At 45.2% G+C, this 110,389-nt stretch overlaps 1 protein-coding gene across 7 annotated transcripts; it reads right to left on the bottom strand.

The window, feature by feature from the left end:
* Window positions 1–8,735: 8,735 nt before the first annotated feature.
* Window positions 8,736–74,419, bottom strand: MAP7D3 (MAP7 domain containing 3). Of its 7 annotated transcripts, none has more exons than XM_066581822.1 (21): window positions 74,295–74,419; window positions 54,405–54,503; window positions 54,243–54,323; window positions 53,875–54,038; window positions 52,157–52,262; window positions 49,272–49,367; window positions 45,681–45,776; window positions 42,775–42,873; window positions 37,485–37,583; window positions 34,054–34,179; window positions 32,408–32,556; window positions 27,176–27,306; window positions 25,678–25,937; window positions 23,636–23,771; window positions 21,337–21,517; window positions 18,830–18,934; window positions 17,702–17,755; window positions 16,003–16,060; window positions 15,606–15,804; window positions 13,450–13,736; window positions 8,736–11,530 (listed from the first exon to the last, which is right to left on the bottom strand). In XM_066581822.1, the coding sequence occupies exons 1-21, from the start codon at window positions 74,338–74,340 to the stop codon at window positions 11,523–11,525; spliced, it is 2,580 nt and encodes an 859-aa protein (XP_066437919.1). In that variant the 5' UTR covers window positions 74,341–74,419; the 3' UTR covers window positions 8,736–11,522. The 7 variants fall into 7 exon arrangements, with proteins under 7 accessions (XP_066437919.1, XP_066437920.1, XP_066437922.1 ...); XM_066581823.1 differs by having other exon boundaries at window positions 32,408–32,532; XM_066581825.1 differs by lacking the exon at window positions 34,054–34,179.
* Window positions 74,420–110,389: the final 35,970 nt, after the last annotated feature.

The raw sequence follows: 110,389 nt of genomic DNA, 5'->3' as shown, positions 1-110,389 counted from the left end.
GGATGCAGAAGACAAGTGGCCCCGCTTGTCTCCTGCATCCCCCGCTCGGAGCGCAAGGTGATCGCTCAACGTTTGAGCGATCACCTTGCGCTGTAAAGGCACATAACGATTATCGCTCAAAAGACGTCTTTTGAGCGATAATCGTTGTGTCTAAACCAGGCTTTACAGTATAACACGAGCAACAGAACAGAAGTCTGCATTTGATGTCACCTAAATGCTTTAAAGCAGAGGTCTGCAGTCTGCGGCGGTTGCAGAGCCACAGCCTTGAGATCTTTGCTGTGAGTTCTCCTAACATGTCCATCTTTTATTAGAGTTCTGTATTGTGAAGTTCCTATGTTATACATGTATTAATAAATACCAGTTGGCGTGTGGCCCAACCTTTTCAACCCTGGAGCACCGCTACTGAAAAGGGGGTGTAGTTAGAGGACATGGCTTATGACTAGAGATGAGCGAGCGTACTCTTTTTGGGTGTTTTTGCACTCGAGCACCGCTTTTTCTGAGTAATTGACTACTCGGACGAAAAGATCCGGGGGGCGCTGGGAGTGAGCGGGGAAGACCTCTCCCCTGTTCCCCACTCCTACCCCCCAACCCCCCCCGAATCTTTTCGTCCGAGTAGTCAGTTACTCGGGAAAAGCGGTGCTCGAGTGCAAAAACACCCAAAACGAGTACGTTCGCTCATCTCTACTTATGAGCTGTGATTTTCCCTCTGATACTGCGGGCACCTTATGGTCTCTAGTGAGCGCAGTGCCGCTGGTCACCTCCGCATCACCTGACCTGCGGCTCTGCGTTCAATAGACGCCGCCAGGTGAGGTCTTGAGAGCACAAAGACGTCAGAAGTCAGAGGGAGCGCGGTATCTTTTGAAATCAGCTGCGGAAGTGCAGCTTAATTTTAGTCAAAATCCACGCTGTTGGTACGGATCTGGACTCCGCCTCTTCTGCAAAAATGTTGCAGATTTTGCTGTGAGAATCCGCAGCATTTCCGCTACGTGTAAACATACCCTAAGACTGGGTCTAAAGGGGACCAATTTGCTGTGGAATGTCCGCAGCGAAAAAGTCTGCCTCAAAACCGGCATCACTTGCTGTGGATTTTGACGCAGGTTTCTTCTCATATTCCTGTGCGGAGTTCACCCCCTCATTGAGGAAAGACGAATTCCGCAGCAGAAACTGTGATAAAATTGACATGCTGCAGAATTAAATTCCAAACCACAATTCAATTTCCGCACTGGTTCTGTGCAGATGTCTTCCAGTTTGTGAACGAGATTTTGAAAATCTCATCCACTTTGCTGCTACTGTAAATACTGCCCAATTTCCATGCGGAGGTCAGCACAAATTCTGCACCGTGTGGGCCTAGCCCAAAGGGGTTCTCTAGGCAGTGCCAGGACACACCGCGGTCAGAGCAGAAGTGCTGCTCCAATACCTGTATCGTAGACGGCGCTTGTAATTGCAGGCGCAGCTCATTGAAATCAATGGGAACTGCGCCTGTAATTGCAGGAGCAGCTGCCATTGATTTCAGTGACAGCTGCACCTGCAATCACCAGCCACTGCACAAGGGTTGGAGCAGATCTTCCTTCCAAACCTGGTATATCCTGGTGGGCGCTGCCTAGATAACCCATTCAATGTCAGCTGAGCATTTCGCAGTCTGGAAGTGATAGCACCCATAGCGGGTTTTCGTGGTGCCCTGGTTGAGAATCACTGCCCTACACAATTTGACAATGCCCAATCAGTGCTGACAGGGACACATTACATGGCCAAGGAGAATGGTAACCTCTAGATTTCAATGTATTCATTTCATGGAGAATTGAAGTATTTACTAAAACGGACATGCCAGGAGCCGTAAAGACTTTTGCACTTTTATTGCTCTGATGCATCTAATATGAGAGATAAAGCAACTCTTCTATGTGCTACCTGATGTGAACCCGTCTCTTCATGGTTATACAGGGCGATTCAAAAGTCAGGGCCATCCAGAATATATTTTGAACGAAAAGAGATACAAGTAGGAGATTTTAGTGGTGTCTGCAGCCATTTTGGATTTACCCCCAGAAGCTTCAATGGAAGAATGATCATAAGATACATGATTTAACAGTAGAATTTTATAGGAAATCAATATTCTCAATTTAATACTTGCACCCGTCTTCTAGTTATGGATGTTATGTTGAGTTACTAAAGTTGTTACATTGAATTCTGTGGGATGGAAAACTCTAATTGTAGGTCTTTTCAGGGACCAGAAGATACTGTTAACAATCCAGGACAGAAGTGACATCATCCTGATGGTTGATAACAGAAGTTCACATGAGATGGCCGAGGCTTTCAATCAAGAACACCCAGCAAACACTTCTCAGACAACCATTCCTCAGTTGGTCCCGGACACTACAAGTTTCCCTGAACTTTTGACTCAGTTTCCCGACAGTTCGTGCTCTCACTGGGTGTTCGTGATTGACAGCCTCGGCCACCTCACGTGAACTTCTGTTACCGACCATCAGGATGATGTCACTTCTGTCCTGGATTGTTGCCGCCATCTTCTGGTGCCTGAAAAGACATAAGATTAGTGTTTTCCATACCATAAAATTCAACATGACATCTATGACTCAGATGGTCGCAGTATTGAAAAATGGCTGCACCTGCCAATTTCTAATTTAAATTCTACCCTCAAATTATGTATCCCAGGACCGCCTTTCCATTGAAGTTACTTTGGCTGAATCCAAGATGGCAAACAGACACCACAGTGCCACCCCCCCCCCCTCCACAACCTGTGCATTCTGCAAACCTCTTTCCGTTGAGAGGATATTTCCAAGTGGCCCTGACTTTGGATCACCCTGTAGAATACAAACAATCCCTGTGTGTACAGAAAGTGGAAGAGGGAAAAGAACAGATCAGCCTACACACATTGCATGTGTACGGTAACCATGCAGACTTGACTTTCAACCAAAACTGTCTGCAATGTTGCAATATTTACAATTTAGAAGCACTGGAGCAATACAATGGTTGCAAACGTTTATAGACCCCTATTTAGAGGTTTACAAATTCACAAAAATTATGTTGTTAAGCACTCACCACTCCGGAGACCAACGTTACTTTGCTATCATCATAGACCTAAAAAAAGAAGGTTCTGATATTCTTCAAAACATCACAACCAATTGGGCACATTCTGTTTTTCTGAATCATTTTGTGCGGTTCCCGAGAGATACATATTTTGAGCAGTGAGTTCCGGAATCCCCAGCGTTGCTCCGCTTTTCAATACAAGGAATGATAGAAAGCTGTAGTACTGGAGGAGTCAACAATTTGGGGTTTGTACAGTACTACGTGTAAACATTAAATGCAATGTACTGAGTCTCTCCAGCACAAATGAAGTCACGTTACGTTCTGAAAGACACCTTGGCCACAAATACGACTGACTGTAACCAACATCTTAGAGAATTATAACAGCCCGTGTGATATTTTCTTGGCTACCGGACAGACAATGGTGCACAGATAGAAAAAGTGTTACATACAAACTTAAGTCCGTCCAGCAGCCCTGTCCTCCATGACGTGCCAGGTAGATGTCCTCAGAGTTCTGTCAAACTGATATGCAATTCACAGACTAAGGGCTTATTCAGACATGTGTATATCGGCCGAGCGTGAAAATCCGGACGATATACGCTGTCCCTCCCACTCTCTGCTTCTCTCCTCCCCTCCGAGCAGTTTGCAATGGGAGTGGACAGGATGGGGGCGGAGCTAACCCCCCCCCGCTCCTTGTCCATAGCCAGCAATGGGAGTTGGCGGGGGAGAGCTTTGCTCCACCCCATCCCCGCCTATTGCAAACACAAGAATGGAGGAGAGAGGCAGAAAGCCGTTGAGGGAGAGGAAAGGGAGAACTGCTTAGATGGAAGTGTATATCGGCCAGCCGTGTAAACCCCAGCTGATATACGCTCCTGGGAATAAGCCCTAAGAATGTGGCAACACAATTGTTCAGATTGGGTGAGCTCAATGTCTAGTTTCTTCAGACAACTATTTACATTTTAGGGAACCCCCTACTAGAACTCTCCATCAAAGCGTGGAGTTTCCTGAGATCTGCAGTGAGAAACGCTGTTCTTTACTGTTCATTATTCATTCACTGATTTAAGACTGTATCTGAAAACATAATTGCAGACTGCATAATCACAATGCCACCTAGTGGTCTGTACAGGTACTGTTACAGTTTAGATGTTTTAACAAAGGGGTTGGGTGTATTCAGATACTGTATGAGGAATAAAAAAGGTATCTTAATGAATGCAATGTGCTACAAATGCTTACCAAATGTAATAATAATAGTGATTGACAAATCATGTGTGTGGCGTATAGCACTAGTGGTCATATGACATATCCATGGGAGCCCTTTTATATAACTCTTGTACCTATGTATGGACAAGGCTTATACTTCAGCACAGACAATTGGGGGTGGGGGGGGGGGGGGCGGCAGAGTATATTCCGCTTCTACCTGCCATGTTAACATTAAAGCATCCTGCGACCATGCATGTGTGCGGTTGCTTTTCATCCAAGGGAACACTGCCATAAATAAAGAATGGGAACTAAGCATCCCCCAAGAGCAACGTCTGCCATCCAGGAGCCACTTGGTGATGAGCGGTGTACTTTACAACACAATGGCGCCTTGTGTTACACAGCAAAAGAGTTAAGTGGCTCGGTGAACTAAACCTTGTAAACTTTGGGTCCATGGCCGGGAAACATCTCAATCCCCTTGAGAACCTGTGGTCAATCCGCAAAAAGAAAAAGTGGGTGGACAAACAAAAAACAGAAATTGTGATTCACTCTAAACGCCGATTAGGAAAAAATAGGTTGTCATCACTCAGGATTTGGCTGAGAAGCGGATATCCAGCATGCCAGAGCAAAAAGCAAATATTGAGTATTTGCCTAAACTCCATATATTTGTCAAAAGTTTAAAAAAAACCAAAAAAAAAAAAAAACTTATGAAATGCTTATAAATGAACTTCAGTAACCACAGAACACATCTAAAATAGCCTAAAAGATGTTACTTGCCTTATGTCGTTTCAAAACGTCAGCATAACTCCTGTGTGATGGACCGTACCAAAAAAGCTTTTTAGAGGGAGATACAAACTCTTTATCACAGTTATTGCTGCTGATTAGAGGCTCCTGTCACACAGTTATAATGAAAGGGATGATAGTTCAGCCTCCTCCCTGTACATATACATTTTATATATCTTCTTAAGATGAATACAAATGGTAATGACACTGTCCTTCCTGCAGGCAGAGATGGTATTGGCTCTAGCTGCTCATGTGAGGCTGCACTAATGTATCATGGGATTGGTAGCACAGAATAGTGAAACAGAAAGCAAGGAGAAATCTCAGCATCACGATTGTGCCCGCTAAGTATCAGACAGGAGGCTGCACTGCATGGAAGGGACTGCAATATACATGGGAGACGTTCAAAGTGTGACAGTCAATCAGGTGAGAGGACAGGGATGGAAAATTATGTTTGCGCCAGAGTGGCCCTTTAACCAAAATAGTAATAACAAACCTACCAAGTGCTGACCGAACTAATGAGAAAAACTAAACCACATGATGTTAAAATGTAACAGTTTTCAGTTCCCAAAGGGTGATCTTTAACATGCTCATGTTAGGGTATTACTGCAACCATTAACCCCTTGAGTGGCACGCCCGGAAATTTTCCGGGACGAGCTCCACTGCTCATAGCGACATAGCCCGGAAGATTTCCGGGCTATGTATCACTATGGGAGCTGCAGAGCACAATGCCACAAGCTGTGACAGTGTGCTCTGCCTGCACAGACCCACAGAGAACAAAGCAAGGGCTTTGAAAAACCAGCAGAAGATATTGCTGATGTGCCGCAACCTCCTGCCTTGTTTACAGGTTGCCATAGAGACCATCGGCTTGTCAGAAGCAAGCCGATGGTCTCTGTGGCAGGGAGAGCTGGTGCTTGGCTGTCAGAGGACAGCTAGGTACCAGCTCTTACAGCAGAGATCAGAGAAAACCTCCGATCTCTGCTGTGTTAACCCTTTACATGCTGCAGTCTATGTGACTGCAGCATATAAAGGGCTGTCACTGCAGCATGTAAAGGGCTGTCACCATCGGACCCCCGGAATGTGATCAGGGGGTCCTGATGGGTCCCTGTGGAAGTCCCCTAAAGGGACAAAAAATTAAAATTAAAAAAAAAAAAAAAAAAAGTTAAAAAATTATAAAAATAATAAAAACACTTGTCTCCCTTTACTTTGTAAAAAAAATCAAAAATACAATCACACATGTGGTATCCATGCGTCGTAATGACCCAGAGAAGGAAGTTAATACATTATTTAACCCCTTAATGACATGGCCCCTTTTTTTCTTTTTTCCCCCATTTCTTCCCCCCCCCCGTTTAAAAAAAATCACAACTTGTCCCGCAAAAAACAAGCCCTTATATGGCCATGTCAATGGAAAAATGAAAAAAGTTATGGCTCTTGAGACGCAACTACAAAATTAGTTGAAATTCAATGATTAGACCATTTTAAAAAACCTGCCCTGGTGGGCACGACAGGGTGGCAGGAAACCCGCCACTCAAGGGGTTAAAGGGGTAGTCTCCATTTATGGCCTTTCCACAGGCTAGGTACAGGTTGCTCACCTCATAGTGCTAGTGACCATATGATAGAGACGTGTGAGCTTAGTCCTTGGACTCATCCTGGGGCAGGTCAGTATGTGACTTGTGTATCTGTGCATGGACAAGGCACCACCTTCAAATAATAGATTACCCAAAGATCGACTTATCTATCCACAAGATCCCGAGAACAGGGGTCCTGTGTCTCCGTCCCCTCCTTACTGCATCACCCGCAGCCGGAAGGAACTTTAATGGAGCTGCAGTCGAGAATGCGCACTACTGCTCCACACATTTCAATGAAGCGGCCAGAAATAGGTGAGCGCTTGTACTCTACCAACGAAAAGGAATGGAGCTATTCTGAGTACTCTGTTGGGAACAGTTAATTTGTACACACGAATCTTTATAATTGTACACATAAATGTAAGTTTTTATGTACAATTACTTTCAATAAAAATAGAAAATGAACAGAGCGGCACAGCGGATGCCTGGTCACGGCTCCTCCTCACTATGCAGTTAGGAGGGGGGGGGGGGTACTGTAAGACTCCTTTTCTCAGGATTGGTGGGGGTCTCAGCATTGAGAGCCCTGCTGATCAAACCTTTGATAGATGCTAAAAGTCAAATCTTGTTACATGGGAAGGGAACAAAGAGAAACATTCAAATACTTGGGACCATTAGCTAAATTTTCAAGAAACATTGGACTATGACGACTCCATACATCTAATTCCTGAAACTTGATGTAAAATTACTTTAACAAGTTAGAGCCTAACTACACTCCTTGTCAAAAAATAAATAAATCAAGCACCAAGAAGGAGGAGGAGTTTTACTGAAAACTCGGCATGCAGTTACATCTCAGGCAGATATGCAAATGATTCGAGTTGTGGCGTGATTAGATGAACAGTTTTGCCACCTGAGGCCCTAAAAGTGGTTCCACTCTTGGCCTATAAGGCTGGGTTCACACGGGGCAGAATTTCTGCATGGAAATTCTGCCTGCAATTTTAATCCCGGGATTTTAAGCAGCAAAGTGGACGGGATTTGCAAAAATCTCATCCACACGCTGTGGCCGATCCGTTGCAGCCAAGCTGTGCTGAAATGGACATTTCAAGCGGAATTCAAAGCTGCGGCATGTCAACTGTATCGCCATTTCTGCTGCCGGCTCTCTCATCTCTATTGGCAGCGGAATACAGGACGTGAAGCCGCTTCAAAACCTGCGCTGAACGGCACTGGTTTTGAAGCTGCATTTCAGCTGCAGACATCTCGCTGAATTTGCATATGGTCCCGCTGCAGTCATTCTGTGAGATTTTTGGCCTGTGTGAACCTAGACTAAAAAGGACCTCAGAGTCTACTTGTGTGTACTGGACCTCTTTTTCCACTTGAGTTGAGCTTGTTAACCACTATGCGCCTCTACGATGCAAAGAACAGATTTTGCCCAGTTAAAGTTTTCTGCAATAAACTATCCCTTTGCTCTGATATCTCTTACTTATATCCACATTACAATCACACGGAGAAAGGTTCATCTGATTCACACAACTTCTAGGTGCTTGATTTTCATTTGACAATGAATGTCATACCGATGCATTCTGTAAAATACGTTGTGGAGTAGAATGGTTGTTGCTGTGAATAACTCAGGTTTAGAAATAGGTTTCAATTTGTTTCTTCATAATAACTAATGATGAGCGAGCATTGCCTTTAGCGAGTACCTGCCCGCTCGATACAAAAGGTTCGAGTGCCGGCGGCGGGCAGGGAGCTGGGGGGGGGGGGGGGGGGGGGAGCGGGGAGAAACGGAGGGGAGATCCCTCTCTCCCCCCCGCTGACTGGCGCTACTCACCGCTCCCCCGCCCGGGCACCCGAACCTTTTGTCTCGAGCGGTCAGGTACTCGCTAAGGGTAATGCTCGCTCGAGCAATTGCCCTTCGCGAGTATACTCACTCATCTCTAATAATAACCCTTTACTTTACATTTTTAAGGATTTATCTTCCTTTTCCTAAAAGCCGATGAAAAAAAATAACGAACAAAAAAAAGAAGTCCATCTTCGGAATCCCCCTTTAATAACCATTTCCCCTCTATGTATGTGGTCTCACACATTGCACTTACTCCTGGCTCCCACCTACTCAGTGATGTGACTGCATAAACTATACTTCTGCAGTACAAGAAACGAGGCTTTATCATTTGTAAAGTTTATTTAACAGTGCACATATATTTACATATGTAGCTGTAACTGGGAAATTAACAAGTAACACGTACACAAAAAATAAGCATTTTACTGGTTAGATTGTCTCTGCTAGAATTAAACAGTGTTTATACAAAAATACATATATATATATATATATATATAGTTTACCTAAGGCACTGCTCCGTCTGAACAACAACTTCTACCAAGCGGAGGCCGATGACGAGTTTAAGACTAAACGGGATCTTAGCAGATGAAACCATTCCCCTTGTGGCTAAACATTAATCCCATACCAACTTAACATAAACTATGACGAGTCTGTGCAATGAGAAAAATCCCATATTTTCATTAAATAAAGTGTCTCCTGGCTCCTAGAAAAGTTCACCTACTACAAACACAATGCGGGCGATGACAAACAACTGATATGGTTACAGCACATCTGATCAATCTTCCAGCTGATGGGACTTTCATTTGCTGGAAATGACCCCATCAGCAGACGCAGGCCAGTCTGTACCCGCCGTGCTATAGCAGAATACAGACTACCATTATCAGGGTCACAGGGCAATGGCTGTAAATTTAGATTTCCTTCCAACTTTTCCAACGGAGTATCATCCCACGTAGAAGAAGCCATATATACCGTATGTGTTAGGCAATTACTTTTTAAAGTGTTAAACTGAATGTAAAAAAGTGTCTTCCTGCATTGCGAGGAATGCGGAGGTAAACCTGAAGCCGACTGCACGTTCCTATATCCTGTATTAACAACAGGTAATGGTTTGGAGTAAATTTAACCCTGAGACCTGCTACATTCATATGGAAACCCTGTGCGCAATTCTTCGGCTGGTAAATCCTTAACCCTGCCTCGCTAGGTTTGTGATTCATGTACTACAAGTGCACTGATAAACACGGGCATATTGACTATTTGGCTCTGCAGCACCTTCGTCTAATCAAGTAACTTTAGTTATTTGAGAACTGATAATTCTTAACCATTGCACAACCGAAAGGGAAACAGATAATATCCCAACTAGTAAATTAAATACATCCATGTTCTGCTACCCAACAACTCTTCCCAACTAGCACCTGGCAGCGTCACCTTGTATTAAGCACAGTGTGTGGCTTTTAAGGAACTTATAAATGGTTGAGCCACAATCCTTGAAGATGCCACTGACTTAACGGAGACGTCAATCAGTGGAGCCGTCGTACTTAATTCCAATAGAGATATGTGGAGCCTGTTGAAGTCAATCAATCAGGTGGTCTGAAATGTATAGGCTTATTGCATGTAAAGTTCCATCGATAGGATGGGATTTACAGCGCTCACAACTAAATCACTGTAAAATACTAACAGAAACCTCAAAAATAAATCAAGTAGTTGTCTAATACTGCTGTTTATGTACACAATAAAATAATAATACTTACACATGTAACATCAATACGTATTAGAAAAAAACAAGAAAAAGGAAATGTTTAAAAAATGGGGAGACTGGTGGGAGTCCCATCACTTTTACACAATGGCAAACACGTTGTAAACCAAACCGTTATCCTAGGAGCCAGTCCCTGTATTTGGATGGAGTGATATCACCAGAGCCTCTATGATACCAGTAATCTGCATTCAGAAGGCTTTAGTGGAATTGTATGGGATTAGAAAAAAAAAAGGGTCTGCTTTTTTTCTCCCAAAAACAACGCCACTCTACTTTATGGGCTGTGTCTAATATTACAGAACATGCTCATCCATGTGAAAGGGGGAGCCTAGCTGCAATACCAGAAACACCCTATGGATAAAAGTGGAGCTGTTTTAGAAGGAAAAAAAAAAAAAGCACATTTTTTTCTAATCGTGTACAACTCCTTTAACGATCAACATGACTTAGTTGACAGAGCGGAAGAGACTAACGAACATTATTAACCAACGACATTAGTAATGGCATAAAGTTACCAAGTATTGACTGAACCAATGAACAGAAAGCCTAATATGAATGTGAAATTGTAACAGATTTCAGCTCTTAAAGGGTTAACTCTAAAAGGGGTTTTCCAGAAACCCAAAAAAATCATCACAGGCTTACAAACGTGTAAAGTAAAGAAAAAAAAATGTCCTCCCAGCTCCAGCCGCTCCTCATCCCCGTCACTGAGAACCTGGCTGATGGTCACATGCTGTTAATTATGAATGTGATCAGTCAGCCGATCACAGCGGCTATGGAAGAATCATCGCTAAAGCCTGTATTTGGCCGAGTGGTCACATACACAATAAATGGCACCTGACCGCCAGCAGAGTCCCGAGCGATGGGGAGCTGCTGGTGCAGACAAGTATGGACTTTTCCTTGATTTCACACATTTCTAAACCTGTGACAATTATTTTAACTGCTGGAAAACCCCTTTAAACTGCTCAAGTTAAGGACATTACTGCAAACATTCAATTGTGCTTTCCATTGTAATTGCTAGGACAGAAAACCTCCTGACATTAACAGGCGTGTTGAGAGTCCGACAGATATGAGACCACAATAACTTACTGCATAAGTAGTAAAAGAAAAGTTCTGTCAATGTTAGAAATGACAAAATAAGGACTGAAGATTTCTGAAACCCCGTGCGACTGCCCAACGATACAAGTGATACCACCAACATGGTCTCCCTGAAGAAGTGCCGACGTAGAACCTTTGTTGCATCTCTTGCTGGATGATTTTTGCATTTCTAAGTAATATGTTGAAATAGCAGCTTTTAACGACAAGGCTTCAGCGCTTTATTAAATACTGGAGAGCGAAGTGCAATAACAGGACGAGAGCCGCACAGACGTCACATCTCTGGGAACAGAAGTAAATATTATTTTAATGAGTTTATTGCCCAAATATAGAGGCTACACAATGAAAAATTACACAGAACACTAAAATGAACCCCGGACGTGTACACGGTTTTGATAAGGCGGCTTCCAAATTATAATTGATATGAGTTTTGAATAAGAGACTTCTACCTGGAGATAAAAGATCTCTGTATGCTGAAATCTGTGCCTTTGTTATACTGTATTAGTGTAAAGGCCCATTTAGACAGAACGATTATCGCTCAAAAGCCGTCTTTTGATCGATAATCGTTGTGTGTAACTGCACTGACATTGTGTAGTTTTCGTTAAGCCGTCGCTCATCGTCGTCTTTCAGTGTGCTGAAAGACGACGATGAGCCTTATCAGGGATTCACAGCGGGATACAGCTGATACTATTGTTTCAGCTGTATCCTGCTCCCTGATGACAGGCGGGGTATGAAGAACAGAGTGGTCCAGCTCTGTTCTCCATACCCGACACGGAGCGCTCTGCTGTATAACAGCCGGGCGCTCCGTGCAGAAAACAGCTAGATGCAGAAAACAGCTAGATGCAGAAGACAAGCGGGGACACCCCACTTGTCTTCTGCATCCTCTGCACGGACCACTCGGCTGTTATACAGCCGAGTGATCTGTGCAGAAAACAGCTGAATGCAGAAGGCAAGCAAGCGGGGATACCCCGCTTGCCTTCTGCATCCTTCGCTCCGAGCGCTCAGCTGTATAACAGCCGGGCGCTTGGAGCAAGTAAAAGCTGGATGTAGAAGACAAGCGGGACACCCTGCTTGTCTTCTGCACCCTCCGCTGGCAGCGCTTAGTGATCGCTCATCTTAAGCGATCATCTTGCGCTGTAAATAACACAATGATTATCACTCAAAAGTCGCTTGAGCGACATAATTTGAGCGATAATTGTTGTGTCTAAATAGGCCTTAAGTAGAAAGCATCAACCTGGAAACCAGTCTGTTTAGCTCTGAGGATTAAATACAATACATAATATTGTAGAATACTCAGCTGTGAGAAGTATCAAGTCAAGAGGAGTTTCCAGACTGGATTGAAAAAAAAAATGTTCCAATTCACTGATAGCAACAGGAGACATTGTAAATAATAGGAATTAAGAGGACAAAATAATGGCCCTTTACACAGGACGACAGCCTGCTAAAAGGATAGCCACAGGATAGGTGATAAATATCTGATCACAGGAGGCCCTACTACTCCTTATTCCCAGACCAAAGTAATGAATAGTTTAAACATAGTGATGGTCCAGCATGAAGTTGCTCATTGAAAGTATGTTTCGGTCAGCCCTGTGGACATTGAATGGAGGAAGATGGCACATGGTTGACGCCTCATTACAGTGGTCAGAGAGTTACCCCCTCAGGATCCTTGTTCTAATGATCAGTGGGGCCTCCAGTGATCAGATATTTATCAACTATTTACTCTGAACTGTTGGAAAACCCCTTTAAGTGGGCAAATGTGAGATACAATTATGGTTTTTAATTTCAGCAGCACAAGTCAGCTTCTTTCAGTCACTTAGTTTCTCATAAGGAACCCATTCATTACTACAACCATCTACCTGAATGTACATTAGAGATGAGTGAGTATACTCGCTAAGGCACATTACTCGAGCGAGTAGTGCCTTAGCCGAGTATCTCCCCGCTCGTCTCTAAAGATTCGGGGGGGCGGGGAGCAGCGAGGGAGAGCGGGGAGGAATGGAGGGAAGATCTCTCTCTCCCTCTCTTCCCCCCGGCGAAACTCATTTGTCCCCCGCGCCGGCCCCCGAATCTTTAGATACGAGCGGGGAGATACTCGGCTAAGGCACTACTCGCTCGAGTAATGTGTCTTAGTGAGTATACTCACTCATCTCTAATGTACATGTATGATTATTTACAGTACAAGTGTTAATTAGCTAGCAACTTACCTGCAGCAGTCTCAATGGTTGCCGACAAAGAGTTCATTTGTCCTTCTTCAAAAGCTAACTTTGGGGGAATTGTAGAAGCTTCGAAGAGTTCCTGATTACAGCTGTCAATAGCAATGGTATCAACAGACAAATTGCTAGTCTTGGAATGGATTCCCAAGTCAATTATTTCCTCAAACGTCCATGCTGCAGATTTTCCATTCAGCTTTGGCATACTATCACCCGTGTGATCATCTTCATTGAGATGCGCCTTATCTTGGCTCAGTATAGCTGTGTCATCTCCTACATGACTGTAATTAGATGAAATGTGTATATCAAACATGAAAACATCTATACCAATTGTTTACAGTTATTTTCTTTCAAAACACCCCTTTAAATAGTATATTTAACTAAGGCTTCCAAATGCAGACGTCTGGGTTCGATTCCGACCGCGAGATCCTTGCAGCGGGATGCGACCCTGTTCCTCTGCAGTGACCCCTTGGCTTACCTGTCCGGCGTCTTCTCTCTGCTCATGTGCCGGCTGGCGCACAGCCACACATGCGCAGTGCAGAGCCGATGACATTCTGCGATTTCCACCTCACAAGCGGGATGCTGTTAATAGACGACGAGTAGAGAGCCACGAGCAGCTCCAACTGTTTTGTTGTCCGCCATCCAGAGACTGGTGGCGCCATCGTTACCCCAGTGTCTGTCAGATGCATTTCCAGGTGCTTGTCTGAAGGACATTTCCTCTCACGGCGCCCATTACGTGTACTGCCCTTATCATCCATCCGTCGCTTCCATTTGCCGCGGTATCATGAATAACTAAACTGGACTACTACTGAGTGTAACTGGGTTGTCTTCAGCGACTAATCCAGGTTTAGTTTGCGCATTGACTGCTGTGTTTGATTCTGGAGACCTAGGAGCGAGTACAGCTCAGCCATATGTTCAGGACTTCCTGCAGCCACGTGTTCCTCAAGGCATTTTCCAGCAGGTTAATGCTTCACTGCACACATAAGGGTGTCACAAGAATGTGACAATGTTGTGGGGACACTTCTGTGGCCTGCCCAGTCAGATTTATCACCAACAGAACATATAGGGGACCATCTGCAACATCAACTTCGACAGCCTACAAGTTTGCATGATCTTGAGGCTTAGTTCCAGCAAATGTAGACCGATACACCGCAGGATACCATATGGAATCTGTATGTCTCCATGCTGGCTGTATCACATCTCGCATCCAAGCTAGAGGTGGTACAAGAGGAAACTAGAGCCTCCATGCCCGCCCGCATCACATCTTGTATACAAGTTAGAGACAGTACAACAGGGTACTAGAGCCTCCATGCCCGCCTGTATCACATTTTGCATCCAAGCTACAGGCAGTACAACAGGGTACTAGAGCCTCCATGCCCGCCCCCCCCCCCCCCCCCCCCGTATCACATCTTGTATCGAAGCTAGAGGCAGTGCAACAGGGTACTAGAGCCTCCAGCCCATCCGTATCACATCTTGTATCCAAGCTAGAGGCAGTGCAACAGGGTACAACTAGAGCCCCAATTCCAAGTGTTCAGTTATCTGAAATAAAATTATCCTTTTGCTGATATTGTAATCACTTATATCAATGTTACAATCACACAGAGAAAGTTTCATTCGATTCAAACACTTCTAAGGATTTGAATTTTCTTTTTTTACAAGGAGTGTATTTGGCAGGAGGAATACCATAGCATGCAGAGCTACTACTTCATGGCAAAACGATGGACGATCATGATGGAACTTGGCGAATCCCATTATAAGTCAATGAGGCCCATCAGGCACCGCATGTGTCCATTACATAAAGGATCCAACATTCCATCATGGTTTCTGTTTTTAATCCTGAGGCAAATGTGAACATAACCTATTAAAAGATGTATACTCCGGGTCGGCCATCTATTATAATCAAGATCTGCCGTTTATTGTGCTTTGGTTTCTGCAGGTGTGAAAAAACAAAACCATTGCACTTTCCTTGCCTCAAACTGCAAAATTACCAACCAAGGCTCTGTGCCCACTGCATCTGAGCCCTATGTTTGGGACCTGCACCTGGCAAACATTTATGGTAATGACCTTATAACAATGAACACTGGCAGATGGGATTTATTGTATCATCAGTATGTACATCAATCAATACAAAATGCTATATAGCCACTGACCTGGACTCTAGTGTGGGTGCAGTTTCTGATAAGTGCCCATTAAGTTTTTCCTCAATGTCAGGCCTGTCCCCATTAATAAATAATTCATCACTTTCCGCCACTGAAGCTTTATGGGCCAAGGATTCTTGAGAAGCTGTTAGTTCTTCCACTTCACTGGGTGTATCTGCATCCTCGCACATGTCATCTTCATTGTTAATTCCTGAAAGACAGCACCACAAAGTACAATGCAATTAAACAAGTAGCACATTGATGATGTATATATACATATATATCCCTGCATTACTTTTATGTATTCATCTATATGCTATGATAATCCTATGAGCACTGAAGTTACCCTACTGTAGTCCCAAAAGCACCTAAACTCTGTTCTAATGTGTTGAACATAAACCTGACCAACCTTGCAGATTTTTCTCTATATCGCCAGGATCTTCATCCTCTTCCGATCGGTCTTCGCTCTTCCAAACAAAGAGAAGCAACAATATATTTATTTAGAAAATTGATGAAATTATATTTTTCATTCTTTACTAAAAATTCTGGTCTATTTTTTTGTTATGTATGATGCATTCATAAATCTTCTTTCTTAACTTCAGACAACCACTTTTGTAAGAAGGTTAGCCTGATGATATGCAAATGTCCTGGCACTAAGTGTTCAATTCCCAGACCAGACTTTATGCAATACTTTTTTTTTGTTAAAAGCATGATTGAACTACAAGTAATATACCTGAAAGAGTTTGAAGGAAGGGGGGTTGAATTGTGTAACATGTTAATGTTTGTGAAACACACAAAAAAAAAGCGATAAAGTATTTTCCATAAAAGTTATTTAATAAAAAAAAATAAAATGTTCAATTCCCCTGCTGTAGAGATGAGCAAGTATACTCGGTAAAGGCAATTTCTCGAGTGAGCATTGCCTTTATCAAGTACCTGCCCTCTCGAGATGAAACGTTCGGGTGCCGGCGGCGGGCAGGGAGCTGCGGGGTAGAGCAGAGCGGAATGGAGGGGAGATCTCTCCCTCCCTCTCTCCCCCCCCGCTCCCTCCTGCTGACAGCCGCTACTCACTGCTCCCCCGCGCCGGCACCCGAACGTTTCATCTCGAGCGGGCAGGTACTCGATAAAGGCAAGGATTGCTTGAGCAATTGCCTTTACCGAGTATACTCGCTCATCTCTACCCTGCTGTGTAATAAAAGATTAAATGGTTCCCATTGTAATCAATGGCCCGTCTATGAAATGCACAGGTAAAGCAAGTCATTTTGAGCAACAAATGATTTATGTACTCATAGTTAGAGATGAGCGAACCAACTCGTTTCGAGTAATTACTCGATCGAGCACCGCGATTTTCGAGTACTTCCATACTCGGGTGAAAAGATTCGGGGGCGCCGGGGGAGGCGTGGCGGAGCGGGGGGTAGCAGCGGGGAACAGGGGGGAGCCCTCTCTCTCTCCCTCTCGCCCCCACTCCCCGCTGCAACCCCCCACTCACCCACGGTGCCCCCCGAATCTTTTCGCCCGAGTACGGAAGTACTCGAAAATCGCGGCGCTCGGGCGAAAAAGGGGCATGGCCGAGTAGGTTCGCTCATCTCTAATCATAGTCTATTAATATCTTTAAAAATACCAGACTGTTATTATGAAGTATAAAAGCGATATCTGTTGTATAGCAGATGGACAATATAGAGACGGATCCTTTATAAGCCATTGAAAAGAACAGATACAAAGAATGTCTCTTGCTCTGGAGTCCTAGATGTGACCACTGTGCAATATTGCCCATTGATTTTAACAGATGCGATATAATACTACGTATGTCCCCAGTGATAACAGGTGATTTTGGAGAGAACTCTCTGACCATCAATGGAGCTAAAATAAAAAAAGAAGGGTCTCTGAGGTGGACAACTTTCACAGAGAATTTCCTCCTCAACTGAAAAAAAGCTCTGTAAATACTGTATAACAACCGAAATGGCCATCATTACAACCCCCATGAGGAATGTCACCAACTCAGTATGTTTATGCAGCAATATAGTAGATTTATCGCTGCATTATTGTTGTATAGAATAAGACAAGCGGACAAAAAGCCCAGTGACATAATACTTGGAGACACATGCACCTACCTTAGCATCATTCTGCTCATTCTTCCTAGTTCTCTTCATTATTTCTTCAATTCTCTATAAGGAGAATAAACATTTAACATTTTTACAGTGACATGATATTGCTATTCACAATCGTTTTTTCCTGATCTGCTTAGTATTCTGATGGTCTTTTATGGTTGTATCTCGGATTACTAGAGATGAGCGAGTATACTCGCTAAGGGCAATTGCTCGAGCGAGCATTGCCCTTAGCGAGTACCTGCCCGCTCGGGAGCAAAGATTCGGCTGCCGGCGGCGGGCGGGGAGCTGCGGGGGAGAGCTGGGAGGAACGGAGGGGAGATCTCTCTCTCCCTCTCTCCCCCCTGCTGACTGCCGCAACTCACCTGTCATCTGCGCCAGCAGCCGAACCTTCTCTGCCGAGCAGGGAGATACTCGCTAAGGACAATGCTTGAACGAGCAATTGTCCTTAGCGAGTATGCTCGCTCATCTCTACGGATTACCATTATAGCTATAGCCATGTGTATGAACATTTGTAGCAAAATGTGATTGTTCTCAGTAAGAGAAACTAGGTAATCTTGTAGATATGATACCTTTTAATGGCTAGCAGAAATACATGATGTTATAGCGAGCTTTCGGATCTTCTATGAACCCTTAGTCCGACTTAATAGAAAATCCAGGTCCATAGAAGATCGGAAAGCTCGCTATAACATCATGTATTTCTGTATTTGCCATTAAAAAGGTATCATATCTACAAGATTGCCTGATTTCGCTTACTGAGAACAATCACATTTTGCTCTACTGGCTAACATAGTACCAAACTTTTTTTTTTCGTTTTACCATTTCTAGTCACAAATCTATCATAGAGTCTAAAAGAATAGCAAAAAATTCTGTTAAACCAGATTGCAAATGTTTAAGACAAAAATTACACTATAGTCACATAATCTAACTGGTTGATCTTTGGCTACAGCATTGTTACAGGGCTTGCTAAGGATTAGAAAAACATGGCTGCTTTTTTCCAGGAACAGCACCACACTTGTTCACAGGGTTTTTCCAATCCTGTGCAGTACCTATACGTAACATAAGGCATTTGCAGTTGTTCCCTAAAAAGCAGCACTATTGGCTGATCATATAAATGCCCTCGTAAGTATATACCTTTTTCCTTTGCAGTCTTTCCTTCATATTTTGCTGCATGATTTTTTCCCGTTCCTGTCTTTGCTTCTCAGCTTCTTCGAGAGCTTTGGCTTCTGCTTCTTCTCTCTTCAATTAAATTACAAAAAATTATATTGCCAAAGTTACAACATGAGATCTGATATTGTTCTGACATTTCACGAGGGAAACCCATTACATTATGATCAGTAGGGGTTTGCCCTGCGGAACCCTCCGTCCCAATCACACGAATGAAGAGTTCTGGCTTACTTTCTGAGCAGCAGCGCTCCAGGTGACCAGCTGTGTAGGGACACTGCAATAGCTGAATCACTGAAAGAGCAGTAGTGCTGCTACTCACTTATTCCGATGATTGTTGGGGTACGGGCAGGTGGACCGCCATCGCTGACTAAAATTATTACATATCATAGCAATATGCCATCATGTATTATAGTTAGAAGACCCCTTTCAGTATATCAGCTGTTGTACACAAATAAAGCTTAAATTATTGTATAATGAAAAGGGTTTGTGTTTTACATTGCACATTTTCAGGATTGCTGCTTGCAACAGTGAAGGGAAACATTTTATATTACATGACAGTGATACAATGACCATTTGCTACAACTGCATCCAGTTTACATAATCGTCCGTGAGCGCCACAACCTGGAATTCATGGTCATACACTAATACATTGAAACAAACTAATGCATGAAAGGGGTTGTATAGCTATTAAATATTATATTTCATTGTTAGATCACAAAAAAAACACAATTTTTAAATTGGAATCATTTGAAATCAAATACAGATGCTCCCCTACTTGCAAACAGGTTCCATTCCAGGAGCCTGTTTGCAAGTACATTTGTTCGTATGTCCGAACAAATGGTTGTATGGAGGAGATCCCAATCCATACAACTTCGGGTGAAGGCTGTTGTTACAGCCGACACCCGGCGGCAGCAGTTCCGACAAGTCGTGCCATTCATCAGAACTGTTAACACTTTAAATACCGCTGTCCGAATAGAAAGCGGTATTTAAAGTGTTAATAGTTCTGTCGAGTGGCGCGGCTTGACGGAACTGCTGCAGCCGGGTGTCCGCTGTAAGATACAGCCTGCACCCAATGTTCAGGGGTCCTGTACAATGTCCCACGATAAGATTGCGGGACGTTGTGTGGTTGCTATGCAGCTGGGAGCCTTCTGAAAGGCCCCAGCACAGCCTATGCAGAGCGCCTATCAAGCGATAGTCCGGCATGCCTTCAATCCTAGTATGCAATAATTAACAGGATTTCAATAGGTTCATCAGCCCTGGTCCACCAAACATCCAGCCATAATAGGGAGAACGTCAATGGGGATTCCAAATAGGTAAATCGGATACCATGCAGTAAAATGGACAGTAGTCAGACTAAAAAGAAACAGCACTCCAGGGAACAAACCAATTAGATTAAATAAAAGTGAAGGACTTACTTCACAGGGTGTCACAAACGAGAGCAACCCTAAACCCACAAAAGCAGTCAAATCCCATATATGATTTCAGCTTCTTGGAGGGAATCCAGCGAGGCAGCAGATTAAAAGTATAATCTTATTTATTAAATAAAAAAGAGAACTTGTTTCCCTACCAAGTCGCCCAGCAGACGTTCCACCTCGTTTCCAGCCCTACTGGAGGTGTATTGCGCAGTGCCGAGGGGAGGATGTTCAAGCTGTCCTCCAGCACAGGTTTGTGAGAGCAGGGTGGATGGGGAGTGAAGATGACCACGGCTACACCAGTGACTATGGTCGGTGCGGTTGGCGGGCCAAAAGGAAAGGGGCTAAAGGATCACCCGACCAAGAGAGAAAAACCTAATAAAAAGAAAAGGTTGAACGGATGGGAACGAAGAGTAGAGACCCTCTTCTCTTTGGCATCCCCAGAGCACCAGAAGGATCACCACTTCAGCAACTATCACTTAGTAGTGAAAGATCACTGGAATTAGGGGGAGCTGGCAGGAATCTCAGGTGACCCCATGGCTGGCGGGAAGCAGAGCGGTTCGTGCAACTCTGTTTCATTTTGCCTTCTTGGAGGAGAGAGTAACAGTGTGTCAGATGTAGCACTGTTCGCTCTCCTCACTTCGAGACAATCAGGGAAGTTTGATCAATCCTGATTCCCAGTTAGCGAAGAAAGGAAAAATAATAAACTAAAATAAAAAGGACAGAAGACCTACAGAGCAGGAGGTCTGCCTCCTACATACACTAAGCTAAAACTGATTAGTCAAGTGCCTGCACGAGGGGTGTAGCTAGAAGGAAGAACTCTTTCTTTACTTAGTGTCCGCCTCCTAGTGGCAGCAGCTTTACCCAAGGTCTGCTGTGTCCCCCAATGACATGGATGGGAAACAAGGATTAAGCTTCATTCACATAAAACCCCTTGAAATACATTACATTTAGCAAAAACCTGATTAACCTCTTAAGGTCGCAGTCATTTCGTCTTAATCTTCCAAAGAGGTTAATGTAATAACAGAATGTTTCCTACAAGAACACACACATTTTACATACCTGTAGTTGAAGTTCTGCCAGTCTCTCCTGTTCTTCTTGCTCTTTGCGGATCTTTTCCTCTTGAGCTCTTATTTCTTCCCCTTCTCTTTCCAGCTTTCTCTTCTCCTCCAATAGCTTTGACTCTTCTTCCAGTCTTATTCTGTCCTCCTCTGCCTTACGAGCCATTTCTTCCTGTTGTACCCTATCAAATGCACAAGAGAAAGAACATTTCCACCTATTGAGTAACATGTATTGAAAATGTAGACAAAAACCTTAACTACATAGAATATCAAATCTGTAAGCATTTTATTTCTCCATACTTTACTTCCGTGAAACCTACTGCTGCTTTAAAGGGGTTTATGGATACTCAGAAAAAAGTGGCTGATGGGCTGGGAAGGACACAAAATAAAAGTGAGGCACACGCACCAGTCAGATGTCCCCTAGATCCATTCTAGCTGCTCTAAAACCAGGAAGTTGCTACAGCCATTGAATGAGCACATAACCGCTTAACCAATCCCAGGCTTCAGCAATTACATGACTATTAATGGCAGAAAAACCTATGAAGCCTGTGATTGGCTGTGTGCCGACTTCAGAGGGTGACCCTACTGGTTTGCGGGAGCTAGTGACTAAAAAACGAAAAAAAGAAAAACTCACCCAGCTCTTTTGTCACGTCCCCTAACAGCACAATAGCCCCATAAATTAGTTTATAGTGCTGTGGGGACGCGATAGGCTCCCTTTCACCCCTTGAAGACCAGACTGTTTCGGTCCTAAAGGACAAGACACGTTTTACCATTTTTACCCATGTGGTGGTTTTATGGCCCTATTATTTTTTCTGGCTTGCCAAAATTATTTTTGCTGTGTTTCTTTTCGGTCACGTACCGGACTATTTTTTGATACTTTTTTTTTTTACTGGACATTTTTTCTGTTTTTTTTTATTCTATTAAACGTAATGTGTGCAAAAAGTACAAAAAATACAAAATATTTTTAAAATTATATTTACATTAAAATAAAGTACAGGAATTGGTTCCCCCTTTTGTTTTGGACGTTTTGATATACAATTTCTATAATCTGAGATTACAGTGCGGATATGGCGACAGTTTAGGTCAGCGTTAGCAATGTGTCATCTTTTTAAAATACATTTAGAATTTTATTCTGTAATATCTTTTTTTCTCTTATTTTTGTAGCTTTTTTTTTTAATGTTAACATATATTAACCGCATGACATAAGTCCTCTGGGGAACAGCCACACTATATATTTTTTTCTATTTCATACATTTCCACTGTAACTGGAGCATCCATAGGAGCCCCAGTTAAAAGGGGAAACCATCCCCTTAGTGTGCCAGTAGTCACTGTCAGAGCTAGACAGGGGTCTGCCAAGGTCCTGCAGCTCTGACATGTCAGTAGTGACCTGTGATCACGTCATCGCCGATTCCCACGCAGGAAACAGCACTGCTGCTTTCTGTATTCTCTACATAGCGTTCACTGGCGTTCTACTTAGCGTTCAATAAAGAAGGCAGAAGCGGTTACAGGAATTCACAGCAGGATACAGCTGATACTATTGTTTCAGCTGCATGCTGCTCCCTGAACACAGGTTGGGTATGAAGAACAGAGCTGTCCAGCCGTGTTCTCCATACCCCACTCGGAATGCATGGCTGTATAACAGCCAGGCACTCCGAGCGGGCAACAGCTGGATGCAGAAGACCAGCGGCCCCGCTAGTCTTCTGCATCCCCCACTCAGACCGCTCGGCTGTATAACAGCCAGGTGCTTCGAGTGGGGAACAGCTGGATGCAGAAGACAAGCGGCCCCGCTTGTCTTCTGCATCCCCTGCTCAGAGCGCAAGGTGATCACTTAATGTTTGAGCAATCACCTTGTGCTGTAAATTGACACGATTATCTCTCAAAAAACATCTTTTGAGTGATAATCGTTGTGTCTAAATGGGCTTAAGAAAGTAAATGGTTATAAGTCAGCTATAATCATGTAACAGAGAAGCCATCAGATAATATAAACATGTAAACACTTTGTCCAATGTCTCTAGCCGCGATAACATCAGTGCAGGCACTGTACTATAGTTTATGTTTGCATTATTTGCAGTTGCTTATGACTTCCTATATGTGCGCCTGTACCGAATGCAGTGAGCTATATAGCTCAGTGCTTGCGCAGATGGAATTACAGCTAGAGACAGTGGAGGAAGTTGTCCTATCTGTGATGTCATATGTATCATGTGTTTCCACTGTTTAACCTTCAGTTTTGAAAAGTAAATTGAACTCTACACCATTTTATAAACTTTTACTGGAGAGACAAAAATAGTTAAATTGATTACTTTTCTTCTTGCTGTCTTTGAATTCGCTCTTGTTCCTCACGTTCCCTTTGCTCCCGTGCAATGCGGCGCTTTTCAGCTAGCATTTTAGCAGCCTCCTCAGCAGTATTGCTCCCTGATAAAGTCTTGTTACTGGATTCTAGAAAAAAAAATACATTTTCTCCTATTTGTAATGCTTCTACAAAAGTCAACTCATTCTTAGTGAAAAGTACTAGTAATTATTAGGAAATTATAGTACCAGCGTTTCTGGTGGTGCAATGCGCTACACAGCTCTGCTACATGGTACATCCATTATGATCCCCACAAATCACACACACAGCTCTACTACATGCATCCTGATTCACAGACCTCACACACAGCTGTGGTACATTGATGCTGATTTCCAGACATCACCAGCTAAGCAGACTCTGGGATACAGTGATCAGTCCCTGATCATGTGATCCCTGACTCCACCTACACAGGTGATCACATAATGGGGATTTCATCACAGGTCCTGGCGGCTTATCCAGTACTTTCTACCAAGCTGCACAATGGCTCCTCCCACAGCAGTGACGTCACCGCAGGTCCTTCAGCCCACCGAATCTCTGTGGTGGCGGTAGTTCAGCGTCTTCTGTCAGGACCACTGAGTTGTATCTGAGATAATAAGGGCTTAGTTATATTCTCATTTCGTTATTTTTGTCCTCCCCTTCAAAGAGCCCTAACTTTGCCGTTCTTCTATAGGTCAGGCTCTGTGTTTTATATATGTTGTATGACCTGTGATGACGTCACCAAGGGCAGAGCATGAGAAGCACCCAAATACATACATACACAATATATATATATATAAATAAATAAATAAATAAATAAAACGGACAAGTGGTCGTTAGTAGTTTGAGGAATATATCATTATTTGGTTATGACATCAACCAACTAATGCTCCCACTTTTTGTGCTCTAAGAGAAAGCTGGTCGAGATGCAGCAGATTTGCAGCACAATTATAAGGCGATGTTGCCAAGTTTGATTGGTTGCCAAGGTTTTTGCACAACAAATTTGTCTAGCAACGAAGAGAGAGAAGTGCCAGTATCGATGCTTAAGGCCCCCCATACACATCAGACTTTAGTTGTTCAAGCCTGTTAATAATGGCAGGGTCAAACAACTCTAATGTGTACAGAAGCTCATCTTTCCCCCTTGACAGATGATGTAGGAGGAAAAGAAGAATCGGCGATGTTAAATTTCAATGCCTGATCCTATTCTTGACACCTAAAGTTGAACATTCATGTGTATTGGGCAGCCGATGGAAACAGCTGTTGGATGAACAGCTATTTGGGAATGTGCACGGGCAACTTTAGTCAGGAAACACTGATCCATCAAGGAGTTTCCCCGAAAAGAACACCCTGTCTTATATTAATTTTTGCCCCAAAAGAGGCCCAGGGTCTTATTTTCAGGGATGTCTTTACTAAAACCTAAGCAGGCGGCGTCCGGGTCCCTCCCGCTGTTCTCCGCAGTTCCGTCGGTCTTCCATGCAGTTCTCATCGCCAACAGATCACTTGCTGGTAATAGGGTTTGTAAACCTCACCTCCAGCAAGCGATTGCTCATATTGGTTCTCGGGCGCTGCGGTTCAGCCAATCACTCCGACGCTCTATGAACCAAACGCAGCCCAATGCGATGGCAGTGATTGGTTTATCGAGCGTCAGGGTGATTGACTGAGCCATGGCGCTCGAGAACCAATCAGAGCAATCGCGTGCTGGAGGTGAGGTTTACAAACCAGCGCCGAGAACTGCACATAAGCCTGCTGGAACTGCGAAGAACAGCGGGAGAGACCCGGATGGTGTCTGCTAGGCAAGTACTGCTTTTGCTTTTTTTCCCCCCATGTAGTGTAGTTAGGGTTTATTTTTGGTGTAGAGCTTATATTTCAACCCCCTCCCCCCTCCCTCTGAAAATCGAGGTTGGGGATTATTTTCTGGGAAACACGGTATGTGGAAATCCTCCATCAAACCCTTTTATTACGTTAAGAGAAAGAAAATATGGTAGATACAAGGTCCAATACTAAAACACAAACATTTACCATCTTTGGTCTTTGAAGTTGTTGCCTCTTTTTCAGAGATCTGTGGTGTTTTTGCTGGCTCTGAGCTAAGCAAATCTGTAGATTTCTCCTTTGGTTTAGTTTCTGTTTCAGCAGTCTTTTTGGTAGTACTTAAGACAGATGGCGTAAGCGAGGGACGCTGGATTGGAGGTGGTTTTTGAATTGGTGAAGGAGGTCTTTGCTTTGATAAGCTTGGAGATGGTGGACGGTTCCTTGGTGTCAATGAGCTATTATTGTTCTTTCTGAAATATCATTATAGAGAAATAAAATAGAAAGTTACATTAACTCCTAGGCAATTTGTTTTTGACAATTTTCTTTTCAGAGGTCTCATTTGGTAACAGTGAAAATTGTTAATAGCAGCTAAATTTCCTAAATCTCATTTGCTTATCGGACAATGTAATTCCCACTTGGACAGTAAAATTCTATGGTCAATAAAATCATGGTTATACTGTATTTTTCAGACTAAGAGATGCACTTTTAAGCAAGAAAATATCTTGCCAAGAAGTGTGCGTGTCTTTTGGTCTGATGTCACAAGGGTCTGGAAGTGCCAGACCCCTCTGACCGCTTCTATAATGATCAAGCACAGAGCTTTTGCTGATCATTAGGACCACCAACCCACTACAAAAGAACTTTATCTCACTCCGTAGCTCCAGACCAGCCACTCACAATTATCAGAGACCATGATCTCTGACACCCCTTCCTCCCCCTGGCTTCTGACCTGTGTACAGACAGTGCAGTAACACAGATGCCGGTGGGCAGAGGTCAAGGGTCAGAGTTACTGATAATCAGCGGTAGCCTGACCAAAGTTACAGAGTGAGGTAGAGTATTTTGTAGTGCTGCGTGGCTGGAGGTACGGGAGGCACTAAATAATAATAAAGTGCCACTGTAATCACTGGGGGTTACTAATACTACTGGTGGCCACTATTACTACCAGGACCAATGGGGACCACTGAGAGGGGCCACAATTACTATTGTAGCCCCTGAGAGTAGATACGATTACTATAAGCGCGCACTTCTTTAGTGCACCTGTAAAGTTTTAATTAGTATGAAATATTTTTATTCTATTTTCTGTTGTCTAAATCTTGGTGCGTTTTATAGTGTGAAAAAAATACAGTAATCTTGCCGGAAATATTACTGGTGATGCAAGGTTAGGTTACGCCACGCTTTTTTTCATCCTGCTACCACAGACTTACGGTACTAAAGACTGATCTGTTGAGATCATGGTGTCCAACAGGACAATAAAATAAGACAGTCTTCATTTTTCATATTTAAAAAAACAGAACCTCACACATTTGTCAAACTGACATTTTTAACCATGACTGAATCCCCATTGAAAAACTATGAATCTGTTAGCTGATTTATTTGAAGAACAACCCAAGCTGACATTTCAACAAGATAGCCTAAAGTGGTGTGAACCTGGCCTAATTGAGCATTAAAATAACAAAGGGAAAAAAAAGAGGTTCTTATAAGAGGAACTTACTTTTCAATTGTTGGTGATGGAGCACGCTTTGTTACACCAGCAGGGGAAGGAGATCTTCGTCGTGAAGTCACAGTAGGTGACGGAGGCCGTTTTCCTACAGAAGGTGGTGAAGGTTTTTCGAGGCCCGACTTCTAGTAAACATAATAATGCATTACATATATCGCATAAAATATACAGAAGTAGTAATCACCAGCTAAATGGCTGGCGCGCTACAGAAGTAGCGAAGGTGCACAACGCTCTCCATGTTATTTGTGTAGCCTGGCCATTGCCATTCACTCTGAGGGGCCATCGTGCTATTGTTAGTGAATGCTAGATTTGTAAAAGTGCAAATTCTAAAACGGTTTTGAATACAGCTCACAAAGCCCTTTTTTCCCTATTTACTACAACTGGCATACAGGAAGCAATTTTTCTGCCCAATATTACAACAGAGCCAATAATTGGGCTGTGACGGTGGCATTCCAAGCACTGACCTATAAATGATATTAGTCATAACATTTATAGGTAACATGAGATCGTAATATTGCCAACTTTATTCACTACTTAGATTTAGCACTTCAGTACTGGTGGATTTAGCCCCCCCCCTTCTAATACCAAACCCTTTTTGGTGAAATATATTCATTGTTGCACTGCCAGATTCAGAGAACTGTATTTCTTAGTAAATATAGCTGTATAAGCGCTCATTTTTGGTATGTGTTATATTTTTCAATGGTACCATTTTGGGCTACATATAACCTTTTTACCTTAATTTTTTTGTGGGTAAGGGAGGAGGGGGTGAAGTGCAGAAAACAAACAGCAGTGGCACAATTGTTTTTTGAATCTCAAAATCGTGCCTTTCAATTTGGGATATAAATAAGATTTTTGTACTTACCGTAAAATCTCTTTCTCGTCTCGTTCATTGGAGGGGGGGGGGGGGGGGGCACAGCTGAAGACTAAGGGTATAGTTACTGCCAGTAGGAATCGGACACTAAGCCAAAAAAGTGTTAGCTCCTCCAACCAGGTATACTCCTCCTGCAGGCACCAAGCTAACTAGTTTGTATGCAAACAGTAAGAGCAGCCATTGGGGAACCCCAAAAAAAACAAACAAACAGTAAAGTGAACAGTAAAAATGTTACAATTGCAACAGCGCTTTAGAACTATATCGAACTCCAGGAAGAATAATCCAACTAGGAGGTCCCTATCAGGAATTCTTAATATCTTTCGGGTGGGTGCTGTGTCCACCAATTAATGAGACAAAGAGATTTTACAGCAAGTACAAAAATCTTAATTTTCTCCTCTGTTGCATTGGGGGACACAGTTGAAGACCATGGGAGGTTATATTGCAGTCTGCAAAACTTTTCAAGGCGCATCAGCAGATGCTAAAGTGAACTTTAAGAAAGTGTAGAACTTTAAGAAAGCGTGTAGAGACCCCCATGTGGCGGCCCTACACACTTGAGCAGAAAAGAAGTTGCGTACCACCCAAGAGGCATTAACGACCCAAGTAGAGTGCGCAGTTATCCAAAAGAGAGGCTCCCTGTCCTTGGCACAGTAGGCCTCCACCGCTGATGACCTGATCCAATGTGATAGGAGAGTTTTGGAAGCCGCAAGGCAACATCTCAGACCATCTGGAATAACTGAGTTCGAGCGCTGCAAAGATGATGTCTGGGAGACAAATATACACAAGGCTCACACTAAGGCCAATTTGCGGAGAGCGGCGAAGGAGCAGAATGCAGGTAAGACAATGTCCTCATTGATGCTGAAGGCCAACATCACCTTAGGTAGGAAGGAGGGAACGGGATGGGATGCAGGACCACCTTGTACTGATGGAAGATAGTGAATAGGAGGTTTGGTTGACAAAGCTGCGAGGTCAGAAACCCTGCAGATGGAAGTGATCAGTAGCAAAAACACTACCTTCTAGGACAACAGACAAGCCGTGATGTTGCGCAATGGCTCGAAGGGATGAGACTGTAGTGCATCCAGTACCAAATTGAGATCCCAGGGTGGGCCAGGAGTGTGATATGGCGGAATAGCGTGAGCGACCCCTCATAGGAAGGTACAGACGGCAGACGGAGGGATAGCAAAAAACGGATAGGATGGAAATTGCATCATACGCATCAGTGGAAGAAAGTCTTCCAGACACCATGGAAAACCTGGCAGGAAGAGGGTTTTCTAACCATCATGGTTCTAAAAATCCACGGGTCCTCAGGAATGCAGCTTCAACCACCATGCCGTTAAACAAAACATAGATAAACTCGAGTGGAAGAGGGAAGTACCACAGAGTGTCAACAAGTAGGTTGACGAGTCCCACATCTCATGGGTGTTGAGGCCAATCTGGAGGGATGAGAATCACAGGAAGGCCCTCAATCTTGATCTTCTTGAGAAGTCATGGGATGAGTGGAAAGGAAGGAAAGACAACAGGGAGTTGGACCACAGAATTACACGGCCATCCAATGCTCACGCCTGGGGGGCCGGAGACCTGGATAAGAAGTTTGGGAGCTGGTGGTCGATTCTGGACGCCAACAGATTAATATCCAGCTGACCCAAATTCCAACAGAATACTTGTTACGATGCAGCTCCCATTCTCCCGGGTCAACTGTTTCTCTGCTAGTAAAATCGGCTATCAAATTTTTCATACCTGGAATGTGGACTACCGAGAGTGCTGAAAGGTGATCCTCTACCAACGTCAGGATCTTCGCTACTTCTTCCATGATCACCAAGCTATGGGTTCCGGCTTTGCGATTTATGTACAGGCCTAGCCGGCTTCCTCGGCCCAACACAAGAGGGATCGTGACTAACAAAATAGTCATTGCCAGGCATGCTTCGTGGCAGTTGCCGAATAGTGTGGCCCAGGCTGTCCATGATGACGGTGGATGCTTTAGTAAGGTTCAATACTGCCCAAGAGAGGGAGCGTGCCCAGTTTGGTTCAGCAGAAGCTGGGGGCTGGCCCAGCAGGATGCCTGCAGCCGGTTCACCGGCCACCCAACTCGACGGAAGACTAAGGACACAATGGCTCAGCCTGTTGAAATTTGGTACTGCAGCGAGCGCAAGCAAAATGCATGGCTCTAGCTGCACTCTGTCTGGAGCCTGCTATGGGCACTGCAGGACAAGCAAATAGGAGAGGATCTAGCCGCCAGGCACCGCTTACTTGGTCTATAGCGGGTCTGAAAATACTAAGTATTTGCTGTGAGTTGTGAGGAGCCCAGAAGCACTACTGGTCCGAGCAGGCTCTAATCCCAAGTATACAGGATCCGAGGGCGGGCTGCATGAGGAAGAGTAGGTGGTAGCCAATAAAAAACTGCAGTACGGGTGCACAAGAAGAGGATTAGAGTAATGCTACAAGGCCCTCACTCCACCACCAGAAGCTTTGATTGCACAGTGCAGGGAGCTGAGCCCACAATAAGAGGAAGTGCCCCTGGCTAGGCCGAAGCCGGGGCTTAAATTAGCACCGAAGCCCAGGAGTCCGCACTGCAAGCCCCCATAAATGCCATGCTGCCGAGAGGGGGAGGGGACCAAGGAAGTGCCTCTGATGCTAGGATCTCTAACTCCCCACACTACCTGGCACCGCGATACGATGGCACCTGCTATTAGAATATAGAGGTGATATCCTCCCCACCAGCTGATAAGCAGCTCCCCCTACCAAGAGTCTCAGCATAGTGAGGTGTAGGAAGCCCCTTCCCCGCAGTAGTGGTCCCCCCCAAAAAACAAAAGGGGATACAGAAGCAGAAAAGAGGGAAGAGGAGCTAGTCTTTTCACCCTCCTCAGTGGGGTAACAGGGAGAGTCTTATGCCAGCCCTGCCTTCCCAAGAATCTAGCAGGAAAACAACTGAAGATCCATAAAAGTAAGAGGTTTGCCTCCTACAGACACTAGGCTCAAACTGGTTAGCTTGGTGCCTGCAGGAGCAGCTAACACTTGTGTGCTTAGTGTCCGCCTCCTAGTGGCAGTAGCTATACCCATGGTCTTCAGTTGTATCCCCCAAGGCAGTGGACGAGAAAACAGGTTACCATTATTCTATGGGACTGTATGATTACTGTTATCAAATATGTATATATTTTGTCTTTTACTACTTTTGCACAACAGTAGAACATTTTATGCAAAAAAAATTGTTTTTAGGTTGCTGTAATCCATAACCTTTTTGATATTTATGTTGATACAGCCATACATCGGCTTATTTTTTTCTGTGGGACAAATATATATATATTTTTAACATAATCATGTTGGCAAAAATAAAAATTGGTGGGTAGTAGATGAAAAAACTAAAATGAAGAAATAAAAAAAAGAATTTTCTTGTTTTGAAGCAAAAGATGCAGTAGAAGAGGGTTGGGCAAACTGAACCACTAAAACCCTGTTTCAGGCCGAACGTTGCTAAAAGCTCGGTTCACATCTGAGCAAAACGGAGCTTTTAGCAACGTTCAACCTGAAACAGGGTTCTACTGGTTCAGTTTAAACCAGTAGTCATGAGCACTGGTGTAAAACACTGTCTAAGGCCTCATGTCCATGGGGAAAAGCAGATTTAAAATCCGCAGCGGATCACCCGCACGCGGATCCGCGCCCCATAGAAATGCATTGAACACCCACGGGTAGATAAATACCCGCGGATGGTCAATAAAAGTGAATGAAAAAAATTCTGGAGCATGAAAAAAAAATGGACATGCTCCATTTAGGTGTGGGTCTCCCGCGGGGACGGCTCCCGCAGGCTTTTATTGAAGCCTATGGAAGCCGTCCGGTTCCGCAGGAGACCCGCGTCTGAATTAAACTCACCTGCTCCGGGCGATGCAGATCTTCCTTCCTTCGCGGTAGGATCTTCTTTCTTTGGCCCGGCTGATGCGCGCGGCACGCAGCCAGCGTGCTGAGCACATCCGCCGGGCCGAAGAAAGAAGATCCGGCCATGAAGAAGGGAAGACCTGCATGGTCCGCAGCAGGTGAGTTTATTCTTATTTTAATGCCTCATGTCCGCGGGGCAGGAGGGACCCGCTACGGATTCTCCATGGAGAATCCGTAGCGGGCCTGATTTTCCCCGTGGACACGAGGCCTAAGAGCCATAAAAACCCTGTATAACACTTTGACTGTTATAAAGAGCTGTTATTGCTCTTCGTTTTATACACCGGTTTTAGGGGTTTTGGTGACCTTCTGATTCGGTTCAAACGAACTGGGATTAAACCAATTTTTCTGCAAATGTTCGGCGGATCGGACGAATTGAACATTTCAAAAGTTTGTTCGTCAGTAAATATAAATCGAAGAAAAACATTTCTGCCTACCTGGCTAGCTTCGGAGGTGGTAGAACCAGATGCTGCCGTACTAGCAGTCTTCCCTCTGTCAATGCTGCGACTACGCATTGGACCTTTGGAGATTGAGGGTGGGGTGCTGGTGGTAGTTGCTGAAGCTGAACGAGGACAGAGGTGAGATTCTATAAAAGTTAGGAATTTGACAGGACAAGACAGAGAGCCAAGTGCAGAGCATAACAGAGGGAAAGGAAAAAGAGAGAAAGAAATTGCGTGTTAGAAACAGCAGGGAAGCCCAATGGCAGTGCAGCAGATCACACAAGGACCACCACCCGATATACAGTGTACAGAAGCAATAGCACCAGGAAGAAACGCCCTTTTTTCTACTAAATGGATTGATATTTCTTTAGATTAGCCAATTGTGAGAGTATTAACCCAGCATCACCGTTTTCATAACGATATTTTCGTTAAATTGCTGTTATTAAAAATGGTGTTTGATATACTCAAGCAGTAAATTAGAGGACTATGTAAGGCAATCGCGGTATAGAAATACCCGTACTTAAAGGGAATGCATCGCCTATATTTTATTACCAATTAAAACCACATACTGAAACCCATTCCATTTTTCTAATCTGTTTTTACCTTTTGATTGTATATTTTTTAATTCTATTTTCTGTACATGACTACTGTGGCGGCCATCTTGCCTGAGCTGCTGTTAACAGCATTTGGAAGTGCATTACAGCAGCCTCATGGGCCATAGACACAATGGAGAGGACAAGAATGTTGTGGACATGGTCTGTGAATTGTGCAGAGGTTATTGTGCAGGTAGAGGAAGAGGTGAGCTGTGACCAGAGCCAATTGTGAATGATGGGTTCTATAAACAGTAGAGGTTACCTTTCACCATAACCCTGCTTGTGATAACGAGATGACAGCTGAAACGTTCTCTACAGAACAGGAAGTGTCAGATTCTTGTGACACTTAGGGGTCAGTGTGAAAACTGCAGGATTTTTTTTCTCTTATACATAGTGACATGAAAAATGTAAGAAAAAAATCTAAAATTCTTAAAAAAACGTGTTTAACAAAAAGTTGATGTATAAAAACAGGTCCTTTTCTGATGATACATTCCCTTTAAGTTATGAGTACCACAATCTTTGTTACTAGAGCTGCTGCTAGCAAAATGGCATCAGCTAATCCACAGCTTTTTACATTTGTGTTATATTTCTAATTACTTGTGCTGCTTGTACTGGAATAGACTCGGCCTTAGGTTAGAAAAACAGGTCTGACTTTTTCCCCAAAAAACAGCACCACTCTTGACAATAGCTTGTGTCTGGGTCTTCATTCAGTCCCATTCATTTGAATGGGGCTGTGATGCAACACCGGGCACAGTGCATACGTAAAAGTGATGCTATTTCTTGAAAAAAAAAAAAAAAGAGACCTAATTTTTTCTGATCTTAGACAACCTCTTTATTGATGCTGAAAGCATCTGCATCACAGGGCGCTTTTATGCTTTCATTTACATAATAGGATAGTTAACAAAAATCTGTCTAAGGATTGGGGTAAATTCTCCATGATGCTATACATTATATGACAAAGCTTTCCAAAATGACTTTTCATTAACAACTGCATGATGTAGAGCACTCCACTGCAAGGATTCACGTGCACCTTGTAGCACTTGGTGTTACCTGGCAATTCTTTTCCATCGGCTGACAATGTAGCAGCACTCTTACTCCTAGCTAGGGAAGACTGAGTGGGGGCGAGGAGGCGACTGATTAAACTACTGTCCAGGGGACTGCTCGGGGGGCGATGCACTAGATGGATAAATGAAACGTGTTTTGTTATGCTTAGCTACAGTGCAATACAGAAAAACCAAGTGCAGAAACCGCAATAAAAGCAAAAAGCACCAAGAGGAATAGTATTAGATGTGAATGGAAAATAGATTTAAGGCACATCACCCAAACAGGCAGGATGAAAGCAGAATATTAATGTCAAGGCATGAAAATGTCAAAGTCAACACTTTTCAACATTAACTGCATTAAACGAATTCACGGACTAGTATTGTCAGTAGTAATAGCTGACGGAATATTATACATGCATTTAAAGGAAAAAAAACATTAAGGCAGACATCACCTAGTATTCCAGTGAGGATATGGCTAAAAGTGAAACAGCAACTTTATAAAAATCAGACTATTAGGTAAGGAGTGCGAGAACAGAGACACAGCGAGGCGACAGATTAGGAACAAGAACTGGTTAACATCCTACGCAGGAAGCAAAGACAAAGGATTAGTTCCGGGCATAACAAGACGCAGCAGCACGAAGCGAAGCTTGGGTATTACTGTATGGAAAAGCTCTTTGATAAGCAGCACACACTTTGGTCTTTATGGGTTTGATAGAATTTGCTCAGCTTTGTTTAGTTGGGTTACAGCACTTCTGCACAGTTTCACATTACTAAATACAACACATGTATGTTTAAGGCTGCGGACACATTTAAGAAGTTATCACTTTTTAGTGAAATGCATCTCTTTTGGGCAAAATATGATTTTTTTGTAATTGGGTTCCATTAAAAAAGGTCAACTGTTTGGCTTCTACATATCACAGTACATCATAAGTTGCATAATGCTGCTCACTAGCAAATCTGGTAGACTGATTTTCTGACAGTTCGGTCTTCAGCCCTACTTTCTCTTTTCCTGATCGATCTTGAAAGAAGCTGATTATAAATGAGCTTTGAAGATCATTCAGGAGAGGAGAGTGAGGGGGCTGGAGACCGAGCGGTCAATAGATTTGCAGCATTCTGCAGCCTGCTATATACTGTGACACATAAAAACTGCAGAAGTCAAATGATTGAAATGTTTAAATCAAAGCCAATTGCAAAAAGTTATTTCTATCCATAAAACATGCCCTCGAAAGGGTGACTATAACCTTTAACGTCACACACTGTAAATTAAATGATACAGAAACATGTCCCTTTCGTGGACATAGATTTAATCCCTTAGCAACCTACGCCAGATGTATCTGTCATGAGTCACAATGAAGCTGACTTGAATGCAGAACTCCTTTCATACCAGGTGGCTCTCAGCTGTTTTTGAAAGCCACTGACAATGGCCGTAATCAGAGTTAGTTCCAATTGTGGCCATTTAACTGCAGGAGTACATGGGGACTGCGGAGTTCAAGCAAGTGGCCAGAGGGGACGGACCCCCTCTGTGTCCCACTGTGACAGGATCATGGGACGTCTAGGTTGCCTTGGCAGCCTGAGGTCTTGTGAAGCCTACCAGTTCAATAGAAAAAATGTGATACTTAAAAAAATAAACCGTTTTACCAATGTTCACATAAAAAAAAAAAAATGATGTGGGTCAGCATGTGGTGGCGAATAGCCATTTTTTTTAAAGTTTGCCATTTGCTTTTTAAAGTAGTAAAACATAAAAACTATGTACATTTCGGATTGCCGTAATCATACTGACCCGCAGAAAATAGGTAATATTAATTTATACCGTAAAGGGAATGCCATAGGAGCAAGACCCCCCAAAGATTGCACAATCGTGTGTGTCCTTTACACCCCCTCCCCCACTTTCACGCCACATAGAATTCTGTATGTTTTTCAATACATTACATGGTAGATTAACTCATACCATTAAAAAAAATACAACTGGTCCAGCAAAAATCAAGCCCTCAAACAGTTCTGCCGAGGAAAAAATAAATTTAATTACTTTTTGAAAGTGGGAATGATAAAAAAACGAAAAAAGGGGCTGGTCATTAGGTGGTAAAAAAGATAACATGCTGGCTAATGCAGACACAACTAGAGGGAGCCTGAGGCATATTGTGTTACCACTGAGTTCAATGTATAAAGGCCATTAACAAATTCCAGATTTGAAGAACATAGAAAGTAAAGGTGTGGATTGCACCACATTCACTTCAAAATTGCAGAATATCAATAGTTCTGCCCTTATAAGTAACCATTCCTGTATATTACTATGGATCTTATTTTATGGGTTTCTAGAATAAATTATTTTGTGTGACTGAATTAGTTCATGACTAATTTTCAAATTAAGTGTGTGGCGTTGACATTGTGTCATACGACAGAAAAAAAAAAAGCTTAGAAGGGGCTACGCAGTTGTAAACTATTCATACAAGTCAGGCCATTAGTAGTAGATCAGTACAGGTCAGTCATCCATGACCGCCAAGGATCAGCCATTCTTCGGGCCAGTACAATTAACTGATTTATGCAGAAAGGATACAGCTCCATTCCCACAATAGTGGCCAGGCTTGGTATTACACCAATTTACTTCAATTGGAGTTTTACCTGTCATACCAAACCGAGCCAATGCAGTGAGAAGGGAGCTGGCGGCTTCCTGTAGAAATCAGCTCAGTGCACGGGCATACTGGCCCGGCTAACAGATAAATGGCAGTAGTTCTGGGTGACCAACTTGCACTGATGTACTATTAATGGCCTAACCTGTAGATAGGCTACCAATAGTTTACAACTGGACAGCCCCTTTAGGGCCCATGGACGGATTTCTACCGCGTTTTAACGAGGCGGAAATCCGCGGCGTTGTCCTGCAGCCATTAAGTTCTATTGAACCTAATAGCTCAATGTTCACACTGCGGAATTCCGCTGCATGAAAGAAAACGCGGCATGCTCTATTTGCCACGGGAATACACGCGGCCAGCCTCCATTGTAGTCAATGGAAGCCGGCCATCACGCTATACTTCCGCTGTGAGCACAGCGGAAGTATTGCGTGAATACACGTCCCAGGCTGCATCATCAGCCACTGCCAGCGCGTCATGCGCTGTACTGCGCATGCGCGGCAGCCCAGCAGACAGAATTCACACAGCGGATCCAAAAGGTGAGCATGGGGGTTTGGGGGGGGGGGGGACGACGACTCCGCTGCGATATTCCGCTGGCGGAGTCCGTCACGGCCGTGGGCATGAGGCCTTACCTGTCGAAATGCATGCACGAGTTGTAGTATGCATTGGATATAAGTATATGACCTATGTTTACTTCATGATCAGCCATATCTATTGCATTTTGTGTGGATTAGAGATATGGCGCCATAGACACGGCAAACATTTATTACAATGGAGTCCTGCCCAGCACATATAAAGCGGATTGAACAAACACCTGTTTTTTCTTCCTTTTTCACGCCCTCTGGATGTGCAGGTGGAGATTTTTTACTACTCAGTCTACTGAGGGAAGAACTTCTCTTGTGGCCTGCTCCACCTAAGTGTTAAACCAACAAATACAGCTTATCAAACTGAAACCGGCATCATAATGGATAATAAACACAAACTTTTCAAACTTTCTCCTAACCTATGCACTACTGAGATACTATCTTCCAGATGATGTTCTCATAAAAAGGTCAAAATTACAGAGGAAGTTCACAGCAAGCTTATATAAGACTAATAGTGAGGGAATGAGGGGTATTGGGGATTTTCCATTATATGAATATGTGCAGGGTAGCAGGTTACAGGATGCCGTTTAGCATTGTCAGCCGTTGCTGAACAGGAAACACACAGGAAAACTTCTTCAGCTCAAATACTTGGAACTTTAAAATCTAAACGTAACTTATTTGTAAGTTTTACACTATTCCAGATCGAGTTATAATTCATCCTTTACATATCTAAGGGTCCTTTTCAGAGAACGTTACTCTACTACAGTCGTGCACCTACATGTACCTACCTCAAGCATTGCTAGTGTTCTCTTTATTTTATAAATTCTCTAAGCCATTTTGTATGCCAATGCCAAACAAACCTCGTGTGGCAATACGGCGCCCATAAAAAAAAAAAAATAACCGAAAAAAATCTATGAGTCTAGGCTGTATCTCTGTATGAGTTGCACGTTCCACTACACGCTATATAAGGCAGTGATCTTCTTCTAGAAACATTGCTTCTAGTCACCACACAGAGTGCCTAGGGGACAAGAATACGGTAGCACATGCTGTTTGCAAGAGGATTATGGTACTTTTACACGGGACGACTAATGCTCCTGTGCTTTCATACCAGATCGATATCATTCAGAAAATCCAGGCACATTGCACTGGAAATCTCTACTGGCTGCCCAACTCCATTCTCTGTAAACAGTCGCTCAAAGATGAGCGCCTTCTTGTTTACACTGAGGAACAAGTTGCTCACTAGTTTTGTTTCAGTGACCCGACAAGCGATTAATGAATGATTTCTCGCTTAGGACCCTGTTGGTCTCATTTTTACGTAGGACAGCTAATCGGTCAAAAAACGCTTGTTTGAGCAATATTTCGGCTGATATGTGGCCCATGTGAAACGTTCTGAAATTTGATCTCCCTAATCATTATGGAAACTGGATGGCCCCCATTATAATTGCATCCATTCAGGAACAGGTCTGTCATAGCTATTATGGCTCTATGGTGAACCAAAGCCATGCATAAATTTTATTTTGTGAAAACCTGAGTGGCAATTGAATCTTGCTACAGTGTTTGTAGCGGTAGTCATGGCCTTCACATGCTACTACTTCCACTTGCAAGAGATATTGAGGACCAGCATTTACCGCATCTTTACTAGGTGGATGTGCTTTATGATATATAATGTTTTTGTGCATAAACAAATGCAATTCCATAAATAGTAAAAAACAATAATGAGAAAAACAAAAGTGCACCTTAATTCTACGGCTTTACATTTCCAGGACATAAAAAAAAACAAAACAAAAAAAAAAAACACATCTGGTCCTTAGGAGGTCTTAAAATTGGCTAAATACAACCTCATATAAACTACATGACAAACTAGGCTGGGTTCACACAGGGCCATTCGGAATTTCACTGGAGCGAATTCCGCCTGTGGCGGCTAATTCCAGGATTAGCCAGCCATGTGGACGCGATTTGTCAAAAATCTCGTCCCCATGGGATTCCCCGGCCGGAACATGTTTATTTTTTTATTCCCCTGTTGCGGCCGTGCTCCTCTCTATGGGAGCGCTGGTCACAACGGAAAAGCATGCGGCCAAGCTGCTTCAAAACCCACAGCAAAGTGCCGTGGGTTTTGAAGAAGTGCTTTCCCGGCGGAAATCTCGCATTTTTTCGCTGCTGCAAAACTGTGATATTTCCGCCGGGACTGCGCCCCGTGTGACCCCAGCCTTACAGCATCATTACTTAACAAAAACTATGCCAAAACACAACAGCGGGTGAAAAATTAAGTACACGCCATGAATGAACAGCTTGTGGAACCACCTCTAGCAGCAATAACTATCAGTCTCTCATATCAGTCTGGAGGAAGTTTGGCCCCCTCTTCTTTACAACATTGCCAATGATTTTTGCGGGCATTTGTTTAAGCACAGCTCCCTTAAAGGGGTTGTCCCGCGGCAGCAAGTGGGGGTATACACTTCTGTATGGCCATATTAATGCACTTTGTAATGTACATTGTGCATTAATTATGAGCCATACAGAAGTTATCAAAAGTTATTCACTTACCTGTTCCGTTGCTGGCGTCCTCGTCTCCATGGTTGCCGTCTAATTTTCGCCGTCTAATGGCCAAATTAGACGCGCTTGCGCAGTCCGGGTCTTCTCCTCTTCTCAATGGGGCTCCGTGTAGCTCCGCCCCGTCACGTGCCGATTCCAGCCAATCAGGAGGCTGGAATCGGCAATCGACCGCACAGAAGCCCTGCGGTCCACCGAGGGTGAAGATCCCGGCGGCCATCTTCAGCAGGTAAGTAAGAAGTCACCGGAGCGCGGGGATTCAGGTAAGCGCTGTCCGGTGTTCTTTTTTAACCCCTGCATCGGGGTTGTCTCGCGCCGAACCGGGGGGGGGGGGGGGTTTGGAAAAAAAAACCAAAAACGTTTCGGCGCGGGACAACCCCTTTAACCCCTCAATGCCACGGGGCCTAAAATTTATATAAAGGGCACATTGAATTTCACGTAACAGGACGTAAACTTACATCCACTGTTTAAAATGTTACCACAGTGGTAACTGCGGCGGCATTATAGTGATGGCTGCTAACATAGGTAACAGCCAATCACTACTTGCCACTAGGGAATAAATCACAGAGATCCCGTCCCAGCATTCGCCATCATTGATCAGTCAGCACTGCCTGACCAGAGTGCAGCAGCGACAATTCACGGCATTTACAGTGCGATCTCTTTCTCCAACCATCGCAGTCTGTTATTGGTGGCTGGAGAGAGGGGGCTGAGACGTAAATTGTGAAAAAAAAAAAAAAATCATAGCGATCGGTGGTATTGTAGGAGTACTGTCAGTGTAGTGTGATCAGTATATTGATGTAGTTAGTGAAGTGTGATCAGTCTGTGTAGTACGAGCTGTCAATATATTAGTAAAGTGTGATCAGTGTGTCAGTCAGTGTAATGTTAGTACAGTCCGTACAGTTAGTGTAGTGTCTTCGCCAAAGCAGTGCTCCCTGCCCAGCACAAGGTACCAGTACACAGACCCTCAAGTCAGACTACATCCTCGACAACAACAGGTGCACGGGAGGGGTTGACCTGTGATCCACTAATTTGGCTGCACAATGCTATGCAGAAAACAAAGGAGTGGTATAAAATAACTGGCAAGGGCACATTATACAGATGGCACTGTATAATGCCTACATCTGCAGGCCAGAGAGGCACCTTTCAAGAATTCCAGAAGGAGGTTACCAAGGCCCTAAAATTACTAGCAACTTACTTTGGGCAGTCATAAAAAATAAATAAAAATACTTGCAATATAAAGCAGACCCACCGTAAATGTTAATTATTTACTATTTTGTAGTGTATAAGTTTGAAAATTGTGAATTTTTCCATATTTTCTGTAAACGTTGATTTTATTAACAAAGACTAAATTTATTCATGAAAATTTACTACCCCAAAGTACAATTTGTCACGAAAAAACAAATCTCCAAATTGTGTTGATCATTAAAAGCATTCAAAAGTTATTATCACATAAAGTGACAGAGGTCAGATTTAAAAAAAATCTGGCTTTAAGGCCAAAATATGCCCCGTCAAGGGTTCAGGTCACACCACAGCATTTCAGTTAGGTTGAGGTCAGAACTTTGACTGGGTCATTGCAAATCCTTGATTGTTTTCTGTTTTAGCCATTTGGATGTAGATTTGCTGGTGCGCTTGGCATCATTGCTCTGTTGCATGACCCAGTTACGGCCAAGCTTTAGCTTTGGATAGATTGCCTTACATTCACAGGTTATGCAAAGTTGGTTATGGCTGACTGAATGACTGCAAAGTGGCTGCAAGACAAGCCCAAATCATTACTCCTCTACCACCAAGCTAGACAGTTGATGAAGGGGGGGGGGGGGGGTTATGCTGATAGGTTGTGTTTGGTTTTTGGCAAAAAATGCCACCGGGCATTATGGCCAAACATCTCCACTGTGGTCTCATCTGTCCAAAGCATGTTGTTCCAGAAGTTGGCGAAATTTCCAAACAAGCCCTAAAGAACATTGCATAGTCTGTCCTTGGGGTGAATTTGCCGGAACATCCACTCCTGGGGATATTGTCAACTGTCTTGAATGTTCTGTATTTCACTTGTAAATAATCTTTTTTTACGGTAGAATAATAGATTCCAAAATTGTTTGGAAATAGCCCTATAACCCTTCCCAAATTGATGGGCAGCAACAATTGCTTCTCTAAGATCATTGATAATGTCCTTCCTCCTTGGCATTGTGCTAACATAAGCCTGCATGCTCCAGACCAGCAAACTGCCAACATTTCAGCTTTTATAGGAGGTGGTCACACTTGCTGATGATCAATTAACCAAAAGCATTTGATTATCAGCATCTGGCTGCTACTTAGCCTCTTAATTACTATTGAAGGTTATACTTCATTTTTCTGTATTTTGGCCAAGTTTTTGTTAATGCGTAATTTGTCATGTGTTGTTCTTCTGAGGTTGTATTTACCCAATTTTAAAACATTCTAAATACTAGATGTTTTCTTATTATGCCCTGATACATAAAACCAGAGAATTCAAAGAGGGTGTACTTACTTTTTCTCATGACTAAGGGTGAAGTCACACGAACGTATATCGGCTCGGTTTTTACGCCGAGCCGATAAACGTTGTCCTCGTGTGCAAGGGGGGGGGGGGGGGGGGGGGGAAGGATGGAAGAGCCAAGTGCAGGAACTGAGCTCCCGCCCCCCTCTCTGCCTCCTCTCCGCCCCTCTGCACTATTTGCAATGGGGAGAGGCGGGACAGGGGTGGGGCTAATTCTCGGAACTTGGCCCCGCCCCACCCCTTCCCATTACAAATAGTGCAGAGGGGCGGAGAGGGGGCTGGGAGCTCAGTTCCTGCACTTGGCTCTTCCATCCCCCCCCCCCCTTGCACACGAGGACAACGTATATCGGCTCGGCGTAAAAACCGAGCCGATATACGTTCGTGTGACTTCACCCTAAATGTCATTATTTATGCTTCTACCCAAGCATTAGAAAAAAACCACAACATGTTTTATTCACAAGCTGCACCTTTCTGCTCCCGGTTTGAAACCCTTGGCGACAGGGGCTGTGGACTTAGATAAGTTTTGTTACTCAGTCTGCTTAATGAGGAACTCCTCTGCTTGATACCTGTAAAATGTGCAAAGTTAGCACCAACAAAGAAGAATCTGTAACTATGCTTACATAATAGAAATGAGAACGGCACTGCAATAATAATGTTTAGAATTAGTTCATACACCGGGATTAATGATGAAAATTAAATGTCTCAAAGAACATAACAGATGATGGACTTCTAATTACTACACCCAGGACAGGTTTTATATAAAAAATGATAATTGCATGACATTCACTTGGTATAAACAGTAAGGTTGTAATCTGGTCCCTCGGAGCATAACTCTAGCACCACTAATACACGGACAATAATAGTTTGGTGCTATGACCATATTACTGTACATTTTCTTACAAATCTTTAAAGCGACTCTTCGGCCCTGGACGAACACAGATGGATGGCTGAATTTGGTGCATTAGTATGCATCAGTAGTCTAAGCTGTTATATGCTGATCTGACTGGCCAATGCTGCTCACATGGGCAGCACTGGCCAATCAAAGCAGCTGTAGTGTCTTACACCAACGGTATGAGCATCTTTGTTTGTCCAGGGCTGGAGGGTTGCTTTAAAGGAAACATTGAGACTATCAATGCTTGATTTGGTAGGGGTCCAACATCCCATCAATTACCTAGAAACCCCTATATAGGTAATTATGCCTGGCAATGTTCCAAAGTCCCATTTAGGTGAATTTTTAAAATAATCATATTAAGGAAAAGTAAGCATTTTTTAAAATCTGACAATCCAGAAAATCTGATAATTTGACATTTGCTTCCAGCACAGAACTACAGTGTAAATGTGGAATTTCACAAGATGTGGCACATAAAATTGAGCAGAAAGAGACGTGTCATAAGTATCCTTCCTAGAAATTAAGAACATTTGATAAATCAACATCTGTCAGTTGCCAGATTTAAGGAAAGTATACATATAATTAAACCCCAAAATCGTTAAAAAGACACCATTTCTTCTTTGAAGTTGGTATGTTAAAGTCAATCACTGGGAACAGCAAGGGCATTTCACACTAAAATAAAGAAATTGCCTGGAAGTCTTCATATCCTATTATAGCAGATTTATGTGTAATTCAGGGATCATAGCGCTTATATCCTCTGAACAGAATCTATTAGCAGTTATACACCAGGATAAGCTACAAAGATCAAAAGCAACTGAATATTAACCCTTTCCAATCCACTGTCTGATCTCTGAAGACATTATGTTTTAAGGCTGTACAGCTCCGATGTTGGAAGACGTCCGTCAGGGTTCTCTTACTATATACTGCCAGCCTCTCTGCTGTCGGAGCCTATCCAACGTGTCACCTCATGCAGTACTGGCTTTAGCCAGCATATAGCGCCGTTGGAAAACCAGGATACAATTTGGATTGGAAAGGGTTAAGGAGCTTCAGCAAATTAAGCTTATTCATTGTGTATTAAAAGCTGAGCAATTTTTTAACATATCTTGTATCCAAATACCTTGTGGTTTTCAAGGCCTGTGCTTGCTGTCAGTAAACGGGAGGTTTTACAGTTTACTACCACTGACGACAAACCTGTCTTGGCCATGTGCTGTTCACATAGGTTGCTGGCTTGTTACAAGAGACAACTCTGATAACTCTGCACTTCTCTGAACTTGACAGGACCAGGACAGGTTTCCATCCTCCGGAAGTGAACACTGAGCATTTCTAGTCATTGACAACGCAAAGATCTTAAAAACTGTAAGGAATTACGCAATGTACGTTAAAAAAAATAATTAAAAAACACATATTACACACTAAGTAAGCTATATGTGCTGAAACTGGAACATCACTTTTAAAATCTAAAAGGGCCACTTCGGTGAATTATTTCATTATGTAGGTAGCCCCCCAATATATAGGAGTGAGCTAGTGTTACCTTGCTTCGTTATTTCTTTCTGTCTGACAGGCCTGTGCTCTTTTTCCTCAAATGGTCATGTGATCTCAATTCTGACCAGCTCAGATTTGCTTAGCTTTGTGTGTTCTAAAATTAATTCAGTTTCTCAGTTTATGTGAGGTTATTACATGCACCTAACCACAGGACCGGCCTGCAAGGGGACACAGACACTCCTGTCACAGTTAGGCCTCCTGCACACGGGCGGAAATTCCCGCAGAATTTCCGTCCATGCATGCTGCCATAGGATTGCATTAGATAATGCAATCCTATGCAGATGGCCGTAATTTGACGGCGTGAAAACTCGCAGAGAAACGTCACTGGTCTCACCGATGCAGGTGAGCAGCAGTGGTCACTGCAGAGGGATCCGACCTGGCCATCTGTAGGAGGCCTTATCGATGCTGATCACACAGCTCCTGTCACGCAGCTAAAACAGAGGAGATCACAGCTCATCCTTTTGATTGTATACGTATGGTCTGTAGTTTATTTAGGCGAATATAGAATATAATGATAATTAAACTGTCGCTCCAGCAGGCAGAAATGGTATACCCACTGGAATAGCTGTGCTGATCCATCATGGAAGGGATAGATGTGAAAGTGAAACTACAAATTCTGAATTTCAAGGTGCTGCCTGATAAGCATCAGACAGGAGGCTGCACTACAGGGAAGTGTCTGGAATACACAAAGACCTCCAATGTGTGACATGCAATCAGGTGAGGGGGTGGGAAAATGTGTTTTCACCGGAGTGACCCTTTAACATGCACAGCTCAGGTAGGACTTGCACGAAAATCACAGAAAAACAATTTTAGAGAGCACAGCATGCAGAAACTAGACCACAATTAGTATTTTCTAGATAAATTATTGGTAATAAAATCATATACACACAAGAATGATAACACAAGGAGCGATTAACTCTTTATAGCCATCCCCACACTTACCCTTTTCAAGAGTGGCAGATGAAGATGAAAGACGCTTGTGAATGCTGCCGTCTGCCTGCTTTAGGTTTGAAGTGGATGTGGAACGCATGTTTGAAGCTAATAAAAAATATATATTATTATCAAATGTTTGCTTTAAAACATGTCTCTGTTAAGTAATAGTATTAATATTTGTGCACACATTGAGGATTCTCACCAATGGCCACATACTAGTAAATAAGAAGTTAGGGCAGCAGACAAAAGTCTAGTGCACTTCTTGATACGTCACGTTTTCAAAATATCCAACACAACAAAGCAGAAAAGTGCCCGTCTCTCACTTGAGTTCTCAGTTTGTAATATATGGACATTTTGAATTAAAATCTTTACGCTACACATTAGTTGGTGTAGGTAGTCTTAGAAAACTCCAAAGCAAATTCTGCCCGCTGCGGATATATTCTTATATGCCATATAATACCCCCCTGAGGAAACAATGTATGAAAATAAGCACTCCATCTGGGAAGAATAAAAACTGTCTCTCTATGCCACTGGTCTTAGTAAGTGTGCCCCTAGGTCTATTCAGCAGGGCTCCAGGCTTGAAGGGGTTGTTCAGGACAAGAAAAACATGGCTGCTTTCTTCCAAAAATTGTACCACACCTGTCCACAGTCTGTATGTGGTACTACAGCTCATTCACTCCAGTGGTGCTGAGCTGCAATACCAAACAAAAGCTATATAGAGATGTGATACTGTTTCTGGAAGTAAGCAGTCATGTCTTTCTAATCCAAGAAGGCCTCTTTTTAAAAAAAAAAAAAAAAAATCATTTCAGCAAGTTTGGTTCGCAAGTCTGCAGGTTTTTAGCGGTCATACTGGGGACCTCTGTAGTTATTCTGGGAAGCCCAAGGATTGCAGGGGAAACTTGACTATTTTTACTTAAAAATAATAGAAACAATATAGGAGTCGTCATAAGCCTCATGTCCACGGGCGGATTTTTGCTGCGGAATTCGGAGCGGGCGTCCACCTCCAGATTGTGCAGCAATAACCCTCCATAGCATGCGTTTGAAGAATGATTTCTCATGCACACACACGGAAACCAATTGCGGTTTCCGCTCACGGATAAAAATCGCAGCATGCTCCATTTTCCTGCGGTTCCTGCATAGACAGCTTCCAGTGAAGTCAATGCAAGCCATCCGAACCGCGGCCCATCCACAATTGACATTGCGGACGGGTTGCGGATTCTGCAAGAAAAGCAGTTTAAAAAAAAAAAAAGTACAAAAAAAGAAGAATGTGAGGTACACACGGATGCCGCCCGTGGACATGAGGCCTTAAGCAGTTTTTATATTTGCGTGCCTACGTCATGGGTCTTGGAAGGCATTTGTTATTAATTATAAACCAATGCTATGACACCAGTGTCAACATGAAAAATTCCTGACACGTTAGTATATTTCAGTACACCATGGAGTAGTTCACATATTAAACAAAGCCTATTTCATTTTTTGGTTCTGTGCTTGGACATTTAGCGATTTATAAAATACCAACAAAACAGATTATGAAAGACTTTTTCAACAAATTCTTATCTTGAAAAGTGTTCTAACTTTGCCAAGTGGCTCCTACAATGGAAATCTTCATGAAACGATTCCAATGTATTTTTTTCAGCACATACGTAAACTATAAAAACACGTAAGCAGTTGCAAGGAAAAACACCACTTTGTGTCAGTGCACATAAAAACAAATTACTGGAGCAAGCAATAAAAAGCATTCTATAATCATGCAGAAAAGCAATCTTTGAGGTTATTTACTCTAGTTCATTGAGTTAATACTCCTTTAATCAAAGGTGTGCCAAAAAAACAATATAAAAATGCAATTTCTTATATTGGTCATTAAAAGCATGCTGTTCCTTGTATTTGAAGGACATATGTCATCTACTTTTAGTCCTATAAGCGAAGCTTATGGGTTGAATGTAGGCGACCCGTGGAGTCCGGGGATGTAAGTTTTATACTTACTGTCCCTGTCGTTTGCAAGTCGCTGCTGCATGCATTGAGTAGCTCTGCCAAGTAGTCCGCCTGTTCTAATTTTATAATGGATGGACTGCTCAATGCATTCAGCAGCATCTTTCAGTGCTCACCGGGAAGTTGACGAGAAAGGCAAGTATGAAACGTACATCCCTGGACTCCACGAGTCACATACATTCACCCTATAAGCTTAGTTTATAGGGCTAAAAGTAAGTGACAGATGCCCTTCAGTAATGAAATGCATGGGATTACCACTCTATGACAGACCATCTAAGCATGATATTGCACACAATGTATTTCTATGGGGTTGCATAAAATCTCATGGAAATTTTGGGATATTATAGAAAGATCCAATAATGTCATGGAATATTTATCCCCTACAACAGTGTTTCCCAAACTCCAGTCCTCACAACCCCCAACAGGTCATGCTTTTAAGATTTCCAAAGTATTGCACATGTGATGTAATTATTGTCAGTGCCTCAGACATTGCCACAAGTGTTCTCTCCATTGAATATCCTCAAATCATGATCTGTTTGGGGTGGGGGGTGTGGGGTGGGGGGGTAGGTCGAGGAGACTGGAGTTTAAGAAACGCTGCCCTATAGAATCATACTAAAATTGTAGGCAAGGTTTCGCTGCCAAGATGTTCTGTGATATTACTTGTCAAATTGTAGGAAAAGAGATGTTTAAAAAAATAAAATAAATTATATATATATATATATATATATATATATACATATATATATATATATACATATACACACACACATACACATACATACACACATTATATATCACATGCATTTTGTATATATTAAATGTAAAATCCACTGATTTCATGCAATAACGCATGCCACAAATGCCTGTGGAACCTTACCCTACAAGTGTTTCTACTTTTGGACATTCCCTCATCATTCTGACCATTGGAAATACGTTTTGTATTGATGGAGAGAACTGATGGAACCCTTAAGATCCAAAACTGTTCTCACCCGACAATCCAGTATCTAATCCAATCACTATTGCAGACAACTACTTGCAGAATTTAAATGGGCTCATACCAGATAGCGGCAGTTCTAGCTTTGGAATCTACTAAGAGAGTGTGCAGCCAGCAATACATCACATAGTATTAAATATCAGCCAGTGAAATATATGGCCATCTATGGAGTAGCTCTTCATGAGAGGCTCTCCTCTTTTTCTAATATAGGGATATCTACATGCCCGAGATATATAGTAAAGGGTTGTCTTTACGACAATGCTACTATTATATACATATATATATACACATACACACACACGCAAATGGAAATACCTGAGTTTTATTTTGTTACAACTGAAAACAAGTTTCAGTAAACTATTTCAAACCTAGCAAAATATCATTGTATGAAAATAAACAGCTGTGATGGTAGTTTACATACTGAATTATTAGGATTTTGCCTTCTTTGAGGCCAAAACATACATGTGTGACCTGCTGAAGTCGTCTATATTCCCTATACACATATAAAGGAAAATATTTGTCCAAAAGTAGGTAAGAGTGAATGGAATGGTTATAATGCAGCCAGTGAAGCTCAGGTTAGTATACAAGGAACTGCAAGAGCTCAAGTGAATAAATACCGCCAGATCCACTTTCATCTTCAGGCTGTGGCTCTGTGGTGGAAGCATTTTTGTCTAATAAATCTACATGGCTGGGAGAACTACTTCCCGAAGCACCTATGCAAGAAAAGACAATCATCACTATGAATGGGTCGTGATGCACTATGCAGAGACAATATACAATTAAAAACAATTTTCATGCCACGCTAACAACATGATCAGTCATCAGGTCTGAAATGGAACAAAGGAATTCCAACAAAGGAATACAGACTCAGTAGAAATGGAAAAACCAAAAAACGACAGTACGAATCTGTGTAGCAATATGCGGTACAAAAACAAAAAAATCCTAGCTCATGCTACGATATTTTACATTGTTGCCTACGCAGCAGCCACTGCAAACAACTGTGGGTGAGCCGTGACATCAGCTGTTCACCAGGCCACTTTTATATGAAACCAGGGTTGGTGCAGTGAGACAACTCCTTTAATAAGTAGAGTATAAAAATGACTGCAGTTAGGATAACAAGTAGGTCAATTTAGGTATGTAATGAAATATCTCACGTAGCATAAAATCACTGTTTCTTTCTTAAGGCAGACTCACATGAGCGTTATTTAATAACGTGCATCACGCTCATAATACGCGGTTAATGGAGTCAATGAAAATATATTATTTTTATTAATCCATTCACACTTGCGTATATACATTGCGCAAAATAAGACTGTAAAAAAAGAAAGCAGCATGTTCTATTTAACAGCGTATTATGCATGTGCAGCCCTATTGTTCTCTATGGGCACGTAATAAGGCCGCCCGCACACGGGCGGAAATCCCGCGGGATTTCCGCCACTGAAAGTTTGCATAGGAGTGCATTACAATACGCACTCCTATGCAGACGGCCGCGGTTTGTCCTATTTTTGTGCGGGGTTCGCACTCACCCGGCCGCCGGCTCCGGTCTGCGCATGCTGCGCGGCAGCCGACACATGAAAGAGCCGGGGCCGCCAGGCGCGGGTGAGTACGCGCTCGTCCCTGCAGGCTCTCGAGTCGGGTCCCGCGGCGAGAATTCTCGCTGCCGGATCCGACCCGCTCGTCTGCAGGCGGCCTTAAAGTGACAGTCTAAAAAAAAGAAAAGAAACAAGGAAGACTAAAAAAACAAAGAAACAAAAATGCTGCCATTTATGGCTATTGGTCAGCTCACACAGCAGTAAAACACTGCATTATACATGCAGCGTTTTAGCACATGCTTGTGTAAGGACGGCCTTATACTGGACAATATGAATTTGAAAATATATATTCCTATAGCCATACAAAATAGAAATCAAGTGACTTGCCAGCATTAAAATACAACCTTCCGGCATCTTTGGATCACATAAACTACATTTTAGGGCTTAAAAAGGTGAGGGAACAGGTTTTGTGGACAACTGCTTTTTAATACTCACAGGGTCCCCTATTCCAGTGCTGCAACTTTAAGGCCCCCTGTCAACGGACGCAATTTCGCCAGCGGTAAATCGCTGGCGAATCACGCTGTCTGAAGCTTTCCATAGCGTTGCTATGGAAAGCTCCGGCCCCATGTCCATGAGCAGAGAATCATTGCGATTCTCCGCGGTCAGCCTGTCAGATAGGCTGAACAGCGGAGATCCGTCTGCCGACTTCTGCTCCTGGGCGGCGGCTCCCGCGACGGAGATCCGCCGTGGGATACCGCAACGCCCGTGGACAGGGGGCCTTACAGACAGCTCTGTACACACACTCTCCCACAGAAATCAAGCAAAGAAGTAAATGCACAACATTGGAATGCGGGACCCGGTGAGTATGAACAGCAGCTGCCCAGGAAGGTTCTTTCACCTTTGATCCCTATAATGCTCATCTAATAGTCTGTGTGTGTCTCATCAAACTTGTAATATACTTTCAGTAAATATTTTTTTTTTGAAGTGCCTGATGCTAGGGTTCTCCCTTCCAGTCCCTCTGCAATCCACAGTCTGTTGTTAGGCTTTCAGCTTCTCTAGTAACTAGTACTTTTGGACGTCTTCATGGGCTGCTCACCTGCACTCGCACAGCTCTTAGATCTGCAGTCAGTGTGTACACAATCTCTGCTTCTCCTTAATTTACAGTTACATAACCTGCATTTATCTTTATGTTGTAGGCATTATATGTGTCTCCAGATTAATGTGGTCATAGCAGAATAATTATTATTGGCTTGAGTTTTATTAGCTGCTTTACTAAGGCTGCCTGTCCACGGCCATGACGGAATATCGCTAGCTATATTCCGCCTGTGGGGGAGCAGGGAGGAAAGCTGACAGGTCTCTCAGATAAGCCTATCTGATAGATAGGCTCACAGCGGAGAATCGTGGCAAATCGCAGCACGCCGCGATTTGAATCCCGTGAGCGGAGAATCGCTATGATTCTCCGCTTGTGGACGTCGGGCTGCACTTTCCATAGTTAAGTCTACAGGAAGCATTCACTGCGTTACCCGCGGCCAGATTATCGCCGCGGATAACACAGTGACATATCACCCGTGGACAGGAGGCCTTAGTCTTGTGTGATCACAGTCATTGTTATCTAGCTTTACTCTTCCACTTTATAATATTATTCTTTTATCTGGATAGCAAGACGATAGGTTGACACATGAGTGCGGTGGGGTGGGGCAAAGTTCGGGCCTGCAATAGCATGTGTGTAAATAACATGCCAGGTTAGGCAAAAAAAAGTAAATCATAAACACTTTACTGTACTGTTTATTTGTTACTCCTATGATAGTTATATAGGCAATAAATAATGGAAACTACCATCGGTATATGGAGCTGGGCACTACCACATCTTACAATATTGCTACCAATTCCAATGAGTTGACACAACAGAAGAAAATCAATGCTATTGAACCAACTTAACTGGGTTAAAAAAAAAGAAAAAATAAAAGTACCATGTTTGTCTCCTTCCGCTGATCCGCCCCAAGACCATCGCTTCTGCCTCTGGTCCAAATGACTACTGCGCTCAAGAGTTCGTCTAACATTTGCTTCTCGGCGTTCCTACAGATCAAACAGACATTATTTACTGTAGCTCTTACACTATGTGCCCCAGGCTTATTATAAAAGTAAAACTAGAAATCAAGAGTTCTATCTGCTAACAGAAGTTGATGCAGAAAATACCGACATCTGAAACCCCATCTGTAAGTTGCCCTTTGCCAAGTCAGAAGGAGAGACTAAGGGGGCAAAAGAACTATGTCAAGATAAACACTTATATAATCAACTACATGACCAAGGTTTATCTAATATTGAATCAAGGTTCATGGCACTATCTATTCTTTCGAGACTTGTAATTACCTGTCATCTTGATATGATTCTTGAAGGACAGTAATGAAACATTTTTTCAAGAACGGTTGCATGCAACTTAGTGTATGTCTATGTACAACAGTGTAATAAGGAGTATGTAAGCAGCCCTAAAGGCAGACTACAACATTGCAGAAATGATCTATGCAGCGGATTAGGCCGGCTGCACACAAGCGTGACGGTCTACGCCACGGAATATTCTGTGGCGAAGCCCGTCACGGCGCCCCCCAGAGACCCCAATACTTACCAGCGGATCCGGCGTCTTCGCTCCCGCCTGACACTTCCCTGCCCACCGCCGCCGCGTCACATGACACGCCAGGCAGTGTCATGTGACGCGCCGGCCGCGCCATGTGACGCGGCGGCGGTAGGCGGGAAAGCGTTTTCACGCTATCTTCCGCTGTGTTACAGCGGGAGATAGCGTGAACGGACGGCTTCCATTGACTGCAACGGAAGCAGTCAGCGCGTACACCCGCGGGTGAGGACGGGAGATTTCACGGTGCGGAATTCCGCACCATGTGCCCTGAGCTATTAGGTTCAATAGAACCTAATAGCTGCGGGCAACGCAGCAGATTTTCGCCACGAATTACGCGGCAGAAATCCGTTCGTGGGAAGGAGGCCTTAATCTTGCCTCTTAGCAACAAAATGCTGTTGGTGTCACAACAGTACATGTTATACAGCAAAGTACTATGATTTTTTTTTTAATTCAGTAATTGCAAGTAAAATATGTTTTTAAAGCGCTTGAATTTTGTCCACAGCAGGCGCTATTATATGTTTGCAGCACAGCTGCCAAGTGCTGCACCTGTACTTGCAACTTGAAACTATGGCAAGCACAGAAGCATCACAGCAATTAGTAGTACTCCGCATGCGATTTCCACAGCTTGGCCACATGTGTGATGGCACTCTTAGCGTGCTCTATTGGTACTCGACAGGCTCAATAGTGTTCACATGTAAACTATATAAAAATATAGAATCATTTCATAGTTTTTGATTACCTGTTCAGGAAATCTCTGAGTATGGTGGTCCTGTGGAGTGGTCGCTGCGTGGCTGGACCAGGTCTTGGATTCGGCAGCGATGTAGCTGAGAACCCTGCCATTGTTATAGCCACGTGGTTTTAGGCAAACTATGAGGCTATTAAGACTACAGCCAGTGAACACTTAATTCATTAGCAAGCCATGCAGATTTGCACCATGTCAGGGTTCTCTGCCACATTGCTACTGCAGCTAAAACATGACCTGGCCGATGCTGCTCCACATAGGACTGCACCCTAATTTTTACTTATTTTATTTACATATGTCCCTGCGAGCAATACAACCTTGTCTTCTAGTAATCTTTGCTTTCTTTTTTCTTCTGCAGCTATTCTCTTTTGCTCATCCTTCAGCTTTTGCTCTTCCAGTTTCTTCTGCTTTTCCTCCATTTGTTTCTCATACTGAAGTTTTGCTTTCTTTTCTTTTTCAAGTAATTCTTTTTCTTTGGCAGCTGCAGTGTAAAACATTAATAACGGTTTATCTAGCACTACAGACACAATAAAGTTGCTGTTAATGAGATAAAATCAAAATGAAGTTTGGCTAACCCCAATATATGTGCCAAATAAAAGGCTACCTGCAATTGTAAACATAGGATGTAATCTGCAGACTACTACTGAGCTAATACATTTACAATTAACGAAGGCTAAAAGCTTACCATTTAACCTCTCTTTCTCTTCTCTGCGCTCCCGGGCTAATCTTTGCCTCTCATCAGTTCTTAAAGCTGAGCCATCAATTACTATAAAAAGACAGACATGACAGATCACTTTACTGCAGAACGGCAAAGTCTCACAAATCTGTCTCAAGAAAGAAGGATTACCTGGTTTAGTTGTCTTTATACTGACTGAGGAATGAGCAGGAGTGGGGCTGGATGCAGTCTGGCTTCTGCGCTCTTCAGCTATTGCTTGTGCTGCAGCCACTAAAAAAAATACAACAACAAGGTAAAGACTAAAACAAAGGAGAACACGTGGCCGTCATGTCTGATAGGTATCAAGTACATGTGTGCTAATGAAGAGCTATTACTGCTAAAAAATGTGTAACAATCCTCTCCTATTAGGATTTTATATTAAAGCGGTTGTATCACTACAGAATTTTTTTTCTGATAGCTCTCTGCACATAGGCGGATTTGCATTGCGGAATCCGGAGCGGGCGTCCGCCTCTGGATTCTGTAGCAAATACTGCCCATAACATGCTATTCAAAAATGCTTTTTTCTCCACACAAGCGGAAATCAATTGTAATTTTCCGCTCTCGGAGGCAGAAAAAAAAATAGCAGCATGTTCTATTTTTGCGCAGATTCCATTGAAGTCAATTGAAGCCGTCCGATTCACGGCTCTCCTGCAAGGTGATGACACAGGAAAAGCAGGAGTTCAGCCGTTTGGACCATCCACATTACAGATGAAGAAAAGCGAAAGCAGGTATGTGCAGACGCCGCTGCTGCCAAGGTTGGATTCCGTTGACAGGCGGCCTTAGAAAACAGAAGAAAAAAAAAAACACTCGCCTTTCTTTGGCTCCTGGGAAACAGCTAAGCAGCTCCCGCGGCACTGGCTCCGGGTATGGCGCTGAAAGTCAAATGACTGCTGCAACCAATCAGAGCCTGCAGCGTCATCATCTGAACTCTCGGCAACAGCGCTCACATCTTGGGCGCTAGGATGCCAGGAGCTCTATTTTGTTTTATAACAGGCCCAGCCGTTAGAAAAATTATTTTGCAGTGACTCAACCCCTCTAAATACAGTAGTGCACAGACCTCACCAAAATGCTAGTAACTTACAGGAGTGGTCCAAATTCTCAGGAGTTGTGGGTTTTAACTAGAAAGGCTTTCACATGCAGTAAAATAAGTGACGGGAATATACTCACCTCTCCCTGTTCCCACTGTATCCTGTGGTGCTTGTGTCCTGCTACCTTGCGATGTCACGTTTGCAGGCTGCTGCAGCCCGTCTACGGGTCTTCACAGTTGCTGCAGCCAACAACAGAGCCTGTTATTTGCTGCAGTGTCTGTGATGTCCTGTAAACCAAGTGGGAATGGAGTCTGTATACAAACACAGGTGAGGAGGATCCATCAATGCTACGAGACACAGCTGGACTGGGGAGAGGCGACTATATTCCTGTTACATATTTTACTGCATGGGAAAATCCTTTTTGCTAAAGCCCACAACTCCAACAACCCCTTTAAAATGAATGCACTTTTTATCATCATGTCATGTTTAGGCTTGACATGCTGTGACAATTTTCATTCTACAATCTATTTTTGAATGTACAACCTAAAGTCTGCTGTATAGAATTAAAGGGGTTGAACAGTTGTAAACTATTGATGGCCTATCCTTAGGGTAGGCTGTTAATAGTAGGTCGTGGCAGTCTGTTTGCGGGGCTGCTGTGCTCATGCACTGAGCTGATTTCTGCAGGAAGCAGACAGCCCTGTTCTCTGTGCAGTGGCCAGGCCTGATATAATACCCATTCATTTCAATGGGAACTTGGCCTGCAATAGCAAGCATGACCACTGCAGTGAGAATGGAGCTATCTGCTTCCTGCAAAAAAAATAAAAAATCAGCTTAGTGCACAAGCATACCAGCCCAAAGAACAGCTTGTTGGCAGGGATCTGGGCAGCATGCCTACACCAATAATTAATAGTATATCCTAATGAAAACAAAGATCTGGTACCGTGTTAGCCAGTAGAGCAAAATGTGATTGTTCTCAGCAAGAGAAACGACGTAATCTTGTAGATATGATACCTTTTAATGGCTAACAAAAATACATGATGTAATAATAGCAAGCTTGCGAACCAACGCAGGGTTCTTCTTCAGAAAACACTTCCGCCGACCCCCTACCAAAACACTTCCGCCGACCCCCTATCGTGCGTGATTCATGCGGGAGATGATTGGAATTCCACTAAAATTCACAGAACTGCCTTGCATCTGCAGGTAAAACGCACGCTGGCTAGCGCGATATCGGGCCTAGGCAGATATGAAACCAGCCTAAGGAGGCTGGAATCGGCACATGTGATGGGGGCGGAGCTACGCGAGGACGCGTACAAGGGGGCGGAGCCAAAACACCGATGGTGCCGAGCCGAAGGGAGAAGACCCAGCTGCGCAAGCGCGTCTAAAAAAGCAAGAAGACACCGAAATTAGACGGAGCCATGGAGACAGGGACCCTAGCAACGGAGCAGGTAAGTGAATAACTTCTGTATGGCTCATAATTAATGCACGATGTATATTACAAAGTGCATTAATATGGCCATACAGAAGTACTTAACCCCACTTGCTTTCGCGAGACAACTCCTTTAAGTGTATGCAGTAGGAGCTTTTGAATGTGTTCCCCAAACGTGGTGTGAACAGACCTATAGCACCGACAACATGCGCATCTACAGTCACAGGGCGTCCACTACTGTATGTGTCCTATTATAGCCGGAAAAATAAAGATAAATGGATTCTATTAGACACCGCAGGATCCACGATTCTCTTTCCAATGATTTCTATTGGTATTTTCAATAACAGTTGCTCATGATTGAACGTCTTTCTTTCCTCCCGTTACACAGTAATTGTGTCCTATCAGAATGACATCAGAATCAGTAAATGTCTTCTTATATTGCTGTGATCAGCTTTACAAATAGGGCAAACAAAAAGACCATTTAGTCTATGAAAGCAAATGACAAGAGTCCGCCCAGGCAGCAAAATACCCACAAAGAGCCCGTTATATATAGAAATTCCCATCTGCAGAGCCAAGAATAAGGTCACTATATAACCCCCTAAAAGCTCCATTTCTTTCACATATCACATGGAGCCGGTAGATGCACTTATAACATTCATGGAAGGGTTTTATATGGTTGGAAATGCTAGAGATAGTGGAACAACTTGGAAGAACTCCAATAGGAGACATGAAGTCCTGCGCCGGATCCACCAGATGTACACAGAGCATCGCAGGCATTATATATACACAAGGACACATTTCTAGTTTTGGACAAACTAGTGGTCTTCAACCTGCGGCTGTCTACAACTGCAGTCATACATAGACATCCAAGGTCCACTTCAAATATATTCATAAGATATACCATAAATGTTTGATAGAAACTAGTCCCTGAACCCATTGCAGAGACGGGACTCCTCCGACCTCATCCCGGCCGCTAGGGTTATAGAAACAGTTGATCTGGCCATACTGCAACGTTTCCCAAACACTCATTGACGTCTATGGGAGATACAGCAACAGCTTGGGTTTTTTTTTCACAGTCTTGGCCATGACGTACAGGCCGGTATTCCCAACTCAGCCATATCTGGCTAAGACGGGAACAACCCTTTAAGCAGCTTTGTCATTTAGAGGCCAGAGGAAGAATGAATGACGAGTCTTTTAAGAAGATTAAGGCCATGTTCAGATTTGTTCTAGAGTTTCAGTGCGGATTCCAAAACTCCGAAACAAAGTGCAATTCACAAATTCCAGTCACATGTGGCAGAAAAAGTACATGGACTCTAGGTACGCCTATACGTCACAGTAACGCGGCTCCTATACACCACAGTAATGGGGCTCCTATACGTCACAGTAATGGGGCTCCTATACGTCACAGTAATGGGGCTCCTATATGTCACAGTAATGCGGCTCGACAAAGCATATTCTGGAAACCACGCTTGTAGTTTTAGATCCAAAGCCAGAAGTGGCTCCAGCAGGAAGGAGAAGTGTAAGGGCAGGCTCACATGGGCGCAATTTAATCGGGTATTAAATGTGCGTTGTACGCGCACAATACACGGTGAAAAGATCCAATGAAAGTTTATTGATCCATTCGCATGTGTGTATATACATTGCGTGTACCACGCATGTAAAAAGGATGCATGTTCTATTTTACCGCATATTACGCATGGTAAAGCCCCATTGTTCACTACGAGCACGTAGTTGTGCATGTGCAGCATTTATACCAAACGGCACTAAACGACAGACTGGAAAGTAAAAAAAAAAAAAAAAAAAAACAAAGAAAGAAAAACCCCAGGAAGCCTGTGCATTACAGTGTGAGCAAGATATGCTGTCATGCGAAGTCCAAAATTGCTGCCACACGCAGTAAAACACCGTCTTACACAGCGGTAAAATGCTGCATTATACATGACGCGTTTTGCCACATGCTGGTGTGAGCCGGCCCTAAGGGAGTGTTCATACATTACTGCGTACACTTCGTGACTCCGCGTGGGGTGCTGAAAACAGCGCTGTGACGGAATGCCTAAACAGAAACAAAATTCACTTCTATTGTATATCAGATCGCTCTCTGATGTCCGTTTTACAAGGCTTCCATTTGTCTTCGTTTTGAGTCGGCGTCACACAAGCATGTAAGCTGCAAGATATATGCGCAATGACACTGCGTATTGGCTGCGTGGCACTCACCACCACGTACTACGGCATGTATGATCGCGTAATATGCACTAAGATAGGACATGCTGCGATTATTCTTGAGTGTGTATTTCAAGCAAGTCGTGCGAGCAACATGGCTGCCTATGGCAGATTAGTACAGCTTGTGTGTGCCAGCCCTTACCTGGAGTATAGAATAGTATGGTCAACTACATTATTCTATACTCCAAATAAAGTAGAAGAAACAGACAGACACCTTGTAAAATAGACACCCAAAGAGCTGCCCGATTCACAATAGAAGTTAATGGTTCCTTCTGTTTCCTTTCGGGAATTTCGTCACAGCGCTGACTTCAGCGGCTATTGGAGAACCCCGAGCGGAGTCCCACTGCGTATACAAGATTGTGGTGTGAACACTCCCTTCGTTTAGGCCTCATGCACACGGGCAGATATTTGCTGCAGAATCTGGGACGGGCGCCCGCCTCTGGGTTCCGCAGCAAATAACCTCCATAGCGTGCTACGGAAAAGTAATTCTTCCTGCACACGAGCAGAAACCAAGTGCGGTTTACGCTCGCGAGGAAAAAAACGCAGCATGCTCCATTTTCCTGCAATGTCCGCACCGACGATTTCCTTTGAAGTCAATGGAAGACGTCCAAACCACGGCCCGTCCGGAATTCACACTGCAGACGGGCCGCGAATTCCACGGAAAAGCAGGAGCTTTTAAAAAAAAAAAGAAAGCTGTACTGCGCATGTCCGACGGCGAGCCATGAGGACCATCCGCAGTACAGAGAAGCAGGAAAATGACAGGTACGCGGGTCGCTGGCCATGGTCAGGGACGGATTCCGCAGCTGGAATTCAGACATGCCGTGTGCATAAGGCCATATAGCGCTCATTCTTTTTGTAATCCACTCGAGGCTTTGGCTTAAAAACCACAAGTGCATTCTTAAAAAACGCTGTGTGTGAAGCCACCCTGAGGCCTCCCTTACAAAGGCATTCGGTAAAGCGCCTCAATTTCAATTGCGACGCTTTGCCATGATTTTCTTTCGTTTTCGGTTGCAGCGACCGACACCGACTTTTAGCAAGCACTCCCCATCCAAGCGCCACGATCAAGCGGCTGTCTGAGAGGCTCCATTGAAAACAATGGGAGCGTCATACCACGATTAGCGCGGCGCTGAAAACGTTGCGTTAATCGAGGAAAGAAGCTGCTCTGTGAGGGAGGCATAAGGGTGCAGCCCAGCACACTTCAATAATAAAGAAATGGAAAAGTGGCAGCACTTCAAACATAGGATATAAAAGTGACACTTTCATTCACCTACTAGTGTCACTGCAACGTTTCGGCTCTCTCCATCTTGGAGCCTTTCTTAACCCCTTAGTGACAGCCCTATCGTAAAACTACGTCCTGCTGTTGCAGGACGTGTATGGAGGGAGGTAGTGGCGCTATTTCCCTCCATATAGCGCGGGCATCAGCTGTTTATTACAGCTGACACCCGCGGGCAATAGCTCGCGGCTATTAACCCTTTAAATGCCGCTGTCAATTCTGACAGCGGCATTTAAATCCCCCGAACGCTGTTCGGGGGTCCCGCACAGCCCCCCCGCGGTGAGATCAGAGGAGCCGTGCAGGTGTCATGGCAGCCGGGGGCCTAATGAATAGCCCCAGGGCTGCCTATCAAGCCATCCACACAGGGTGGCTTGAAAGACTGCCTGTAAAAAAGCAGTATGACGTAATGCTATAGCATTACGTCATACTGCAGGAGCGATCAAAGCATCGCATGTTAAAGTCCCCCAGGGGGACTTCAAAGTAATGTAAAAAAAATAATCAATAAAGTTTTTTTCATTGTAAAAAAAAAAAAAAAAAAAAAAAAAGGTATAAAAGTTTAAATCACCCCCCTTTTGCCATATCCATTATTAAAAAAATCAAAATCATAAAATCAAAATATGTATTTGATATCGCCGCGTCCGTAAAAGTCCGATCTATCAAAGTAGTGCATTATTTTTCCCGCACGGTGAAGGTCGTCTGAAAAAAAAAAATAAAGAACGCCAGAAATACACTTTTTTAGTTACCCTGTCTCCCAGAAAAAACGCAATAAAAAGCGATCAAAAAGTCGTATGTATTCCAAATTGATACTATCGGAAACTTCAGGACATCCCGCAAAAAATGAGCCCTTGCTCAACTACGCCGACGGAAAAATAAAAAAGGTATTGCGCGCACAAAATGACCGCAGAAAATAATTGAAAAAAATTAAGTATCTTAAAAAAAATAAATAAAAGTACTACAGCAAAAAAAAAAAAATACTATACAAGTTTGGTATCGTAGCAATCGTACTGACCCATAGAATAAAAATAGCAGGTCGTTTTTGTTGCAATTTGTGTGCTGTAGAAACAGGACGCACCGAAAGATGGTGGAATGTGTTTTTTTTTCCATTCCTCTCCGCTAAGAATTTTTTAAAAGTTTTTCAGTAAATTATATGGTACAATAAATAGTGCCATTGAAAAATACAACTCGTCCCACAAAAAACAAGCCCACATACAGCGACGTCGATGGATAAATTAAGGAGCTACCATTTTTTAAAAGGGAGTAGGAAAAAACAAAAATGGAAAAAAGCAAAAAAGCTCCGTCACTAAGGGGTTAAACTAGGCTAGCCAGGATAAGCGGTCAAGAAGTCCATTCAGTCTAGAAACCAGTAGAAGATAATGGCATGGAGGTAAAGAAAGACTTGAATCTATATATCCCCAAGAGGTGTCTGATGGTCCAATCACAAGCCCGGATTATCAGGCCTGAGCATTCCTCTCAGCGTTTGTTCACCTGATAAGCAGGCCGCATAAAAGGGACCAACAATCAGTCAACGCTCGTTTCTTCGGCTGATCGGGTCATTTATGGTAGCATAAAAACGTTCGCTGCTTGGCTGCGCATCTCCTCGAGCAAACGATCAAGGACAGCAGAATGGTGATGAATGATCATGCTAACGATTAGGGATGAGCGAGTATACTCGCTAAGGCACTACTCGCTCGAGTAATGTGCCTTAGCCGAGTATCTCCCTGCTCGTCCCTAAAGATTTGGGGGCCGCCGCAGCTGACAGGTGAGTTGCGGCGGGGAGCAGGGCAGAGCGGGCGGGAGAGAGAGATCTCCCCTCCGTTCCTCCCCGCTCTCCCCCGCCCCGCGGAGGCCCCCGAATCTTTAGGGACGAGCAGGGAGATACTCGGCTAAGGCACATTACTCGAGTGAGTAGTGCCTTAGCGAGTATACTCGCTCATCCCTACTAACGATCCGTTCTCCCCAAAGAGCAGATTATCTGCCCACGGAAAAGGACCATTAGTGTCTTACTTACAGGACTGTTTAAACTGGTGTCCATTACACGCAAAATTCTGGCTCAAAAAGCACATGTTGTATATTGTAGTATGCAGTGGGCCAGGATTATTGTGCATTAGTAAGTCTGTCAAAAGATGGTGTAAGTAGAAGTATCTAATAGGACGGTGGGATACAACAAATTGCACATTCTGTGGCACATTCGTCTTATCCAGTTTAAAGACGTATAAATTTAAGACACTAATAATTAATTTAACAAAAAAGAAAATTCCGTCGGCACTTCCTACAAACCCAGGACAACGTGTGGTGGTCTCAACACTAGTATACATTAGATATATGAATAAAACTGAAGGCGGCTGTATTTACACAGACAAGTTTCACGCATGATGTCCATGTGCTGCGAGATATTACGACTATTTGCTACGACTGAGTGCTGTTCGCATCAGAAAAACTGGCCTATCTTTGGGACGTATTGTGGTCAATGCCCTAATATTCTATATTTTTATATTTTTGTAAACGAGGTATGCTTTACATTTCTTCTTCTACCACCGGCCGAGCCAGATTTTCCTCATTGGTCTACATGCGTTTGGTCAAAGCTTCCGTGCTCTGTCCTTTTGGTATCAAGGTAGTTGGAGAGCTGGATTTTTTTTTGTCATTTTTCTACTACTATTTATTATTAGAAAATTATAGTACCAGTGCTTCTGGTGGAGCAATGCACCACACAGCTCTGTTACATGCACATCACACATACAAACACACACACACACACACACACAGCTCTGCTACATGCACATCTCATGCACATCACACACACAGAGCTCTGCTCCGACTGGAGGTTCCAACGCAGATGTGAACCCGGCCTTCACTGCTTTTATTTTGACGCCACACAGTTTTCTAGAAGATGATCAGGTTTTAGATGACAAATGTTAGACACATCCTGACCACTGCAGCCAAATCTCTCAAGATTTTATCCTCAAAAGTCTATTTCTACTAGTTACTACGCAATCAAACAGAAGGAAGGAAAGGACATTTCACCATGGCAACTGCCATTGTCAGGATAATAAGCTTCCCCAAGGTAAACTGAAAGAACTAAAAGTACAAATATAAGACTCCTAGTGTATGCAGCTTAATTACCTGTCACATTCATAATGGGAAATTAAAGAGCCCTTTAAGAAACAATTTGCAAAAATGAGACCAACAGATGAGATAGCGAGTTTAAACATTCGAAAGACACAGATTTCTATGTAACAATCAGATTTTATTTTTGATACTTTGATCAACGTCAAATGAGTGAATTCTCACTGACTGCAATTGCTGCACTTCTTTACACAATGATTGGGGCCATTTGCTCACTAATGACTCCTTGTAAAAGTGCTTTATAAACTACATTATATAGCACAAACGAGGGAGCATGGAGCCCAGGGAGTGGTGTTTGGTACCCACAGAGTCCCCCATTCAAGCACGGTGTCCTCGTGAAGTTGCCGCATGCAGCGTGATACCTTTTAGCCGGCGGTGTGAGCGCGCTCTCATGCATCTCTATGGCACAGTGCAGGGACACAAAATAGTCACAGTGTGTACGTGGCAACTTCACAGGGTACAGCGCTAGAACAGGGAACCCGGTGAGTACCAAACACAGCTCCCCGGGCTACATGAATCCTCATGTTTGAGCCCCATAACAGTTTATGGAGCCTAAACAAATGACAGGTTCCCTTTAATAGCTGAAAAGCTCTTAATGAAAAAAAACAAAAAACTTTTCTTCCATTAGTGATCCCATAAGTCATTGTAGTTTTCAAGAGAAGACCTAAATAAATGTTTGAACAAAAACCAACAACTTGAGACATTAGTAGTTAAGCTGGGTTTACATGGTCCGACTTCTGGCCTCCATTCACAGTAAACAGGCAGTTGTACATAGGTGAACAACTGCCTGTTTATTCAGGCTGATAGTTGCTTGGTTTCTACCGTAGTTCAGATGAAAACCAAACAACTCCGAATATCCGAATTCCGCAACGCAAATCCGGTCATGGGCAGCCGGCCTTGAAGACGCATTTCCCGATTTGTAGTTGTTCATTCATTATGTAATTTGTTTAGTTAATCCTTTCTATCTGAATAATTCCCTTCAGTTGGGTTATGTGATCTCACGGTGACCACCCTGGACATTTATTACCTTTATGTTCTCTAAAGGGGTTACTACTAGAACTTCCTGTACGGTTAAATTACATAGAGTGTAACATGCATGCTGTTCTTGGCGGGGACAGTAACTCCTATTACATTACTGCTGAGGATTAGAGGCTCCTGTCACACAGTTACAATGAAGGAGATGATAGTTCATCCTCCATGACTGTATACTTATGGCCTTTAGCTTATTTAGGTGAATGCGTAGGTTTACATTTGCAGTGTCCTCCCAGTAGACAAAGACGGTACAGTCTGTAGCTGCTCATAAGCACAGAACACAATGAAAGTAACATCAGGATGGTGCCCGATAAGCATCAGACAGGAGGCTGCACTGCATGGAAGTGACTGCAATATACATAGGAGACGTCTAGAGTGTGACAGGCAATCAGGTGAAGGGTGCAAGGATGAAAAATGTGCGGAGTGCTTCTTTAAAGCAAAATCATGTAACACACGCACATTTTGCAGTAGATTTCCACCAAATCCGTGGATGTCTGAACCCGCTCTACAAAAGCTACAATTAAAAATAAAATTAAATCGCTGAGTCATTAATGATGACCTTGAACCCCGTGGCAAATATATGCATCGTAGATCCTGTAATAACAGGTGCCAGTGTGCACAAGCTGTACCGGTCTTTACTTATTTACTAGTGTTGAGCGATTATTGAAATATTCAGGTCGGGAGTGACCGACCAGATTTTTAAAAAAATTATGACTCGTGAATCCCGATTCCAACTACCATTGAAATCAATAGGAATAAAAATCAGGTTCTCAAATCTGCCCTCCTTGAACAACAGTGGAGGTGGTGGGAGCAGCAGCTTAGTTGTTGGCACTGCTGCCTTGCAACGATGGGGTCCCAGGCTCAAATCCACATCAATGTCAGACTCAAACCTAGAACTCCAGCACTACAGCAGTGTAGTACAGAAGGCAGAAGTGTCAAGCCAACTTACCTGTCCTATTGATCAAAGCAGAGAAACAATATTTTGACCCAATTTTATCACCCGGCTGATCACGATGAAGACCACTATTATTTACTGTTACAGTTAATTTACAGTATCGAACTAAATAAAACATTTTATCCACACGTTGCCTAAAAAATACACACAAAATCTGCAGCAGAATTGACCTGCAGTGCGGATAAACACTGCAGCGGCCTAGGATGATGTTGCAGGCCCAGTTTCCATTCACTTCCACACACATCAGCTCCGTGATGCACAGCAATCAGCTGGCTGTCGGGGGACCCCTGGCAATCAGCCATTTATGACCTGGCCTGCGGCTAGGTTAAGAATAGTTCAGCCCTGTAGAATTCTGTTAGGATTTTAATGTCTTCCGCCGTGGTTGGGATACTGAATTTGGTGCAGAATGACCATCGCGTCACAATAGCCTTAAAGGGGTTCTGTCATCAAAAAAAAAAAAAATTCTATACTCTCCTATTCCTCCCCAGGCAGTCTACTTACCACATCTTCTCCTGTCTCCTGCTGTCCCCCCTGAGTAACCTCACCCCCAGCTGGCTGATTCTTCTGCCTCCTGTGAAAAAGCGTCCATTCACAGGCATTCTTCCTCCCCGGCAATGTACCCAGTCATTAGTGACGTAACTTTTACATTCTAGGAGGGAGTGCTGAGCTACTTCAGAAACTGCGCATGCACGCTGACTCCGCAATAGATCAGCATTCCTTCTTATCCAGTGAACGCTACGTCACAGTGATGTAGCATACATTGCAGGCAGGAAGAAGAATGCACGCTTAATAACAAGAAGAGGATCCAGCCAGCTTGCGGTGACCCGGGGGACTGAAGAGGATCCTCGAGGAGAAGATGCGGTAAGGAGTCTGCGGTATTAGTGTATCTTGACGCCACCTGAAGTTGAGGTGGAGTCAAGATACTGTGTGTTTGACAGGGGGTTGCCGCCCCCTGTTTCTGATTGGCTGTTGGCACTCACAGGTCCTGTAGCCACCGGCATGCATGGAGGAACCATTGTATCCTAGTCCTGGCTCTCACAGCTCCTGTAGGCAGGGTCACTCTCACAATCTGGAACAGCAAAATCCGGTGTGCAGCAGCGCTCATAGCTCCCGAACAGCGCCTAAAATATACCGTGCAGGAAGGAAACAGTGCCGGACTGAAGCGGGGACACCACTGACAGCACTGCCGCAGGCTTGGCCCATAGGGGGAACACAAGGGGGAGGCAACCTTGCCGTGGGTGCAGGAGTGCCACCCGGGGACACCAGCGGCGACGATAGTTACACAGCTACCGGATGCTGTGGCTTGGGAGGGAGCGGCAGCGCGATACTATACGGCCGGTGGAGAGTGAGTGACACAGCGGTGGGGACTCCACTCAATGCGCTTCCGCCTGCTTCGGCCGCAGGGGGAGTGGCAGCGGGGCCAGGACAGAGCAACGTGCCGTCTCTTATTATTTATGTCAGAGATGGAGGGTTAGAGTGAGGGGTCAGTGTAACAGTTAGGCTTATATGAAAAGTTAAAGACTAAGGGTGACTACCCACTAGCGTTTGAGAATTTGCTGCATTTTTTTCCAGGTGTCTATGGGACTTTCTATTGTTAAAAACACATCGCAGCAAAAAAACCCCAAAAAAACGCAATTTACGGCGAAATCGAGATTTTGCGGGATGCGATTTTAACATTAACCATAGACCCCTGGGGGGAAAAAAAAAGCTGCGAATCTCGCAGTGAAAAAATACTGTAGTGGGTAGTCACTAGGCCTCATGTCCACGGGCAAATTCGGATTTTAAATCCGCAGAGTTTTTCCTGCACGCGGATCCGCGCCCCATACCTGGTATTTAACTACCTGCGGGTGTCTAATGCATCCCTATGGGGCGCGGATCCGCGTGCAGGAAAACGCTCCGGATTTTAATTCATAATTTGCCCATGGACATGAGGGGCTCATGTCCACGGGCAAAATAAGAATTAAAATCCGCAGCGGATTTTAACTCTTCTCCCGCGAGCGGATCCGCACCCCATAGGGATGCATTGACCACCCGCGGGTAGATAAATACACGCGGATGGTCAGTAAAAGGGATTTTTTTAAAAATGGAGCATGAAAAAATCTGGACCATGCTTCATTTTCATGCGGGTCTCCATTTTCATGCGGGAGACCTAAAATAGGAATTTAAAAGAATTTACCCATCCGGAGCGGACCGGAAAGGTCTTCTCTTCCTCACGGCAGCATCTTTCTTGCTTCGGCTCGGCAGATGTGCCCGGCGCATGCGCGCGGCACGTCGGCGACGTGCCGCAGCCGTGACGAGTTCATCCGCCGGCCGAAAAACAAGGTCCGGCCGTGAGGAAGAGAAGACTTTCCCGAACCGCTCCGGATGGGTAAATTCTTTTAAATTCCTATTTTCAGCGCTCATGTCCACGGGGCAAGAGGGACCCGCTGCAGATTCTCCATGTAGAATCCGTAGCGGGCCTGATTTTCCCCGTGGACATGAGGCTTAAGGCCTCATGTCCACGGGCAAAAGAAGAATTAAAATCTGCAGCGGATTTTAACTCTTCTCCCGCACGTGGATCCGCACCCAATAGGGATGCATTGACCATCCGCGGGTAGATAAATACCCGCGGATCGTCAATAAAAAGGATTTTAAAAAAATGGAGCATGAAAAAATCTGGACCATGCTCCATTTTCGTGCGGGTCTCCCGCGGGCTTCTTAAAATAGGAATTTAAAAGAATTAACTCACCCGCAGCGGGCCGGGAAGGTCTTCTCTTCCTCACGGCCGGATCTTTCTTGCTTCGGCTCGGCGGATGTGCCCGGCCGGCATGACGAGTTCATCCGCCGGCCGAAAAAGAAGATCCGGCCGTGAGGAAGAGAAGACCTTCCCGGCCCGCTGCGGGTGAGTTAATTCTTTTAAATTCCTATTTTAAGCGCTCATGTCCGCGGGGCAGGAGGGACCCGCTGCAGATTCTCCATGGAGAATCCGTAGTGGGCCTGATTTTCCCCGTGGACATGAGGCCTAAGGCTAAGGCCTCATGTCCACGGGGAAAATCAGATCCGCTGCGGATTTGGGCTAGGGATGCTTAAAATTATATTTTATTGCATGCGGGTGACATGCGGATGGGTTTTTTTTCACGCGCGTATCTACGCGGATGCAATTTTGTTTTGCCCACTTTACCCCACCTCCTAGTACTTTCTCCACCTCCCAGCCCTGAAATCCGCAGCCGCTCTCCCGCACCCATTTAATATCTGTAGCGGATCTACCGCACCCATAGAGATCAATGGGGGCCATCCGGAGCATGATCCGCACTTAAATGGAGCATGGCGCGTTTTTTTTCATGCACCGAAATTTTTAAATCACTTTTAAATACCATCCGCGGGTATTTATCTACCCGCGGGTGTCCAATGCATCCCTATGGGGCGCGGATCCGCGTGCGGGAAAAACGCTGCGGATTTTAAATAACACTTATCCCGTGGACATGAGGCCTAAGGCCTCATGTCCACGGGGAAAATCAGATCCGCTGCAGATTCTACATGTAGAATCTGCAGCGGGTCCCTCCTGCCCCGCGGACATGAGCGCTGAAAATAAGAATTTAAAAGTATTTACCATCCGGCGCGGGCGGAGAAGATCAGCTGTTCCTCACGGCCGGATCTTCATTTTCGGCCGGCGGATGAATTCCTGACGCCGGCGGCACGTCGCCGACACGTCGCCGACGTGCCGCGCGCATGCGCCGGGCACATCCGCCGAGCCGAAGCAAGGAAGATGCGGCCGTGAGGAACAGCTGACCTTCCCCGCCCGCGCCGGATGGTAAATACTTTAAATTCCTATTTTAGGTCTCCCGCGGATCCGGACGGCTTCCATAGGCTTCAATAGAAGCCCGCGGGAGCCGTCCCCGCGGGAGACCCGCACGAAAATGGAGCATGGTCCGGATTTTTCCATGCTCCATTTTTTTTTAAATCCCTTTTATTGACGATCCGCGGGTATTTATCTACCCGCGGGTGGTCAATGCATCCCTATGGGATGCGGATCCGCATGCGGGAGATCCGCTGCGGATCTTAAACCATATTTTGCCCGTGGACATGAGCCCTAAGGGTGACACTGACTCCTCACCCTAACCCTCCATCCCTGACATAAATCAAAAATCACAACACGCTGCTCTCTAGCGCTGTTAAACAATGGCAGGTGTTTTACAGAGTGAGGGATTTTGGGGCTGCCGCGTCAGTGCACTGCAAGACGCTGCAGACAGTCGTGTAAAAAATCACAAAAAAATAGCAGCGGCTTGGTCACAGGCCACGGCTATTCTTTGTTCATACGATTTTAAGCTCTGATAGCTGTGATTTTTTTTGGTTTAAACTGCAGGTTAATTTCCTCAGCATATTTCTTTCCTGCAGTCTAAGATTTCTTGAAGTCTCATCCACTTGTATCTACCGTAAAACACTGCGTTTTTGAAGCATGCAAATCTGCAGCAGACAGCACCTAGCATGCATACTACGTATGAATAAACCCTAATGGGAGCTTTTGTTAGGACTTCCATGGCACAGTAATACACAAAACTTACAGCACTTCTGCTACAAAATACTAATATTTTATATTGAGCTTAGATAGAATGTCCCCTAAACAAGCAAGGAGTAAGTGCGGAGCAGTAAAGGGAATAGGAAACCCATAAAAGCCCCGGAAATGTAATGGCTGCCACAGATGTGCTGTGCATGGTGATGGACAGGAAGCCGGCCTCACTGTGTGCAAACTCTTGTTCCCAGCTAGCAGGGGAAGCTGCAGAGACGTCAGCGATCAAGTCTCTCGTGTGCATTCATATGACTCCCCCAGAGCACGCCCGACAGCCACACACGTCCACGGATCTGCAAACGTACAGATCTACTGCTGTTTACCAGCAACGACCGTAGATCACATGCCTAAAGTAAGAGGAGGATCAACAGCAAACGCAGCACGGGACTCGCCAGCGCCTTCATCCTAGGAAGCCTGGGTGACAATACGGACATGTGGAAGAGTTCACAACTTTTCAAGACTAATGTGGTCATGTGGGATGAAAAAGGAGACTGGTCAGCTCCGGATTTTGGGAAAGCTGGATGACAACTTTTTGTAATGGTTGTTACTATTCGTTGTCACCCAGCTTTTCATGAAGGTCGGTTCCCAGCAGTTGTGATACAACAAGACCGGCTGGACTTACGAGACCATACGGTTCTGCGGAGACCCAAGCTTGCATCAGTAGACCGGTGTAGGGTTTAGTGGAGCAGCGGTCACCGGGATCTACAGTGTGGCCACGGAGTATAAAACTGGCTTTATGACTTCTGCTTCTGTAAGCCAAAGGTGTGTCGTCTTCTAGGCACAACAGTTCGTCAAAGTTGCATTACTTCTCTAAGGGCGTATTCGCACAAGCGATTTTCACATATGAGAGACGCACGTGAATAGAACCCATTATTTTAAATTAAGTTAACTTACACAAGCAATTTTTCTCTCAGCCCGAAAAATAGAAAAATCTCGGCATGTCCTACTTTGGGGAGATATTAAAAAAAAAAAAAAAAAAAATTGCATGGCCACTTCTGCTATGTGATATGCATGAGAATGTATTGAAACATGCGGGGTTTTTTCCACGCGCACAAAACCTGCCCGATCAGCCATGAGTTTTGCTTTGCACTCGCAGAAAAAAAAATATTTTTTTTTGCAGGTTTACATGCGACATCTCGGTCTGAGTCTCTTGCACGGATGTCACACTTGTCCGTGTAAATATAACCTAAAGAGAAAATGAACTCTGCTAAATGTCAGACAGAGCCTGGCACTGCCCAGTAAAACCGCACCGCCCCACAACCCACCAGGATTAATATAGGGCAACCCGATCGCCATGTTCACAAAAGGCGGATTTGCTGCATTTTGCACATGGGAAATCCACACCGATTACAGGAGCGGCAAAGTAGAGGAGATGCTCAAAAATCGTATCTGTCCGCTGCAGATAACAACAGTTCGTACACAGACCCGCGGATTATCGGCACAGACCTCACCTCTTTGGCCACCTGCACACGGGCGGAAATCCCGCCGCGGGATTTCCGCAGCTGAAAGTTTGCATAGGAGTGCATTACAATACGCACTCCTATGCAGACGGCCGCGGCAAACAAACCGCGGCATGTCCTATTTTTCTGCGGGGCACGCACTCACCCGGCTGCCGGCTCTGGTCTGCGCATGCGCGGCAGCCGGCACATGAAAGAGCTGGGGCCGCCAGGCACGGGAGAGTACGCGCTCGTCCCTGCAGGCTCTCGGGTCGGGTCCCGCGGCGAGAATTCTCGCTGCCGGATCCGACCCGCTCGTGTGCAGGCGGCCTTTGGGCGAGGGTGCAGAATCCACATCAAGATCCGCACGTCAGATACAAATTTTGACACAAATTTTAATGCGGATCCACAGCGGACTTTCTGCTGCAGAAAATCCACTCCGTATGAATGTGGCCTGAGGCGCACGAGCGTGTCTGTAGTCCGCGTAGAGAACAAGCGGACACACGGACGGCACGCACACATGTACAGTCATGGGCCACATAGTAGACCCGCTGTGGATTTCTTGGACTCTCATCCACCGCGCAGCGTGAGCCAGCACACAATGCCCTGCGTTGTCATACGTACTCGGACGGCGTTTGTCTACGCATTACGGCTCAGTTTCAGAGCAGGGAATTAAAAAAAGGAAAAATGACAGTTACACTGCGCACGTCCGTGAGATACGCGGGCACGCACAGCGCACGCACAGCCATATGTTTTACCTATACGCCCGTGGACAGGGGCCGTCATTTCAATGTCTTTGTTCACTAGCGGATTTTTTCATGCATTGTGCGATTGCATAAAAAATACTTGCAGCGCGCCCCATCGTTGTGCGTATTACGCACTGTAGAACCCCTTGGAAATCAATGGCCGTGTGTAAACACGCAGGTAACCTGCACATTCGCTGTGTATTTACACGCAAAATCAATGTGATTGTGTTTTTGCGCACACAAATCCGCAGTGCATTTGCGCTTGCAAAAATACGCTGGAGCGGGCAAAATACGCGGGCTTAAGCAGGTTTTGGTACCCGAAATGTGCTTCTGCCTGTGTGAAAGAGTCCAAGAATTGCTGCATGTCTTTTTCTCATCCGCTTTCACGTACAAAAATAGGAAATGCAACGTGTAGCGTCCGCGCAGATCACGGACCGCAGACATCAAAACCGGACATGGACTCTGTCTCTAAAAACTATGGCAAAAGTCCACGGCTGCGCTCTATAGATGGAGGACTGCGGGTCCGCATGCGAGTTTGGCCCCTTTTCAATCGGCATACGCACCCGTGGAATTGCTGGCGTGGAATCTGCGCAAGAAGCGTCAGGTCATATATTTTTTTTTTTTTTCTGTACGTGAATTTCAGATCTGCACTGCAAGGCGTTTACACGCGAACGTTCTTTTAGCGTTCAGCCGCATGGAATGTAATTCCGGCGTGGCGCCACAAGGGAACCCGCACGTGGGGATTTATTATGGATTTTGCTGCAAAACTCACCCCTCACTAAGGCGGTATTTCCGTGCGCGCAAAAGCGTTCCGAGAAAATTGGACCTGGCGCCGCCACACCCTACATGGCGCTGTAGCACCTCACCTGGCGCCCCCGCACCCTACATGGCGCTGTGGCACTTCGCCTGGCGCCGCCACACCCTACATGGCGCTGTGGCACCTCACCTGGCGCCCCCGCACCCTACATGGCGCTGTGGCACTTCGCCTGGCGCCGCCACACCCTACATGGCGCTGTGGCACCTCCCCTGGCGCCACCGCACCCTACATGGCACTGTGGTACCTCACCTGGCGCTGCCGCATCCTATGTGGTACCTCGCCTGGCGCCGCCACACCCAACATAGCACTGTAGTACCTTACCTGGCGCCGCCGCACCCTACATGGCACTGTGGCACCTCCTCTGGCGCCACCGCACCCTATATGGCACTGTGGTACCTTACCTGGCGCCGCCGCATCCTATGTGGTACCTCGCCTGGCGCCGCCACACCCAACATAGCACTGTGGTACCTTACCTGGCGCCGCCGCACCCTACATGGCACTGTGGTACCTTACCTGGCGCCGCCGCATCCTACATGGCGCTGTGGTACCTCACATGGCGCCGCCGCACCCTACATGGCACTGTGGTACCTTACCTGGCGCTGCCGCATCCTATGTGGTACCTCGCCTGGCGCCGCCACACCCAACATAGCACTGTAGTACCTTACCTGGCGCCGCCGCACCCTACATGGCACTGTGGCACCTCCTCTGGCGCCACCGCACCCTATATGGCACTGTGGTACCTTACCTGGCGCCGCCGCATCCTATGTGGTACCTCGCCTGGCGCCGCCACACCCAACATAGCACTGTGGTACCTTACCTGGCGCCGCCGCACCCTACATGGCACTGTGGTACCTTACCTGGCGCCGCCGCATCCTACATGGCGCTGTGGTACCTCACATGGCGCCGCCGCACCCTACATGGCACTGTGGTACCTTACCTGGCGCCGCCGCATCCTACATGGCGCTGTGGTACCTCACCTGGCGCCGCCGCATCCTACATGGCACTGTGGGTATTTGCGCACGACTCTTGGGACTCTTTTATTGTTAAGTGCAAGAAAAAAGTTGAGTCTCAGATGGCGCAAAACCGGCAGCGTACAAACAAGGTCGGGCGCCCCGCAGAGTACAGACAGCCCATAAACAGTGTGTGGAGGGCCATGCTGGGACTTGTAGTCCTCCAGCTTCTGGAACCCCCCCCCCAGTGTGTGGCACGGTGCCCCAGCCTCCTGTGGTGACCGAGGCCACCGCTAAGAGCCGGGGCAGGGTGACAGGACGCCGGGTGATAGGCCGGAGCAGCCCCTCCTCAGCTCTCCTCCATGACAGGCCACGTCCTCTCACACTTCCAGCCCACCACAGCGGTTTCCCGCCTTCTTAGCCCCACATACACCCTCCTCCGTGCCCTCCGGTATACCGGTGCTGTCACTTACCCATCTGTTCCCGCAGCCCCTTCAGTTTGCCGCTACCGTCCGCCATGTTCCTTCCCCCGGTGTTACCGCTCTCCCGCTGTCCGCTCCGGGCTGCGCATGCGCCGGACGGGATCCCAGAGAGCGGCTGTTGCTGCTGCTGTTGCTAGGGAGAAGTCTGAGATTGGGTGCACCCCTTGTGTCCCGGGCCTGGCCCGAGTGCGGGGAGGACTACAGGTCCCATGAAGCCTGGCAGTGCCAGTGTTTACAGCACAGGATATGCTGTGCCCCATAAATGTACCTCAGTCACACAGGAACTAAACTGCCATGCCATTATGAGAAGGCCGGGCTACCTGGGTGGCAAGTGCTGCACCTAGTGGTTGCCCATGAGTGGCTGGTGGTACGTGATGGCGCGGCGATGACGGACATGGAGGCGGCACATTTTTATTAAAAATAAACTTTACTGAACAAAAACGTCATTTTTTTACATTATTCTGCTCCGTAGCGGAACTCATATCACATGTTACATGTTATCATCACGTACCAACATGGCGTCCATTGTACATAAACTCTGAGCGCCATTGTCATACACCAAATGGCAGCTGAAGGCACCTCATGGCGGCGGGCCATCACTAAATATGCCCGCTACCTGTTTAATAACCCTACCAACCGCTCGGCTCCGAAGAACGTTCTAGATCATCTAGATGTCGCTATCGTGTTCGCGCTGATGCTTTCATCTCCACCTCTTTGTTAGGGTGCGTTCACACGGGCGAGTTTTACACGTCTGAAAGCGATATAGACGGAACCCGCCTATATTTTTGGGCGATTCCTCGTAGGGAATCGGCCATTACTTCCTGTGGGGTCTTTAAAAAAAAATCGCATCGCACTCGAAGGCCGCAATTTGTATGTAAATGCGATGCGATTTTTAACATTGAAGGCAATTGCGAACTTTTCAGGATCATGATAATCAAGCACATGGATGCAAAGCGATATGTTTTTGTAAAGAAAAAGCGTATCGTGCTCACATCCATAATCGCAGTTTTGCCGCTGTGTAAATGCACCCTTAGGGCTCCTTCACACTGGCGAACGCAATATTGCTGTGAGAAAATCGCTGCCATATTGCATTTTCGTTGATGCGATGTTTGAGCGTCAGCGATGCTTTTACCTGGAAAAACATTGCGCATCCCATCGCAGCATCCTGCGCTTGTGTGGCGCAATTTTCTCCCACCACAATAGACGGCAACATGAATTGCTAATGTTAAAAACGTATCGCAACGCACGAATATGCGATAGATCGGAGGCTCCATAGGGGAGAAAAAATAGCAAAATGCAGAAAGATAGGACAAGCTGCGATTTACAAATACCGCAACATCGCATGATGGAAACCATCGCAGAAAGGCATGGGTTTCATAATTCTGCGTTTTATCGCATGGAAACACTTGTTTCTGCATCAAAATCCACAAACGGATTTTGCCCCTTTTCAGGGCAAAATGCACTTCGAAAACCTCACAATAAAATGGCAGAAAGACGCACATTTTCTTGTAGTACTTTTGAGGTGGAATTCGACGCCGAAAATTCTGCCACGATTCATTCATAAAGAGCTCATAAAGAGCTATGCAGGCGGGGCGGGACACCGCCACTATTGCTCGGCGAACAATACAGCTGTTTTGCATAAGCAAACAGCTGCATTGTTCTCCATGCTTACAGCTCGCGTCCTGCTGTGAACTACCAGCGGGACACGAGCTGAAAGAATCTTATCAGCGCTGCCGACTGTGATAACATCCTGCACCGCTGATAATAGTTCATCGCTCAATTCTAGAAAACTAGAATTGAGCAAGGAACGAATCGTGCACGAAAACTGCATGAGGTCCGTGCATTTAGACGCAATGGTTATCACTCAAAAGATGGCTCTGAGCGAATTTTGAGCAGGAATCGTTGGGTCTCAATGGGCCTTTATGGTACAACAGATGGCATTTTTAACATGTCGTGCATTATTAACCTCTGGAGCAAAATCTAGCTTCCCACATGGGGCTATGGCTGAACAGCAGCTTTGTCGCATCCACAGCCAAAGATCGTAGTTTCCCCGCTACACGGCATTCTAATGTAAGTGGTTCACAAGTTCCTGCTAATCTGACTCAAGAATCACAAGAAACTGATGAGATTTGGATTTCTTACAACAGCGTAAATCATGACGCGACCTCACTTAGGCCAGGCTCACACGGGCGGACTGGATTCTGCATGCTGCATGCGGCCTATATGCAATTTTAAGATGCTTTTTCAAAGCCTGCGTGTATGCCTAACGCGACTTTCATAATTGGAATCCACCCTTGTGAGCCAGGCCTTAGGACGGCTGCACACAACCGGATTTGAATTGCGGAATCTGCGGTTGTCACAAGGAATAGAACATTCACATATCCGCTCACATAAGTGGATAGCGATTCCGATTTCTGCAACTGCTTTTTAAATCGCAGCATGTTCTATTCTCCTGCAGAATCCGCATGCACGGCTTCCATTGAAGTCAACAGAAGTTGTCTGACCCGCATCATCGCCTAGCGACAGTGCGGAAAAAACAAAGATTTAGGCCGGCTGCACACGGCCGTGACGGGCTCCGCCGTGGAATTCCACGGCGGAGCCCGTCATGGCGCCCCCCAGAGACCACCAAACTTACCTGCGGATCCGGCGTCCTCGCTTCCGCATGACGATTCGGCGTGACGTGCCGCAGCGTCATGTGACACGCCGGCCATGTCACATGACACACCCACCGCGTCACAGGACGCGGCCGCGTCATGTGACGCGCCGGCCGCGTCATGTGATGCGGCGGCGGTAGGCGGGGAAGCGTTTTCACGTGAACGTGATAGCGTGAACGGACGGCTTTCATTGACTGCAATGGAAGCCGTCCCCGCGTACGCCCGCGGCAAATAGAACATGCCGCGGGTGAGGACGGGAGATTTTACGGTGCGGAATTCCGCGATGGAATTCCGCACCGTGAGTCCTGAGCTATTTGGTTCAATAGAACCTAATAGCTGTGGGCAACGCAGCGGATTTCCGCCGCGAATTCGGACGGAATCCGTCCGTGGGAAGGAGACCTTAAAAAAAAAACTGCACTGCGCACGACCGATGGCGAGCCGCCACGGTCATTCACAATACAGGTGAAAGCAGGTACACAGGGTCGCCGGCTGCAGTCAGAGAAAGATTCCGCTGCAGGCCCCCACATGTGGAATCCGACCCAGTCGTTGGCAGCCGGCCTTGGGGTGCGATGTAGCAGAGCCATAATGCGATCTTTGGCTGCAAAACGTGTCGCGGACAAGGTTGCCATGTTGCCCTAGGCTACAAATTTCCCATTTGCATTTTTGAATTGAATGTGGCCCCCGATCATCACTGACAGCTGAATGTGGCTCACGAGGTACAATAAATTAGGGACCTCAGTGCTATAACTGAACGGCACCAAATGGAGCCTATTGATTAGAATGGGTTCCATTCGGTGCTGTAACGCACTCTGACGTCTTCACAGATATGATTTTTACAGAGCCTCTGACATGGGTCTTAACAAAGCCTTACAGTTTCATGAGATCAAGGGCTGGTTTACCCTAGCGTATGCTTAAAATGCTGCGTTTTACTGCTGTGTGAGCTGGAGGGGCGCAGGCGTTTCACTGCGTAGGGCAGTGATTTTACCCTGCGCCGACAGTGTATCTCATGCACGCTGTCATGCGCACTGTGACTTCTTTCTTTTTTTTAATTAGTTTTCCACTCTGTCCTCTAGTGACGTTGTGTATAAACGCCACAATGTAATTGCGTATGTACAGCGTTTATTACATGCCCATAGAGAACAATAGGGCTCTATTACACGTAATACGCGGTAAAATAGAACGCATCAAGAAGTTACGCTTCACCTCTTTTTTTTCCGCAGAATTCTGTGGCTGAAAACTCTGGTTCGTGAAGACAACGGCACGGCCTCCCACTCAAACAAATGGGAGGTGTATTGCAAGCAAATATTGGTATCAACTTGTTACTGATTCTGCCCCAAATTCCGCACCAAAATGTGTCATGTGAACATACCCTTAGTGATACCGCTCTACTAGAGAAGACAGCGAATGAAGATCAGAAGAGAAATATAAGAAAAATTTATTAAACATCTATGAAAATTCACTGTGATGCACAGTATATTAGTGTCATGTGCCTTTAAATCTTCAATTGCATTAATTACCATGGTAACAGCTGCAGGGTACAACCAATAGGATTGCTGCATCTAAATTTGAAAAAAATAAACAGTCACTGGTCTGATGGGAGGACGGTCATCAATGTGATCAGTACTGCTCAGTGATGGGGGACGGTCATCAATGTGATCAGTACTGCTCAGTGATGGGGGACGGTCATCAATGTGATCAGTACTGCTCAGTGATGGGGGACGGTCATCAATGTGATCAGTACTGCTCAGTGATGGGGGACGGTCATCAATGTAGTCAGTACTGCTCAGTGATGGCAGGATGGACATTGATGTCGTCAGTACTGCTCAGTGATGGCGGGATGGACATTGATGTCCTCGGTACTGTTCAGTGATGGGGGGGATGGTCATCAATGTGGTCAGTACTGCTCAGTGATGGGGGGGATGGTCATCAATGTGGTCAGTACTGCTCAGTGATGGGGGGATGGACATTGATGTCGTCAGTACTGTTCAGTGATGGCGGGATGGACATTGTTGTCCTCAGTACTGTTCAGTGATGGGGGGAACGGTCATCAATGTGGTCAGTACTGCTCAGTGATGCCGGGATGGACATTGATGTCGTCAGTACTGCTCAGTGATGGGGGGATGGACATTGTTGTCCTCAGTACTGCTCAGTGATGGGGGGACGGTCATCAATGTGGTCAGTACTGCTCAGTGATGGCGGGATGGACATTGATGTCGTCAGTACTGCTCAGTGATGGGGGGACGGTCATCAATGTGGTCAGTACTGCTCAGTGATGGCGGGATGGACATTGATGTCGTCAGTACTGCTCAGTGATGGGGGGATGGACATTGATGTTGTCAGTACTGCTCAGTGATGGCGGGATGGACATTGATGTCGTCAGTACTGCTCAGTGATGGGGGGATGGACATTGATGTCGTCAGTACTGCTCAGTGATGGGGGGATGGACATTGATGTTGTCAGTACTGCTCAGTGATGGCGGGATGGACATTGATGTCGTCAGTACTGCTCAGTGATGGGGGGATGGACATTGATGTCGTCAGTACTGCTCAGTGATGGCAGGATGGACATTGATGTCGTCAGTACTGCTCAGTGATGGGGGGATGGACATTGATGTCGTCAGTACTGCTCAGTGATGGGGGGATGGACATTGATGTTGTCAGTACTGCTCAGTGATGGGGGGACGGTCATCAATGTGGTCAGTACTGCTCAGTGATGGCGGGATGGACATTGATGTCGTCAGTACTGCTCAGTGATGGGGGGACGGTCATCAATGTGGTCAGTACTGCTCAGTGATGGCGGGATGGACATTGATGTCGTCAGTACTGCTCAGTGATGTGTGATTGTTCTCAGTCAGAGAAACCAAGTAATCTTGTAGATATGATACCTTTTAATGGCTGACAAAAATACATACGGGAACGGTCATCAATGTGGTTAGTACTGTACAGTGATGGGGGGGACGGACATTGATGTGGTCAGTACCGCTCAGTGGAGTGAAAACTTTGTGGTGACGTCTCAGTATCTTCTGAGTTTTCTTTTAACTGTTCATTCTCTGAGGTAAGAGGCCAGCACCCATCATAAGTCAGATAATGGTTGGGGGAGGGTCTTGTATTGGTCTTTGGTCACTCAAGTTTCTCTTTACGTTATTCTGCTCGATCTATTATAAAAAAGATTTTAAAAGGGTTTTTAAAACGATTAATGTGATGTGTTATCGGCATTTATCAAGGTGAGGTTACCTTCAGGATTCACATGGAGCAGAATTGATGCTGATTTTCCGCAGCAGAAAATACCAAAATCTGCTTCAAATTCGGTGTCAAAATTGTCATCATTGGTGCCGATTTTGATGTGGATTTTGATGCAGATCCGCAGCAGACGTCATCCTTCTATTGAAATGGTAAATCCTGCTGAGGATTTGCACCAAAGTCCGTACTAATTGTGTGAATTTTGACCTAGTTTTTGATGCAAAAATTATGCAAATTGTGGTGCGGATATTCGACTGTAGAAAATCTACACCATTTTCACTATGTGTGACCGTACCCTTAGGGCTCATGTCAACAGCCGTGTTTTCACCGCATATTACGCGTGCGTTGCACTACCTCATGATATGGGGTGAATGGAGTCAATGAAATTCAATGGACTTTCAATGCAGCATTTACTGAGGCGTTTTAAACGGCGTGCTAAATGGTGTAAAACGCCTCCATTGGTTTCAATGGGGCTTCTCAGACAAGAGTTTTGATTTTCGAACACTGTCTGCTCTATTTTAGCATATTTCAGTGTTTTTTAACACGACTCATCACCCATTGCAATGATTGGGTGTGTTTAGAAACACTACCGAACACATTTGAAAACACCGTTCATAAATGCTGTTATAGGAATAAATCATATTCCAAAAGATTTCACTGATCTGCTCCAGATTGGTTATAATGAGAAGCTTCATGCATGAATATATGTATTTGAACTCACAGATTTTATCCGTCAGCCCCCATACCCTTCTGGTTTATTGAAAGGAAGTACAGTACTGTCATACTGAATCTGACGCAGCAATTACATGCATGCCCCTCCCAACATCATAACTCATGATTGGCCTAGTATGTAACAACGCTGATGATTAACATATGTTTGCGCCCCAAGTGTATGTTGCTATGATAACATGTAATTCCTATGCATAGACTTTATTAATATTCCAATCTGGACCATGGAATCTAAGGGATGAGATAAGGGGCAGTCCCCCTCTTATGTGCGGTGGGCATCGCAGGTCTTTCTCATGGGAAACACCTCAGGACCTTGTTAAGTCTTGGGAACTTGTGTGTAGGAGTGTATTGCAGATACCAGCACAAGAATGCAACACGCACACACTGTACAGTATTGAACCAGTTAACCATTTCACTGCTAGCTATTTTCTATGAAGGTGGATATATGAATATATATATATGTTTGCATAGGCTGATTTAAGAAGCACATTTAAATTATTATTACTACAACAATGCTGTAAAACACTGCATAAGGGCTGAGTTCACACAGAGTGTAATTGCCGCTGAATTTCTGTGCAGACTTTCTGCATGCTAATTCCGCCTGCAACTTTAATTCCGGTATTATCCAGCAAAAATCTCGTCCACACGCTGCAGCCGATTCGTTGCGGCCAAGCGCTGAAATTGACATGCCGCGCGGAATTCAAAGATGCAGCATGTTAATTCTTTCCCCATTTCTGCAACGGCCTCTTTCCTTTCTATGCAATGAAAGGCCATGGGTTTTAAAGCTGCATTTCTTCCATGGAAATCTTGTGGTATTTCCATGCGGTCATTCCGTGGGATTTCTTTCCTGTGTGAACCCAGCCTTAGGCTGCATTCCCACGAACGTATATCGACTCGGTTTTCACGCCGAGCCGATATACGTCCTCCTCATGTGCAGGAGGATGAAAGAGCCAGGAGCAGGAACTGAGCTCCCGCCCCCTCTCTGCCTCCTCTCCGCCCCTCTGCACTATTTGCAATGGGGAGAGGTGGGGCGGGGGTGGGGCTAATTCTCAGAACTTAGCCCCGCCCTGCCCCGCCTCCTTTCATTGCAAATAGTGCAGAGGGGTGGAGAGGAGGCAGAGAGGGGGCGGGAGCTCAGTTCCTGCTCCTGGCTCTTCCATCCTCCCTCCCGTGCACACGAGGACAATGTATATCGGCTCGGCGTGAAAACCGAGCCGATATACGTTCGTGGGAATGCACCCTTAAACAGACGACTGTGTAAGAGCAGCCTAATACCCTATCCTGATCGAATACACAAGCAGCAATGTATATCGTTATATTGTATATTGTTATATTGTATATTGTTATATTGTATATTGTTACTGGATCGCTTCTCTATTATTTTGTATAACATATTTTGCTGATTACTAGGGATGAGCGAACGTGTCCGTTACGGACACATCCGCACCCGGACACCGGCTTTGCCGAACACTGCAGTGTTCGCGCGTAAGTGTCCGGGTGCCGCCGGGGGGCGGGGAGATGCGCGGCGGCGCGGGCGGCAGTAGCGGGGAACAGGGGGGAGCCCTCTCTCTCTCCCTCTCCCCCCCACTCCCCACCGCACCCCCCCGCGCTGCCACGGCGGCCCCCGAACTTTTTCGCCCGAACACTGAAGTGTTCGCAAAGTTCGGTGTTCGGGCGAAAAAGGGGCGGAGCCGAACGTGTTCGCTCATCTCTACTGATTACACATAATTGAGTTATTTCATAGGTCTCCTTGCATTGCTTTCTGTGTCCTTCAATATGTGGTAAAGTACAGTATCAGACCGGCATCCTTGGGCTCAGCAGAGGAAACTTTGTTAGCTCCCCCTCAATCTATACAGAATATACGAATATCTGCCATTGCTGGTGATTGTATCATAAACTTGATTGCTACCCCACTTACATGTACTGATGGTTTTATCTTTTTATGCAGTGACACAGTACAAGGAAAGCCTCAGAGGCATCCGGAAAACACAATAAAAATGGAATGAAATGTTTCCCATTTTATCCCATTAATTTCAATGGTTTAAAAAAAAAAGCAAAAAGCTTTCAGTTTCCTTTTGTTTCGCTGTTTCAGTATTTTTAATGGAACAGATAGCGCTGCAGACGGTACTATTGGTTCTGTGAAGAAAACGGAAACCTAACAGAATGGAAGAAAACTAAAAGCTTTCCTTTGTTTTGAAAGCCCAATGAAATCAACACAGAAAAAAGCGGAAATGTATAATTCTGTTTCACTTCCGCTTTTCTGCTCCAAACACGGATTAGAGAGACAGACAGCCCTAATACAAATGTGAATGAGCCCTCGGGAGCGTGTATGTAATCAGTATATGAATGTAATGTCCCCATATAGGAAGAAAAACAACTGCTGCTTCAAGTCGTGGAAGCAAATCGCAAGGCTGTTCCAACACAGATGACCAAGAGGTCTGTGTCCAGTGCTTAAGCGCTGACTGATAAGTATCTGTGTCCAGTGCTTAAGCGCTGACTGATAAGTGTCTGTGTCCAGTGCTTAAGCGCTGACTGATAAGTGTTTGTGTCCAGTGCTTAAGCGCTGACTGATAAGTGTCTGTGTCCAGTGCTTAAGCGCTGACTGATAAGTATCTGTGTCAGAATTTTACTATTTTCATATATTTGGAGGTATTTTTGTAGGAATCTACAAATGTGTGGATTGTCGGGACAAATGCCATTGTCAATACTTAATGGTTTAAAGTATGGTGGTTCTTTTGAAAAAGCAAATAGTTACTATTAATGCTGTAGCTTGTGTAATGGGAAATGTTGCGCATAGGCGCCATTTCTCATAATATACACGTTTATACGCACGTAAAAACATTCGCACTGCATTTGTCAAAAAAAAAATTGCATCTACAAAAGATAGAACATATGGGTGGCAATGGACGTGGCCACGCTTTTTTTTTTACGTGTGTAGTGCAAACGTTTTTACGTGCGTAAAAACGCCCGTGTGACTGAGCCCTAAGCATATGTAACAAATTGGGAAGGTGTCTTGCTGTATAGCTGTCACTTTATTTTTTACTATATCTCTATGGGCCACCCTACTGTACAGTATATTGTCTATGTATATTGTACAACATATAGTGTGAGTGTAACAGAGTGTATACTATATAGTGTATAGAATGTGCTCATAGCCTATATTACCGTGTTTTCCCATAAATAGGTCCTACTCCGATAGTAAGACCTATCGGGTTTTTGGGAGAGGCTTGAAATATAAGGCCTCCCTAGCTAAAGTGCCCCATCCCCCTAAAAAAAATCAATTCTCACCTGGTCCGCGGCGTCCTGATGGTCTCCGGTGGCACTGCGATAACCTGCATCCTCCTTGTCTCACAGCTGAGCTTCTGAATACCCAGCCTACAGCTAAGCGAGTGCTGTGATTGGCTAATTGAGCACTTGATGAGCCAATCACAGCCATTCGAGCACCGGCTGTGATTGGCTGCTGGCGCTCGATTAGCAAATCACAGCACTCGCTTTGCTGGAGGTGGGGTATTCAAAGCCCTGTCACCAGCAGAAGCTCAGCTGTGAGACAAGGAGCATGCAGGTCACCGCAGCGCTGCCGGGACCATTGGGAGGCATCGGGACGCTGTGAACCAGGTGAGTATAAGCCCCCCGAAAATAAGACACTGTGCCCCTTTTAGGGCAAAAATTAATATAAGCCAGTGTCTTATTTTGGGGGGGAAACACGATATACAGTCTTTAAAATGCATATAGTGTTCATTATATAGCCTGTGTTTAGTGTATATAGTGTACAGTATATTGTCTGTGTACAAAGTGTAGATAAAGTATATAATCTGCGTACAGTATATAGTGTGTATAGTGGACTGTAAATATTGCAATGTCTAGTGTACAGCATATAGTCTATGTATAGTGTTTAAAGTGTAAAGTATATAAGGGCTGATTTATCTATTTAGAGATGTGTATTTATATGTCTTAGTACAGGGTGCACAGGCATGAAGGGCATGTAATATGTGAAGCTCTTTATACATTTGGTGCATCTTTCGTCTGTCAGTCAAAAATTAAATCTACCCTAGCGATAACCAGAGGTAGAATTCAGCTATAACATACGCCGGTGAGCTATAGTAAATCTGGCAGGCCATGAGCAGCCGCTCCTCTAACACTAAGCTCATCCATTTTTTTAAAAAGTGGCAAGGCTGGCGTATAGAAGCAACGATTTGCATATTTTGGTGCACGAGATGTGCCAAAACGTGCAAGTTTTATACAACAGAAATCTGGTATAAAACAGTAAATATAGTGCTATAAAAATGTGTAAATGTGCCCAATAGATTGCAATATTGAGTCTGTGTATAGCGTATATAGTTTAGAGTGTATAATGTACAGTATATAGTCTATATATGGTGTATAAAGTGTACAGTGAAGATTAATGTATGTGTATGAGAAGACAGTGTGCAGTTCATAGAGGATACAGTTTATATACTATACAGAATATAGTATTTATACTGTACAGTATATAGTCTGTTATTAGTTTATATAGTGTCTATAGTATAACTCCAGGCTCGAGGATAAGAGATGAGTGAGCATACTCGCTAAGGGCAATTACTCGATCGAGCATTGCCCTTAGCGAGTACCTGCCCGCTCGGAAGAAAAGGTTCGGCTGCCGGTGGCGGGCAGGGAGCGGCGGGGGAGAGCGGGGAGGAATGGAGGGGAGATCTCTCTCCCTCTCTTCCCCCCGCGCCCCCTGCTCACTGCCGCAACTCACCTCTCACCCACGCCAGCAGCCAAACCTTTTCTTCCGAGCGGGCAGGTACTCGCTAAGGGCAATGCTCGATCGAGTAATTGTCCTTAGCGAGTATGCTCGCTCATCTCTATCAAGGATCCATTTTTCTTTTATTTTTACTATCTCCTCTTTCTCATGCTCACTTTCTTGCTCACTCCTTCACTGCCGTTGGTTCTTCAGTTGCTTCTTTTCAGGTCCTTGTGTAGAGTCTGCCTCTACTGACTCAGTTTTGCCATTCTCTGCAACTTCCTTCACATTGTTCTCTTCACCTGCAACTTCTTTCACATGGTTTTCTTATGCCTCCTATTCATGGGTGTAGCGATATCCCGCGGCAGATCTATGGGTTGTGGGTTGTGGACAACTGCAACAACTTGTGAGGTTGCTGCAACTGGAGCATCAACCACAGTCCAACCTGCGTCATTGATCCAGCAAACATCGTGCAGAACCATGCCAGCTTGAATTACCACACACGTTCTTGGGTTCCATCTCAATAGTGCCCAGGAAAACTCACCATTTACTGGTAAGAATCCCAAAGGCACATTCGTCAAAATGGCGAGCCTATGTGAGATGGTAATTAAAAACCTGTCTTCTGATGTTCAAACCTCTGGTTGAAAATGGCTGCAGAATGTAAGTTGTCAGGCCCAAACCTTCATGCATGACAATAACGAATCGGGCTGGGGGACCTTAGGAACCAGAAAGCATCCGTAGCTTTGGCAGGTGGTTGGAAAGAAAGAAGGTGCTGCTCCATTCTGGAAGCCCTGAAATTGCGAGCATTCGCAGTGCTTCCATAGGACCATATATCAACAAGTATAAACCAATAGCTACAATCAGCCAAGGACAACAGAACTACCGAAAAGTACTGTTAATAGTTGTAATATTGGGACCTGGAGTGCAGTGGCTTCTTCACACAGATGTGCTTACCATTCATGGCACCGATGCAGTTCGGAAACGGCACAGTGTCCAGCCAGGCTTGCGGAGAGGGCAACATCAACAATGGCTTCAGCTGCTCCCAAATCACATTGCAGGTCCTCCTGATGATCCCACAGATGGTGGACAGGCCCAAAAGGAACTCAAAGTGCAGTGATGCATAGGAGTTCCCGGTGGCGAGGAACCTAAAAAGACAAGAGATATACGAATATTAAAGCTATAACAAAAGAAAAAAAGGACACAAACTTTTGATTCTTTCTTCTGGGCTCTTACTCCATCATCATTGGACGTGGCTGTGCAAAAAAAGTAGTAAAAACTAGTCAAGCCTAGAGCACATCATCCAGTTGTGAAGGCATGGTTCTCCAGACTTCAGGGGGGTTGGGTAACTTCTGACATCATTGCCTGCGTGCGTTCCTTTTTGTAAAATACGCTGTGAATATACGCACAAAAAGGCACTCATACACGACAATATGCAGGTATGTAGAGAAAAGTATGGCAGCAAACCAGGTGCAGATAAATGATGCAGAGCTTTATTCCTCCTCAAGTCACAGATACATGACGTTTCGACACACAGTCTTTCTCAAATGCAATGAAAGCAATGGTACAACAGGGTATATATGCAGTCAAACAGCCAATCAGTTGTTAATTGCAAATTAGTACCTCATGTGGAGGGTTTAGAATCAATGCATGGATACTTGTGGGCACTTCCGGCATCAGGCGTTGTCATGGAGAAAGTCATGTGATAGAACGTCATGATGTCACGACGTACCACGCATAGGAACCTCATACAGCGTGTCTACACTATCACGTGAAAACACGTCATCGAATGCGCCACAAGTGCGCATCAGAATAAGCGCTTCCAAATAGGGCGCATAAATTAATCGCAAACTTGCGAAAAAGGGCCTGCATGTCAAAATGTGCGTTCCAAAGCGGGGCGCATAAATACTACGTATTCAATGCGAAAAAAGGTCAAAAAAAGCCGAAAGTGTCAACAAGAGTCCATGCATTAATTAGTCAAATACAAAAAATAATACAAACAGTACGGAAGGAACAAGGGCAAAACACACAGAGCAAACATCCAAATAAAGCAATGTATAGAAACATAACAAATATAACAGCTGGGATTAGTAGCACCAAGGAAAAGGATGCATAATGTGCAAATCGCAGCAGAAACCGCGGTATATGAATATGCACAAAATGTGTTTGCAAATAAAGGATGTAAGTCTCCATGTGTAGCTCCAAGTTCACTCCGGTAGATTCCAATATCCAATATCTCAAACGAATATATATTTCACCACTATAACAGAAGAAAAAAGTATAAATAAGCAAAAATATGACAAACATATCAAAATAAATACCAAATACAAGAAATGCAAAAATAAAAGTAAGACAGATCTGGTGAGGATCAACAGCACTATAGATATTGCGTGATATTGTAATCTATATTGAGGCCACGTGGCGTCAAAGTGTCTAAAGTATAGATCCAGCGGAGTTCTTTTTTAAGGAGAATTTTTTCACGATCGCCGCCACGTGAGAGAGGGGGCACACAGTCGATCACCCTAAATTGTAGTTGACCGACCGTGTGACCACTCTCCACAAAATGGCGCGAAACAGGTAATGACAGGTTCTTAGTACGAATAGAGCTTTTATGTCCATTAATTCTAGTAGGAACTTCAAGCGTTGTTTCTCCTACGTACTGCAGTCCACATGGACAACACAAAAGGTAAATTACGTAAGAAGAGGAACACGTGAAGAAACCTTTAATCGAGAAAGCGGCACCCGTTGATGAATGGTGAAATTTATCACCCTTAAGCATATTATTGCAGCAAGAGCACCCTAGGCACGGGAAATTTCCCGAGCGGCAGGGTGCTAATAATGTTTGCTGTAATCCTGATTTCTTTTCATACAATGAGTGTACCAAGATGTCTCGCAAGTTCTTACCCCTTTTGTAGGACATCATGGGGGGATTAACAAACTCCTCAATGTTATTGTCGGCCATGCGTAGCAATGACCAATGTTTTCTGAGAACAGCAGATAATCGTGTACTTACAGGATTGTATACCGATACAAAAGGGATCCGTTTTGGACCCTCCACCCTGGATCTAGGGGACAACAAATCGACACGTTGAACATTAGTCAGTTTTTGTGTGGCCATAGTGATTACATTGTGAGGATATCCACGTGATAGGAATTTAGTGCACATCTGTGACAAACGAGTATCCAGTTTGTGGTCAATGGTAACTCGTTTAACCCTAATTAACTGGCTCCACGGTAGAGACCTTACCATGGAGCGAGGCTGAAAGCTATTGTACTCTAGTAAACTATTACGGTCCGTTTCTTTAACATAAAGATCGGTTTCCAATCTACCGCCAACATTGGTTACTAGAACGTCCAAAAATGCAATTTCGTTTCTTGAATATTTCAAAGTGAATTGGAGTTCTGGCCAAATGCCATTTAACTCCGAGTGGAATGACATCAAGTCACTCTCATTGCCACGCCACACCAAGAATATGTCATCAATATACCGGTGCCAGGAGGCCACCATGGGCCAGAACGCAGACGCATACACAAATTCTTCCTCGAATCTGTTCATGTAAATATTTGCATAAGTAGGCGCTACGTTCGATCCCATGGCGGTCCCCCGACACTGCCTGTAGTATTTGCCTGCAAAAAGAAAATAATTTTTTGACAGAATAAGTTCAAGTAATGATAGAACAACATGTTCGCATTTGAGAGATATGTCAGACGATGCTAGTTTGTATCTCACTGCCTCTAATCCCTTCTCATGGGTAATTGACGTGTACAACGATGTAACGTCAAATGAGGCTCTCATGGGTAATTGACGTGTACAACGATGTCACGTCAAATGAGGCTCTCATGGGTAATTGACGTGTACAACGATGTCACGTCAAATGAGGCATGGACTCTCGTTGACACTTTCGGCTTTTTTCAACCTTTTTTCGCATTGAATACGTAGTATTTATGCGCCCCGCTTTGGAACGCACATTTTGACACGCAGGCCCTTTTTCGCAAGTTTGCGATTAATTTATGCGCCCTATTTGGAAGCGCTTACTCTGATGCGCACATGTGGCGCATTCGATGACGTGTGTTCACGTGACAGTGTAGACACGCTGTATGAGGCCCCTATGCGTGGTACGTCGTGACATCATGACGTTCTATCACATGACTTTCTCCATGACGACGCCTGATGCCGGAAGTGCCCACAAGTATCCATGCATTGATTCTAAACCCTTCACATCAGGTACTAATTTGCAATTAACAACTGATTGGCTGTTTGACTGCATATATACCCTGTTGTACCATTGCTTTCATTGCATTTGAAAAAGACTGTGTGTCGAAACGTCATGTATCTGTGACTTGTGGAGGAATAAAGCTCTGCATCATTTATCTGCACCTGGTTTGCTGCCATACTTTTCTCTACATACGTGGATTACTTTGGAAATTATTTGGATCAATTTCCTTGTGGCGATTGCAATTTACCAGTTCATCCCTTATTGGGTTAAGGTTGTGCTGTCTGCAACTCTGCTTGTCTTTATTCGACAATAAGCAGGTATACGCAATTTCATACGCAGGTAAAACGCTGCGATTCTTCTGGTTGTGTGAGCCCGGCCTACCTCATACCCCTCAGCTGGTGGCTGAGCCACATAAAAGATAAGACCCGCTAAAAAAGTTTCAATAAACAAATAGCAAAAGTATTTAAAAGTCGTCCAGAGCGCTCCAGTCAGTGCAGCGCTGCGGAAGAAGCTCTGGAAACACTTGGTCCTGAACATTTGGTGAGCATATGACAACACATCACTTGTGGGGGAGGCAGAGGGGCCGTATATGGTTCTTGCACAGCGGTTCTCTGCTATCTACTGCATGTCTGGCTCTGCTCATGTGATTGCAGTACGGCGGTGAAGCAATAGGTATCTCTATGTAAGTGTCTACAGTGCTGTAAAATACTACTAATGTAATATATATATATATATGAAAAATATCTGTTAGTACACAGTATTGTATTAGTTCTAATTCACACAAGCGTCATTTTATTGCATATTACGCGCACATAATATGCGGTGAATGGAGTAGATGAAAGTACATTGATTTTCATTAGAGATGAGCGAACGTACTCGTCCGAGCTTGATATTCGTGCGAATATTAGGGTGTTCGGGATGCTCGTTACTCGTAACGAGTACCACGCGGTGTTCCGGTTACTTTCAGTTTCCTCTCTGAGACGTTAGCGCGCTTTTCTGGCCAATTGAAAGACAGGGAAGGCATTACAACTTCCCCCTGTGACGTTCAAGCCCTATACCACCCCCCTGCTGTGAGTGGCTGGGGCGATCAGATGTCACCCGAGTATAAAAATCGGCCCCTCCCGCGGCTCGCCACAGATGTCTTGTGAGTTAGCTGAGGGACAGTGGTATCGTGCTGGAGCTGCTGTAGGGAGAGCGTTAGGAGTCAGTGTAGGCTTCAAGAACCCCAACGGTCCTTCTCAGGGCCACATCTACCTGTGTGCAGGCTGCTGCTAGCAGTGTTTTTTTTTCTCTCAAAATCGGCAGTGCAGAGCATTGCACCCGGCATTAGGGACAGAAGTGGTGTATAGGCAGGGAGAGTGTTAGGAGTGAGTGTAGCCTTCAAGAACCTCAACGGTCCTTTCTAGGGCCATATTTAACTGTGTGCAGTACTGTGCTGGCTGCTGTTAGCAGTGTTGCATATATTTTTTTTTCTAAAAATCGTCTGTGCAGAGCATTGCACCCTCCATTGATACTGCAGGGAAAGAATTGTGTAGGCAGGGCCACAACACAGTTATTGTTCATTGAATATACGCAGTGGGTCCTTCCCTTTGCTAAAAAGGACAAAAAATTATATTTGGCCTGCCTGTGTCAGTCCTAAGGTCTCCGTGTACGTGTGTGCTGCGTGGAGAACGTACAAAAATCAGACGCAACCAGCTACGGTTTACTGCAGGCTTGCGCCATTGTCTTTCCTGACTGGCAAATACCTGCTCTGCTAGAGTTAATAACTCTGCTACACTAAAGTTGTGTGTCACTTTTTCAGGGCCACACTACAGTTCTAAAAGTTATTGTTCATTGAATATACGCAGTGGGTCCTTCCCTTTGCAGAAAAGGACAAAAAATTATATTTGGCCTGCCTGTGTCAGTCCTAAGGTCTCCGTGTACGTGTGTGCTGCGTGGAGAACGTACAAAAATCAAACGCAACCAGCTACGGTTTACTGCAGGCTTGCGCCATTGTCTTTCCTGACTGGCAAATACCTGCTTTGCTAGAGTTAATAACTCTGCTACACTATAGTTGTGTGACACTTTTTGAGGGCCACACCACAGATATTAAACTTCTTGTTCATTGAATATACGCAGTGGGTCCTTCCCTTTGCAAAAAAGGAAAAGAAATTATATTTGGCCTGCCTGTGTCAGTCCTAAGGTCTCCGTGTACGTGTGTGCTGCGTGGAGAACGTACAAAAATCAGACGCAACCAGCTACGGTTTACTGCAGGCTTGCGCCATTGTCTTTCCTGACTGGCAAATACCTGCTCTGCTAGAGTTAATAACTCTGCTACACTATAGTTGTGTGACACTTTTTGAGGGCCACACCACAGATATTAAACTTCTTGTTCATTGAATATACGCAGTGGGGTCTTCCATTTGCTAAAAAGGAAAAGAAATTATATTTGGCCTGCAGGCTTGCGCCAATTTATTTCCTGCCTGGGAAATCAAATCACTGGTAATACAGCATGCTGAGGGGTAGGGGTAGGCCTAGAGGACGTGGACGCGGCCGAGGACGCGTAGGCCCAAGTCAGGGTGTGGGCACAGGCCGAGCTCCTGATCCAGGTGTGTCGCAGCCGACTGCTGCGCGATTAGGAGAGAGGCATGTTTCTGGCGTCCCCACATTCATCGCCCAATTAATGGGTCCACGCGGGAGACCTTTATTAGAAAATGAGCAGTGTGAGCAGGTCCTGTCCTGGATGGCAGAAAGTGCTTCGAGCAACCTATCGTCCAGCCACAGTTCTGCGCCGTCCACTGCTGCAAATCCGAATCATCTGTCTGCTGCTCCTCCTTCCTCCCAGCCTCCTCACTCCACTACAATGACACCTGCTCAGGAGCGGGAACACTCCCAGGAACTGTTCTCGGGCCCCTGCTTAGATTGGGCAGGAGTGGTTCCTCTCCCACCAGAGGAGTTTATCGTCACTGATGCCCAACCATTCGAAAGTTCCCGGGGTCCGGGGGAAGAGGCGGGGGACTTCCGCCAACTGTCTCAAGAACTTTCTGTGGGTGAGGAGGACGATGACGATGAGACACAGTTGTCTTGCAGTGAGGTAGTAGTAAGGGCAGTAAGTCCAAGGGAGCAGCGCACAGAGGATTCGGAGGAAGAGCAGCAGGACGATGAGGTGACTGACCCCACCTGGTGTGCAACGCCTACTCAGGACAGGTCTTCAGAGGGGGAGGCAAGGGCATCAGCAGGGCAGGTTGCAAGAGGCAGTGCGGTGGCCAGGGGTAGAGGCAGGGCCAGACCGAATAATCCACCAAGTGTTTCCCAAAGCACACCCTCGCGCCATGCCACCCTGCAGAGGCCGAGGTGCTCTAAGGTCTGGCAGTTTTTCACAGAGACGCCTGACGACCGACGAACAGTGGTGTGCAACCTTTGTCGCGCCAAGATCAGCCGGGGAGCCACCACCAACAGCCTCACCACCACCAGCATGCGCAGACATATGATGGCCAAGCACCCCACAAGGTGGGACGAAGGCCGTTCACCGCCTCCGGTTTGCACCGCTGCCTCTCCCCCTGTGCCCCAACCTGCCACTGAGATCCAACCTCCCTCTCAGGACACAGGCACAACCGTCTCATGGCCTGCACCCACACCCTCACCTCCGCTGTCCTCGGCCCCATCCAGCAATGTCTCGCACCGCACAGTCCAGCCGTCGCTAGCGCAAGTGTTGGAGCGCAAGCGCAAGTACGCCACCACGCACCCGCACGCTCAATCGTTAACCGTCCACATAGCCAAATTTATCAGCCTTGAGATGCTGCCGTATAGGGTTGTGGAAACGGAGTCCTTCAAAGCTATGATGGCGGCGGCGGCCCCGCGCTACTCAGTTCCCAGTCGCCACTACTTTTCCCGATGTGCCGTCCCAGCCCTGCACGACCACGTCTCCCGCAACATTGTACGCGCTCTCACCAATGCGGTTAGTGGCAAGGTCCACTTAACTACGGACACGTGGACAAGCACAGGCGGGCAGGGCCACTACATCTCCCTGACGGCACATTGGGTGAATTTAGTGGAGGCTGGGACAGAGTCAGAGCCTGGGACCGCTCACGTCCTACCCACCCCCAGAATTGCGGGCCACAGCTCGGTGGTGGTATCTGCGGCGGTGTATGCTTCTTCCACTAAAGCAGCCTCCTCCTCCTCCTCCTCCTCCTCAACCTCTGTCTCGCAATCAAGATGTGTCAGCAGCAGCAGGACGTCGCCAGCAGTCGGTGTCGCGCGGCGTGGCAGCACAGCGGTGGGCAAGCGTCAGCAGGCCGTGCTGAAACTACTCAGCTTAGGAGATAGGAGGCACACGGCCCACGAATTGCTGCAGGGTCTGACAGAGCAGACGGACCGTTGGCTTGCGCCGCTGAGCCTCCAACCGGGCATGGTCGTGTGTGACAACGGCCATAACCTGGTGGCGGCTCTGCAGCTCGGCAGCCTCACGCACGTGCCATGCCTGGCCCACGTCTTTAATTTGGTGGTTCAGCGCTTTCTGAAAAGCTACCCACGCTTGTCAGACCTGCTCGTAAAGGTGCGCCGGCTCTGCGCACATTTCCACAAGTCCCACACGGACGCTGCCACCCTGCGCACCCTGCAACATCGGTTTAATCTGCCAGTGCACCGACTGCTGTGCGACGTGCCCACACGGTGGAACTCTACGCTCCACATGTTGGCTAGGCTCTATGAGCAGCGTAGAGCTATAGTGGAATACCAACTCCAACATGGGCGGCGCAGTGGGAGTCAGCCTCCTCAATTATTTTCAGAAGAGTGGGCCTGGTTGGCAGACATCTGCCAGGTCCTTCGAAACTTTGATCAGTTTACCCAGGTGGTGAGCGGCGATGCTGCAATCATTAGCGTCACCATTCCTCTGCTATGCATCTTGAGAACTTCCCTGCAAACCATAAAGGCAGCCGCTTTGCGCTCGGAAACAGAGCCGGGGGAAGACAGTATGTCGCTGGATAGTCAGAGCACCCTCCTGTCTATATCTCAGCGCGTTCAGGAGGAGGAGGAGGAGGATGAGGAGGATGAGGAGGAGGGGGAAGAGACAGCTTGGCCCACTGCTGACGGTACCCATGCTGCTTGCCTGTCATCATTTCAGCGTGTATGGCCTGAGGAGGAGGAGGAGGATCCTGAAAGTGATCTTCCTAGTGCGGACAGCCATGTGTTGCGTACAGGTACCCTGGCACACATGGCTGACTTCATGTTAGGATGCCTTTCTCGTGACCCTCGCATTCAACGCATTCTGGCCACTACGGATTACTGGGTGTACACACTGCTCGACCCACGCTATAAGGAGAACCTTCCCAGTCTCATTCCCGAAGAGGAAAGGGGTTAGAGAGTGTTGCTATACCACAGGACCCTGGCGGACAAGCTGATGGTAAAATTCCCATCCGACAGCGCTAGTGGTAGAAGGCGCAGTTCCGAGGGCCAGGTAGCAGGGGAGGTGCGTAGATCGAGCAGCATGTACAGCCCAGACAGTGCAACAGTCTTTAAGGGCCTGGTCAGCTTTATGGCTCCCCAGCAAGACTGTGTCACCGCTCCCCAGTCAAGGCTGAGTCGGCGGGAGCACTGTAAAAGGATGGTGAGGGAGTACGTAGCCGATCGCACGACCATCCTCGGTGACGCCTCTGCCCCCTACAACTACTGGGTGTCGAAGCTGGACACGTGGCCTGAACTCGCGCTGTATGCCCTGGAGGTGCTTGCTTGTCCTGCGGCTAGCGTCTTGTCGGAGAGGGTGTTTAGTGCGGCTGGGGGAATCATCACAGATAAGCGTACCCGCCTGTCAACCGACAGTGCCGACAGGCTAACACTCATCAAGATGAACAAAGACTGGATTTCCCCAGACTTCTCTTCTGCACCAGCGGACAGCAGCGATACGTAAGCAATACGTAGGCTGCACCCGCGGATGGAAGCTACGTTCTCTCTCACCATCCAAAACGGGGACATTTCTGCTTCATCAATCTGTGTCTAATATTCCTCCTCCTCCTCCTCCTGCTCCTCCTCCTGAAACCTCACGTAATCACGCTGAACGGGCAATTTTTCTTAGGGCCACAAGGCTCACTCATATAATTTTTCGAAACAATTTTTATATGTTTCAATGCTCTTAAAAGCGTTGAAACTTTAACTTGAACCAATTTTTCGTTAAACTGGGCTGCCTCCAGGCCTAGTTACCACTTAAGCCACATTAACCAAAGCGATTAATGGGTTTCACCTGCCATCTTGGTTGGGCATGGCCAATTTTTACTGAGGTACATTAGTACTGTTGGTACACCAATTTTTTGGGGTCCTCACCTACAGTGTAATCATAGCAATTTGTATGTTCTTCACCTGCACTCATGGTACAGAAGTGTGTGTGGGGTTGGCCTACACTTTAGCTACATAAATGTAACTTGGGCCTTGGCTATACTGCAGCTACTGAAATGGAACGAAGACTGCGCTCCCACTATACTGCTGCTTCGGAATTGTTACTGGGGCCTGTCTTGAGTGCTACTATTGCTGAAATGGAACGAAGACTGCGCTCCCACTATACTGCTGCTTCGGAATTGTTACTGGGGCCTGTCTTGAGTGCTACTATTGCTGACATGGAACGAAGACTGCGCTCCCGCTATAATGCTGCTAGTGATATGTTAGTGGGGCCTGTCTTGAGTGCTACTATTGCTGACATGGAACGAAGACTGCGCTCCCGCTATAATGCTGCTAGTGATATGTTAGTGGGGCCTGTCTTGAGTGCTACTATTGCTGACATGGAACGAAGACTGCGCTCCCGCTATAATGCTGCTAGTGATATGTTAGTGGGGCCTGTCCTAATGCTACGGCTGAAATGTTACGAATTCTGGGCTCTGCCTATACCGCTGCTAATGGTATGTCTCTGGGGTGTGGAAACAGAGGCTTCCCAAAGACATGATGGCGGCGAGGCCATTTCCCACCAACGCGGTTACTGTAAAGGTGCATATAACCACGGACACGTGTAGAGGACACGTAGTGCCTCAAAAACATCCCCCTCCTCCTCCAACAGGGAAAACAAACATTCTTGGCAAATGCCTTTGCATTGGTTCGTCTGGTGGCAGTCCAAGAATTTCACCTTTACCGACACTACAAGAGAGACCCCCCACCATCCCCCCGCCACGGCCCACTTAATCCTGGCCACATTCCGAAAACCAACAAAATAAAACCGCGCTACTAGGTCCGCAGTCACCACCACATTACCACCAACGCGGTTACTGTTAAGGTGCATATAACTACGGACACGTGTAGAGGACACGTAGTGCCTCAAAAACATCCCCCTCCTCCTCCAACAGGGAAAACATTCTTGGCAAATGCCTTTGCATTGGTTCGTCTGGTGGCAGTCCAAGAATTTCACCTTTACCGACACAACAAGAGAGCCCCCCCACCATCCCCCGCCACGGCCCACTTAATCCTGGCCACATTCCGAAAACCAACAAAATACAACCGTGGTACTAGGTCCGCAGTCACCACCACATTACCACCAACGCGGTTACTGTTTAGGTACATATTACCAGTCTGACTGGGGCATGCAGAGACACCTTGACAGAATGAATAGTGTGTGACACATAGGTTCCCCATTGCTATGCCCACGTGTGCAGCTCCTGATGGCGGTGGCACAGGATTCTATTTCTCATTGCTTCTGTACAGCATTGTGGGCTATCGCCCCGCCACTTTTAAAGAGGGTCGCTGCCTAGCCGTGCCAACCTCTGCAGTGTGTGCCTGCGGTTCCTCCTCATGGCAGACGCACTTCTAAATAGACATGAGGGTGGTGAGGCATTAGGGCAGCTGAAGGCTGCGCAGGGACAGTTTGGTGTGCGCTGTGGGGGGGAGGGGGGGCGGTTGGGCAGCATGTAACTCAGGAGAAGTGTCAGTGGAGTGTCATGCAGGCAGTGATTGTGCTTTGTTGGAGGTAGTGTGGTGCTTAGCTAAGGTATGCCATGCTAATGAGGGCTTTTCAGAAGTAAAAGTTGTTGGGAGGGGGGGGGGCCCACTCTTGCCACTATTGTGGCTTAATAGTGGGACCTGGGAACTTGAGATGCAGCCCAACATGTAGCCCCTCGCCTGCCCTATCCGTTGCTGTGTCGTTCCCATCACTTTCTTGAATTGCCCAGATTTTCACACAAGGAAACCTTAGCGAGCATCGGCGAAATACAAAAATGCTCGGGTCGCCCATTGACTTCAATGGGGTTCGTTACTCGAAACGAACCCTCGAGCATCGCGAAAAGTTCGTCCCGAGTAACGAGCACCCGAGCATTTTGGTGCTCGCTCATCTCTAATTTTCATTGATCCATTCACACGCATATATACATTCTATAAAAGAATGCTCCGTGTTCTGTTTTACCGCGTATTACACACGACAGAGCCTTATTGTTCTCTATGGGTACGCAATAAACTCTGTACATACGCAATTGCATTGCATATGTGTGGTGTTTGAAGTCAATGAAAGCCGTCAGACCCACAGCCTATCCGCAATTAACATTGCAGACAGGTCGCGGATTCTGCATCTTTGCTAGGCGACGGTGCTGAAAAATCTGTACTGCACATGTACAATGGTGAGCCGTCCGGACCATCCACAGTACAGAAGAAAGAAGACGACTGACAGATATGCTGGGTCACCGACTGGGCACAGGGTCGGATTCCTCTGAGGGGTCCGGAATCCGGAATCTGACCCAATCATGTGCAGCTGGCCTACAAAGAAATGCAGACCATAAACTACCAGCATGCAATTGAATTTAAAGCAAACCTTGGACATCCAGGTATTTGAAACAATGGCACAGAGAAAAGGGAACCCTGTAGCAAAATTTAAATCCGGCCCCCTCCTGTTCATGCTGCCAGGTGCCATTTAGTGATTCAGGAGAATTCTTTTCTTTGATTACCAAAGTCATGTAGTCCTAGCCTAAACCTGTCTTCACCATGCACCCCCTAGTGGTAGCCATTAACCTCCTACATTTTAACATTTAGTACTGTTGGCTATGTCAGGAGCATTGGAAGTAACATCAGAGCTCTGTGTGAGACACATGGAGCTCTGCTATCTTATACCATATAGTAAATATCACTTAAGGGCTGCTTCACACGGGCGCATATGTGCGCGCAATACACAGAGAATAGAACCTATAGAATTAAAACATTTCTGTATTTTGCGTTCACATTTCAGTCGCGCAGAATAAAATAGAACATGTTCTATTTTTCTGCGTATTTGCACACCAAAGGTCCCCATAGAAGTCAACGGAGGGTGCGCAAACGCACAAGGAGTTCCGTGAGAAACTGCGTAATTCCACTGGAAAACGAACACATCTGAAACTCATTAGATTAATTAGATATTTCAAGTTGTGCGTCATTGTTTGTTGGACACAAATTAACATGCCTTGCAGGCAAAAAAAAGTACAATAAAATACGCCGATACGCACACAAAAAAGCCTTGTTAAGTGCACAAAAAAGTTGTGCTGAGGCGCGTGCAAATATGCATATGCTGGTGTGAGGGAGCCCTTAGGCCACGGGTATCAAACTCATTTTCACCGAGGGCCACATCAGCCTTATTGCTGCCTTCAAAGGGCCGATTCTAATCGTAAGACAGTATAGTAAAAGTGAACCTCATAGTAGCCCGATTGGTAATAAGGTCCCCCATAGTGGCCAGTGGCACACACTATTATACATACATACATATATATATATATATATATATATATACACACACACACACAGGCACACACTATTATTATACATATATATATGTATACACAGGCGCACTATATTCTACACATATAGCACAGATGCACATTATTATACACATACAGCTCAGACGCACACTATTCTACACATATAGCACAGACGCACACTATTATACACATACAGCACAGACACACACTATTATACACATATACGCACAGACGCACACTATTCTACACATATACGCACACTATTCTACACATATACGCACAGACACACACTATTCTACACATATACGCACATACGCACACTATTCTACACATATACGCACACTATTCTACACATATACGCACAGACACACACTATTCTACACATATACGCACAGACGAACACTATTCTACACATATACGCACATACGCACACTATTAAACACATATACGCACAGACACACACTATTCTACACATATACGCACAGACACACACTATTCTACACATATACGCCCAGACGCTCACTATTCTACACATATACGCACATACACACACTATTAAACACATATATGCACAGACACACACTATTAAACACATATACGCACAGACACACACTATTAAACACATATTCGCACAGACACACACTATTCTACACATATACGCCCAGACGCACACTATTCTACACATATACGCCCAGACGCACACTATTCTACACGTATACGCACAGATGCACACTATTCTACACATATACGCACAGATGCACACTATTCTACACGTATACGCACAGATGCACACTATTCTACACATATACGCACAGATGCACACTATTCAACACATATACGCACAGACGCACACTATAATACATATATACGCATAGACACACAATAGTATATATATATATATATATACACACACACATATATGTTTATATATATATATATATATATATATATATATATGCAGGTGCACATATTATATATATATATATATATATATATATATATATATATATATATATATATATACATACACAAACATGCACACAAGGACACTTCTGCATTTTTCTACACATTTTTATACTTACCTGCATCCAATGTGGTCCCAATGGCAGGTATACCGGTTGCTCTCAGTCCTTTTTGGGCCCTCCTGCATACTTGGGCCCCTGATGTCTCCCCACGCCTGCAGCCATGAACAGAGGGAGGGCCGGTGAGGAGTTTAGTGTTGACCAGCACTGACTGGCTCTCCTCGCACCAGAGATCATGTCTTCTGCAGTCTTTTTCCCTCCTTCGCGGCTGTTGTCATGGTGATATCGGCACTCCGCTATTACTGTGTGCTCTACTGAGACAGAACAAGCCGATAGAAGATCACATGATGACCACAGCACGGAGGGTGAGGGAACTTGCTACACAGTCGGCGGGCCACAGAAAATGAGCCTGCGGGCCTTGTGTTTGACACCAGTGCCTTAGGCCAATGTCCACGGGGAAAATAGATTTATTAAATCCGCATGGGACTCCTGCACGTGTAACCATGCTGGCCCGTGGACATGAGGCCTTAGGCTGCTTTCACACCTGCATTAGGGCTTGGGTTCAGGGTTTCCATCTCTCTACTGCATTTTTGGAGGAAAGAAACTGAAGACGCAGTGAAAACAGTACGTTTTACACTGACCGAAATTGTTTATGTCCGATTTTGCAGGAGAGAAAACGAAATAAAATCAATCATTTTTTTTCCTTGTTCATTTCACTGGGGTTTCAAAAAGATGGAAAGCAAACGGGAAGGCTTCTATTTGCTTCCATTCTGTCAGATTTGCGTTTTTTGTTTGGAAAATAAACGCTGCAGACTCATGCGCTATTGTTTTGTCCGAAACGTGCGCATGTCTGATTTTGGGTTTTTTAGTGCAGATGCATGTTTTGCATCTGTCTTCATTATTTTTCACTTGCACAAAAAGAAAAAACCCGCAGAAGGGACCAATTGATGTCACATTTTTTTCCACCGTCTCCTTGCAACAGAGCGAATATTGTTTTTTTTTTAACTGCCTTTGACTTTAATGGCCAATTTTGGTCCCTGAATACAGATCTGAATAGGACATGGTAAAACTTCATGCGTAACAGCGATCATTCTAGAAAGTGTCTGAATACACCACTTTAACCCGTTTAGGACCAGCCACTGTAAATTTACGGCGGCTGGTCCTGGGCTTAGAGCACCGCCGATAGTAAAATTACGGCAGTGCTTTAAGTCTCTTGCCTCTGCAATCAGTCAGAGGCAGGAACGGGTTATTAGCTGTTAATGACAGCTGATAACCCGGAGCAGAAGGCAGGAGGGGTTTTTAACCCTTCCTGCCTTCTGCTTCCCCGATATACAGTGCTCAGTGAGCACTGTATGGGGAAAGTGAAAGTAACATGTACGGGAGCCTTGGGGGGTCATGTGACCTCCTGGGATTCCCTGCTATGCAGAGCTGGAGGGTCAGACTAGACCCCGGCAGCTCTGCAGGTGACTAATGTCACCCCAGGGGTTGTTTTCCCCTGTAACTAGGGCTCCCATGGACGCCCCAGCTACAGTGGGAAAGTGTCAAATAAATTTAAAAAAAATATGTGAATGTCCCCCGGAGGTCTTATATGACGTCATGGGGACATAGATGGTAAAATACACAATTACATACATAAGTAAAACAAAATAACAGAATAAAACAATACATACAAAAGAAAGAGAATAACACAAAGCAGACGCCAACAAAAACCGTCGCCGTATGCGCCTTGTAAACCAGAACCATACATACTATATATCAAAACGTCCAAAACAAATAGAGGAACCCGTTCCCATACTTTATTTTAGTGTAAATATAAAAATAATTTTAAAAAAAATTATAAATGTTAAAAAAATGATTTTTTTTTAGCTTCTTACCCCCAATAAAACTAAAAAACTGGAAAAAAAAGTCAGTGAAAAAGATATTTAAAAAACAGTCCTATATGTCACTGGGAAAAAAACGCAGCAAAAATAATTTTGGTAGCTAAAGGAAAAAAAATAGAGTAGTAAAAGCACCACATGGGTAAAATCCCTAAAAAGTGTCTGGTCCTTAAGGTACAAAACAGCTTGGTCCTTAAGGGGTTAATGCGATGGGTCTGTATTGAGTCAGTAAAAAATACGGACTGAATACAAACAGACAATACGCCCGTGTGAATGGGCCCTAAAATACACTGCGTTTAATTACCCTTATTGAAAAAAACAGAACAGTTTCTGATTCGTGACGTTCCCGCTCCAGTTGGACACGGTTTGCTAAGACCTTCGGAGAAGATTCCCTGCATTGCAGACATAGATTCCAGCACAGATCAGCAAGAGGAAAGTCCTGATGGAAGAACAGGTCAAAACAGCTGACAGGAAGATGGTTCGTTTCCTGCTGGCAGTAACTTGAGCTCAATGAAAAGTAAGGTCAAGCAATCTGCCATTGTCACAACACTGCTGAGACATTGCTGGGGATTGTTACTGTCAGCTTTATTACATCCTCAGCAAGATAGGAGCAGGAGGCTGCAGCCATTGTTTGTAAAGTGCGCTGCACCTCATCGCTGCTTCATCCCTCTGTGCTGCAGTAATATTACAAATGTCCAGCCCTGTTTCAATACAAATTGCCTGCCAGACCCCCTTAAATAAGGAATATAATGAAAGGTTGTGTGTTAGTTGGTTGTGGTTGCACCAGATACCTGGAACATAAGAAGACCTAATAGTCACACATAAGAGGACCTTGGTGCACGATTTGATCAAATCCGTGTATGCCCATCCGCCACGTCAAGGCGAACCTTAATGGATGGGTACCTAGCTCTGTAGACACCTCTCTTTAGGCTAAAAAGCCTTCACATGAATGGTAAATGCAATAAAAATGATCAAAAAAGTCATATGTACTCTAAAATAGAATCAGTGAAAACGTAAGCTCACTGTTAGGCCGGCTACCGGCGTCTGCAGCCCTATTTCCTTTTTGGGTAGATGGGGGCATTGCTCTTCCCCTCCTGTTTGAATGGGCTCCTAGCTGTGGACTTTCCAACAACACTGTAGGAATTAATCCTCCCCATTGCTCTCAGCCCAGATGCAGGGTAATAGGCTATTACCCTCCTATTTAGCTCAGCAGGGAATCCTCCTCCTTGCCTGAGTATTGGTGTGAGTTTGTCTCAGTCACCTAGCAAAGGTCTCCAGCTTCTGACTCTTATGTCTGCCTCGATCCTTGGACTTTATCTGGATTAAGTCTGTATTCTGCTTGCCACGTCATTGGTCCAAACTCTGATTGGAGTTCAGGCTGTTTCATGGTGTTTGCAACGGTGTCTCTGACTCCTGTGGGTCAGCTTTCATCTACACCAGGAATATTCCAGGAGGTAGCGGCCTGACCGGTTTCTTGCAGGAAAGGGTATACCCCTGTACAGGTGTTAAAGGGTGAATACCGGGGAACCGCCAGGATAACACCCTTAGGTTTAGCCCAAGGTCAAACCGGTTAGTTGGCACAGTTGGTCCACACTTCCTGTCCCTAACAGTATACTCAGGTCATGGACCCCGCTGATCCCTCCCGTAGGGGACTCTCAGAGTCATTCGTCCCGCACTTGCGCATAGAATACATGTTTGCGTATTGATTGCTTTAACATATTTCTCTGACTGTAATGCGCGCTTCGCTCATTAGAGATCGGGTATCCCAGCAACGCATTACACTATTGTGGCGAGAGTATAGCTATTAAGCATATGCAATGACTTCAAGATGGCCACAGCTGATGACGCAGTGAGAGTATCTCGCGTGATGTAGTATCATCTCGCGCTTGCGCACTGAATACACCTCTGCGCATGCGCACTGACCTCGATGGGACGCCGTATTGGGATGATGGTCATTAAGAGGAGCGGAGCCACTGGAACACCGGCGATTACCTATTGACGTTTGTAAACATGATGTATAACACCTGTGGAGGGGAGGGGATTCACAATGTCTGTCTTTTTTATTGGTTGCAACTTTTGTATGTATGACTATTTATATGTGGGATGTCACAATTGTACTTGAGCTTGAGAAAGGCCAAGATGTCCGAAACGTCGCCTGTCTGTATGTGATGGAGGATTAAAAATCCCTTTTCTTGATTAGCACCGCTGATGCTGCTAAAGTTTTTTCTTTATACTGTCTGTTGGGTTGTGATGGTTCTGGTTATTGTGACAGTATTGTATTTATTCATGTAATGCGATAAACTGTGCTTTATTATCCTTGAATCATGACATCACTATGACATCACTGTACTTTCATGGTAGTGTAAAACCGCAGATTTTGCAATCGAGGCCTACAAACATGGAATGGTTCTGCTGGGATGGAGGATGTCAACAATTGTCAGAATATTACTGGACGGGAGTCATTCACTGTGAGGACCCATTCACATCTGCATCGCAGGCCCCATTCAGGAGGACATCCGTCATTAAATCCTGGACGAAATAGCGCAGCATGATGTGCTATTACATCCAGGAAAATACTGGTCAAAAAACAGGAAGCTGGCGGGACTCTATTGTAGCCAATGGGGTCCATCCGACACTGTTAGTTTCCAGCATGTGCATTGTTATTGTTCGGCTCCGAGGACTTTACTGAACAAAGGAAATAGACCGGAACTGAAGGGTGCAGATGTGATACTGTAGTGTATGGAAATACCATATTGAGGCTTGTGGAGTGCATATGCATTTGTATTAAAGGGGTTGTCCCACGAAAGCAAGTGGGGTTATACACTTCTGTATGGCCATATTAATGCACTTTGTAATGTACATCGTGCATTAATTATGAGCCATACAGAAGTTATTCACTTACCTGTTCCGTTGCTAGCGTCCTCGTCTCCATGGTGCCGTCTAATTTCAGCGTCTAATCGCCCGATTAGACGCGCTTGCGCAGTCCGGTCTTCTCCCTGGTGAATGGGGCTGCTCGTGCTGGAGAGCTGGTCCTCGTAGCTCCGCCCTGTCACGTGTGCCGATTCCAGCCAATCAGGAGGCTGGAATCGGCAATGGACCGCACAGAGCCCACGGTGCACCATGGGAGAAGACCCGCGGTGCATCGTGGGTGAAGATCCCGGCGGCCATCTTGCTAAGGTAAGGAAGAAGTCGCCGCAGCGCGGGGATTCGGGTAAGTACTAAACGTTTTTTTTTTTAACACATGCATTGGGTTTGTCTCGCGCCGAACGGGGGGCCTATTGAATAAAAAAAAAAAAACCGTTTCGGCGCGGGACAACCCCTTTAAGGAACCATAGGGGCTCTGTGAGCCATGAGACCTTAGGGCGCCTTCACGTGGGGCGCAGTCGCTGATGAGTTTCCACAGCAGGAAATTGCAGCGAATAAGCAGCAAATCTGCACGTAAATGACACGCTGCGGATTTAGAATCTGCAGTCTATTTCATACTTGCCATGGATACCACGCTGAATTCTTCTGCTGACATTTTTATAATCTTGTCCACATGGCTTGTACTATAAATGCTGCAAATCAGCAAATTCCGCAGCACTAACATCCCATGTGGAGGCATCCTTTATTAATATCGCCTTGTGCTTGATTAGCAAATTGGTTACTAAAGCTACTTCTGTGCTTTTTGTTCATTATCAACCTGGCGACTCCCCGTGTACAAAACAGCCATTAATGTATGCAGAGCCGTATTTAGAGTTCATTCTCTCTAGGCACGTTACTGCTCACTCCCCCGAATGGTGAGTCAGGTTAAAGGTGCTGACCATACACTTTAGATACCTTGACAAACGCTTGTTAGGACGACAGCTATCATTCCTGACAGCCCCATACACACGCATGCTCAGCTGAGAGTGCATGCGTATTCATTGGGGAAAAGGAATTAAGCTACTGCTAGATGACTCTGGCAGAGGCTTTTCTCTAGCCCAAGACCCAAGAGTACTATATAAATTCGGCAACACAACCGAGCTTACTACACAGATATGGTAACAGAATGAAGCTTGCTAAATAGATACAGTACCAGAACCAAGCTTTTTACAAAGACATGGTGCCAGAAAAACCGTATTGTAAAGATATGGTACCAGAACCGAGCTTACTACACAATTTTAATGACAGAATAACAAAACAAAGCTTATGTCATTGATATGGTAACAGAACCAAGCTTACAACTTAGATATCTTACTAGAACCAACCTTACAACATAGATACAGTACCCATACCAAGTGTATTACATAGATGTGGTAATTAGAGATGAGCGAGCATACTCGCTAAGGACAATTGCTCGATCGAGCATTGTCCCTAGCGAGTACCTGCCCACTCGGAAGAAAAGGTTCGGCTGCCGGCGCGGGTAAGAGGTGAGTGGCGGCAGTGAGCAGGGGTGAGGGGGGGGGGGGGTAGGAGAGGGAGAGAGAGATCCCCTCTCCATTCCTCCCTGCTCTCCCCGCCACTCCCTGCCCGCCGCCGGCAGCCGAACCTTTTCTTCCGAGCGGGGAGGTACTCGCTAAGGGCAATGCTCGATCGAGTAATTGCCCTTAGCGAGTATACTCGCTCATCTCTAGTGGTAATGCAACTGAGCTTACTACATTAATACGGTAGCATAACAACGTTTACTTCATAAATTCAATAACAGAACCAAGCTTGCTACATAGACACAGTACCAGAACCAGACGTATCTTTACTGGTATCAGCGAAAAAAAAAATATCCACCACCATTAAAAAAAATGGATCCAGCAAAAACTGCGTCTAGATGGCATACAGTTGCATTTTTTTGTAGTAATGGGTACTTTAATACATTTGAAAACAAGGTACAAATCTCACTAAAGTTACAGATTTTGAAATTACGCCCCAAGCATCTAAATGTCTTCACACAGTGACACGCTTACATACATGTAGTAGCACACATAGCAGCGCATCTTATAACCCCACAATCAGCCTTGTAGGGTCCACCCGCACGTTGTATGTACACTCTATCCACAGCACATCAATTCATGCGGCGGATTTTCACTGTGGATTTCACTTCTTCAGATGTGAATTCTTCAGCAAATCCTGATGTAAGGCCGGATTCTGACTGTCGAGAAAGTCTCGCATGAATATGAACCCCATTCTTTAGAACTGTAGCTTGTTCTAACTTTTTGCGTTTCTCGAAACGCATCGCCCATTGATGTCAATGGGCACTTTAACGCTTCGCATGCTGCATGATGTGCATGCAAGTGCGATACAATGTTTATCATTGAAATCGATTGGAAACACTTTCAGTCTTCTTTTGCGCGGGAAGATCGGAATTTCACAGATGCATCCGTGGCCCGATATCGCGCTCGCCCGTGTGTACAGTAGGTAGCCTAAGGCTAAGTTCACACCCTGTTCAGGCGCACATCCAGGCGTCCCGTCTTAGGGTTCAGTTGGATATGCAGAAAACAGCATTCAGAGGAAAGATTGGATTGGCTGTCGTTTCGGAAACGGACACCAAACTGCAAGTAACAGGTTTCCGTTTGTTTCTGGCATTTTGCCCGGACAGAATAGCCGGCTTCAGCTTCTGTTTCAGCAGTTTTCCATTTATTTGGAACCTTTTCAGATTGGTCTCTGTTCTGCACTGAGAACACTATCTGTCGTATAGACATACGTAGGCTGTATTCACACAAGCGATGTTTCACGCATGGGTTCTGTCTGATTGTGAGGGCACATGAAAAGCACCAATTCATGGTTTGAACAGAAGAGCAATTTTTCTCAGACAGATAGTCCAAGACAGGAAAATCGCAGCATGTCCTATTTTTGGGCGATTCTTGTTCTGCCCCTTCTGCAGACTCTTGCAGACTCAGGGCTCAGTCACACGGGCGGCGATCCACCCGTATTTTCAGACGGCAAAGCGCTCGCACCACAGGTGCGGACGAATCTCCGCACCTGCCAGAAAAAGAACATATGGCTGGCAATAGAGCTGGTCATGTGGAGATTCGTCCGCACGCAGTGTGGGCATTTTGCCGCCTGTGTGACTGAGCCCTCAAGGAGCTCATCTGCACATATGCTGGAAGGAGACTGCACAGCACAGCGCAAGACTTCAGGGCGCAGCGTGGAGGATCTCTACTACATCATCCATGGCAGAGGGGGCTAACGGGCCGGCCGTGGGTGAAGAACAAGCCGCTAGAGGATCCGGTCCATCATGCCCACCGGACTGCTCGCCGGCATTTACATTCGGCACAGGACATTTTAAAACCTCTTTTATTCAGGTATGCCTTTATCATCATTGCTGACAATAGCTTGATACTACGCAATTGTACCGTGGCGAGTTGTACCCACATTTCTCAGGCGCAAGAAACAAAAGTGGGCAGCATATGGATGGCGTCTGTGTGCTATATGATTTTCACAGACCCACTCCTATTGTCTGAATTGCTGCTTTTAGGCTACCTTCACATGAGCGTATTAGCGCGAGCATGAGCGTAACATTTTTCAAGAACGAACTATGCTTTTTGCGTGCACTTTGGTGTATTTAACTGTCATTTTTACACCCGCAGGACATGTGCATTTGCATGCAGCAAACAAAGACGCAGCGCTTGAAAGGTCTAATGAGTTCCAAATGTGTTCTTCTTCTGCGGAATTTCAAAGTGCATTACTAATTGTTTTCTATAGGGACTTTGGTGCGCAAAAAAGGGGAGCACGCTGCGTTTTCTTCTCTTGTGCGACCGAAAAGCATGCATGGAAATGTTAACAAACCCATGAAAATCAATGGGTTTTATTCTCTGCGTAAAGCGTGTGCAAATACGCCCGTGTGACGCAAGCCTTATAAGCCACAGTATGACTATAGGGGTGCAGAAGAGCAGTCGCACCTGGTCCTGTTACCTGAAAGCCGCTTGCCATATGGGACAGCAGTACCATACCTGGCACATGATAGTTGGTGCCACCTTACAGATTTGTAAGCTCTTCTGAGACGGATCTTCTCTCCTTTTGTATCGCTGTTGATTGTTCACTTGTTCTCAATCTCTATCCTTTTGTGTTGCCTCCTCTAATTGTGAAGCGCTGCAGAATAGATTAGTGCTATTTCAGGTTATCACTGCAATTATTATTATGTAATTGTTCTCCAAAGGATCAGGGACGGGGTAGATTGCCATTGTAATACAGCAATTTGGAGCTGAGAGCTTCTCTGACACTTATGACATGCCATCTGCCTACACATTTAAAGGAAAAAAGAGAAGTGCAACATCACAACTTCTACTTGTGCTTCCTGCCATTGTGGTGATGACAGCTCTCACTGCTACTAGAGCGCGTTCTGTTCAAGCATTCGTGTCCAAAAACTGCCACCTACTGGTAAAACTATGCACTACACACTTCACTGGAACTAGAGTTATTACTATAAGGTCTCAGGAACAATAGCTTTTCTCCTTAGGGAGAGCACCTAGAAGGTGAGTGACTGAGGAGACTTATAAGGCCATTCATGCTCCTCTGGGTAATATGCAAATAAGGGAGATGGAACAATACCTCTACAGCGACACCTCCTGGAAGGCAGCATTCCTGCAAGTCAATGTTAAGCCCCATTTACACAGGACGACTGCCCGGCAAACGATGCCCGACACTCGTCCCCGCATGTACTCACTCCTACGCTTTTGCACAGGAGCGAGTATCATTGGCTTGCAGTGGGGAGGCTGGACGAGATTTCACTCCTCGCTCTCCCCCGCCAGTCTCCATTCACTTAAAGAGGTTGTCTCGCGAAACAAAGTGGGGTTATACACTTCCGTATGGCCATATTAATGCACTTTGTAATATACATCGTGCATTAAATATGAGCCATACAGAAGTTATTCCACTTACCTGCTCCGTTGCTAGCGTCCTCGTCTCCATGGTTCCGTCTAAATTCGCTGGCAGCTTGCTTTTTTAGACGCGCTTGCGCAGTCCGGTCTTCTCCATTCAGCACGAGCCGCTTCAGTGTGCTCCCCGCTAC

The sequence above is a fragment of the Eleutherodactylus coqui genome, chromosome 10 (assembly GCF_035609145.1).
Source record: "Eleutherodactylus coqui strain aEleCoq1 chromosome 10, aEleCoq1.hap1, whole genome shotgun sequence".
NCBI classification, from domain to species: domain Eukaryota; kingdom Metazoa; phylum Chordata; class Amphibia; order Anura; family Eleutherodactylidae; genus Eleutherodactylus; species Eleutherodactylus coqui.
This window is presented reverse-complemented; position numbering and strand designations above follow the sequence as displayed.

Bases quoted from the DNA above. Each gene is read 5' to 3' on its own strand.
- MAP7D3 (XM_066581822.1), bottom strand. From the start codon at position 74,340: ATGGCGGACGGTAGCGGCAAACTGAAGGGGCTGCGGGAACAGATGG. The intron at 37,584-42,774 runs GTGCAGCTTGTG...TTTAACACTTAG, and splicing joins TTCAAACCGGGAGCAGAAAG to GTGGAGCAGGCCACAAGAGA. The intron at 21,518-23,635 runs GTAATCAATTTA...TGCATTTGATAG, and splicing joins CAAAGACAGCAAGAAGAAAA to GGTACAACAGGAAGAAATGG.